The sequence below is a fragment of the Amphiura filiformis genome, chromosome 12 (assembly GCF_039555335.1).
Source record: "Amphiura filiformis chromosome 12, Afil_fr2py, whole genome shotgun sequence".
Classification (NCBI taxonomy): Eukaryota; Metazoa; Echinodermata; class Ophiuroidea; order Amphilepidida; family Amphiuridae; genus Amphiura; species Amphiura filiformis.
The window spans coordinates 14,921,947-15,066,125 of NC_092639.1; the positions used below are offsets into that span (position 1 = coordinate 14,921,947).

At 36.8% G+C, this 144,179-nt stretch overlaps 5 protein-coding genes across 8 annotated transcripts in view; 4 read left to right on the top strand and 1 right to left on the bottom strand.

The window, feature by feature from the left end:
- The first annotated feature begins 3,735 nt into the window (after nt 1-3,735).
- LOC140165839 (uncharacterized) lies at nt 3,736-7,742 on the top strand. Its single transcript, XM_072189163.1, has 4 exons — nt 3,736-3,832; nt 4,744-4,905; nt 5,030-5,279; nt 6,180-7,742. Exons 1-4 carry the CDS (start codon nt 3,766-3,768, stop codon nt 6,250-6,252), a joined length of 552 nt encoding a protein of 183 aa, XP_072045264.1. The 5' UTR covers nt 3,736-3,765; the 3' UTR covers nt 6,253-7,742.
- Nucleotides 7,743-9,856: 2,114 nt separating this feature from the next.
- Nucleotides 9,857-37,526, top strand: LOC140165840 (uncharacterized). The gene is made up of 12 exons (XM_072189164.1): nt 9,857-9,995; nt 17,904-17,993; nt 18,938-19,180; nt 21,415-21,672; nt 22,784-23,116; nt 25,067-25,354; nt 26,570-26,857; nt 27,748-28,050; nt 28,910-29,010; nt 31,684-31,872; nt 35,405-35,586; nt 36,602-37,526. The coding sequence occupies exons 2-12, from the start codon at nt 17,912-17,914 to the stop codon at nt 36,696-36,698; spliced, it is 2,364 nt and encodes a 787-aa protein (XP_072045265.1). The 5' UTR covers nt 9,857-9,995; nt 17,904-17,911; the 3' UTR covers nt 36,699-37,526.
- A 5,373-nt stretch (nt 37,527-42,899) lies between these two features.
- LOC140165841 (fibronectin-like) lies at nt 42,900-75,931 on the top strand. Of its 3 annotated transcripts, XR_011860773.1 has the most exons (12): nt 42,901-43,119; nt 55,667-55,780; nt 60,425-60,700; nt 62,825-63,103; nt 66,273-66,557; nt 68,210-68,497; nt 69,145-69,438; nt 70,935-71,032; nt 71,555-71,644; nt 73,587-73,777; nt 75,024-75,273; nt 75,305-75,931. XR_011860773.1 is itself a non-coding variant. In XM_072189166.1 (11 exons), exons 2-11 carry the CDS (start codon nt 55,693-55,695, stop codon nt 75,214-75,216), a joined length of 2,079 nt encoding a protein of 692 aa, XP_072045267.1. In that variant the 5' UTR covers nt 42,900-43,119; nt 55,667-55,692; the 3' UTR covers nt 75,217-75,931. The 3 variants fall into 3 exon arrangements, 2 of the variants coding, with proteins under 2 accessions (XP_072045267.1, XP_072045266.1); XM_072189166.1 differs by having other exon boundaries at nt 42,900-43,119; nt 73,590-73,777; nt 75,024-75,931; XM_072189165.1 differs by having other exon boundaries at nt 75,024-75,931.
- Nucleotides 75,932-82,509: 6,578 nt separating this feature from the next.
- On the bottom strand, nt 82,510-95,225 carry LOC140165319 (uncharacterized). 2 transcript variants are annotated; one of them, XM_072188652.1, is made up of 4 exons: nt 95,107-95,225; nt 84,572-85,143; nt 83,608-83,769; nt 82,510-82,664 (listed from the first exon to the last, which is right to left on the bottom strand). In XM_072188652.1, exons 1-4 carry the CDS (start codon nt 95,128-95,130, stop codon nt 82,601-82,603), a joined length of 822 nt encoding a protein of 273 aa, XP_072044753.1. In that variant the 5' UTR covers nt 95,131-95,225; the 3' UTR covers nt 82,510-82,600. The 2 variants fall into 2 exon arrangements, with proteins under 2 accessions (XP_072044753.1, XP_072044754.1); XM_072188653.1 differs by lacking the exon at nt 95,107-95,225 and adding an exon at nt 85,354-85,435.
- Nucleotides 95,226-107,962: 12,737 nt separating this feature from the next.
- Nucleotides 107,963-144,179, top strand: part of LOC140165320 (uncharacterized) — a 37,841-nt gene continuing 1,624 nt past the window's right edge. The window contains exons 1-8 of the mRNA XM_072188654.1: nt 107,963-108,194; nt 115,467-115,512; nt 126,930-127,011; nt 129,142-129,201; nt 131,619-131,823; nt 135,249-135,303; nt 141,910-142,003; nt 143,531-143,573. Of these exons, the coding sequence (XP_072044755.1) occupies nt 108,105-108,194; nt 115,467-115,512; nt 126,930-127,011; nt 129,142-129,201; nt 131,619-131,823; nt 135,249-135,303; nt 141,910-142,003; nt 143,531 (633 nt within the window). The 5' untranslated portion in view covers nt 107,963-108,104 and the 3' untranslated portion in view covers nt 143,532-143,573. The remainder of the gene's footprint in view (nt 108,195-115,466; nt 115,513-126,929; nt 127,012-129,141; nt 129,202-131,618; nt 131,824-135,248; nt 135,304-141,909; nt 142,004-143,530; nt 143,574-144,179) is intronic.

Below are 144,179 nucleotides of genomic sequence, written 5' to 3' on the forward strand. Positions count from 1 at the left end.
AAACACTTTAACGACACACGATCAGAAAGTTTACCTGATTTCTATTTCTCAAAGGACCCTTAATCAGTTAATACTTGTGTCTCATTGAAGGAATACATTTGTCCTCAAATTTTCTTGTTTTAGATTATACAATTATTCATCGGTACTTTCATCTTGAAAATGACCCTTTTTACTTGAATCTTTGTTCACGGATTATACCCGGGATGATTTCCGCTGGTCAATAATTTCTCGGGGTGACGGCAGTTATTCTGAAGCATTGCTTTAGTTATATAAACGATTAAAGAATTCATCTCTTCCTGTAATATCTTTCATCCTTCACAACCTTCAGGAGAGTGGGGTGCATGGTCAAAAATGACTGATTGTAGTCACAATTGCGGCGGCGGTAAATACCTACGTGCACGTAACTGTGAATATACCATTGACGATCCAGATGCCTATGGGGAGTCGTGCAAGGGAGAGATACTCAGCTACGAGGATTGTAACGTCATGTCTTGTCCGTCACAAGGTGAGCTTGGTCAAGCAATGTACAGTCAGTCTACTCTGAAGTACAAAGTACCGACGCGGACGCACACATTGTGCCGACTTTGAAGACACGCACGCCTTAGCAGAGACGCACTGTTTATACACGCTGTATACGTGAGCGTTGTCACTTTGTACTTCAGAGTGGACAAACTGTAGGGAGTAGCCCTTCCTCATGTGTTTGTCATGCAAAGATCATATAGATATATGTCTAGTCTTATTCAGCCCTAACGACAACTGCGCTTTGCTCATGACAAACACATTTAGTGCATCCACTCCGCAATTTAACAAAAGGTTGTTTGTGCAACCGAACCTAAGCTAATGTCTTAATGGTTCCTATACTGAACAGTGTTTCTTCTGTAATTTCAGTTATGGCAACATGCCAGCAATGTCATGACTGCTCCATGGTCTTCGATGTATCGCCTATTATCTCCAACCTGTACATTGAGCGATTTGAACAGTTTACTTTGTAGTCTTACCCCCGGCTTGCCACCACATCCAAATGGTACCGATATGTTGACGATACCTGGGTTAAAGTCAAATCAGCGGAATTTGACAACTGGACGATAACATTAACTTCATTCAAGACGGTCTGACGGGCAATAAACTTTCTTTCTTGGATTGCTTAGTCAACCAAGACCGTTTTGTTTATTGGTGCAGAAACTCGGTGTGGTGAACAGACTTTACCACAGGTCTGATACTACCATCACATAGGACTCTGATAAAAAAAACTGACAAAATCGCCAAACTTTATTGGTTGAATATGTTTTGATGGTCGGTATTTATCGTAAAAAATCGTCTAAAATGTTCTATGAAAACGTATGCGGACGCCGACAGTTTATAATCATGACACTTTTAGTTTTAATTGAATTCATAAGAATAACATTGTGCTAAAATGACTGAATGTCTGAGACATAATAATTATTGTCATGAAGATGTTCATATCCACTGCTTTTTTTTAAATATATTAAAATGCCTTTACTTTTTCAGTCAAACGGAAAACGAAGGTAGATATAGAGAGCTTGGCAAGATCCATTCTCGCTGAAACAGGAATTGCAGAAGGCGGTAGGTTTTTAACATGATTAAAAGGCATCAGCGATCCGTCATTTCAAACTACAATATTCCCCACAAATGCCATTATTTTTGCAGTTTTAAAATATTCACTGTTGTAGTAACTTTTTTTACGATGAAAAGCTTATAAGTTAGGCACTGCGTTTTCATGTCAAGAGATACAACCCGGGCCTAAGTATTACACGGGTGAATCCAATAGGAGACGCGACCTATAGTACAATATAACTAGATTTCTTTCTTTGACTTTGACTTTTGTCCTTTGATTCTACCCATATGAAAACAAATCAGGGTATATAGTTTTCTGTACTAGATGCGACCTCAAAGGGAACCTGTCAGGTTTCTTATCATATTTTGTCGATATTTCTGGAAAGAATAGCGTTTAAGGATTATTTCCTCGATTATCAACCATTTTTGAGTGGCTTCTACAGATTTTTTGGGGTTCTCGACGGATCTCTGAAAGCCGCTATACGCTGGCGAAGTTACGTAATAATCGGATTAATACCATATCAATAGGTGAAAACAATTTTTGAATATACTGCGCTGCACTGATACGTTCACGCGGTACCTCTGCGATGAACCATATCATGCTGATTACTTGCACCTGTAAGATTAGTATCTTTGAAAAGACCAGTATTGTATTCAATCTATGATTGCAGACATACACAGGTGATGAGTGTAACCTGCTTGTAGTGTAGTGCGATATGTTCAAAATTGTTCAAAATTGTTATGGTAATTAATTCGATTAATTACGTAACTTCGCCAGCGTATAAACAAACGTCGTTCATTGTCGCCCATTGATCTGCCCTCCACAAGTAAAAGCACAGCATCTGTATAGAGGTTGTGCATATGACGTATCATACCGAAAATATGGCGAACTTCTCAAACGCATTCAACAAAAGCATGATTGCAATCTACCGCGACAGTTCGTCTCACACACATAACAAGTGCACTACGATCAAATAGGTTGATGACAACATTTGATTGAATGGACTGCACTGCGCCATGATTACTGTGAAGGACACCGGTTCAAATCCTTTGTTCGATAAAAGCATACAGGGCCTCTATACAAATAAAGGGATCGATACTGCCTTCATATTTATAGTCCATTTGACTTCCTCGCGACAGTGTGTCCGCGTGTGACACACGCGCTACCATAGATGGTGCATTCTCGTGATGCGGCGCGAAGTGACTGCATGCACCCTACGTACAGATACACTGCATTTGATTGCGCGGGCATCAGACGCGGGCGCTCCGGTCTTGAGGAAGCCGAATTGACTATACACCTATCCGACTTCGCCATTACTGCGGTGTCCCCGATGTAAAACTGCGGTGTCCCGAGGTCGGGGGTTCCATCCATTATTTATTTTGTGCTATATAGTATTGTACCCGGGAATTGTACACAACAGTGATATTCAATACACAATCATGAGTATTGAATTACGAATTAAATCTCCCGCTCTGGTACATCTGTGTTGCCGTCAATAGAGGGCCAAATACAGTAAACGCTTCTCGGATTGGTGTATAGGAGACGCTTGGAGATGCTTGGCGGCTTCTCGAACGTCACGCAGCAGGTGCAGAAATGCGTGACAGGTGCATAACCTGGTAGGTTGGTAGATAAATACAAAGATCTAAATCATTGTGATGATATTAAATTAAAAATAACAATAAAATTATATTTCCCTCAAAAGATTGGGGTGCTTGGAATTCGTGGACGTCTTGTACCGAATCATGTGGGAAGGGTTTCCAGCAGCGAGGCAGGACGTGTCTCAACAGCCTAGGTACCTGTGAGGGAGACTCGGAAGAGTTTCAAGATTGCTACGAAACGGATAAATGCGAGACAGAGAACGGTGAGTTTAAAGAGTTACCATGGTTACTCATTTCCAGGGGCCCATATGACTAACATTTACGACCCTTCGACCTTCGACCCGGCTACTATAGTTACGAAGGATTAAAAGCTTCTCGAAATACACCCAGGGGCCGGTGCAGATCATGAGGGTACTTTTTCGTATAATGATGCAACATCAGCCTTTTTCAGTCAATTTTTACGTTCACATCCTTCCAGTCAGTATAATTTTTAAATTTTTCACATCTTGGATTGGCCCAGCGTTGTAATTCACTTTCACTCTGGTTTTTGCTGCAGAGTTTCTGCCATGGAGTAGCTGGTCGGTGTGGTCAATGTGTGGACCAATGACATCAAAATGCACAAGAACACGCCATTGTCCATATGGAGAAAATGACCCAGGTAAGTCAAAGATCTTATACAATGAGATGAGACACTTCGTACAATTAACGTGCAAACAGCCTATACCGATGTGAAGACAGTGCAAGAGTCACATTTGCCTAGTCTCAGGCCAGACTGTATGAACGACGAGTGTCAGGACCACATAATTAACTGATTGTGTAGGAGACTAGCTCCGGAGTGTCGCGGGCTTGGGCAAGTGCTGGCAGAAACTACACTGCTTCAAAAGCAGTCGTTTAACTTTTTAAATATAATTAAAGAAAATAAAAAGAAATCACTCAAACGTTTCATCCTAAGAGAAGCAATACCTCGTACTGTTGTTACAATTTCCGGTAGCAAAATAGGCGCAGCGTGCCAGGTGCATAACGTCCTCGTCTCGTTTAGGTCCTTGGTTGGATATCCTAAGATCCGTGTTTCAAGGTCTTTATAAGTAGTGGGGTCAGGTGTGAGTGAATGTGGGGGTGGATGGGGATGTATTCGTTTGTACTTTTTGTAAGAATATTAAACAATACTATTGTAAGGCATAGAACAACTAAACTACATTGGGGGGGGGGGGGCATGTATGTGTGAAACAGATGTGTGAAACAGCATTTGTGTAAAACTCATAATGTGACTTGCTACAACAAAATGAGTATAAAGTCGCAAGTTAGTAGTTTTGAGACATTTTGGCTGACTGAGTCGATGTTCTTTGTTTGCGCACTTGTACAGGCCAGTAGTATATCCTTTGTAAATTGTCCACCCATTGTGCCCCATTCACAAAGGACATACAGACACACTGGCTTGAACAGGTGCGTGTGAAACAAAGAACACCAACGAAGTAGCCAGGGGGTTTTGAACCTACCATTCTGCGACTTTACGCTCATTTCGTGGTAGCAGGTCAAACGCTAAAACTTATATGAATCCCTTCCTATCAGCTTCTATTACAGCTTGTCTCGGTGAAGGTGTCGACGAAGCGCCATGCCGATATAACTCCTGTACAGGAGAGGGACCCGCCACCTTGGTTGACGTCGCCAACGTAATGGGAGGTGACGCAGCCATGCAAATGCAAATGGGCAACATGCATGCTGCTGGAATACGTGAGTAATCGATAGTTAAAGGGATTTTGTGACAGGTATTTTGGAAACGTTAAGAGATCAGTGTTTCTAGAAGATCTTCTGATTTTTATTAATTTCCGTGTTGGTTTGTTATCTTCTTCAACAGATCCGAATAGCTACCTGAATGCAGCGGCGCCGGCATTTGTCCCTGCTCCTGTAGTAATGGCTCCTGTAATTCAAGCGCCAATGGTTCCGGGCGCACCGGCTGGTTATCCGGCAGCGCCCAATCATCACGGCTACCCGGCGCCACATGGTCAGCAACCCAAGTATGAAAAGGAAACCACGACTATTGGAGGGTCGCTAGGAGGTTTGGGGTTTATTGCTATTCTGATCTGCTGTGGCTGCGGTATTAAGAAGTAAGAATCGCAAACCTCTGCTTGTGCAACATTCTACTTGTTCGACATGCAAAGCCCAATCAACAACACAGACCGCATTACTTATGGTAGTAGTATTAGGATAAGAGTTTACCGGTTTGAACAAGTGGAATGTCGAGCAAACAGATGTCTACCATAAGAACAATGCTATAATTAAAGACAGAGATAAAAAGAATTTATCGCGTCTGACGTCATCTGTCAATCAAATTCGAGCACGGTTTGTTTACAAATGTCGTGATGATGACTTGCTGAACGCGGCGGTATAACCGGGCGCCTTATTGTTAATTTTGCACCTTCAAACATGCAAACCATCTCAAAAGTTAGGTCTTGATAGTAGGAAACTTTCTTTGGCGAAGGCACCATGTCAACAATGCCTAGAAAAGCTGCTTTTTGCCTTGTAAAAGCACGTATTTTTTCGCCATTTGCTGCTATTCCTTTTCTCCGATCAGCACCAGATAGATCGGTCTTCCTTTTACGCGCTATTAGCCTATGTAAACCAATCAAGGATCGTAATTGACAGTGACATCAGACGCGATAAATTCTTTTTATCTCTGTCTTTAATTATAAAAATGAGAGACAACATAAATTCACCAAACATGGAACATTTAAACACACCTAAATGATAGGTCTATGGAAAATTATGCAGAGAAATACAAAAGGAAATTGATTTGTAGCATTAATTTTACGTATGTTTCAATGGGAGGCATTATTTAGTGGTGTGCGCCCTTTTGGGTCCATTCGTTGGCACACTACTGGTCAGTTGAAACGTGTTCTAAAATGATAAGAAATAGAATTAAAAACAAATCGTTTGTAACCATGTAGGATTGAATGTGTCAGTTTATAGCAATATATAAAAATGTTCTCTGTTTCCATTTTGATCAGGAAATTTGGAGGAGGCGACCAAGCATCCGGAGGTGGCTACGAGACAAAAAGTAGAATGACAAGCGACTACTAGGACTGACGATTTCTATCTGAAAAGAGGGGACTCGTGAATTCTAATCATGTAGAATGTAAAATGGAACGCCTTTGAAGTCATTTTTACGCACTTCGGACATTTCGGTTCAAAAACGGTGTCAGTGCAGTGAAGTGAACTGATCCATAAATGCCCTAAAACAAATTATATAAAAGACAATCAAGTAAAAAAACCACCAAACAAACAAAATTCACTGGACTCACTGACGTGTAAGAGAATTATCAAACGCACCTTGGCTATAACAGTTTGTTATTAGGAGTTAGGACATTCCAAAATTTATCCATACACAAGCATGACCAGGAAGATAATACTGATAGGATCTCCAGTATCGTTTAGTCCCGTGAATATGCATTGGAATTTACTACACCAAACACATCAAAAGACGAACATTCGAAACCTAAATATATTACAATTCCCATCGATTTTAATGCCTTTGGGTTTTGCTTATAAATCGCAATTCCAGGTTTAAACCCTAAATTATTTTTAAGCTGGGACGTCCAGTCGTTGTGTTATTGGTGGTTTGGAAAGCCAAACGTAGTTTAGTGAATCGCTAATGAGATATACCACGTCTTTTAAAAAGTAAAACTACACCAGTTCCACTGTAATAAAAGCACAAATTCTCATCAAATTTATTCGCCAGAGTCGCCGAGATAAGCTTTTAGTTTTAAACAATCATTTAAACACTATTGTATCTAAGTGTAGAGTGTTATGGGTTCGACTTTTCAAACCTGCTTGGTTTAGGGTTCCAACTAATAAGACGTCCCCCGGAGTCTAAGTTTCAAACCCAAACCAACAAAGTCTCTAATAGGCGTATATAGGCGAAACGTTCAAACTGGAAACCCAAGCAAATTAGGTATAGGATTTCAAACATCTGAAATGGAAATCCAAATCAATAAAGTGATCAACCATATCACTCATTTCGATATCCAAATTAGACGTCCCCGGGTGACGTTGAGATTAGAACCCCAAACCATCATACTTTGGAGTGCCAAACTTAAATGTCACCCCGGGATTAGCACCAAGGTCGTCTGAATTGGAACCACCATGGGAATCCCAAATCAAGAAGGGGTGACAAGTGAACCACACCTTGTCAGTATGTGGTGTCAACGTATTAAAGTCTCGTTTTGTTAAGTATTACAGAATTGTAATCAAGATGTATTTCTAATTAATAGTCTTAGGAAACTGTAAATAATGTGTTTATTTTTAATTAAGCATAATCATTCCACCACTATACAGCCAAGGCGCTGAACATGAAACATGAAAACATAGAATGCAATAAGTAATGTGTATTAACCCCAGACCATGATAAGAGAAAACAATATCATCTATTCATTGTATGTGATATTTAATAAATAAAAAAGTCTCGAGTCTTTTAAAAATGTTTGATGGATGTTAAGTGTCTGGTGGACTGGCAAAGAACAAAGGGTATTGATTTCCAAAATGTAGGTGCAGTAAAAAGCGTGTTCACCAAATGATGTTGTGAGGCAAGGAACAGAGAGAAAATTTTGTCCGAAGATCACCAATCAGGAGTATATGGAGTGAGAATATTAGTTATTAGGTGAAGCGGAGGTATGGTACGGGAAATTATCGTGCGCGAAGTGTCATACTGGGTGAAGCCGAAGGCTGAACCCAGTATGACACTTCGCGCGTACCACACGTACCATACCGACGCTGAACCAATAACGAATTTATCATACCACTAAGTCATTCTAAATATTGAAATAATTACGTTTTTAAACATTTTAATTGCTGCTAAATAAGCTTAAATAGGAAAAACATTACAAAAAATAGATGACTGTTCCGCGTATTACAGATTGCGTGCATTTTACGCACCCGGTTTACGCGAATCGCCTTTATACGCGTACCTCGCCGTACACGCGTATCGGGCTTGCGAAATACGCTCTCACTGACTAGATATAAAGCGTAAAATACGCACTCACTGACTAGATACGAAAATATATCAGGATAGCGGTGTTCTTTGATGTTTCCCTTAGTGGTATGATAAGATCAGTTAGCTAGGGTGGCCAAGTAAAACAGAATGTTTCACGTCCCCGTCCGTTTCCGTGTGGATATTTTTGAGGGGGGGGGGAGGAACACAAACTATTAGCGTTACAAAACAAAACAACAACCGATGGTAACAAAGGCTGGACCTTTTTAAAACCATTTGAAATTATTGAAGAAAAGTGGACACAACATTTGAAAAGTGGACACCGCATTATCACCGGACTGTTCTTACTTTAATAGTTTTAAAATGTTAGTGAATGGAGAGGCTCAATATGCATTGAATTTACATTAGGATATGAACGTCACCATTCATTAAAATGTTCAAACTATTAAAGTACAGACAGTGGGGTAAAAATACGGTGTCTACTTTTCAAATTGTGTGTCCACAAACTTTTAATCATTTCAAATTGTTTTAAAAGAGCCCAGCAGTTGTTACAATCACTTGTTTGACTTGTTTTTGAGCTCGAATAGTTTGTTCTTTTGAAAAAAATGAAGAAGAAAAAGAAGAAGGAGAAGAAATATTAAAAAAAAATTGCGTTAAGCGCTAATTTTCTAAATGTAATAACCGCTCCAGAACGTTTAAATATTTAAATTGACGTTTTACTTTCGTCATAGTTTCTTCACTTGCTCGTCTTTAAATAGAAAGTAAAGTTCAAGAACACCGATATTAATAATAATATTGCCGAGGTCAATTACCACAAAGTTTAGACAAAATTACTACAAGGTTTCAATTGCCTACCATGTCAGAATTTAATGTGTGTGTTGAAGCAGAACATGGAAATAAACTTATTCTATTTTAGTTATATTTGTTTTATGTTTAATGTATGTCTGAGGGGATTTTTCCCATCGTACCCTATTCCCAGGTAAGCCATTCATGGCCTTGGAGCTGCTGATTACACCGAGCTTGGTTATGAACTTGCATAAAGTTTTAAAGTGGAGTCAAACTTCACGGTCAATAGGCAAAAATAAACGACACAATGTCGTTCGATTTTACGCCCAAAAGGCCCCTGTTGCCTAGTCAAAATCTACACGGGAATCTACCACTTTGTTGATAAAAGATAATATTTGTTTCATTAGAAATTATAGAAATCTTAGCTGTCTGGTTGGGTATAGCCACTAGTGTGTAAGGCATCTCCATAACACTCAAAAGCCTTTTCGACTTAAAACACAATTATATACAATGAATAGACAATTAATGGGGAAAACCAAGCCGTAGTCCATGTCTCAATAATTGGCAAAACCTCCAGACTGCAATATTATTTTCAGTCTATTGTGTGTTTACTTCTTGCCAATTGCAGGGGATCTTTCCCAGTGCATGACTAAGTCTATGACATATAACTTTGAGTATGTTGAAGGCGTTTTTGCTTGAACGTGCGATTAATAAGGAATACCCTACTGGTGTGATTTAAGTCACAGAAACTTCGTTGTTACTTTCAACAACAAACTAACGACAACTTCGCGGATTTTTACGTACTTTTCAATATGTGTTTCCTGTTTAAATTGTAACCTTGTGGTGTCGGTAGCACCTGATTATAGTATTATTAACTACTTTTTCAGGAATATTTAGATTGAGTGTATTTACCTCTTATTTGAGAAATATATAATTCCGGTGTATAAGTTGTATTGGACAGGTGTACCGACTATTTACAACTGAAACAATTAGTCTCAACTGGAACAATTAGTCTGTAACTGGAACAATTAGTCTATAACTGATCTGTAAGGTGAGTTTTAAGTTTTATTTGTTATTATTAAAGAAATTAATCATGTTTAAGATGTAAGCGTATTGTATGAAGAAATGGATATAAATGTCAGTCAGTTCATGCTCAAAAATTAATGAATGAACTTCTTTTCAAGGTTACGCGTAACATGAATAGCCCTTTTGGCAGCTTCTTGAAATGTGAAAATGTTCTTTATAAATAAAGTTAAGGCAATTTGATTTATATGACAATATGTATCTTATTGCAAAACGTAAGGCCAAAAAGTGACATTTGTTTTGATATTTTGACACATCCCAAGAACTAAGAGATCTTAATCATAATAAGCATTATTTATTCACTTGTATTTCCATTAGGATGATGTGTTACATTTTAACACGGCTAGTGATGATTTTGAAGGAAAACTCCGAAAAACCTAAGCTTTCAAACAGGCTTTCAATACTTTCAATAATAACACAAAATCAATAGAAATCATTATATTCTTGACCATTTCGATGAACTAAGGGCCTTTGAAATAATTGGAAGAATACATTTCCATAATGGTGTGCTTAAAAATCACTGTTTACGTTTTGGCTTGCCAAAATCCGTTGTCTTTTGTGATCAAAACTGAAAAAAATACCCGATACGCTCTGTGGGTCTTTACAGTACACATCATAATGTCAGTAAAATATTCAAACAGCATCACATACCATCCTACTCTTGTCGAAACTGCCGACTGCGAGCTCTACACATGTTAGACTCTCAAGTACACGTGACTGACGGTTTAACGTCCCCTCCGAAGGACGTAGTAGGCTACTCTCATGGTTCATTTACCTAACTCTAAAGCCAATGAGAGTTAATGAGAAAATTAGAACATTTGAGGGTTATTGCACTGAGCAATATCCTTATAAACACATCACATAAGTGATTCACCAAAATCTATATACGGATTAAACTTTGAAATAACAAAAAGAAGCCGGCCCAGCTATGGTTTGCAAATTTTAACATCTCATTTGTCTTAATAGCCCAAAAATGTATTGCCCGTTGAATAAAAAATGTAGATTCAACAGTTGCACCTGTACCCATTAGAAATGTGTTGTGCCTGGTCATCAATGGTCATCCTTGACCAATGACAAGGCATGTATAGAATATGTTTCACCGGCTTGGCTTTTGAATCTGCATCTCTTTTCATTCAAAGGTCACCTTTGACCTAGAGACAGAAACCAGGAAGTTAAGGTTATTAATTATTTTAAACTGTTGTGATTTGGTAGTTCACAGCATCTTACGAATGGTAGTGAGCTTTGGCAAAAACTGCATTGCTCAATTCATAGCGAGCGTGTAGAAGAATTAAAATATCACAGATATACTTTTATAGGTGCTGCGGTTCTTGAGTTACGTTGTAAAGAGGGCTGAAACAACAACACTTTTGTAAAACGTACATAACTCATCTTAAAAGAACAATAAATTAAGCAAGTTTGCGAAGTATACGATTTGTAGAACTAACTTTTGCAAAACATCAAGGTGTTCATTTTCAATAATACATTGATCTAGATAATGAAAATCGATTTTTAGGTTGCTTCGACCAACAATACCTCGTCTACCCTTAAGCAAACACTTTTCACAACTCAATGTAAAACACCATACCTACTGATACCACATATTTACGTACACAATAGAGATATAGCCTAATACTTTCAGACAAAAGGAACAGTTCTTTGCTAAATTCAAGCTACATACCTCAGGAAGAGAGGTAAGAAGGCACAGTACGTTTCAATATGCAATATTTGGTAGAACGTATAGTCTATTCGTAGCTTTGTTGTTTGAAGGCTCATCAGATTCATCGACATGTCATTGTGGAATATTTTGACGCATTCAATCATACAACAAACACAGAGACAAACGAAGAAAGACACACAGAAATAACCAATAAAATAAGCGAGTAAAAGCGCAAGTAAACAAAATATAAAGCAAAAAGGTAAACCCAGATAATAGAAAAAAAAATCAAAAAGCTAGTTAGTTATACCCTGGCAGACAAATTAAAACAAACAAACAAACAAAGACAGACAGAATGACATACAGAAGCAAGCAAAGAAACATATATTGTGTTCTGCTTGTTTTTGTACCGTTTATCAGTGGAAGCTGGTAGTCTAATTATGGATAAGGAGTCTGACTAGAAAATGGAAGTTTGTGGGTTCGAATCCCATGCTGGCACATTTCCTTGCTGCTTTTCATTTGGGTTAGGTAACAGCCAGGAGTTTGTTATTATGTTGTCTAGTTTAATTGTAACACTTTGGGTTGCTAACTGTTCACTCTTTCCTTTAAATTATATCGAGTTTTCTCTTGCATTGAGCAATCGTTCCTTCAATGTTTCTTGCGTACCCTATATACTCGTATTACCTATTTTATAAACAATAATAATAATAATAATAACACTAATACTACTACTACTAATTATACTACTACTAATAATAACAATAACACTAATACTAATACTAGGCCTACTACTACTACTACTACTACTACTACTACTACTACTACTACTACTACTACTACTACTACTACTACTACTACTACTACTACTAATAATAATAATAGGTATGTCACAGTGGCTGCGCAATAATTCTGCCACACTGTGCATGCAAGCATAACAGTGAATTAAAAAGCGCGCGCATCAAAGTCGGCTGATTTTTGGAAAACATCAATGTCAAAAATGAATTTCCTTAGTATGTTCCATTTATCCCAATTGTTTGAAATTTTAATATATGGTATATGAAACCTTTCTGAAGCTACCATTGAATCCGACAAAATTAAATTTTGCTTTGTTCAAGAATTACTGCCTGTTTAATGGATTTTTTGACGATCGCTCATAAATCAGTAAATATAGGCCTATTGAAATAGTCTGATCTACCACCATTTAGCTAAAATACTAATCTTTCTTAGCATGTAAATTATTGTACATTGAATGAAGCACTTGAGGAACACTAGTTAAAACATAATATTACCAAAGATATTCCATAAGGAGTAATTTTCCAAACCACAATAGCTTTAAGCCATTGTGTGTGTCCAAGGCCATACTAGTTTTGTATACGCGCTAGAGTGAAACGGCGCTTCCTTTTACCATTTGCCCTCCTACGTTAATCCAGATAACAAAATGTTAATTTAAGTCTCATTGCAAATGAATTTTTATTTTTACTTTTCGGATTTGGCTTTGAGTAATGGTGACACATACCATGTTGACAGTAAAAAAGAAAATTCTATTCCAGACACCATCAAAATGTCAAACTTTGTATTTTTTTTGGCCGCAATTGCTAAAATAGTACATTTGGTTAATTTATTATAATTATTCAATGATAAATTTTTTAATTTTGTTTTCTTTAACGAAGTCAGGAAAGATAGGCATTTAACCTGTGATACTTAAGGATGCACACAGGATCACTGAAGTGTTACATAGCCAAAATTGAGTTTTCATCACTAATGTCATCTTCAACCCGTATTTTATCTTGTCATTAATAGATTTTAAAGAAATCTTAAGATTTGAACCATAAGAAAAGCTATTTTAAAGACCCTTTTTCATTAAAAATTCGTCAAAATGCAAAAGCAAATAAATTATTGTTTTCCCGCAATAGATCGCGTTCTCGAAACGCGTACTGCGGCGTACAGCTAGCAAAGACACGCACACATGGTAAACTGGATGGGCGAGGTGATTACTGATTGAGGCGCTGGAGTCGCCAATTGATCTCTTCCAAGGTAGGTAAAGCTTGCACCATTGCATTGCGAAACTGCGGGCCGACAGACAACCACCGTCCCCGTCCCAGAATCAGTAGGCCTACTCGATAAATTTCGCCAAAAAGTGCTGATATAGTGGTATAAATTATAGGTTTTTTTTATATGAACATAATAGTGAATTTTTTGTTTGTTTTTGTTTTGTTTTTCAAGTTTCATTCTGAACTTGAAAAGATGAAATTTATCTGTAAGAAGTAGTTACCGTAGTTGCCCGGGGAATAGTTCAGTTTTTACGTAAGAAGCCCTGTAATGATGACGCAATCTGGTAGATACTAGGGTACCTGCAGGGAATATGGGACCATTAAGGACGTTTAGCTTATTTGCATAAAAACTAAAGATATGCCCACCAGAGATTGTTATGATGAACAACCTGTCCTTTAAGATTAATAAAACAGGCAATGTTACCTTGTTTTTTATGTTTGTTTGGACGCTATGACGTCAAAATGACGTCATCGTCAAGTGTCCATATTACCTGCATGTGCAGGTAATATGGGACACTGTGTTATCTCTATGGTGAAAATCAAAAGTTCAGAAAATCACTCTTTTGTTCTAAAAACATTTTTGTTACATGATTTTGAATGTTAAATGCAAATTTCTACAAGAAAATTCAATTTTCTAAATAGTTTTGCTTTTCACATTGACAATGCACACAATTTCCTATGTGTCCCATATTACCTGCACCCATTCAGTTGAAAATCAGAGAAAATAATCATTTATAAAAGGAAAGTGCCACTTGTCAGTGGAATTTTACCTGCTGATAAGCAACCCATCACCTAAAGATCATAAAAATGACAAATGCCCCCTCAGTACCAGAGTTTTTGGATACACAATCATAAAATGTGACGTCATTGATTTTATATCAGGCCAAAAAAACGACATAATTTTTTGGGCAATTTCACTCTTTTTGGCACTGATTTCCAAGAGTTTGATACACAGACTCCAAAACTGCATTTCTAGAAGCACAATTGATGTCTCTAAACACTTAACAAATCAACTTAAAGTGTTTACCTTCTCTAAGCTACTTTTTGTTAAAATGAAAACAGGTGTCCCATATTACCTGCTGTCCCATATTACCTGCAGCTACCCTATAGAAAACGTAGGCCCTAAATATTTTGCTAGTAGGCTAGACTTAGCCCGTATTATAGTACATCATTAGGCTTATTATTTTATGTTTAAAAATTTGTTTTATTTCATTCATTCATTCATTCATTTCATTGTTGTTATTTGATTTACCAAGTTGGTATAGTTGGACAAGAATATAGGCCTATTATATTAGCTTATATTTTATGCAGTCCCAGCCTTGGTTCGGGAGCCTCTGCGGTCGTTCAGTTTCGTCTTCATTTTGAAGACCATAAAAAATAGGCAAGCAGTTCATGAATTACTACCGGTAGGCCTATATTAGATACCTAAGGCCCTGAATGGTGCAAGCTTTACCTACCTTGGAAGAGATCAATTGGCGACTCCAGCGCCTCAATCAGTAATCACCTCGCCCATCCAGTTTACCATGTGTGCGTGTCTTTGCTAGCTGTACGCGTTTCGAGAACGCGATCTATTGCGGGAAAACAATAATTTATTTGCTTTTGCATTTTGACGAATTTTTAAAAAAAAGGGTCTTTAAAATAGCTTTTCTTATGGTTCAAATCTTAAGATTTCTTTAAAATCTATTAATGACAAGATAAAATACGGGTTGAAGATGACATTAGTGATGAAAACTCAATTTTGGCTATGTAACACTTCAGTGATCCTGTGTGCATCCTTAATAAAGCTCATTCATGTAGAAACATTAAATAACATGTTTCTGCTGCGCTTATTTTTGATGTGATATGCCTAATAATAATAATAATAATAATAATAATAATAATAAAATAATAATAAAAACAAGCAAAATGTAAACAAAAGTTAAATTATACAGACCAGAACAGAGGAAGAATAATATTAATATTTTTAAAGACAAAAGAGTGAGCAAAGACATGCATTGACATGAGGAAGTGAAACTTGGATGGACTTGGTCCGTGAACACTATAACAATAGGCTATCTGATAAATACAATCAGTGACAATGGTGTAAATGTAATCAAATAATGTAAGGTTTATATTGGTGATACACATGATAAAGATAAAACAAACAATTGTAAAATGCGGAGTCTGATTTGATTCCAACAAAGGATAAATCAGCATACTGTGCTTCACAAGAAAATAATTTATCTATTTTAAAACGTTTAAAAACTGAAAGAATTACCTGTATTTATATATCACGGTTGTTTGATGTAATGTAAAACTGTGTCATTTATAAATAAAGTTGTACAATGATGGCGCTATTTATTTCAAATATTGTTTGCATCCTTACAAGGGGTAGACACTTGTATAATGGTATTAGAACATCAGAAAAAATACTAACAAATGGCAAGGACATTTTCAAAAAACTTGTATTTGGCTAATTTAAATTTAAAATATATGTGAATAGCGCCCTCAATTTGCACACAAATGTACAGTTTATAGAATAAAAAAAACAAAAAAACCAACAAAAAACAGAAAAAAATTAATAATTTGATATAGAAACGAAAATCTATCTTTAAAATAGCTTTAAAATATATGTGTATTAGTGTGATAGCTGTTGGTATTGTCCAGGTGTAGAACATTATAATGATTTTGTTAGAAAAAAATAATAAATGATCACATCAAGCACAATGCCAGATATCGTGACTCAAAAGAAGAAATAACAATTGATTCATAATATTTCTTTTAATTAAAGAAATCTAACCGAATTTATGCAACAACCACGAAACAATGACTCATTATTTCTACGTAAGTTCATTTTAAACAGAGTTATTTGGTTTTATCAAAAAAAGTATTCCATTTTATGTGATACGGGTCATTGATTTGTATACATGTACAACAGGCACTGCCAAGTGTAAGACGGGTATAAAGTAGTGATTATAATTCATTTCCGTGTTGTAAAATTATATTCAATTGCTATATTATATTGTATTATATTATATTATATTATATTATATTATATTATATTATATTATATTATATTATATTATATTATATATATTATAATCTTAAATAAACCTAATTTAGATGTTATTTCTATTATATTTAATAATATTATATTAAGTGAAATTTAGATTGATAGCATGGTAGATTTATTAACCTTTTTCTTTTTTCCTTTTCATGATAATGTTAATATAATGGTGTTACTCAATACTTGATTTTGAATACTAAAATATACTTTTAAATAATGGTATCACTACGATAGTAAGTTGGCCATGTTGAAGTTGACAGTCAGTAACGGAGATTTAATCGAAGCTAGCTAAATACCGTAAAACCTCGTCTATAAGCATATATAGTGTTTTTGATGAAAGCTAAATTAATACGATACATGCGAAAATATGACAATACAATAGATTGGTCTTACAATAATACTTGTTTGTATATGTTTGGATCTGTAATCTGTTTGCTCAAATTCCATAATGTCGCCTGGATTAATTTAGCTTTCATCAGAAGCACTCTATATGCTTGTAGACGAGGTTTTACGGTAGTTCTGTAACTTATAACCTACCATACCTGATTCATACATTGTAAGAGGAAAAATCAAAGTTTTATAATTACTGTGTGAGATACAACCGATTTGCTTATAATAATATATTATTAAAAGTACTTGCCACTCCCCCTTCATCTTGCCTAAATAAATAAAGAGGAACATGAACACGTGTTTTTATTTTATTAAGAGTTATTTTTCTGAGGTGGCTATAGACGAATCCAATTTCACGCATTCCTACACCTCAATGGCAGCCATAGCTGGGTCCCCGTCGGCTCCATCTCACCTAAAATGTGAAATGACGCAGCCTTGGAGGGTATTTTAAACTGCATTCTATCACCCGTATTACACGTAGACAAAAGAATGATGACAGTTTACAACACAAAAGAATCTAATATCGAATTTTAAGCGGTTTTATTCCACCCAATTGGGCAATCACAACACCAGTTTGGTGCTGCGGGGACCCAGTAATGGCCGACCAAATCCTGACCATGACTTGGCTCGTTGGATTCGTCTATAGCGTAAAATAAAATCTCAACCCATAATTCTGTCCTTACGTTCTGGTAGGTTAAAGAAGTTATGCTATTCTTTCTCTTAATTTTTCCCCAGGAAGCAAAATGATCTCAACAATCCTCATCATCCTTATTAGTGTTGCTGTTTTAGAGAATGTATCGGCACAAGGTTCGATGACCACAATACGTAAGTCAAAGTTCAGATACTGTATCGTAATTAATTAATTTCGTTGGTAATTATGTTGCCAAATACATTGTTAGCTTGTTTTGCTGTATTTAATTTGATTGCTCTCAAGTCCATTTTTAAATTAATATTTACTGGCCTTTACGAATCGTCAAAGTTCTTGTAGAGCTAATATTTAAAGAAATGCTCCAAACCTTAACAAAGTCTACTTCATATATTTGGGAAAATAGTTTGGAATACGTACCTTGGAGTTATAAGCTGAAGGTCAAAGGTCGTATGGGATCAAAATATGAAAATATGATATTTTGCACCACGGTTGTTTAATAGCATGTAAAACTACGTAATTTTAAAGAAAAGGTGAACACTGATGGCACTATTTATCTTAAATCGTGTTTTCATCTTTATAAGGGGTAGACATTGGTATAATGCCATTAAAACATCAGAAAAGAGTTAAAAAAAACAAAACGAAATTTTCAAAAACTTTTTATCTTGAAATGTTGGAAATAACTTATTTTAATAATAATAATATTATTTGGCTAAATTAAATTCAAAATATATGTAAATAGCGCCCTCAATTTACACACAAATATGCTGTTTATAGTATGCATGTTCTGCCGCAATTTAGTTCATCGTTAACTCCAGAACGATGTGTCACAGACATGTCCTACACATTTCCCTTATTCAAGTGTAGAGAGTAGCAGTGAGGTCTCTCGTTACGCACTTTTTTGACAAATCTGCCATCAAATTTAATGCTCGTAGCCACATTAACATTTTTCCAGAAAATAAATATATTCCTAAAACTCATAGTGCATCTGAAAACTGACTAGTCTAAGGATTATTATTTTGGTAGTATTTCTAACATAGCTCATACATAATATCAATAATTTTGGAAAAGCCAGTTTATATAAACCGTCTCAAATCCAGTCTTTAATTTCATCTTCTTGCAGCAACAACACAGGTCCCTCTTACACTACTTAATTGTCCCGACGACAGAGTCCAGGGAGCTGTGTATGGTGGCGACACCGCATCTGTAAATTGGGACGAACCGACAAGTAATGTACCGGATTTGCCAATCGACCGCTCACATGGGCGTCCTCCTCAAAGCTTTAAGATCGGGGAGCGTACTATCACATATTCCGTGACGGATGGAGTCCAGACGGATACCTGTGAATTCAAGGTCACAGTATTTGGTAATGACGATGTTTTTGCTCAATTACATGCCATTTTAATTAATTGTCAAATGAGGAATTAGTCGTATGAGGGATTAGTAGTTTAAGATATACTGTATCAGAATTGCATTAAAGCCATATTATAACATTTGCTGAGGAGAACGCCCTCAAAATGTTTTTTATTCTGGTTTTTACACGATTGTAATGTACTTTAGTCAATAAAGATACTCTGCAAAAATCAAGACTTTAGGTGCTGTAGTTTTGTCAAAATCCGAGATTTTGAATAAAACGATGGAACCGGCGTTTTATTATTAGGATGGAAATATTAGTCGAACACGTATGCAAAGTACGTACACGGCGTGCTGGATACACATACACACACACCCCGAGGATCGTACCGTATTACAACCGCGGGAGTAACATGCATGGGCGCTAGTAGTAAATTCCAATTTTCTATGCTTTACCTCACTTGTTCGGCTCAAAATTAAAAGGGACATATCTGACAGTAAAAGCTAACATTTTATGGAAAATAAATACTAATGTATTTTTACAGAAATGTTATAATATGGCTTTAAGTGCACGATATATAAAAGTATACATTTTTGGAAAGGAAATTAGTCAAAGAATCAACAGATAACACAGATTTGGTGTAAAAACAACAATTTTGGAGAAAATCACAAGAATCAAGTTTTTGCCTCAATTGTTTGGTAAACACACTATAAAAGAGTAAAAAGCCAAAATTATTTTTTGAATTATTATTTTACCGAACCAGACCAAAATATGACTTTTGACCATTTTTCGGTTACAAAATTATTTTTTAGTCTAAAACTAGCCTTATTTGGTCAACACTTCAAAAAATAAGACCAATATACAAAATATTAAAAAACAAACAAGCAATAAATTTGATAACAAAACGTTACCCAAATTCAGAAATTCATCCCTCCAAAGATCAAAATTAGCCTTCTTAAGGTGGTACTATACTACATACACCCCCTGATAAATTTTCTGCCCAATTGTGCATTTTTTCTACTACACACTGGTAACAAAAATTATGTATATTATAGCGGCAAGGAATCCAATTACTTCACTGAGATTTCAGTGATTCAAGACAAGTAGTTAATTATATATGTTAAGAAATAAGGTACATTCTAGCGGTACCTCTTATCATAAATAACATACTGTTTTTCTTGAGTCACTGAAATTCCAGTGTAGTAACTGGATTCCTTGCCCCTATAATATACATATCTTTTGTTACCAGTGTATTATTATTTTTTGAGAAAAATGCAAAAATAGTCACACATCTATCAAGGGGTGTAGTACCACCTTAAATACGCCATTTTAGACAAATCCACTACATTATGAGCACCGTACTCATGGAAAGTACATTATCTATCACACCGTAATTAATATCTAGCCCGTGCGGTTTATGCAGACCCCTTTCAGACTTAAAGGCCCATTCAGTGATTTGCTCATCCGGACGATCGTAAAAATCATCAAAATTCAGATTTTGGTACCTTTGTAATTGGCATAGATGTGCTAACATAGCCTGCTAGTGGTTCGGTCGAAAGCCATGTATTTTAGACAAAATAAAGCATTTGCATGACTATGGACTTTTGCTACTGACAGCACACAAAGTCCGACTCGAGATCGAAAGAAGCTCACTCTCCACGTACCAACACGCGTTGCGTATTGTTTCTACTACTTATTACATCAGTAGCTACTATTTTAAACAAAATACACAATTTTAACTGTTTTTCATATTTGAATTGACCGTTAGTTTGCCTCGGTGACCTTTAATTGCTTATTTTGTTTTCTACTACAAAAATTAAGGGTCTGTTTTAAATCAATTTAGACTCTACTTCCCCCGTGTTAGAAACACTGGACTAGGAAGTTTTTCCAGTCGATTGGTGGCGCACTGTACGAAAATCTCGATTTTCTCGAGTCGATCTGAGTTGAAGTAGAAAACCTTTCTAAAACTTCTGTTTTTGACTAATTTGTCGATGTATTCAGGGGAAAAGTGGTTTAATGAAATTCTGTAGACTTATTCTTTATTTCTAAGCAACTCTGACAAATTTCCATTTTTTTTAATGTTCCTGTGAAATCACTGAAAGGGCCTTTAATGCCAAGTTTGTATGTACCATTAGCATTGGGTTAGATCCCAGGATCTGTGGTAAGATCATATACTTTCCTTATTGTTTTTGATAATGTGGTTATACCTATTATGCTTACATTTAATTATTACTGTGGAATTTCAGATAACCAACCCCCTATCTTAAGCAACTGCCCACAACGTGCGATCATTAAGGAGATCAGCGCTCAGGGGTCAGAAAACAGTGCAGTAGTAGAATTCAACGTTGGAGCTCAAGATAACGCAGGGCCGTCCAAATTTACTATACAGACCACACCCTACCCATCTGGTTCAATGTTTCCATATGGCTCAACATCTGTTATAGTGAATGCTACTGACGAATCTGGCAACAGTGCTCCATGTTACTTCAGTGTTATCGTCAGAGGTAAAATTGTGTTCATATCTACGACTGTCAAATTTAGCCCTACCACATAACCGCTTTTTAAACACTTCAATATGAAATGGGTATAGGTGTTGGGCTGGCACTTTCGCAGTTAGCATGGTAAGGGGGCATTCGGTGAGAGCAAAATGTAAAAAATATATGAGGTCATTGGGTGAGAACATGAACTTTTTTTAAATGGAACCTTTAGGTGAGAGCCGAAACAGCGCCACAGAAACCTCGAACATCGAATTTCTAGTTCCAAATGGCTTCAAACGGTTTTTTTCTTCCAAAATTGGGGAAACAAATGTGTATCTTGAATACGAAAAGTCAAAATTTTCAAATGATCTACAAGTAGTGTATGTTAGAAGTATAGGCAATTGCCTAGTTAACGTCACTGTGTGAAAAATAACCGGCCAATATTTAAAGTATTCTCTGAAATTCTAGAAAATATAGTTTTGTAACATGTCCTAAATTTTAGCTAATTTAGGTGTTTGAAAATATTTGCACTTTGGTGTTTTAGTGTATGTTATAGGTAATAGGACATTGCCTAGTTAACGTCACTGTGTCAAAAATAACCGGCCAATATTTAAAGTATTCTCTGAAATTCTAGAAAATATAGTTTTGTAACATGTCCTAAATTTTAGCTAATTTAGGTGTTTGGAAATATTCGCACTTTTGTGTTTTAGGAAGGATATGTAAACGACAGATAACACCAAAAAAATATGAAGAAATTATTTCCAAACCGTGTTAAGTCTGCAAACCATTATGCTTCTCATTTTCAAGAACGCTGGTTAACAATAAGCAGACCATTGTCTTATTTCGTAAACAAAAGCCCACACATTATTGTTACTTTGCGTTCGCTTTATAATCGTTCACCCAACTGAAACTATAATACCAGTTCATTGCTCATTACACAGGTAAAACAGAAACATGTGTAGTGTGGATTTAACCAGAGAAGATCTGATTTAATCAGTGGAACTGTTTTCAATGAGTGTTTTCTTGGTTTAATAGCTTCTAATGGGGTTTAAGTCCTGCAAAGGTCGTGGTGAATTCTACTGTAGACATGACTGCATCATGACTTCTTCTAATAATCGGTCTTACACGTTAATTACAGCTCCATTAGACTACTGTAGCAGTGACATGTCAGACAAGTGTGCGCCGACAGTTATTATTCGAGATGTGACAGAGACTCAAATCACAGCAATATGGCCGACAGAACTAGATTTATCTGTTACAGGTCAATACCTTGTAAGTTATTGGCCCGAAGGAGAAGAAGAAAATCGAAAGAATTACACAAAAAGTTTTGCGTTCGATGTGCTTCGTTACCCATACATCTATGAAGAAATAATACGTGGATTAACGTCAGGAACGCTTTACGTGTTGGACATACAGAAACGGTATTCGAACGGTACTATTGCAACAGTTGGACGTGCAATGCAACGAACACGTAAGTATGCATTTCGTCGAATTTTCGATACATTGTTTACACATATACACACAGTAACCATTAACAGTCTTTCTAGCCCCTGGTCCATAAATCGAAACCATGTAGGCCTACCCTTGTGGGCATTTTTGGAGACACTGACCCCTAAAAATCTATTCAATAACTAGAATTAGCTTTATACTTATGTCACCGTAGCTTAAATATAATCAATTACACATGTTAGCTGCTATTTTGGCGGCCATCTTGGTTTTTAGAGTAAATAAATGTACCACATTATCGTCGCTCGCAAGACATAGTGGCGTATCAGCCATTTTTGACAAAATGAGATAAGATCAGTTTCATAATCTATGTATAAAGCTCTACATTCTGACAAACTTTCAAGACTTTCAAGTATTATCACTAATTAGGTTTGGCGTATCTCACTCAATGGAAATATTGTGTACAACATTCCCCTTGTTTTGGACGACATAGTGGCGTATCAGTGACATACGCCACTATGGCGTATAATGTGACATACACCACTATTTTGGTATATCGCGGCTGTGTGGCCAATATGATATGAATTCAACTATCATTCGACATACTGGCGTATCACGTGTCGTATGTCAATTTTGAATGGAGAATAATTTTTCAAAACATTTGACATACTGGCGTATAAGTTTAATGACTAATTACAATTAATTGGTGAATGACAGCAATGTATTTTATACATTAAATGTAATTAAATGTAATTAAATATTTATATTTTCATATCCATTCAAGAAAAGGGGACATTTTAATCGAGGCAATGTATAACAAACGGTTCAAAGTTGCAAAAACTTCAGATGCAATTATCTCAAAATGGCCATTTTCGTGATACGCCACTATGTACAATTGCTAATTCAAAAGAAACGTGAAAGCGAGGTCGAGGTGTGGTTAATTTGGGTATAAGATATTTCGAGGTATTGTCTTTTTCAGCAACAAGGTATTGTCCATTTCAGTGAACTGTCCTTAATTTTTCAGGTCTGATATATTTTCTCATTCTGAGATACAGCTTACATACTCTACATGGCAGTACAATACAACTAATTCACTATAACACAGTTTTCAATGAAAAAAATAGGTACTTATTTCAAGCCCGAGTCTCTCATAGATGGGATTCTCACAGTGAAAAGACATTATTATTAATTAAGAGTAAACGGTTGAATCCTCAAATGACCAAAATTTCAACATATGATGACCTGAGACTTCTTTATTTTAAACCACTGAAGTGTACAACCTTATCTAATTGTACAGTTAGACAAGGTTGCTTACAATTTTACAGTGTGCCCTCTATTTTTGGGACTAAATAGGAGCACATCGGCTGGGTGGGAAAATCGATGTGCAGCGGATGAATTTGGGGGAACTTTTCATCAAAACTGTCAAATAGGGGTAGGAAACATCTCATTTCTGCATGTTACTCTGAAATTTGCATATTTTTACCTATACAGCTTTGTATTTTTTAGTGATTTTTAAGCACCTTTTCAGATGCCATACAAGAAAATAGTCCCTCTCATTTTTCAAGCATTGCCCAGCTCTAATTAGTGGTATTTAACATAGTGGGTCAGTCGTCACTCTTTTATAGCACTTTGACATGTACCTCTATGACTATCTGAGTTCCCAGAGGAATGTACCTAAGTGTCAGACCTGGTCAGGAGACCACTGGTGGCAGAGTTCAGGACTAAAACATTCAGATAGTTATTCAGAACCTTGACCCTAATTTCCAACATTTCCTAAGGGTCAAGGGTCAAGGAGAGGTACCCCTTGTGTGATGGATGCGGCAAGGTTAGTGATAGTACTCAATGGTCATCCTATGGGTTTGCAAGAACTCTCTGGTTCTTGTTTCACTGAAGCTGAAAAATACACAGAACAGTCAATTTCTCTAATTATTTTTAAATATTTGGAATTCATATTGATATCTTTATACCAAACCAGAACCGGCATCGGTGGGTACAATTGAAATCAGGGAAATTACGGCAACAACCGCCAAGGTTTCCTGGAACCCAAACAACAGTTATGTAGACCAGTTCCACGTATACTACACTGATCGATTCGTCGACTACGATGTTGGATACTTTCCTAAAAGCGTAAATGAGGTGGTTCTGACAAATCTATCGCCTAGTCAACCCAATGGAGCCAATGCCATACGAGTAACAGTAGAGACAGTTATTGGCAGTGGGAATCAGAAAGTAACAACCAGTGCTGATGTTACATTTACTGCTGGTAAGTTGTGAATCTGTTGGAAACCAAGCCAAACTTCCATCCACTACAGTTCTGAATCGACCAAAGTAAAATATTTGGGCTTTAAGTTAAAGGATGACTCCGGCAATCACAACATTATGCCTTATATGATAGAAAATTAATTCTCAAGCACGAATCACGTGGTTTTATTTGAAAGAAACTCATATTGACCATAAAAACGAATTAATACAGCCGTCTCTCAACACGCGATATTAAAAATTCCCGGGCGCCGAAAATGTTCAGTGCAATGACGTCCCAGTAATACAATGAAGCTGGCAACAATTGAGCACAAGTAACCATGACGTCATTGCACTAGACAATTTCGGCGCGGGAGTTTTGAATATCGCGTGTTGGAAGCCGGCTGTTTTTATTCGTTTTTATGGTCAATATGAGTTTGTTTTAAATATTAAACCATGTGATTCGTGCTTGATAATTATTTTTCTAACATATAAAGCATAATGTTGTGATTGCCGGAGACATCCTTAATGTGGTTACATAATAGCGAACTGGGACTAGAGTCACATAATGAACTAGATTATGCTACTCTTAATTTGGGACACAAGAAAGTATTCGCTATACAGGTTTAATAATATGCCAAGCTTTTGGGAAAGGTAAAACCCTTATACAGTGGCGGCGCCAGGAATTTTTTTTCGGGGGGCAAAGTGAATTTCAGGGGGCAAAATTGGAAAATTTTGCCCAAAATTGCCGCAAAAGTGGAAATTTACGTGATTTTGGGGTTTTGCCTCAAAAGTGGGGGGGCAAACTGGGAGGGCAAGAAAAATCCCCCCCTTTGCCCCGTAGCGCCGCCACTGCCCTTATACCTCAAACTTCGTTTCTGTCTCTAATTGTAATATATCTAGCGCATAAATGATATACCGTAACATTCCGTCTACAAGCATATATATGCCTCTAAACGAGGTTTTTTTGACACAAGAGACAAGAGGCAGACACGCTCAACAAAAACGTTATTTGGAGTTTGAACAACTATATTACTGATAAAGGCGGCTGTACAAACATGTATATTTGTAAGACCAATCTATTGCAATGTTTTTGAGAAGGGTATTGGCCTTTCATATCTTTCGTTTAAAAAAACCCTCGTTTAGAGGCATATATGCTTCTAGACGGAATTCTACGGTATTGGTCTAACCCGTAGCTTACGAAATAATATTCACATAGTAATTATTGTGAACATTTCAGGACAAATACCAAGTGAGGATGCGATTGAAATCAAGAATTTCACCGAGACTTCCATAGGGTTTACCTGGAGCGCACGACCATTCAGTAATGCCCAACCATATCTACTATATTTGTTTGACGATGACAATAAGCAGACTGACTTTGCCCTTGGCTTTCCGTACACCCAATTACCATTGCCCGAGTATGAATTCACTAATTTGCAGCCGTTGACATCTTACACAATTACGATTGTCTACAATGGACACAATATCGTTCCTGCCTTCAAAAGTTCATTGGAACATAAAACAAGTGAGTACGATTTTCAATTGTTAGATCCGTGACAGCGGACTCAACTGTTTAGTAAACATTACTAAGATTTGCTTAAACGTTACCTTTTTCAGAGTCTTAGTTAGCAGCGACGTAGCTTGCGACACCATCACGGTGTCTTCATTCAGGGCAGTGTTTACAATCCTATACTACGCTGAATGAAGACGCCGTGATGGTGTCGCAAGCTACGTCTGCTAACAAAGACTCTGAAAAAGGTAACTTGCCAAGAATGACAGAGTCCAATATCAGTATCCATGCTGCTATTATTAAGATTGTTGTCTGTATGGGGTCAAGTTGAAATTCAGACATTATTGCAAAACAAGCTTAGAGTGCTCTCTAGAATTTTTGACTGGCTTTGTTGCTCGCTACTGCAACATAGACCATTGCTTTTACCTGCATCATCAAAACACACATGAGCTCATCGAGCGTTTCCCTTGGGTGTCGGTAAAACGAAGACCTCGAAAACGAGGACCCCAAAACCTGTTCTGATATGCATAAAAAGGCATTCAAAATGTGGTCTTCGTTATCGGGGTCTTCGTTATCGGGGTCTTCGTTTTCGGGGTTTTCGTTTTTGATGTCATCCTTTTACCGACACCCTTTCTCATTGTCTACTGCCATGCCAGACCGAACAAATAATCTTCTAACAATTACACATTCCTTGTATCAATGGATTTCTCTATTATGTAGCGTTTCATTTCATTTTCGTTCTTGTTTATAGGAATAAAGCAAACATGTTTCATTCCTGGTGGAACAGGCATAGATTTTAAAATTGTTGACACTTTAAATACATTTAGTATAAACGACTGCTTTTTAATATGTATCCTTCATTGCCACCAATAAATTGTACACGTGTTTTTTCATCCCATTGAAAGGTCCCAGACGCATCGAGAACCTTCGAGCAACGGATGTCTCCAACAATTCCTTCACCATTACCTGGGACCGTGCCAGAAACTCTTATCCAGACGAATACCACATCACCATATCACCACATGATGATAGCAACATACCTCGTCCTGTTGTGGTGACACAGAATGAATATGAATTCAAGGCTTTGCGAGATAACACAGAGTATTACGTAACAGTATTAAGCGTTGAAGACGGAATGGAGAGTATCCCTGTGAGCGTCATGATTACCACTGGTGTACCAGTACCTGAAGTAGAAGGCGAATCGCAGGGTGAGTATTCACACATATGGATTGAATTAACTCCCGAAAGCTATTGGTCAGGAACATCATGAACATCTGTCGCTTAAGTCCTAACCATTCCAGAAATCTGCATGCAGGTGTCTCGATAGGCTACAGTGGCAGTCTTTTATGTACATCGTAGCCCCTACAATCCTGGAAAAAAGTACTTGGAACACTTGGTACACATTGTCGTAATTCCATGCAGAATTTGCAATGATCATGGAAAATTGCATGTATTTTGTTTTATGAACAAACATAACATCTACAACAATGATTTACAGCTATTTACCCTTCCCCTCTCCCCATCAATCAACCCTGGAATACTTTGGAAAACTGCTGAAGACATTGGCATTTGCACGGGGGAGCGGGTGTCAGTTTCCTATCCTGCTCTTGACACAAAAGTGTTCCGAGACTTATTTCCAAGATTGTAGCGTGTGTAACAACCTGCCGCGTCATAATGACTATATATAACTGATTGTTTTATGCCTATCTCCTCCATTCTTCTGTTCCTTGTTACTGTACTTATTGCTTAATGGGCACTGTCTTGTAGACAACCATTGGCGTTGCTTTGAGGGAGCTATAATCCTTCTCGAACATTGTGTGGAGGTTTGTTCATATGTGTAGTCGTGTAATTGTTTTGTAACTTTCTTTTGTTGAAGGAAATAGCTACTTCTGACCCCTAGACCTTTTGGCCATTTCCGCCATGATTCTTTTGTTTAACGGTATTGTTATATTCTATTACATGAATTATCATGGAACATCCATTTAACATAAATTAAGAACCAATTTTTTTTATACAAAAACCATAACTATTTAGACCCATTGACTCATATCATTTTTTCCATTTCAGACCTCTTCCTACCAATCATAATTGGTGCTGCTCTTGGAGTTTTCATCCTCTTCCTCATCATTATCATATTTTTCTTGCTCTGTATGATTCCGTGTAATACGGTAAGTAAAGTACTTGATTGATACTACTAATTTAAATAGGTTAGGGACCGTTCACAGACAAACACTTGTAAGGTGGGGCCTGATGCAAAAAGGGGAGGGGCCCTGAAAATTTTTGAGCCTCTTAAGGGGGGCCCTAAAAAAAATGACCACAAATTTTCCTATTCTATGGGGTTGACCCATAATTTTCATGTCAAAAAGGGGGGGGGGCCTTTTCGCGATAAATTTTTTTTTGCATCAGGCCCACCTTACAAGTGTTTGTGAACGGTCCCTTATGTACAAATATTATCATGATTTTGTACCAACGTTATCATGTTATGTATATCAATAATTTTGGCTCGCAATATTATTGTTCTTAATTGTAATTTGCATATTAATTGGATGGTGTATCACACGGCCCATCAATTTGTGGCTAGGCTGCTTACAAAGAATACACTTTACATAATCCAAATCCTAACCAAAGATCCTAAAAATAAATGGATAGAGTACTGGCGGCTTTGCTTTGATCCAAGGTTTGCAACGATCGTAAAGTTCTGGGTAGTTATGCAATCATCGCAGCAGGCATCGCTAATGAGAAAACCTGACTCAAGTTCTCGCAATTTACCGCAGCGACACGCGAGATTTCGTTGCAAATATTCCCAGAATGCAACGCGGTGTAAACAACAGTGAACGTCGTGTCATTTTTAGGATCTTTGCTTACACCATTCATAACACTAGTCCTAAGCCTTACCTTATCAGTGATGTACCTTAAGGTGTTTTGTTATAGCAGGTTTATTAGCCAGTTGGACAGGTAATCAGTAAAATACCGGCGGAACAGGAACTCTTACATTACTGACATACTGGAGCCCGGTACTGGAGTCCCGTATCGAGCGGTCTCACTGCTACTTTTCAGTCTGACATGTTATGTTGTTATTTTACTAGCCTGGCTGTTAGGTTACAGATCCTTAACTCAAATTGTTATATATTGCCGACGTTTTCTCTGAATGGGGAGGGGTAATAACTCAACCACACAGTAACCAGAATTTAAATGATTCCTGTTACCAACTGTCAACATTTGACAGCTGGTTGCATCAAACGAAGGTCACTTTCTGGAAAGCTGGACACCTGCAGCACCTGGTCCCACGAAATGAGTGTAAAGTCGCAAATTGAGAGTTTCAAGACATTCCAACTGTTGAGTTGATGTTCTTTGTTTGAAGACACATGTGTCCTTTGTGAATGGGAACATAATATACTCTGCTCTGTATTCAATTATGTCCCCCATTCACATGCCACTGCCATTACAGGTGTCTTCAAGCAAAGAATATAAACTCAACTTGCGACTTTACGCTCATTTCGTGGGAACAGGTCACATATAATATAATTGAATCTATATACATCTTGATATTACCCTGCACAGCGTCATCATCCCTATATCTTCGTGTCAAAAATTGCCGTGATAGTACGGCGAATCCTCTCGTTTTTCAACAGCTACGCATGGCGATTCTACGATTCTACGATTTGCGCATGATCAGTACCCCATATGATATTGCCATTACAAGAAAATTCGATTTGTTGTCAGGTAAAACCCAGGTTTTGTTTCCAATACACTAACTGGAAATGCAATACACTAATTAGCGGGGAATTGTGATATATTCAACTGTTTGAGAATTACAATTATATAAAGGTGCTGTATAGAATATAGAATCACACGTCTATAATACAATGTACATATCGACACACTATGCAACTTTCTTTATCTGCGTCAATAATAGAATATTGATTTCAATCGAATTGAATACATCTCTCCATTTTGAGTTTGTACTTCAGCACTGAGCGATCTAGCGATCGATTTCTAGCCAATCAGATAGGACTCCTTTCTTGAGTTCGGTGAAATACCAATCGCCCGTCGCTCATCACCAACGGACTATTAAGTTTATATTTATAATACAGGGTGTCGACACTGTGCCCTGCATAGCTGTATGACAAATTCGTTAACTGGTCACATCATGATGGGTATCAAGAACAGCTAAATTATAATTCCATTGGATACGAAAGTTGACAAGAAGAATGGGTAAGAAATAAAGAGGACATTTACGTAGCATGGCAGCACAGATACCAGCAATTAGCTATCTATCGGGCTCTGGTTTAAGTACACCAGGCACAAAAAAGAAACTCGTCAGTTATATTCATCCTTGCTGTTCAATAACTTGATAATTTTGATTATTCTGAAATATACATTTTGTTAATTGGACTTTTCTTTTCATTTGACACCCTGTTCGTGAACATTGAGCAAGAATTGACCAAGATATGCGCCTCAAACTCTCAAACCCCAAAATGAAAAGTTGCAATTTTAACGATTCAATTGTGCCTGTTACACTGTGTGCTTTATTGATTGGCCCGTGGTGCTTGTGCGCAATACAACGATGCGTTCCCATTGAAAATCGTTGAAAATGATTTTGGGGTTTGAGGCTTTGGAGGCGCATATCTTTGTCAATTCTTGTTCGTTTTTCACGAACAGGGTGTCAAATGAGAAAGCAAAGTCCAATTAACAAAATGTATATTTCAGAATAATCCAAAATTATCAAGTTATTGAACAGCAAGGATGAATATAACTGACGAGTTTCTTTTTGTGCCTGGTGTACATCATTAGTGCGTGTTTACCATTATAACCTTACACATCTTGTTTAATATCTGTAGATTCCTCCACCACAAACAACACCTGCGAAAGACAAATATGGGCAAAGTACGTTAGTATATGCGTACAGTACACATCAACAACCAGAGGAAGAACCCAAGGTATCTGAAGTATCTGCTAATAAATCTGTCAAGATGCCTCCGACAATTTTACATCCACATCCACCACCTAACAGGAAGCCACCTGCACGGGTAAGTATTGAAAATATATTCATTGTGATTCGTGGGTGGGTATATTATCATTGTGTCATGGTAGGAATCACTGAAAAGTAATTACCCCTTAAACAAGTAATAGTTATTCCACGAGTGGCCTTAGTTATTCCACGAGTGGCCTTCAGGCCACGAGTGGAATAAGTTACTTGTACCAGGGCAGAATGAGACATGGCAAACAGGAGCACTCTACAAGGACAAAACTCGAGCCAAGTAATCTATGTTTACAAACATACTGAGGTCATGGTTATGTCCTAAAAGTATATACCCACATGGAACCCTAGTTGTGAGGATACATAATGTTGTCTTTTTAACCCTTGAGGTTACTGGGAAATTTTAATTGAAAAAAAGACCACTCTCTGGGCACACCTGTTATGAGGATGGTACAAGTAGTCTCCCATGTCACATGTTATGTCTGGAGTAGGACCACTCTTTGGGTGGGTCTGTTTATTTTTAAAGTTTATACTAGAGGGTGGGACAAGTGATCTCCCATGTGACTTGTTATGTCTGGAGTGGAACATGGGAGTGGTACATGGGTTTTGACTCCACTCTAGAGAGTGGTACTAGGCAGTAAAACCACAGAGGTATGGTACAATGGCCATTATTCCCAAACGGTTAATCGTATGCCAAATTTGGGATATGCAGCCCATCTAAAGGTGCCGCGTCGTATGGCTAGGAATGACACATGTAAAGTGGTCTACACAGCGAGCCACAAAGTGTTTGAGAATGGCTCTTGGTCAATGGGGAGGGAGGTGGGTCGATTCTGAATCTTTGCTTAGCGGTACATTACAAGAAGGTTGTACTTTTTCTGAATCTTTGCTTAGCGGTACATTACAAGAAGGTTGTACTTTTTCTGAATCTTTGCTTAGCGGTACATTACAAGAAGGTTGTACTTTTCTGAATCTTTGCTTAGCGGTACATTACAAGAAGGTTGTACTTTTTCTGAATCTTTGCTTAGCGGTACATTACAAGAAGGTTGTACTTTTTCTGAATCTTTGCTTAGCGGTACATTACAAGAAGGTTGTACTTTTTCTGAATCTTTGCTTAGCGGTACATTACAAGAAGGTTGTACTTTTTCTGAATCTTTGCTTAGCGGTACATTACAAGAAGGTTGTACTTTTTCTGAATCTTTGCTTAGCGGTACATTACAAGAAGGTTGTACTTTTTCTGAATCTTTGCTTAGCGGTACATTACAAGAAGGTTGTACTTTTTCTGAATCTTTGCTTAGCGGTACATTACAAGAAGGTTGTACTTTTTCTGATATCCTTGGGTTGAGGAATATTACTTTTCGGGATTACTTTGGTTTCTAACCAACTTTAAAATGGGTCCCTTGAGTGTTTCTTAACTGTTACCCTTTTAATGTAAAATGTGATGACATCGACCATTTTTATGAAAGTACACATTAAATATTCGGAAACCAAGAAGAACCACTCTAATACCTTTTGTACCTATCTGTTTAGACCTCAATGATTTACAGGCCGTTTGCAACCCAACTAATAACGATTTAATAATCTGATTGAAATCAATAAAAAAGCATTTGGGACTCTGAGCCCAAGGTTTCATTCAAATATAACATTGGGCTTCCTTCTCGCCTGATTTCATATAAAGCGTTGGGAAGTATTTGACCAAAACCAGAACCAGAACAAAAAAATTGTTTTGGGGAGAGTTTGAAATATGTTTTTGTCCAATAGGATATTCTATTATATCATTAAGAGCACAATCAAGGGTATAAAGATTGTGCATAACGATTTGTAAGCGAACGGCTATAGGTCCTTGTTACCTAACTTTCCTTGATATCCATTAGCAAAGGCCAAATTACACACAGCATCAATATAGGAAGTTTTGTTTAAACTGTTTTACCAATTGAATACCAGAATACAAAACCCACCCAAGTCCATACTTTGTTCAAATTGAGTTCTTACCTAACTTTCCTTGATATCCATTAGCAAAAGGCCAAATTACACACAGCATCAATATAGGAAGTTTTGTTTAAACTGTTTTACCAATTGAATACCAGAATACAAAACCCACCCAAGTCCATACTTTGTTCAAATTGAGTTGGGAACCATGGGAAATGTCTTATGGCCAATCATATGTATAAAAGAACAACACAAATCCACCCTCTACGTGCGTCTATTGAGATTCTGAAATCCAAGAAACAACCCCAGACCGGCATACAAAATGACCCCCACGAAGTCCCCGAAATGCTAATCGTCAAACCTAATACAGTTTAACCCACCCATTTGCCATGTTTGCATGTAAAACTCGCCCTATTTACCAGGTAATTCTAACTGAAGGAATTAAAATGAGAAACAGCTTTTTTTAGTTTTCTCAAAATTACTTTCCATGGACCTTGGGTGGGATTTGTATTCATGTATTCAATTGGATACGTTATTTTAAAGTTACAATTTTCTGCAGCCTCAATGTAATGTACAGGGTGTCCCAGAATGATTTATACCGTGTTTGAACAAAATATCAAAAATATATAGTCAACAGTGTATCTAATTTTAATAAGTACAATACAATGACACATTATGTCTCCTACTTATTCTGTGACTTTCATGGAAATAGCTTGATTCGTTTTGGCGTGACATTGCTATTACTGAAAATGGCCAAAAACTGCATGTGTGTAATTTACAGCGCAAAGGCTTCATAACACATTGATCCTTTATCGCCACACTGTGCAATATATTGGAGAAATCCTACATTCTTTTGTAGGAAATACATCAAATTTAGCACAGATGTAGATCTTCCAACGCTGAATAATTCTTGATATTGGATTAAGTGACACATTCCAATATAACTTCAGATATTTGGGTTGAAAACGTACTTTTTATGTGATTTTTACCCAAAAATGTCATTATTACAGAGGATATAACTTCCTCAAGGATCCTTAGCAGTAAATTCCGTTACGTAGCTGTGGGTTTGCCAATATACTGTGGACATAAATACATGCTGTGACACTAATGACGAACCTTCTCTATACTTTTTTTTAATGAAAAAGCCATCTCTGCCGGCATTTCAAATGATGAAATAATTGTCTTCAAAACTGCCGCCAAAGAAAGAATAGTTTATGGTCACTCAAGCGTAACAAATCCTTTATTCCATACAAGGATTGCTTTGTAACATCATAAATAATCGATAGATATCGACTATTTAGTAGAAGTAAGAACAGGACACAACAAATATACTGCATAACATTTTCCAAATAACTTTGTGCTGAACGGTTAGTAATTTTACAGGTTTTCAAAATAGGTAGTTTTGTCAAAACTTTGATTTCACCATTTTTACGCAATATCCTTTAACTTCTATTAGAAACGTCCAATTTCTAAAATCTAAAATTTCTAAGAAAGCTAACTATATATAAATTCTAGAATTTAAAACAATACTACCAATAGTAATGCCCTTCTTACCTAAACAAATACAACTTTCCCGGTATAAATCATTCTGGGACACCCTGTATTTACAGATTTATATTGCACTACGCCTATTTTTGGTACCATTTTCTTGTCAGGAATCCTCCGCAGGTTTAGTTGAGATGGAGGCACCCACTGAAGGACACGGAGATAACAACGAAATACCAAACCAAGAGATATACGTCAACGTCTTTGGACTACCACTTAAGCAAAACAGATTTCTTAGTAGGAGATCAAAAATAGACCGTCCGATTGAAGATGGCATACCTGGAAATTTCAAGTAAGAAATAATTTCGTACTAGCCTAATTAGTCAATTTTAGTGGTATGGTTCAAGTAGGGGTGTGTGTTCGTATACATTGCTCCCGGGGCATTGCTATTACTTCCGAGGACTCGCGTATGACAACACATCGGCTGAACTTGATATGCAACCATTAGAGATCAGACGAAAGATCAAGAAAGTGTCCATACTTTACAAGATCCGGCATGGGCTAGTCGACATATCACTTGGAAGTCATCTTGTCCCTAAAAACCAGAGAAGGCAGGGGGCACAACAAAAAGTTTCGCCAAATCCGTTACGAAAGCAGACGCTATGGGGATACATTATTTCGCTCTACCATTCCTATATAGAACAACCTGTCTGCAGAACCAAGTCAACAAAGAATTTAAAAACTAAATTTCAATTTAATCTGCATGTCCATCCAAGTCTTGCACTTTTAGTGGATGTTGGCGATGTTCCCTCTCATGAGGAGATTCTGCTGACGACGACAGGTACAGATGACCTCGTGCATTACGAGGAACTAAACACCGATCCTCCAGGTCATCGAAACGTAAGAAAAACGTATGAAATCATCGGATACGAGGTCCTATTAGTATTACCACGTCTTTAGCTATACCCGGGTTACCGCCGCCCTCCTTACGATGACCTTCTGAGGAGTGTTTTGCTATTGCCGATTTTGTGATGCGGCATGATATATTGACAAAACATTGACAAAACGAGGGCTTTTGTAATTCAAAATGTTCTTCATTTTTAGGTCCTCGTAAAAAATGCGTAATGCAAGGAAGGAGGTGGGTGTTGGGTTTATGTCAGGGGGTGGGTGCGTATGGGGTGTGTGTGGGGTACAGGAGTATGTGCTTGAAAGAAATTATTGTCTTCGTCTAACAAACATTCTCAACCTTACATTAACGTAAATTATAATAAAAATCTATTTTAATATTGCTTATCATTACATATACCTTTTCTGAGCAATTTGAGGTTATGTTTTAAGTCTTGTTGTTTTTATTCTTGTTGTTATAGTCGCAGGAAAATAAGTGCAGTTGTTGAACCACAGATCTACGATGATGTCCCGGCTGAACGACACGAGTATGACGATGACTTCGACGAGGATCCTTGAGCGTGCAGAAATGACTTATTTTGAACTTATATTGAAAAATAGATGAGAGCTTGATTTGTTTAAGTACGGCAATTCACGGACTTGCTTCGACAGGAGCATACTGGATCTACAGGATCTCATGATATTGTATCCACACCTCGCCATCTCTATTCTTCTCCTGCAACATGTCTTCTCTCCCCCACCACCACGTTAATCTTCTAATGTTCACGATGTGTGATCTGTGGTCGCTTCTTCCTAATTGGAGCGATCCTTTATCAGGTTTGGCTATGGACTGTGTCTGTCTTGAGGTGAATTACAGAATGGTCACGTATACCCTACCTAAGGCGATCTCACCTTCAAGATATTTTCTTTTTATTTATTACATTCGGCCGAAGCCAGACAAAGCCCAATAGTGCTCAGAGGCTACTAAATTCAAGGGATGCCAACCGGACTTAACGGGACAGGGATATGCATGGGAAGTGGTCCGAATTTGGATACAGGAGGAAAACCGGAGCACCGGGAGAAAAACCTGCAAGGACAAGCATGGATCGGCAACCAAACTCACATGTGGCACCGCGGGGAATTGAATCCGGAGTGGTGAGAAGCGAGTGAGAAGACCACTACACTAACCCGTGCTCCATTACATTACATGAAAAGAATAAACCAACATTATTAAAGAGGCAGATTATATACTAGTAGTACAATGTAGTAGGCATAGTTTTCTCCAAACGAATGTGTAATTTTTCCGCCTTGGATGTTATTATTTGCACCGATCATTGGACACAATGTTTAAGTTCGAATTATCGGTTATCTTTGCGTACTCAGAATAATATGGTGCAACATTAGAGTGGTCCAATGTGCTGATCAGCATCAGTGACAGTACCATGAGTGGAATGTCTTTGTCTGCAAGTTACAATCGAAGATTGAAGACTTGAATCAAACTACTGTTTTTACAGTGAGAGTAAAATAATTAATCCAGATGTTACTACTAATAATTATTATTTAATGTATATATAATTAATCGGCATTGTGATTTTACAATACTTTACACGGTGATGTACCGTTAAACCAGTGGCGGCGCCAGGAAGTTTTTTTTCGGGGGACACTGAGGGGGACAAAATCACCAAACTTTGCGCAAAATTACAGCAAAATATGAAAATTTTCGTAATTTTGGGTTCTTACTGGGGGAAAACAGGGGAGGCAATAGTTCTGACTGGGGGAATTTGCCCCCTCATGCCCCCCATGGCGCCGCCACTGCGTCAAACTCATTATGCTGTACACTTAATAATAACGGTACTTTCATCCTACGGCAGGGTAAGGAGAGATGGAGAGGGGGAAAGGGTGGGAGGGAGGGAGAGAGTATGGGGAGGTAACGAGCGAGAGGGGGGAGAGAGACGGAGAGTATGGGGAGGTAACGAGCGAGAGGGGGAGGGGAGGCGAGAGAGGGAGAGGAAAAAGCGACAGACTTATATCATCAAAATCCATTCGCGGATTTTGGAAATTGTTTAACTTGTTTTCATTTTTTTAACATCTGAAAATAACCGGTTTTAAAATACATTGGATATTTTTTCGCAGTGTATTATTTAGTGAATAGTTTAAGAAATTCAGTCAAGGGAAATACACTGTCTATACAATATGATGGTATTTTGTTGAAATATAGAATATACGTATGGAATGTATAAAAAATGGCACAAAAGTGACCTTAAAATATACGCAGCAAAGTGGTAATCTCCTAAAACAAACCCTCAAATACAAATTAATGAATAAATCTATAATGTTGATGATGATGACATTATCATTATACTATAATTTAAAATGTAATTCTGGTTTTAGATATGATAGACCTTAGTCCGCAATTTGTAAAAGAAACAATGTTGAGACACCTTGGCATGTTTGAAGTACTTTATGAAATCTCCAAAAACCATGCTGATTAAAACACTTTTGATATCGGATCCATTACTTTTAAAATATTGATTACATGAAGAATCTGGCTGGGATTTAGTTTGAGAGATCATCATAGACTACACTTCCTGAAAGAAACAAATCTAAGGTTGAGAGCCAGAAAGCCTTAAGGGATCTAAAATGAGCGTTTATTGCGTTTCGACAGTATTTTTTTGGGACATGAGAGCACCTCAGACCTATCGAATTGCATTCTGAATACGAAGCATGTCTTTCTGATATCAAATAATTTTCATTTTTGAAAATCACAATATAATACAAATTTTATGACAAATTATAAAAATTTGATATTTTTCAAATTTTTGATATATAACAGTCCTCGAAGTAAATTATAAAAATCTAATGACATATTCTTAAAGTGTATGTAGCAGGAAGGAAAAGCCGACGGTCAATTGAAAATTTTGACCTTTCATATTGAAGATATGGATTTTTTCCCCAAAAGACCTAATTTTTTTGGTGTTTTGGGAAAAAAATCCATATCTTCAATACGAAAGGTCAACATTTTCAATTGATCGTCGGCTTTTTCATCCCACCTACATACACTTAAAGTATAAATCATCAGATTTATAAAGTTTACTTCAAGTACTGTTAAATATCAAAATATCAATTTTAATGATTTGCCATAAAATGTGTATTAAATTGCGAATTTCAAAAATCAAAATTATTTGATATCAGAATGACATTCTTCGTATTCAGAATGCAATTCGATATGTCTGATGTGCTCTAATGTCCCACAATAAATACTGTCCAAACGTTCATACCCCAGCCCTTAACTCACAAAGAAATCCTTTCTGAGTTAAGGCTTTCTGGCTCTCGACCCTCGAAATGTGTGGGCGGTGAACATGGTGAAGAAAAGGTCACATTACATTACATGGAAATTTGGAGTACTATTCCTTAAAACAAGCTCATAGCGCGTAAAACAGAAAATGCTGAATCATATGAATAGTAAAGAGAACTTGTGAAGAGAAAAGAGGAAGGGTTCTTTTTCAAATCAGACGTAACGTGCTTTTGTGAGTCATAGCTGAACGGCAGTCAAGATTTAATATTATGTATTATATTTCTAATTGTTAGATATACCGAGTTTTGGAATTCTGTAACTTACTTTTTGCAACTTTGCTACGTTGCGTCTGGAACCACCATACTTCATCAGGCAACTGACCCGCTGGACTGGTTATGTGATAGACGGCTAGGTATCATCTTGATGGCCCATCGTCGTATCTCATGCATGGGACCGGGCCATCAAGATGATACCTAGCCGTCTATCACATAACCTGTCCAGCGGGTCAGTTGCCTGATGAAGTCTGGTGGTTCCAGACGCAACGTAGCGAAGTTGCAAAAAGTAAGTTCCAGTTTTATATTTAATTCCAAAACTCTGTAGAAAACTACTGGATGACTAAGAACATTTAATCATCTGTTAGATATACCCTTAACAATACTTAACCATACTAATATTTGCGTGGGTGCAATATGTTTTCCTTGATTGAACCACATGTTGATGTTGAACAATGTTGTTGTTGTTGTTGTTAGTGTTTTGAATTAATGCCATTGTTCTCTGAATATTGACAAGCTTTGATACTTGAATGTAATGCATAATTATAAAGTGGGGATTTCTGTTAGGCTTCATACCATTTTCTCAATTCATCAAATTCAAAATATTTCCCGCATATGAATCACAATTTACATCTAGATTTAGGTTATTTATAATTTAGATAGTCAGTAGTCACAGGTTCCAATCAAATTGCCTGTGAGGACTTGTTAACTGTTATAAGACTTTAGAAAACTGGGCGGCCATCCGAACCATACGTATTATGTAATGACTTTTAAAGTCATGCGTAGAATAATCAGAATTATTTAGACCTGGATCTAGCACCACTGCCTATGCACCCCCAGCCAGGACTAAACCAAACCAACTTTATAGGTTCCATTTTCGTTGAAATCGGAGTACTTTCAGCAGTCGTCTTAGGGTATTTAAATAAAGGCACTTAATTTAATGCCCACGTGACCAGATGGGCGCTGACATTGCAGCTACTAGACAGGATGTCTGGAAAAGTGACCTTTGGCACAGCGGGTGGTCTTCCTGTGTATTTCAATTGGAAACGCAGGATATATGTCCAAATTTTCTAGCAAATTTGTCATTTTGTTTTGCAACTTTGTAGTATTATTGTAAGCATTTCCGTCGATAACCTTTTCACCGTCGGTAAAAACTTCCTAAATTTAGTTATTGAAAACATCTAAGAACCATAAAAAGTTGGTTTGAGTTATAGTCCTGGAAGGATGCACAAAGGCAGCGGTGTTAGTCGGATTGGGTCAAGTTTAAAACATTTTAGTGTTGATCCTGTTTCTAAGGATGTTATATTTTAATATTTAATGCTATGTATATATTTCAAATGGTGCAATTGAAATAATTAGATATTATACTTGTCTTTCATTTCTATATTTGTTACTTGTAGAATCGATGCAAATAAAATGGTTGTGAAAAGAAAATCTTGATTTTCGATTAATTTTGATTCTTATCTAGTGTAGCAATATTGTTATATACAACGTGTTGTTTTATGTTGGAAGAAAACAAAGTTTTCAACAGGAACAGGAACACTTTCGAAAACATACCCATTTCTATAAATCAATATGCGCAGAAACCTAATTTCCTTGGTTTCTAGTCCGAACCTTTCATCCTTTGGTTTTTACTGCAAACATTAGGTGTGTGTATTTAAAATAAATACTGTTATTTCTGTCCAAAATTTCAAGATTACTACATTCACAAGTCCTGTACACAGGCGTGAAAAAGATGATTATTTCAAATGTGGTGTCATTGTTGAAGAGAAGAGAATAAAGTAGCTATCCGTTGATATGTAACACGATATGAACATGTCACAAATAATCTGAGATATAGATGCTTGAAGAAACTTTCCAAAGTTTTGTTGTGGAGCTTATTTATTTAAAGCGGACATACGACAAGAAATATATGCCGTTGACTTGCACAATCTACATAATTTTATTATATTATGTGAGGTGAAGTTCTTCAAACCTTTAAAATAACACTTTCGCTTCTGTTTTTTGTAAGGAATCATTTTGTTCTCATCAAAAATTCCCCATTTTCAGTGATTATGGATCAGACTGGCACATACAAATACAACATTATAACATGTACAATATCCACCTAATGTGTGGTTTAATTAATGCTTTAAAACTAAAAGGTCCATAAAACTATAAGTTCTTGTAATATCTATAAGATACAATGATAATTTGGAAGAGGCTTATCTAATTATTTTGATGAGCTTTACTGAGGGCAAAGAAAAACTATTTGTCTATTACAGTATATCCAAAAAACAAAAAACAAAAACAAAAAACACAAACAAAAAACAAAACATAGCCTCCACACACAAAACCACTCCACTTTACAGTAGTCGTCATAACCTTTATTTACAGCATTGAAGGTGTTGCTGTTGTACTTTTGCTAGAAGTTTCATAAAAATCCAGTTGTTCGTTTTTAAGATATGACCCTGGCGAACAAGTAACACGCAGGATCCATTATACCATATTTGGGCACTAACATGAAGACGGCATTGTGCGCACACAATGGACCAACATTTTATTGCGTCAATTATTCCTTTCCAAAACGACTTGCACTGGATCAGATATTAATTTTGAATATTATCTTTCACCGCCGTATGTCAGTGTTCAGTGTAGAGTTTTGCGTTTGTTGTGTGGCCCACTGTACAGAATTGCCTTGTTGTGCGCTTTTTGTTGATAGTTTTGGGGAAGTGAAAAACAAAAAACAAAAACAAAAAACAAAAACAAAACACCCCCCCCACACACACACACCCCTACACCCCACCACAAACCGCGTTCCGCAATTACCGTATGTTTTAATCTGTCGCATACGACGCAATATGTAGGTTATGTGGCAAACCCTATTTTCTGACTAACATTGGTTGGTGTAAAATACATTCTGGGCTCCCTTTGGAACAAAAACATACAAAAAAGGCTCAAATACACCCTCTAGTAAATACAAAAAGAACAACACGGACCTTAATAAACATTAATCGAAACAGTATATACAGTCAATTATATTAAAACCTTGACCCAGTCTATTTTGTATTTGATGTCATGTCTTGTGTGATATCTGCAACGGTCCAACGAACACGATGACTTTGTACTTAAAAGGCAGGTCTTTTATTTCAGGCAACTTGAAAGGAAACTCACCTGCATCAGGAAGTATGAACATAATAATATTCCACACTGACTCAAAATAGTGTACTGTGTGAGTATACCATGGTATATCATATCGGTTAATAGGAGCTCATAATCATATCACTGATACAAGTAACTGTCAACGTGGAACCAGTTTAAAGAGGATTATTATGCGATTTTTATCTTGAAGAAATCTTCAGGGAAGAAACTTTTGAAAGTATAAGTGAGGAAAGTCGCGTTAAGTGAGGGAAGTCGAGTTACCATCTTCTTACGACATTAATTTCAACTTCAAGTAAGTTATTTATATGAATTACGTATAATGATCTAATCTATTGTTGTTGTTGTTGTGGTTTATTCCGTTTTATGAAAATTAGGTGATATGGTATGTAATTGACTACCTTTATTAAAACCATGTTCCATTCTGTTTTCACGAAGAAAGTTATAACTATTTGGTAACGATGAAACTATGATTATACCAATTAATTCGTCATTAAAGGTAGATTAGGTATTGTTGGTCGAAGCAGCAAAAAAAACCGAGTTTCATTATCTAAATCAATATATTATTGAAATATAACACTTTGATGTTTTGCAACAGTTCATTCTACAAATCATATACTTTGAAAACTTGTTTGATTTATTGTTGTAAATGAGTTATGTACGTTTTACAAAAGTGTTGTTGTTTCAGCATAACTCAAGAACACAGGACCTACAAAAGTAAACATCTCAAAAAAGTAACTAACCCCCTTAAATAATGGCCATTATTCAAAAAGGCTTTTGTCTAACACACGCGTCGCGTCACGTCACGTCACGTCACGTCACGTCGCGTCGCGTCACGTCACGTCACGTTAATATCTTCTTAAAAGTTACAAACAAGTCATACGGATTCAGTTCACGATTTCGTTTAGTTTTTCCCGGGGTGTTTCCGCATCGAACCCGTCATTATCCCAGGCCCACAGTGAAATGGTTATCGGCGTGGCGATTGCTGACGGCCGCACACCACCAAATAAGCCCCATCGAAATGCACGTAAAAGGGCAAACAGATTCGCGATTTTACCTTCCATGAATTTCCAGACACGATCATTTATTTTAAAAATGACTTTTTTTTATGGCAAAAGATTTACTTGTATTTGTATGAAAAAATATTCCTTATTAATTTTACTTGGCCTATACAAATGTAGGTCCTACCAGCTTTAAACCACGATGAGTAGGTCAAAGGTCAAATTAGGGTCATGGTCACACAACATTAATGGGGGTGGTCAGTGATTATTGTGACCAAGCCTGGTCAAAATCCGATGTAGTATACGGGTGCTAGACTCATTTTGAAATGTTGCCAGAAAGAAGAAAAATGACCTTTGACCCCTTATTTGTGTACATCCTATATGAAGCATGAGTAGGGGATTCTTCTAAAATATTTTGGTGGAAATCGGCTTAATCGTCTAGAAGCCTTAGTATTTTTGTGTGAAAAAAATCACATTTTCAACTATATAATCAAGGTCAAAGGTCAAATTGGGGTACAGACCATAAATGGGAGTGGTCAGTGGTCATTCTGACCAAGTTTGGTTAAAATCCAACTTAGTATGTGGATGTTATAGCGATTTGAAATGTTGCCAGAAGAAAGAAATGCGGGTGAAAGAAAGCATTTGGCAACATTTGTTGCCAAATGCAAAACGGAGAGCAAAAGACAACCGAGACGAGAGCAAATATCCCCTACTGCGAATTATATGACCAGCTATTTACACCGCCATCAAAGAAGACCAAATAATACCGCATCATATACCTCACAGATTCTGCAAAATGGCTAACGTGTTTTATAAGTCTGAAACACGCGAATGAGGTAGCTTATTTTGTTTTGATAGGCCATTTTCACGTGTGTTTCAGTGGGAGCATTATTTAGTGGTGTGCGCACTGTACGTAGCCTCCGTCGCAGGCTACTCGTGTTTTATCACACTCATAGTTTGAGAAAAGCGAAAACTTACCGCCTGCCAAAGAGGCTATACTAAACTAGGATACGGGCTGTGGTTTAAAAGTAGTTCCAGCAATCCCGATTATTTTATTCATTGAAGCTTTGCTGTGCTTTGCGGCATTGATGAAAAGCTGGAATTCCATGGACTATTTCACGGACTATTTATCACGTAGGGAGATAAGGGTAATTGTGGAGTTAATAATTTATTATGAACTTTTGATAACATTTCAACGTGACGCGACGTGACGCGACGTGACGCGACGTGACGCGACGTGACGTGACGCGACGTGACGCGACGCGTGTGTTAGATAAAAGCCTTCAAAAATGGGCTATTTATTACAAATCTGTAAAATGCGTTGAAAGCAGAATTTATTTCTGCGCATTTTGACACCTGATTTGATACAATAGCCCAGAAAACAATAAAACACCGGTCAATTTAATGTAGTGAGGTCCAGATTTGAATGTTGCACTTACATACAAATTTTTACAATACAAAAACACTCAGATGTCATTGCACATATTTCCTTCCATTACACTGAATGCAAAATCAATAGAATTTACTGCAACTTTCAAATCGTGGGCTACATTGATTTAAATGTACGCTGTGACGTCAATATTTAGTCAATTGCTACAAATGAGGTGTCAAAATATGCAGAAATAAATTCTGCTTCCAACGCATTTTACAGATTTGTAATTCAATCACCCGTTTTTGAATAATGGTCGTTATTTAAGGGGGGTTAGTTACTTTTTTTGAGATGTTTATATCTGTGATATATGAATTCCTCTACATACTCGCTATGAAATGAATAATGCAATTTTCGCCAAAGTTCACTACCATTTGCAAGATGCTGTGAACTACCAAATCGCAACAGTTTAAAATAATTGCTAACCATGCTATATAACCTTACGTTCTAAATACAGTTATTACATTCATATAGTTGTTGTTAACAATGGCAATAATACTATATACCCTAAGGGACGATTAGATCCAATTTCTATATCTGGTCATCCTTGCCATTGGAAAGAGTTCACTACGATCTGTTTATTTTAAAAAGAAATCCCAATGTTTCTAGTTTGTCACATTTATACCCATGGTTTCTAGTGATTATGATATGTTTCTACTGAGCGTGCGGATTTTTGACGCGCTATTTTCTGGGTACAAAATATCGAAGAAACTACCTCCGTATATATCATTTTACTGGATCTATTTGGAATGGCTATTGTTATTATCACATTGTTTCTAGATAATAAAAGTATTGTTTCAATTGTCAAGCTGGTCAAATGTTGCTTTGTAAGTCTTTTCCAGAAATGCTTAAAAGTCTAGAAAATTCAACTTGAATCGTGGCTTTGTCATATTGTAGTGGTACCTAGATGTTCTTGGAATAGTGGCGATGCTTTCGATTTGCACCGAATAGAGGCCTTTCAGTATTTGAGTAATCGCAATTATCGCGTTGTTCAGTGAATTATTGATAATAAATCAATTTAAATTTTTTGATTGTAGCAAGGAACAATACTTTTTGTAACATAAAGAGATCGGTTAACCTGACGTAGGAGTTCAACATTCCACATTTTGAGCCATTGAGTCATTACTTGTGGCATTAATGAACATTTTAAGTCATTGTGGTCATATGTCAAAGAGGAACAATCATACATAATGCATAGATGAAAATATGTTTGATGGTATCAAACATAATAATAGTAATGTGTTGTAATTTTATGTGCTGTAATGTGCTGTAATGTAATGTAATGTAATGTAATACAATGTAATGTAATGTAAAGTAATGTAAAGTAATGTAATGTAATGTAATGTAATGTAATGTAATGTAATGTAATGTAATGTAATGTAATGTAATGTAATGCAATGCAATGTAATATAATGCAATGCAATGCAATGCAATGCAATGCAATGTAATGTAATGTAAAGTAATGTAAATTAATACAATGTAATGTAATGCAATGTAATGCAATGCAATGCAATGCAATGCAATGCAATGCAATGCAATGCAATGCAATGCAATGCAATGCAATGCAATGCAATGTAATGTAATGTAATGTAATGTAAAGTAATGTAAATTAATGTAATGTAATGTAATTAATGTAATTGTAATGTAATGCAATGCAATGCAATGCAATGCAATGCAATGCAATGTAATACAATGCAATATAATGAAATGCAATGCAACGCAATGTAACGCAATTTAATGTAATGTGTATGTTCAAACAACAACTAATATACATTCACAGATAAAATCAATGTTCAGTGGCGCATGAAAGTTACATAGAATAACACTCTTTAAATTTGCAGCTGCTTTGAAGACTATGGGAAATGAGTTTCAAAGTACAGGAGTTATAGCAAGTAAATGAATGAAGACCTTAATTACGTATAGGCATGAGAATTTTCCTGCTTTTGCAGGATTTCCTGCTTTTTTGTGGTCCAAATTTTCGCACTTTCTTTTAATTTCAGCCCGTTTTTGGCCTTTTTTAGCCTCATTTCGTGCGCTTTTTCAGGCTTTTTAAACTTTCAGGTTTTTTCATGGATGATCATTCTCATGCCTGATTACGAGAAAGCATGCATTAATGTGTGAAATATATCTTGGTTGATGAACGAAGGGAACGGGAAGAATTATACGCACAAATGAGGCGAATGGGATGGCAGGGCCACTTGCTTCTTCCAACTTCAACGATCTTGGGTCAATGAAGCAACTTTTTCTGGCTGCAGTATTCCATCAAGATCATGCATCCAACGGTCTCTATTGTTGTTTTTGTACCTTCTTTCTAGACCCTGGAAACGCTAAATAAATTGGATATTTCTTATAAGAAATTGGCAAATCTAAATGTTTGGGATGTAAAAAACATGTTCTCAGTGATTCCAAATAGAGATCCAGCTTTCAGTGTTTCTAGATGATCTGAGAAACTGCACTGAAATGTTGGTGCAATATAGTGTTAACCATGAAAATAGAAGTGAGTCACTTAGATAATCATTCTCAACAAAAATCAGTTCATTCTCAACAAAAATCATCTGATCATTGCACTTATCAACACTATGTGTTATATAATCAGGAATACCAATGATTATCTAAGTGACTTCCAGTTTTAGCCATAAACAAAAAAATGAAGCAACTTGGTCTGGCTGCAGTATTCCATCAAGATCATGCATCCAACGGTCTCTGAACATACTGTAATCATGGTAATGTAATGTACAATGTATTGTTATATACGATGTAATCTTTGGCTACTATTTCAGAGAGTTAAATTTCTAAAATAAACGAGACAACTAGAGTGTTGTTTCTCAAAGGAGGGATTTCACCGCCACAAAAAACCGTTTATCCTCTTTTTTTAGACAAATTTTCATTCCAAAAAGGATTGTCCCTTGTATGGTTCCTTGGGAGTTTCAATCTTACATTAATACAATGAATTGTAATGTAATGTATAAATGTCATTATCATCAGTCGACTGCGGAACAGGCGACCACAAGTTTCCTCCAACTTCTGTGATCTTGTGCTAATGAAACAACTTTGTCTGGCTGCAGCATTCCATCAAGATCACCCAACAGGCTCTGAACATACATACTGCAAAATCAGTGTGGGTTGTCGTCAGGGTTTCCTTGGTGGTAGAACATAAAGGGCACATTCCTACACAGGCTCTGATCCGGGATCAGAGGAGTATTGTTGCTAAGCTTGTAGATGGTTTCATTCGGCATACCCTCTACATGCTTGATATGAAGCATGATCCTATATGAAGATGTAGCAAAAGCATTGATTTAGCTTTCCACATCTTTGGTAATAACCAATGACTCACAGCCAGAAAGGAGCTCACAGCTATATGTAGGGAAGGACTTCTCCAGAGGCGTCCCAGTTTACAAAATGCTGCCCAGTCCATATCTAAGGCTTTGCGTCTCTTCTAATCCCCCGGAACTGGGACCCATCATGAAACCCAAGCATTGCCAAGTACTTGAAGTCAGAAACATGGTTAATGGTAATACCATAAACTTCAAGACCAGGCTGAAGATGAAAGTTTGAAGTCATATGTATTCCGTCTTGAAAGTACTGATGACAAGACATGCAATCTTGGAAAAAAGTACTTGGAACACTTGGCACGCTTTGTCGTAATTCCATGCAAAATTTGTTATGATCATGGAACTTAGAGCAAAGTCTGGGTTATTTTACATTTTCGCTGATATCATTTTGACCGACGTGGATAGATGACAATTCCGGAGTCTACTCCAGAAGTGGAATTCTTCAGTAGGTGAATGTAGTCTATAATGATAATAAACATCATCGCTTTAGAACGCCAGTTGTTATTTGGAAAGGTGCTGACACTGACCAGTACCTAAATCGGGATACCACAATGTAGCAATACAGAAAACATAACTATTGATGAAATCGAAGGCTTTCTTGAAGTCGACAAAAGTGATTGTATGATAGCGTTTCATGATCCTCTTCAGAATATCATTTGCTGAGCACAAAATCTGAAACTAGCCTGGTTGTTTCCTAGCAATATATTAAGTTCAATCATATTCATAAGGATTTTATTGCATACTTTTGCGATACTAGACATGCAAGTGTAATGTAATGTAATGTAAGCGTAATATAATGTAATGTAATGTAATATAATGCAATGCAATGCAATGTAATGTAATGTAATGTAATGCAATGCAATGCAATGCAATGCAATGGAATGCAATGCACTGCAATGCAATGTAATATAATGCAATACAATGCAATGCAATGCAATGTAAGGTAATGTAATGTTATGTAAGGTATGGTAATGTAATTTGTAATGTAATGTAATGCAATGCAATGCAATGCAATGCAATGCAATGTACTGATTGCTGCTGTTTTAGGCCTTTTGTTTGTTCATTCACGATTCAGGCATTCTGTTTTGTATATGTTTTTGTAAAGTGCTTTGATCAGGTTCTGGTGCGCTATATATTAAGGTTAGCAACTAAATTTATTTTAAACTGTTGCGATTTGGTAATTCACAGCATCTTACAAATGGTAGCGAGCTTTGACAAAAATTGCATTGATCATTTCATAGCGAGTGTGTAGAAGAATTCAAATATCACAGATACACTTTTGTAGGTCCTGTGGTTCTTGAGTTATGTTTTAAAGCGGGCTGAAACAACAATACTTTTGGAAAATGTACATAACTCATTCACAACATGACAACAATAAATCAAGCAAGTTTTCAAAGTATATGATTTGTAGAATGAACTCTTGCAAAACATCAAAGTGTTATTTTTCAAGAATATATTAATTTAGATAATGAATGAAAATTGTTTTGGCTGCTTCGACCAACAATACCTAGTCTACCCTTAAGTGATATTTATTATTATTTTTAATATAATGTAATGTAATGTATTGTAATGTAATGAAATGTAATGTAATGTAATGTAATGTAATGTAATGTAATGTAATGTAATGTAATGTAATGTAATGTAATGTAATGTAGGTGCCCAATGCGATGTGATGTATAATGTAGATCTAATAAAAATTCCATTTAAAGGGAAAGCCAGCTTCAATGCAGAAGATGCCTTGTAATTAGTTTGGGTGGTGGCATTTTTAGGATCACTCTTTTTATGATCCATCATGTTTCATGACAGTCCACCAAACCATCAATGATGAGAACATGCACACAGAAACAGCAAACCAAACAACTCCTATAACTTCCTGTCAATTAATTACTCCAAATTGTTCTGTCTTTTTGTCTTTTCTGCCTTTTAGGCTACCCTTAGCTCATTATTAATATAAAGAAATACAGTTTTTAGTTAATTGGCTAAAACTGCCATCCTACTGCCTTATACATGCACATTAATTTTATATTAATTCGCAATTTATACTTAATATAGCACATTATAAAATGTATAAAGACTGATATTGTTCAATTATAATAGGCCTACATGTATATAAATTATACCCATATCAAAAATAGGCCCTGAAATTGCATCGAATTTTTCCCATTGAAAAGACAAAACTGATGTTTAAGATATAAATTATTTCATAAATGACATTTTGAGTCATTTTTATCCATAAAACGATACAGATTATAGGATATTTTTACTTTGACTTTTACGTCCATAAAGGTTTTAATCATGTTATCAATACACTCACATCTCATGCTGTGCTGATCTCCAGGAGGTCTGCGAATGTAAATCTAAGAACGCCTGATAACAAGGATTCTATAATTTTCTTTCGTTGATATGCTGTGGAAACTATTATAGGCCTGGCATGAACTTTTAATGTCATATTTCCTTCAAACCATAACTTTTGAAATTCTCACTCGTTTTCATTCGTTGAAACGGCAAAACATACTTTCTTTTTTCTTACAAATCCAATAACAGGTCTATTATATATTTTCACCATAAAAAGTTCCGCAAAGTAATTCAAACCAATGCTAGTACCCCGTAATCTCTTTAGCAAACAAAGACGATCTCCGAATTAGATCATAGCCAGCTAACGCTGGCGAAAATATAATGCACACTAATGTAATATGGCTATAGCGAGTGCAGAACAAAGTTAAGAACAACTAACATGACTAATGAAAAAGCACACCTGAGATGAATATTCCAGAAATAAAGTTACGCAGAAGTAAAGTATCTGCAGCACTATCTTATGCAAGCAATAACGATTTAAAGAAAGAAATATTTTTTGAAAAACCACTTCCTTTTGTATTCTATAGATAAATTGTTCATAACACAGCATGGTACAACCAACTAAGATTGTATTTCTTTATTTGTTTATTTGTTTACTGACATTCGCTCAATCCGTATCTTAGTCATAACACGGAAGATTGTATATTTTATGCCCTGGGTTTTGAAATGATAATAATTGTTCGTATGGTCTGAAACACTTGGGTGAACATTATCAGGGCAATCATTGTATTTTTTAATATGAGAACATGTTTCAAATTTACTACATAAAAATAAGGTTTTGCAAAGGACAAAAAGGACATTGTCAACAACATCTAGAAACACTGGAGAATCATTATTCAGTCTACCAACAGCATTACAACGCTGATGAAGGAGAATGGTTTCTCTGAAATATTCGGTTCAAAAAGTGAGCGTTGTTGACCAGTTTTAAAATATACCTTTCATAAAGTTTTGCAGTTGTGATCATAATTACAAATTCAATATCCTTACTTGTCTAGAATTTATATTTCTTTGCTAAGTTATATTGGGTTTACGTGCTGCAATATTGATCTCGTTATGTTTAACCTCCAATTAGCATAATTAGGATAATTAGTAATAATTGCTCTTCTCTTAATTCAAGGATGTTTAACAAGACACGGTCAAGGGTAACTGTTGTTTATCACTTTTTATTTTTGCTCACTTTTTATCATAGACACTGCATTTATTCATACATTGTGATATCAACAATATTATTACGACATGAAAGACTGAAAAACAATTGTAAAGAATACGCTATACTGTGTCTCGTCTCAAGTTGAGAATAACGCCATGTTGGATTTCACAATGGCAGATTAAGGTTAGGAACTATTTTAAACTGTTGCGATTTGGTAGTTCACAGCATCTTGCGAATGGTAGTGAGCTGTGGCAAAAATTGCATTGAGCATTTTATAGCGAGTGTGTAGAAGAATATCATACTTTTGTAGGTCCCGTGGTTTTTGAGTTATGTTGTAAAGAAGGCTGAAACAACAACACTTATGTAAGACGTACATAACGTATTAACAACAATAAATTAAGCAAGTTTTCAAAGTATATGATTTGTAGAATGAACCTTTGCAAAACTTCAAAGTGTTATTTTTCAACAATATATTGATTTATATATGAAAAACGACCAACAATATGGATGCTAAAATCACAAAATACCTCTTTAATTGTTCACTGATTTAAGGAATGGGAATATAAATGGAAAAAAACTTGGATTCAATAAATTAAGGGAAGTGTTTATTCGTAAAGCCGTTTTGATAAAGTATTTAAACTATGAGTCAAGATGAATCAAGAAAGACTACACCTTCCAAAATTTATATTTTCAAACTCTACATGACCAAATTTGGTCAAAAAACCATCTCCATAACCCAACAAACACACAACGTTTTACAGAAAAGGTTTAAATGTCTGGTTAAAGGGTATTGAAACGTTTTAATGACATCCATAAAACATTATGAAAACGTGATATTTAACCGTGTTGACAAAATATTTTACAAAAATGTTTGCCCAAAATATTTCTCAATAATGAGTTAAAAACGTATTCATGATCATATAATCCAATATTTAAATGTTATCAAGAACATTTTTTGTGTTTGCTGGGAATACAGAATACAGAGTGTCCCAAAAAGATTACAGAATATGAACTGCATTTTGCGATGAAGTGTCTTCTAAGGATGGGTTTAAGTTCTGGTCAGATCTGGGGTCTTGTAGCTACCCTGATATCCACATGTACTTCAGCACTTTGTAACTGATTTGAAAAGGAGCTAATGTTGTAGTATGTTGTATGTAAGCGTATGTACTTCGTGAAGCGCAGGCCTTGTGCGCTAGTTGTCAAGTTTTTGATGTTGCTATTTTGTTGTTGTTGTTGTTGTTGATTTTGTTACTCGGTTGTGAGGAAATAGCGTGTTTATTTCCTACCATTATTATTACTTTGTATTATATTTTGTCCCGAATTATGATGACATCGACCCAATGGCAGACCTACTTCCTTATATTGAATAATGGTACTTTTGACACAAATAGGACATTGACTGTCAGTCACTGTCTGCTTCATTGGATTCAATAACGCGAAGATCATAAACATGACAATCTGCTAGGGCGCAGTTCTATGACCCCAATTTGGTTCTCAACTCATAGAATGACCTTTGGATACATTGGGTACAAAAACTCATACTTTTCCACGTGGGGTCAATTTTGAGATATGAAGGTTAAATTATGGTGATTGAACTATGCATTTGCGAATGCGACCATTGTGGCTCATATTGGCATTAATAATACCGACATGACTTTTCACCTGCAACGCGTGAAACAGTTCCCCATTTTGTACACCACAATTAACCACTATAGAATACTTTTACTAAGGGCAAAAAATAGATTTGTCTTTTGTTCCGCGCGCGCATTTGATTTATGCTGCGAGTTTGCACCAGCAAAATGGCATAAGTTGATTTTTTTTTACATTTTAACGAAATTTGGCCAAAAAACGGCTATAAAATCAATGTTCAATTTCAATTTTGTTTCTGTTCGCGCCGCAACTCCGAAATTGTAACGCTAGATGTAGCCTGCTTTATAATATTAGAATTGCATATATTTTGATATTATAAAATATCCAAAATTGGCGTTGTTCAATTTATAAAAAATAAAAGGAAAAACCGCATACCGCATTGGATTTCAAACTCCCATACATGAGACAAAACTATTATTTTGTTCAAATTCTAAGACAGCATATGAAAACCTGAACGCAAGAAGACCGTAAGTCCACTTGGTCCCTCAACATGTATAAACTAAAGTTGTGTATAGATACGTATAGTTTGGTAATGTTTTATACATGTTCAAGGGCCAAAACAAATCTTTCACAACCTTTCATGATGTTTTCACTCTGGAACATGTATTAAATATTATAAAACCCTAAGAAACTACACGTAACTTTAGTGTATATATGTTTCGGGGCCAAGTGGACTTACAGTCTTCTTGCGCTCAGGTCTTCATATACAAGTAAACAAATTAGTAGATACGTTACTTTGGAGGCGTTATTAATGGATTTGAATCAGTTTGCATCCAAAGTAAAACAGCGTATCTGGTGGAAATTATCAGAGCAGATACGCTGTTTTCATTGGGGAGGCGGACTTGTGTTTATAATTGTCCTGCTTTGACATTGTAGTTTTTTGGTTCAACTGATCGTAAGTGCCCTGCGCGCTGACACAAAAGGTCCCGGGCAAAAAGTTCAAGTAGTGACACAAGTTTTTTTCAAAATATCAAGAGCTATCTCAAGAACCACTAATCTATGATATTGGGCTTACTTGTGCTTATATTGATGCATTTTGCATGCTGATTCCAAATAATTATGTTCATGAACATTATACACATCTTAATTTTTTTGAATTTTTAAAGAATTTTTGGAGCGTATCGTCTGCAATTGACACCCGTGTGGATAGGGTTAACATAAGTGCAAGTCATATCGAGGGTTTAGCCCACAAAGGGATATCTGCAATAGCTGCCAGGTGTCATATGCGTGAAATATAGAATGCAGAAATTGTCAAGTTGTCTGTAGGACAGATATTGCAAATAGACCTTTGTTGCGCTAAGCCCTCGATAGATCTTCTTCAGTAGCCCTATATTTAGGTAGAATAATATAGTTATTTCCGGGAGTTATTTTATCAAAGTCAAAGCTAACTTCGTATCATTCGGACACTGCCTTAAAGAGAAGCCCGCCAGAGCAGTTCTTCTGGGGTGAACCAAACCTGCCTGGTTATCAAATTAATCAGTGACAAGGTTATCTCTAAATTTGACAGGTGATAATTGATGCAATAACATTAAAGCATCAATTAGCACCTGTCAAATTCTTGGCACTGATTAATTTGATAACCAGGCAGGTTTAGTTCACCCCAGAAGAACTGCTCTGGCGGGACTTCCCTTTTAAAGGAATAAGGAGATAATTAGTACAAATCAGGATACAAAGAAACAAAAGGTTGGAAAGGGAAAGTAGAAAAACAATGCTACATGTCTTTTGATGTTGTCATATCTGTAAGTGCAAATAAGCATGAAGGAATAAACAGGACTTACAAATCAGGGATTTTCCAGGTTTGGTAACTTGTGCTGAAATAATACTTGATGCGTTAAGTGACTTGCCTCAGTCTGTGCATGATATCGTAGTATATGATAACGTATTGATATTTATCAACTAAATATTCTTCTTTGTATATTTTATAGGATATTATCCGTTTAAAACGAACAATATGAAGAATTCCAGTTATCGCCGAGTGCTATTCATTGTCCAACTACTGTCAATGTACATGACAATTCAACTGGTGCAAGGGCAAACAGGTAAGCATGCTATACTAAGGTCTAGGTCATTACCCACTTTTTGTGTTTGCATAATTTATTTGACTTCGTGCATGTGAACACGGTGAATGTCAAACTTCCTAAACAAATTATTAATTTGTATATTTTAACAACCCGTTTGTAGGCTAATTAAAGCACATTACCAAAATCCAGACTAAAGTAGGCTAATTAAATTATAAAAGATGCTTTCCCAGCGAACTTCAAAACGTTTTAAACGAGTTATATTTTGGGTTTTGGTTTAAGTAAAAACGTTTTAATAACATTAAAATGTCGGGTTATATAAAGGTCATGAAAACGTTTTAAAACGTTTTGTATGAAAACACAGTACAACAATATCTTTAAAATGTTTTCAAAAAGGTAATGTTAACTATTGTTTGCAAACATTTTTTGCCACATATTTTGTCAACATTTAAAGAACATTATGTTCATATATTTGCAGTAGGCTATCGAAAAGTGTTTTTTAATGTTATGAAAACGTTTTATACCCTTTATATACCCTTTATATAACCCGACATTTAAACGTTTTCTGACAACCTTTTATAACCTTTTGCGAATGATGTCGAAAACGTTTTGTGTTTGCTGGGTTATTTATTAGTACTTTGTATGTTGTTTTTGATCTTTGAGAATCAAACGCATTATTATTAATATTTTACTACTCTAATATCAAACCGGTAAAAACAGCAGTCGAAATTGTTGTCGAAAAAATTAAACAATAAAAATTATATTATATTTCCAAGTGTAAAAAGTAGGAAAAAATTTCCGTATAAATATCCGACAAGTTATTTATACCAGTGACGAACAAGCATACGTACATGTATGTACATGGACACGTACATGTGGGTATGAACTTACAAGAGCTAAATTGTGGGAGTAAAATTACGCACAATGTTACAATATAAATAAATAAATAAATAAATAAATAAATGTAGATATTTATATAGTGCTTTATGCCGTAAACAGCCTCAAATCGCTTTACATTTATTCCGCCGTCATTAGAATATGTCGGAACCACGTTTGCAGCCTAAAAATGGTGCAGGGTTCATTAGTACAACGACTGTGACTATACCCCTAACAGCTTCCCATTGCACCTGGGTGGGGTGAGGAAAGCGAGGCAAAGCGTCTTGCCCAAGGGCGCAACACGGTGGTGGGACGGGGAATCGAACCCACGTACGTCGAGCAAGCTCTCAGATTATGAGTCCAAGGCCGTAACCACTGAGCCACCGTGCCCTGGGTATTGTATTTGCGGGCGTACATACACAGTTTAACTTCCTGCAAAGACCTTCTAACCTTAGTACTACGAAGAGGGATGTACTAAACCCCTATTCGCCGTAGAAGTGATGATGTAACATGATTAACTACCAAATAGGAATAGATTAAAACAATTTTTGAAAATATCACCCTGCACTACAAGCAGGTTGCATACATCCACTGTGTATGTCTGCAATCGTAAATTTTTCAAAGATACTAAGGAGCGATCGTTATTTATGGCAGGGGGAATGGGTAAATTTAGGGGGAACACGAAATTTTTTGTGGTCTTGAGGGGGGGAACCTGAAATTTTTAGTTGAACCAGGAGGGGGGATTGTTAAATTTTAAATGGAGAAAATTGGGAAAACAAAGGGGAACGCGAAAATTTTGAGCGAAGGCGAGGGGGGAACGCGAAATTTTTTCGTCAATATTTTTGCCAAAACACCCATTCCCCCCTGCCGTAAATAACGATCGGTCCCTAATCTTACAGGTGCGAGTGATCAGCATATTATGAATATTCTATAGAATTACGATCCATGTTTCTATGGTGTTTTAACCTACTGCTAGCTATGGTAGTTAATTCTGTTACATCATCACTTTTACGACGAATAGATATTTCATCCGGCATAAAAATAAAACAAAAAACAAAACAAAACAAAAAAACCCCCCTAAAAACGGGCGTTAACATGCGCCCAAACGACTTAAGCTAATCGTAGATCCATCCTTTGCGCTCAATTTATTGATAACATTGTTACCCCAGCACATAACCCGGGGGTAGGATCGACCATCAAAATGACACTAAGCTAATCGTAGATCCATCCTTTGCGCTCATTTTATTAATAACATTGTTACCCCAGCACTTAACCCAGGGGTAGGGTCAACCATCCAAAATGACACTAAGCTAATCGTAGATCCATCCTTTGCGCTCACTTTATTGATAACATTTTACCCCAACACATAACCCGGGGGTAGGATCGACCATCAAAATGACACTAAGCTAATCGTAGATCCATCCTTTGCGCTCATTTTATTGATAACATCATTTACCCCAACACATAACCCGGGGGTAGGATCGACCATCAAAATGACACTAAGCTAATCGTAGATCCATCCTTTGCGCTCATTTTATTGATAACATTTTACCCCAACACATAACCCGGGGGTAGGATCGACCATCAAAATGACACTAAGCTAATCGTAGATCCATCCTTTGCGCTCACTTTATTGATAACATTTTACCCCAACACATAACCCGGGGGTAGGATCGACCATCAAAATGACACTAAGCTAATCGTAGATCCATCCTTTGCGCTCACTTTATTGATAACATTTTACCCCAACACATAACCCGGGGTAGGATCGACCATCAAATATGACACTAAGCTAATCGTAGATCCATCCTTTGCGCTCACTTTATTGATAACATTTTACCCCAACACATAACCCGGGGTAGGATCGACCATCAAATATGACACTAAGCTAATCGTAGATCCATCCTTTGCGCTCATTTTATTGATAACATTTTACCCCAACACATAACCCGGGGGTAGGATCGACCATCAAAATGACACTAAGCTAATCGTAGATCCATCCTTTGCGCTCACTTTAGTGATAACATTTTACCCCAACACATAACCCGGGGTAGGATCGACCATCAAATATGACACTAAGCTAATCGTAGATCCATCCTTTGCGCTCACTTTATTGATAACATTTTACCCCAACACATAACCCGGGGGTAGGATCGACCATCAAATATGACACTAAGCTAATCGTAGATCCATCCTTTGCGCTCATTTTATTGATAACATTTTACCCCAACACATAACCCGGGGGTAGGATCGACCATCAAATATGACACTAAGCTAATCGTAGATCCATCCTTTGCGCTCAATTTATTGATAACATTGTTACCCCAGCACATAACCCGGGGGTAGGATCGACCATCAAAATGACACTAAGCTAATCGTAGATCCATCCTTTGCGCTCACTTTATTGATAACATTGTTACCCCAGCACATAACCCGGGGGTAGGATCGACCATCAAAATGACACTAAGCTAATCGTAGATCCATCCTTTGCGCTCATTTTATTGATAACATTTTACCCCAACACATAACCCGGGGGTAGGATCGACCATCAAATATGACACTAAGCTAATCGTAGATCCATCCTTTGCGCTCACTTTATTGATAACATTTTTAGTACATTACAAAAACTCCCTTCTTAGTTTGTGTTACAAAAATTGTTCAGCAGGATAAAGGTTAACACCTATAATTATAGGGGTATATATATAGTCTTAAAAAGACGCCTATATTGTTCTTTTTGCAATTACCCCCACAATGACGTTCCCTACTCAAATGTACACCTACAATAGACTTAAAATACAATGTCTACTCCCCTCCCTACCTCTTGTACGTACAGTTCCTTACACACAAAACAGTTACCATAGGGTATTAAATAAAAGGTACTAAATTTAATGCCCACGTGACCCATGTGCGCCGCCATACCAAGACCACCAAGTGATCAGTAGATGTGCTACAATGCTAAGAGACAAATATCATCAAAATTGCTGAAAATTTAAAAGGCAACGTAATTATACATTGGGGGATTCTGTTTTTAGTATGTTTTCAAAAACTAAATTTTGAAAGTTTTGACCGACGGAAAAAAAAGTTATCGACTGAAACTCAAATAATACTCCAAAGTTGCAAAAAAATGACAAATTTGCTAGAAAATTTGGACATACATCCCGCGTTTCCAATTGAAATACACAGGAAGACCACCCGCTGTGCCAAAGGTTACTTTTCCAGACATCCTGTCTAGACGCTGTAATCATGTAATGTCAGCGCCCATCTGATCACGTGGGCATTAAATTAAGTGCCTTTATTTAAATGCCATAAAGACGACTGCAAAACTCCCGCCAATGTAGCTGCACTGTAACGTTAAGTCAAAAAGGTCTAATTCGACTAATTTTCAACTAAAATTAGTCATACAAGATGTAATTTTTTTATTCAAGGAAGATAATGCTGACATTATGTATTTATAATGCTTAAAGAACAGTAATATCATTTCACAACATATTTCCCTTAAATATAATATTCAATTAGTAAAGAATAAGAAATTGCATGACTAATAACGGTGAATTTATGACTTCGCGGTTTATCGTGATTTAACTAGTCATTTTAGTTTAATTTGATTATTTATCAAAAATCTGATTTTTGACCCACTTTCGGTATTTCTTTTCCCTGATTTGCAGTCATGCAATTATACAAAGAAACATAAATTCACGCTAACACCCCCCCCCCCAATACCTACCCTCCCACACCGACCCCAGGTTCACAACCACATGCATTTTGATATTTTGACAACTATCTTTCCAGACACTGATCCACCTGTTTTCGAAAACTGTCCCGTAAATGTGGAACCATCACCAGGAACAGAATTATACCCTGGAACACAACCAATTAAAATCCCTGACGAGCCCTCAGTTTCAGACAACTCTGGGGAGATACTCAACGTCACAAGCAATGTACGTATGTATGGAGAAGAAGGTGACTTTCATGACTTCGAAGTTGGTGTAAGCAGGATATTCTATAACGCCTCAGATGCAGCGGGTAACATTGCTACATGTGAATATACTGTGGAAGTTAAACTAGGTAAGTGCTTTCCGACATTTATCGTTTAAAATTAGTTTCTTAAACATTTTAACATTGGGTGGTGCACTCCAATTTTAGGAGGTCAAGCTGTTCTTGTCAGGTCGAAGGGGGGGAGGGAGGGGGCAAGCATTTGCTGTCATTACTTGATCACTCTATTAAAAATTATTTGTGTTCAAATCATTCAACCTTGTAGAAGTATAGTAATCTGCCTAACTTCACCAATTTCAATTGCGAAAGTCCCACAATGTACCAAATGATAACCGAGGCATCACGGGTTTCTCAATCAATTGTCTTGTTAAAGCCATGTTCATGTCTTGTATGCTCAATAGCCTGTTTTTTTTCACGGGGAAACCCCGACTGATTTAAAGGCCTATTCAGTGATACCAGCGCACGAATTTGTAGCAAAAAACATGGGCAAATTTCTGTGCTTTACATCTGTGCTGCTTACAAAGATGCCACAATCTGATTATTTTTCCAATTTTCCGTTAGAGCAAATCACTGAATAGACCTTTAAGGTTAGCAACTATTTTAAACTGTTGCGAGTTGGTAGCTCAGAGCATCTTGCGAATGGTAGTGAGCTTTTGCAAAAATTGCATCAATCATTTCATAGTGAGTGTGTAGAAGAATTCAAATATCACAGATATACTTTTATAGGTCCTGTGGTTCTTGAGTTATGTTGTAAAGAGGGCTGAAATAACAACACTTTTGTAAATAAATCAAGCAAGTTTTCAAAGTATATGATTTGTAGAATGAACTTTTGCAAAACATCAAAGTATTATTATTGAATAATATATTGATTTAGATAATGAAAATCGATTATTTTGGTTGCTTCGACCAACAATACCTCGTTTACCCTAATTAGGTGCGCTTTGCTGAACCTGCAGATGACCTCACTACATAAGAACAGACAATATTTCCTTGAATTGGTCAAGGTGGCTCAAAAACAGGGTATAGCCCAAGCTACGCCCTAAACTGTTCCAGCATAAAAGGTTTTATACATAACTCTACATCTAAAATAACCTCGTTGAATCATGAGAACAAAATAACGTTCCTCAATAATTTGTGTCATGTTCTGATTCTATATACACTAGGAACCCACAAAGGCGAGAAAGTACCCATTTTTGGCGAGAAATGGCGAGGCTAGGCGAGAAAAGGCGAGGAAATGTGAGGTAGCCTATTAAAAAAGGCGAGGATGGCGAGCAGGCGGGTGGCAAACGTCAGTATCGTCCCTATTTTCTCTGCCTCTCCTCCCTTTCCCTTTTCTTTTTCGCTCTCCTTCCTTCCCTTTCCCTTCTCTTTCCCCTCTTCTTCCCATTTCTTCCTCTTTCTCCCTCTCCTCCCCCTTTCTCTTCTCTTTCTCCCTCTCCTTCCCCTTCTTTCTCTCTTTTCTCCCCTTCTTCTCGTCCCTATTTTCCGCTTCTTCGTCCCCATTTAAGGTGTCCGAGGGGGCAGTCTGCCCCCCCCCCCCCCTGCCACCCCGCTGGCTACGCTACTGATGGCGAGGATGAGATAACTAAATTAAGTCTTGCTCAGATCCTGGGCAAGTTTGGCGAGGAAAGGCGAGTAATGGCGAGGAAAGGCGAGAAAATGGCAAGGAAAGGCTATACATCAGACTAGCCACAGACATTTTGTCTAAAATATTAATAGCACGCAATCGACACTGTTGTTATCATGTTGACTTTGGTCATAACCAATTTTATTACACTCAGCCAGAGAGTCTAGGAAGGTTATGACAAATTTAGTCAACATGATAACAATAGTGTTAATTGAGTGCTACAAAATGTCTGTGGAAGGTCTGGATGTTTTGAATGTACCTCGCCTTTCCACGCCATTTCTCGCCTTTCCTCGCCAAACTTGCCCAGGATCTGAGCAAGACTTAATGTCTCCTCTGACGTTGATGCGGGATCCCGCTTTGTTAGAGTATTCAACCAGAACCAGAACCAGAAGTTATCTCAACCTCGCCATTCTTCGCCTTTTTTATTAGGCTACCTCGCCTTTTCTCGCCTAGCATCGCCATTTTCCGCCAAAAATGTGTACTTTCTCGCCGTTGTGGGGTCCTAGTGATAAAAAACAAAGTTGCACCAGCAATATTATGTCTTAAAATTTATTTTTGCTCTTTTCTAGCTCCCCCTATGAACTTATGGAACATCTCTATCAATGATTACAACGCATCATGCGTGACTCTAATTTGGTCACAATTAAACAGGGCGACACAATACATCATCAACTACTATCCCACCGCACCAGATTCCTCAGATGGCCCATCTATGGAGTCTGTTGCGGATGATGGGAATATCTTTGGAGTGTTTACAGTGTGCAACCTGTCAGCCGGGATGGAATATGTATTTGAAGTTGATTCAACTGGGACATCACATGAGACGTATCGGATCACCCAAAGAACAAGTAAGTTTATTGTGTTATCGATTTCAATCAGTAAAGCAGACATATTATTTTTTTCTTGTATGGAGTCTGGCAAACAAAAAAGTGATGCCTAATGAAATTAAAATTGGTTATGTGTAACGTACAATAGCACTGTGGCCAAATTGGCAATTTTCATTGTTCTTATGTGTTATGTGATACGGCTGAAAACCAAACATAGGCCTATAGTCATGGGTGAGGATAAGCTGGATATCATAATCAAGCAACTAAATGATCTGAAGGACATACCACAGAAACTGAACGAGGTAATAACGCGTTTTGATACCTTTAAGAAAGAAGTGAAAGAATGGAAGGACGGGATTGATGAGAGCTTACAACATGCACATGAAGAAATTAAAGAATTGAAAGCGAAATGTGAAGCTTTAAACAAGAATAAGTATGCCAGATACGATGATTTTGCCACACTGAGGGATGACATGTACAGGGAAAATCTGAAGCAAAGAATTGACAGTTATAAACACAATTTGATATTTTGTGGTATACAAAGGATGGAGAAAGAGAAATGGGAAACTGAGAATGCCCTGCGTGAGTTCTGGATTCAGTGTATGGGGTTTCCCTGAAAATTGGGCCCACTCTATCATATTACTTGACTGCCACCGATTACAAGCGCAGAAAGGAAGACATACCAATATCATAGCTAAATTTGCCCAAATGGGGGACCGTGATTTCATACTAAGCTACGCTAAGAACTTGAAGGAGTACAAAGTGACGACAAGAACAGGAAACAGGCAGCAATTCTTTGTTCAACAGCACTACCCGATGGAATTACAGGAGCAGAAAAGAGGACTTCTGCCGCTATTCAAGAAAGCTGGCCAAGCTAAGTTACCTAGGACCTTCCGAGTTATCGGCACAGAACTGGCATTGTTCATAAATAAACAAAGATTTCGCCCCGGAGATCAGTTCCTGGTTCACGTCCAATTCCTACCCATTTGAAATTTGCAGATGCCGCCAATTCCATGCCTGAAATGAATCAGAGTCAACGATCCACAGCCTCAAGTGTAGCTGGGGGCTCAGATACAGAGAATGAGTCGTCAATGGCAACACCATGTCCTCCACCAGGAAAACGTTCAAGAACCAGAGAACCAGAAGAAGACTCTCCAAGTCTGTTAACCACGTCAGCAATACCACCATAGGTTCTGATTCTGCATAGGTCCATATCTCTGCACATCTAACTTTACTTGAAAACGGACACCTCTAAGAGTCTAGGACTGTGATTCGGGTTTCGCATTCATAACCATTATAAAAACCTATTGATTCAATATTGCATAATTTTCAAGATTTAAATCAGGACTCCAACACTTATGCTTTATGCTCTTGTAGATTTAGTATACGGGGAAAAGGAACAAAATATTCAGAAATTATTCGAAATTAATAAATTGATATTTTGATTCCTACAAAGTCACATTTAACATGTGTATCAGGATATTGTTATAGTTTATTATAGGAATGTCAGTTTTCCGAGTTTAATTTGCTTTTTGGCCAAGATCTGGTAAAACAATCAACTTTGACAATCAAACAAAAGCAAAGAAAAAAAAATAAAGAAAAAAAAAAACATAAAGAAAAACTTTGAGTACGATTTGAAAATTGTTTGATTAATAAAAGTTAATCAAAATCAAAAATTTTCAAAAAAATTTAGATAATTGATTTCCTTCTCATTTTTGTTCCTTGAACAAAAAAAGAAGAAGAAGAAAGTGAAATTCAATAGAAAAATTATAATGTATTTAATTTCAATTCGTGTATTTATCCTTCTGTCGATTTTACGGAAGTGAAAACGCTTTTGTTTGTATTTATTAAACAATTATTTGTATCTAAAGAAGTATACTGCCTATATTATATAAAATATTAAATGATTGTCAATTTACTTTTGTTGGAAGCATGGAAGTATGTAGGCGCATATTGAGACGAAGCTTAACTTAGAATGATAAAAATTCTTGGGTATTATAATGGATGAAAATCTTTCTTTTAAATATCACATTGAAGCAATATCTAACAATATCTCTAAAAATGTAGGTATCATGTATAAGTTAAAATATTTTATTCCTAAAAGTATAATGTATTGTATATATTCTTCATTGATAATGCCGTATTTGAGTTATGGTATATTGATTTGGGGAAATACACATATGATTTATTTGGACAAATTACTCAAATTACAGAAAAGAGTCGTAAGAAACATTTGTAAGAGTGATTTTAGGGCTCATTCAGCGCCACTATTCAAGAGTCTAAAGATTCTCACTATCTCTGACATGTATAAATATTATCTTGGCATCTTTATGTATAAGCATTCTGTTAATTTATTACCAAAATTATTTGAATGTTATTTTATGAAAAGAAAAAATGTCCATACCATAAACACAAGACGAAAGAACGATTACCAGTTGGTTAGAAATAAAACGGCTTTCTCATCCAGAGGAATAAGATCATCAGGTCCCATTTTATGGAATAAAATATCTCATGAGACACAAAATTCTAATTCTACTAACATATTTAAATCCAAATATAAATCAGATTTAATAAGTCTCTATGAGTAAGGTACACATTTTCAAATCATTTAAAAATACTTCATATACTTCATATAATTATTCAAAAAAACTTAACAATACACAATTATTATGGCATGTTTTAAGTTATGTGATGGTAATTTCAATTGATTGTCGGCATAATTTTATGTGTTCTGTCCTTGTGTTCTCTCGTACTTTGGTTTAACATAGGTGTAATATAACGTAATGTAAGATGGAAGGTGTTGTCCACCTCTGGCCTCCATTGGCCTTTTGGACGGCTCCGCCATGCCAAATTAGCGACATATTAATTAACTTATTCACTTACTATTACTATTCTAAAAATAATCAATGAAATAATCAATGAAATGTATGTAATGTTATGTATGTATTACTTTGGCATGGAAATAAAATATCTATCTTTGTAAACATGGTAAAAGCGATTAAAATCATGAAAATGGCAACAAGCAAATATGAAGATATAGGTCTTGAATGAACTACTTGAACATGTCACTTGATTTTGTCATATTGTACAAGTACCGTAGAATTCCATGTACAAGCATACAGTATATAATGCCTCAAAATGTGTGGAATGTTTTTGACCCTTATTTTCGCATCATCCTATTGCCTTAAAGAACCAATGGCTCCACAAGATATTACAACGATTAGCAGTGATCCAACCAGCATCGGCATCTCTTGGACATATCCCGAATCGTCCACAGTGGACCAATACCACGTATTCTACCATCAAGACGGCAATGACGATGCAGTAGTAGATCTTGGTTTTGTACCTAAACAAAAGAGAAGTTACACCTTTGAAGGGCTTCATCCATCGGTTACGTATGTGTTCTATGTTGAAGCTATTATGGCATCAGGTGACACACGAACATCCAATGTGGCTTCCCATACAGAAACTACCGGTGAGTCATTGGTTTATTGCAATAATGATAAAAGGTTTCCTTTCAAAGCTTTTCAAGTAGTTACGTCTAATTCCTTGTATAAGTTCACCAGGACTGCTATATTTCATATTAGGTAACTAGTATTTTACAAGTCCAATAATTTTCTCAAATGACGTTTTAAACATTTCATCTTCCGAGCGGAAGATTTCATCAGTATGCGTCGGTCTAGCCACTGCACCTCCTGTGACAATCCTCCTACTCTAATCCCCAGAGTTAGTATTCCAGACGATAAGCTACTACAAGGAACACCACACTCTGGGAATTAGAGTAGGATGGTTACCACAGGAGGTGTAGTGGCTAGATCCACGCATTACTGATGAAATTTTCCGCTCGGAAGATGAAATGTTTAAAACGTGGTTTGAGAAAATTATTGGACTTGTAAAATACTAGTTACCTATTGACAGCACTGGTACCATAGTGTAGACACAAAGTAGCTGGGCAGAAGTGTACCGCTGAGGTTGGTAGCAATAGAAATCTGGTAGTATCCCAGCAAACACAAAACCTTTTTGACATAATTCGCGAAAGGTTAGAAAAGGTTGCCAGAAAGCGGGTTATATAGAGGGTATATAAAGGGTATAAAACGTTTTCATAACATTCAAAAATGTTTTGTGATAACTATCTGTAAATATTCTAACATAATGTTATTTAAGCGTTGACAAAATATTTGGCAAAAAATGTTTGCAAAAAATATTTTACAATAACATTTTGAAAACATTTTAAAAATATTTTTGTAGTGTGTTTTCATACAAAACATTTTAAAACGTTTCCTTGACCTTTATATAACCCAACATTTAATGTTATTAAAACATTTTAAACCAAAACCAAAATCCAAAATATAACCTGTATAAAACGTTTTAAAAACGTTTTGTGTTTGCTGAAATACTCTGTCTAGTTACACGCAGTATGGAAAACGCATGGAGGTCAGACTTCTATCCAGATATAATCTGCATTAAAATATTCATCCAATAATATTTCATAAGCAAAAAATAAGATCGTGAGGTTAACGATGGACTGTGTCATTAAGCGAAGCGAAAACGGCCATTCCATCGTTCGTTCGAAACTGGTGAGACGTTTCTCATTTCTTACTTTGGAAAGGACATTAACCATTGTTAACATTATGTACACTAACAGATTTCTATTGCTTCCTACCCTTTTAAAGGTACACTGTTGCCCAGCTACTTTGTGGCTACTCTAGAGTATCACTCAGTGCAGCATCAATCCAGTATCAGTGTGTGTGCTGTACCTGCGATTCCGATGTGTGCACTCTAGATAAGAGTACCCACACAGGTACTCTAGAGTACCAATGAAGTAGCTGGGAAGCAACAATAGGAATCTTGTAGTGTATTTGATTGGTGAAAATAACCAAACCTTGACAGTGTATGGTGAAATAAGTTGAACTAAAAATTCTTTTTAAATACTAAGTACATTGTGAACTGCAATACTTGTTTCATTTGAGATACAATTCCATCTGATACATTTATAGTGGTTACAAATTTCACTGAATCCACTATAACAGTGGCTTGGATAGACATGCTAGACTCCGACCACTTCTATTATCATAATAAGATATATACACTGACTAATAATGAGTATTTCCACATGTTTCCTTCCAGACACAATTCCATCTGATACATTTATAGTGGTTACAAATTTCACTGAAACTACTATAACAGTGGCTTGGATAGACATGGTAGACTCCGACATTACAGATACAATTGTATTATCTATTGGTACTACGGACCCAGACCTCCAGTTATTTGAGTGCCACCCGCTAATGCCCACATTACCCAAATACGAATCCACATACGAATTTATTGATCTCAAAGTATCTACTGAGTACAAGATAATACTGACACGAAATGGTGAAAATGCCGTTCATAAGACTGTCACTAAAAAAACCCGTGAGTACAAGTTTCTACATATTATTCAAATACACATATCTCTACATTTTACTTAGCACTTGTAAATACCCATAATATCTTATAATTCGTTGCTATTTTACTAAATTAAGGTGGTACTACACCCCCTGATAAATGTTGTGACTAATTTGGCAATGTTCTCAAAAAATAACTACACACTGGTAAAAAAAGTTATGTATATTATAGGGGCAAGGAATCCAATTACTTCACTGAAATTTCAGTGGTTCAAGACAAGTGGTTTATTATATGTTAAGAAATGAGGTACATTCCAGCGGTATCTCTTTTCGTATCATAAATAACGTACCGCTTGTCTTGAGTCACTGAAATGCCAGTGTAGTAACTGGATTCATTACCCTATAATATACATAACTTTTGTTACCAGTGTGTTATTATTTTTTGAGAAAGATGTAAAAATAGTCACAAATTTATCAAGGGGTGTAGTACCCTCTTAAAATTGCATCGTTTCTGGACAATATGTGTGGGGAAAAAGTGATTATTTCTATTGTATTTCTTACTCTTGTTTCAGTAGACATTATTCATGTTATTCAGTCTACATTTGTTTGGTTATACTTATAAAAATGAATTTCTGATAATTGTAATTCTCTGATTTGTTTCTTATCCATATTTAGGTCCAGAACGCATACACGATTTAGAGGTTCGTGACTTAAACGAGTCAGCAATAAAACTCTCGTGGGAAGACGATAAAAATATTGGCAACTATCGTATCCTACTATCTCCTTCGCCAAATGGCGATGAACCGCAGAATGTAACGAGAAAGGAAGAGATAACAATATCAGGCTTGACACAAGCAACAGATTATTACGTACAAGTTGTCAGTGACAAAGATGGCGTTTTAAGTGTGCCAGTCAGAAGATTATTCAGGAAAGGTGAAAATCCGGGCCCTCCAGATGAGGAAGATCCAAGTGAGTATATTACGTTTTGCACAGTAATACAGTAACGTAAAATACCATTCACGTCTGTCCGTGAATATGGTCCTATATCTACATGCTCTAAGCATCAAGTATTTTTCAGATGGAGTCTTCGTTTAGAAATCCTAAAAAAGGAGTATGAACTGTTCCTCAGAGTATCCAGTGGTTCCTTTTAAGAATCACGTAGGATTCACTGTGGTCCTTTTAAGAATCATTTAGGATTCACTGTGGTCCTTTTAAGAATCATGTAGGATTCACTGTGATCCTTTTAAGAATCGTGTAGGATTCACTGTGATCCTTTTAAGAATCATGTAGGATTCACTGTGGTCCGTTTAAGAATTATTTAGGATTCACTGTGGTCCTTTTAAGAATCATGTAGGATTCACTGTGGTCCTTTTAAGAATCGTGTAGAATTCACTGTGGTCATTTTAAGAATCATTTAGGATTCACTGTGGTCCTTTTAAGAATCATTTAGGATTCACTGTGGTCCTTTTAATAATCATGTAGGATTCACTGTAGTCCTTTTAAGAATCATTTATGATTCACTGTGGTCCTTTTATTTAGATTCACTGTGGTCCTTTTAAGAATCATGTAGGATTCACTGTGGTCCTTTTAAGAATCATTTAGGATTCACTATGGGAGCCAAATGAAGAACCTTTTTGGTTCTTTCTCTGCTAAGAGAATGAGGGATAATCTGATACATAAACAGTAGTCGTCAATAATGCAGTTTTAAGGTTAGAAACTATTTTAAACTGTTGCGATTTGGTAGTTCACAGCCCGGGGGGGGGGGGGTTCTTCGAAAAATTTTGTACGGGGGTGTGCCACGCAGACTTTCAGATGCTGACTTTCTCTATACCTACTTTTTGCTGTTTTTGCTACCTATCAGTATACCAATTTTCAAGAAAAAGCACCCAAAAAGCACCCAAATTTGCCATAATTGGGCGCTTTAAAGGCACTTTTTCCAAAATGCGCCCAATTGGGCGCATTGGTCTCCACTGAAAACCCACCCATCGATATACCAGAATCGCTGAAAAGGTACCCCAAAACCGTGGCACATCCCCGTATACCTTCAACCAGGAAGAACCCCCCGGGTTCACAGCATCTTGCGAATTGAAGTGAGCTTTGGCAAAAATTGCATTGATCATTTGATAGCGAGCATGTAGAAGAATTCAAATATCACACATATACTTTATAGGTCCTGTGGCTCTTGAGTTATGTTATAAAGTGGGTTGAAACAACAACACTTTTGTAAAACGTACATAACTCATTAACAACAATAAATCAAGCACGTTTTCAAAGTATATGATTTGTAGAATGAACTTTTGCAAAACATCAAAATGTTATTTTTCAATAATATATTGATTTAAATAATGAAAATCGTTAAGTTCTCTCTCTTTAAAGTACAATGTTTATCGCTCATCGCTTAAAATTTAACCACTATGATTGAACTAACTGTATCTTTTACACATAATGTTTCATTGTTTTGATAGGTTTATTCCTGGTGTATATGGTTGCCGCCGGAGCTGGTATGTTTGTGTTCATTCTGCTGGTCGTAATCTGTGGCTTGCTTTGCCTTATTCCTTGTGAGGTTCGTATATTACATAAGTTTGCTGATGCTGTTAACGTTTTGATAATTTTGCATCATCATCATCATCATCATCATCATCATCATCATCATCATCATCATCAACAATAACAAAAACAAACTTAAGGTGGTACTACACCCCTTGAGAAATTTGTGAATATTTTTGCATTTTTCTCAAAAAGTAATAACACACTGGTAACAAAAGTTATGTATATTATAGGAGCAAGGAATCCAGTTACTACACTTGAATTTCAGTGACTCAATACACGCGGTACGTTATTTATGATAAAAAAGAGATACCGCTGGAATGTACATTTCTTAACATAAATGAACCACTTGTCTTGAATCACTGAAATTTCAGTGAAGTAATTGGATTCCTTGTCCCTATAGTATAATATACATAACTTTTGTTACCAGTCTGTTATTTTTGAGAAAAATGCAAAATTAGTCACAAAATTTATCAGGGGATGTAGTACCACCATAACAACAAGAACTTATACATGTTATATTATTCTATCCTTGCAGGAGGAAATTCCACCTTTACCACCACCGTCGTCCTACCCAGGTAGCCGAGAGAATACGGTTGAAAGACCCCCGGAAAGACCCTTTTCACAGGTATGTGATATTGGTTCAATAATTAAGTATGCACCTAATAATTATAAACATCTCAAAAAAGTAACTAACCCCCCTTAAATAATGACCATTATTCAAAAACGGAATATTGTATTACAAATCTGTAAAATGCATTGGAAGCAGAATATATTTCTGCGCATTTTAACACCTCATTTGATACGATAGCCCAGAAAGCAATAAAACACCGGTCAATTTAATGTAGTGACGTCCAGATTTGAAAGTTGCACTTACAACAATACAAAAACACTCAGATATCATTACACAGATTTCCTTCCATTATACTGAATACAAATCAATAGAATTTACTGCAACTTTCAAATCTTGGGTTACCTTGATTTAAAATGTACGCTGCGATGTCAATATTTAGACAATTGCTACAAATGAGGTGTCAAAATGCACAGAAATAAATTCTGCTTCCAACGCATTTTACAAATTTGTAATACAATCTCCCGTTTTTGCATAATGGCCATTATTTAAGGGGGGGATAGTTACTTTTTGAGATGTTTATTAGTCTTACCACTATAACACAAATACACACTAACCCTTACACACCTAACTGTAATAGAGTCATACTAATTAAATTACAGATATCGTTTTTCATTTAATGAACAGATGAAATAAACTATCCTTTCTCCCGCCCTTTCTGCACAGACGGCAATACAAACACTTCAACTGCAATCGGAGGTCCCGGGTTCAACCATCTCTAAATTCCACCCACTGATTGCTCTTACCTTTATACTTTTATATCAAGTCTTTACCAAACCCATGAAGACAAACCCGGGGGGGGGGGGCACTCCAACTTTGGAGGTGACACGTATGTAGGGCTGTTAAGACCCCCTTTTTCAGCATCGCTGTCACCCAAAGACCCCATATTTTTACGAACACATGCTCTGTCACCCGATGACCCCCCTATTTTTTCATTTGATCTGTCACCCAAAGATCCTTACAAGTTCAATTTGAACAGCAACTTTCATTTATCACTGATTTTGTTACTTATTTTGAAAAAAAAAGAAGAAGAAATTTGAAGCCATTTAGCACTAGAAATTCGATTTTCGAGGTTTCTGTGGCGCTGTTTCAGTTCTCACCCAAAGATTCCATTTAAAAAAGGTCGCGTTCTTACCCAGTGACCCCATATTTTTTACATTTTGCTCTCACCGAATGCCAAAAATCAAGCTCTCACCCAATGACCCCATATTTTTTACATTTTGCTCTCACCGAATGCCCCTTAGTGCGAAAGTGCTAGCCCTACACTTATATCCATTTCAAATTGAAGTACCCCCCCGGAAGACAAATCAGTCCACTTCTATTGACGGAGAGATGAACCCGGGACCTCTCGATTGCAGCTGGAAGTGTTTGTATTGACTGTATAATGCAGAAAGGGCGGGAGAAAGGGTAGTTTACTTCTTTAAATGAAAATGATATACTTTAATTAGCGTTGGGTTAGATACTCTATATAAGCCCAATCGCCATTATAACTTCAGGTTTTTGAGAGCAGTTTTTGGACACTTTGACCTCTGACATATCGGGGAAATTGCTGTAATTATTATTAATTTATTTATTATTATCATAATGTTATCATTAAATATATTTAAATAATTAATTTATTCAATAATAATGTTTTTTTGGGTTTGTTTTCATTCTTGTAAAAACATTTTAGATTATGTTTTGTACGCACAAAAACCATTTTTTAATAGGTCAGAGGGCAGAGTGTCCCAAAACTGCAAAAACTGTCCCACAATACATTGCAAACTTCCAATGCCGATTTGGTTTATACTTTCCTTATTGTTTTGGACAATGTAGTTATACCTAATAATGAGCTTGGTAAAATCCTGATCTGGTTCGAGGCTGGACCGCTATATCTCAAACGCACGTTCAATCTATTTATTCTGAATCAAGTTTGCACCTTACACGTTTTCTTCAACAGCAGATCCGCCCTGTCAGTATACGAATGACCGAACGAAAACCCGAAGATTTTAATTCGATTCAACACGATGGAGCCGATAGTGATTATGCAAGCATGATAGGTACCTATGGAACCTACAAAAATATGTTTGGAAAGACAATTAAACCCAGAGGATACTCTCTGTACAGAAAAAGATCTACACGTAATTCCAGGTAAGACTAATAAATAAATAAATAAATAAATTTCGGTGTTTTATATAGCGCTGTAATTTCGCTGCCATGGAACTACATGGAACAATAATTGTGCCATTCGCGAAACGATGCACAAGCGTGGCCGTACATCACGAATGAGCCGTAAAGTCGGCAAATTGTATTCTGAGTTACAGTGTAAAATGTGCGTGAAGGTCGTATTCATAGGTACCTCAATTTAGTGCGACATGTATCTCATTTGATAGCGCCAGTCAAACACTTTTTAAACCAATCAATAATCCTATTGCTGAAGATGATAATACGCTTCTACCTATTTCTATAGAATCCTTAAATAGCTCTAGTCTTTGTTTGTTTTGGCTAAATCTTGTTCAAGTGGTCGGTTTGTCTATGTATATATAACCAACAATTAACAACGAGAGGACATTCCTGAACCTCGTGGATGATTTAAAATCCCCGCCAAGGCTGCATCATTTCACACTTCAGGTGGGACGGGTACTCAGCTAAGGCTGAGGTGTAGGAATGGTTGAAATTGGATTCGTCTATACCGCACATCGACATCGCCTGGTAAATAATTACATTATACATCAGGGAAACTAAATCAATACCCGGAATCGATACACGTGTATGTGCTATAAACGATTTGATATTCAGACGATAAATCTTTGGATACCGGGGTAGAAAATGATGAATATCTCCCGTAATTTTTGCTTTCTAAAGAAGCCAATTTTAAGGCTTGCACTTGAATATATGTGTTGAAAGAACATGATAATCGTTACCGAGCGTATTGACAAACAACCGTGCGTTTTGAAATCAAAAACTGACAAAAATTAAGATTTTATATGTGCAGAACAGAAAAAAATGACAGCTGCCCTCATTCGTAAACAATCGGAGTAACGATACATATCACGTTACAAGCGCAATATGGACCACTGGTGGAGGCAGTCTAATATAGATGACGTACCAGGCTCACTGAGATCTACAGAGGTCAGTCACCGGGTTATTGCCAATAGCCTTAGTCGGATGTCCCTCGGCCCATTATGCGTCTCAAACCTATTAAACAGGTCGGAACAAAATGCGTGGCTATTGAAGAACAATTCGATCTACCATCATGGCGATTTCTGCCATGAAGATATCGGGGCGATGACAATGTGTACCAGTCAGTCGCTCGGGTACTATTGTTACCATGCGTATGTAAATAACAAGCATTTAATACAGTGCTTCTGTATCGTTTTTCTGTTATTTTGTCCAGACAAGAACCGAGCCAAGAACCTGAAGATCAAGCTGATAGCGTGAGTTACGATAGCGTACCAGATCGGCCAGAGGAGGAATTTCGATACCCTGGCGGCGTCAGCCATACTAACCATGCAATCACTTCAAGCTTTGAGGCACTCAGTCAATATACTGGTAATAATCGCTTGAGTCAGAGTAATACCACCATGTAAAGTGATGAATAGGTCACTGCGGTTGGGCCATTTATTGACCCGGGTGACCCAGGTTAGGTGACTAGATGACCCGGGTGACCCAGGTCAGGTGACCAGATGACCCGGGTAACCTAGGTGACAAAGGTGAAAAGTGTTCAGTACCCATTATAATGGAAGACAGAGATAAAAAAAAAAAAAGACTAGTTTACGTCTAACGTCATCTGTCAATTAAACTCGAGCACGGTTTGTTTACAAGTGTCGTGATGATGACTTGCTGAACGCGGCGGTATAACCGGGCGCCTTATTGTTAATTTTCCACCTTAATACATACAAACCATCTCAATAGTTAGGTCTTTATAGTAGGAAACTTTCTTTCGCGAAGGCACCATGTCAACAATGCCTAGAAAAGTTGCTTTTTGCCCAAAGTACGTAATGTTTCGCCATTTTCTGCTATTCCTTTTCTCCGATCTGCACCAGATAAATAGGCCTTCCTTTTACGCGTTAATAGTATTAACCTGTGTGAACCAATCAAGGATAGTAATTGATAGTGACATCAGACGCGATAAAATCGTTTTATCTGTGTCTTTCATTATAGTTATGTAGGTGTTATCTATATATGGTTAAATTATGCAGTGAGGATGGGCGCATCGATGATACAACATCATGGATCCAATCACAAAGGTTTTTTTGGATTTACCCAAAAGATCAATTGACCTTTTCAGTAAATCCCACATTAAACCTTAAATCGTTTATAAAACATAGTTACTGCGCATTGCAACGCCGCGGCGTGACGTAAAATGACGAGTTCTCAGGTGTACTGGCAAAAGCTTAAGGGATTTACCGAAAAGGTCAATGGCAGATTCAAATTTAGACAATAATATATGTAACTTTTATGCATCATGTACTATCGAAGCCTAAATTATCGCAAACTGAGGGTTTAATTAATTTCATTACTTAGCACACTGAAATTGCTTGCAATTAACAGTATGTCCAACTGTTATTGTGCAGCACTGAAGAAGGGAAAAAACATCAGTACTACTGTCTGTGATATATTTTGTACTATTAAACCATTGCTGTGACGTCAGTCTATTCAATAAACTGTAGATTATTATTCAAGAATCAACAGTTCTTCGTGTATTCTCCTTAACAGATTGTATATATAGATTAAAATGCAATAATGTAAATATATGTACATTAACGGATACTATCATTAAAACCTTTATAAAATAAGGTTGATATATTTTCTCAAAGTCGTTTAAAAACAAAAACTCGCATAGTATTACATAACTGTTCACTAAGGGCATTATACAAAGTAGATTATACTCATATGTATTATGAGGCTGAAAAACAGATCATTGCCATGGGTGTGGTTGTCCATGACTGGTGTGTCAATTAACATTGCTAGTCTTGAACAACACGCCCATTATTTCTGGAAATGATATTTTTTTAACCGTTTTGCTTAAGCTTGCATTATACGAAGAGCAAAATTAAATTGTTTGCACCAACCAAAAGCCAGCATTATCAAATCAATACAGAATTGATCTCAATTGAAATCTGTATTTGAAGTGGTTTGGTAGTTGTGACCATTGTTATTAAAATGAATGATGAATAATGCAGAAAGTTGTCAACGTGTGGACTACGATCTGTTTCAAAACCATGAATGTGTGTAAGCAACATTTGAAGGACCTAATGTGGCCAGTTGGTACTCCCCATTATGGGTAGGTCATAGTAAGGCTTTACACAACTAGCCTCTTGACTTGTAATGATTACCGCAGGTTAGCTGCGAAGCTCCCCTGGTCAGGTAGTATCAAAGGGGTTCTTGCCTAGTAGCTAATTTGCATGGACCGTTGAGCGTTTTTTGGTTGTGTAAGGTTAAAGACATTCTTATGCGTTAGAATTATGAAATGGTGCTCCTGAAAAAGAAGGGATCAATGACAATGGCGGGTAGCTTATAATTGAAGACCGAATTAAAAAAAAAAGACTAGTTTGCGTATCACGTTCTGTCAACCAGACCAAAAATGCCGTACTGCGCAGGTCAGCGACCAATCACGTCGCGGCGCCTTTGCACTGATGTCAGACGCAAACTAGTTTTTTGATTCGGTCTTCAATTATACCTTTCGACATTGTCTGTGAACTGAATCAATGGTATTAGGCTACATTTGCATTATAGTTGTGAATTTGTGATACATATTCCTACCCCTTATTCCGAAGAGGCGTTATTCCGAATTGAGCAAACGCCTAAGCATTGCCACAACCCTAACACTAACACATACCTTGTATTCAAATCCAAAGTTTTGGAATAACGCCCCTTCGGAACAACGAACCGACCACGTGACATTTTACCTCCAATAAACCACTAATAATAGCAACTTTGTAGCCATAATTTGTCTATGTTGTAAAATATGTAAAGCTATTCTATTTTTATTGTATCGTTTACTTGAAATAAAAATGAAGAACAAAATTAACTTTCTTTACGTTATACCTGTATTTAATCATGCCATTGTGATTTTATAAATAATTGACTGATGTGTGTGGGGTCGGGTGCTCCTGTATTCGCACGTGGGTGGTGTGGGCTAGGATGTGGGTATGTGGGGAATATATAGTTGTGATGTGGGGTGGGTGGGGTGTGTGTGTTGTAGGGGTGCATTTGTCAGAATAAACTTGAGATGCCCGAACTTTCAAAGCTTACATTCTTTATGTTTGTATGCACTTAAATTTTCACTATTTTTTAGCTTTAATCACACAATTATCCCCAGACACTGAAATGACGAAACACTGACACCGAATTTTGTGCCTCTTGTCAGCCATTCAGAAAGAACGCATAATTTATTCAAGCAATGCTTTTAGAAAATTCACTGGAATCAGCCAAATAATAATGATTTCTGGACAACTTTTTCGCCCGAAGTAAATACCCGACCGAGCATCCCAAACAATTACTGGGAAGCTAGTTGCGCCTATAACATACCGGGAACTATTTTGCTTGGCACTCATCTAGATATCAACTCCTTATCTGACATCAAACGAGGCACCCAATTGGCTCCCTATGAAAACATCGTGTGGCAACACGAGGGTGATCCCATTTCAGCCGCAGGGATAATTATTTGTTTCATTTGACAAGCAAATTAAACTGCATTATACCAACAATTGCTTTTAAACACATTAAAACAAATGGAAGAAAATATTTAATTGGCAAATTCTCAAAGACAAATGCGCACTGTAAAACAAACGCGCGTGGCAGCTTTGAGGCATATGATTTGATTTTTATATTTTTTTTCGGCCTCAGGCTTAAAAAAAGGTTTGTTTCTTGTTGGTGGTGTCCTGAAAATTATTTTTAGAGTCAGAGGATTAATGGTATATGCCTCAATCCAAGCGTTTACTTTCAAATCAGTGCAGATCTAGGTATGAAAATTAAAGAGGGTGAGAGACGGGTCGTTTGGATATTAGGGGTGGGGGATTGGGTGAGAATTTACCTTTTTTAAACGGGGTTTTTGTGTGTGAGCCATCGGAAGCTTCGAAAATTGAATTTTTATGTCAAATGGCTTTGTTATTTCAAAAGAAGTAACAAAATCAGTATAAATGGGTGATTCGTTGCTGTTCAAATTGAAATTAAAAAAAAAATAAGTAAGCCTATCTTTGGGTGACATTATGTGTGGTAACAAAATATGGGGTCTTTAGGTTTTAATGCTGCTCTTAGTGTTGATATTGCGGGATCACATTTCAACATTTTTAATTTAAAAAAAAAAATCTATAAAGATATTAAAAATTTAAGCTTAAGGGGGTACTACACCCTGGCCAATTTTGTGCCTATTTTTGCATTTTTCTCTAAAATTATAGCACATTGGTGACAAGTAAGATATGTATATTATAGGGGCAAGGACTACAACTATTGTACTGAAAATTCAGCAACTCAAAGCAAGTAGTTATTGATTTATTGATCAAATATTGGTTTTCCCTCATTTTGGACTGTAACTCCACAACTGTTGTCTGTGCTGAAATAAAATTTCCAGTGCAGTAGTTGTAGTCCTTGCCCCTATAATATACATATCTTACTTGTCCCCAATGCGCTATAATTTTTGAGAAAATTGCAAAAATAGGCACAAAATTGAGCAGGGTGTAGTACCCCCTTAAATGAAACTTAATACAGAAATGAGGAGGTAAAAATGTGAAAAATTCTTGTCACACCGGGTCTGCGCCCCTAAGTCAGATAAGTGTGCCCTCTCCGAATTACCGTTAAACGGAATCAATTTGAATGGTTTTTCGGCATTGAAAAAGCAGTGGCGCTGTTTAACATTTTAAATAAAAATCGAGTCTATAAAGACATCCAAAATAGAAGCTTATGAACTATGAAGAGCCTCCTGATAACCGCTAACGAAACCAATTTTAATGGTATTTTTCGGTATTGATGTGTAACATTTTTGATAAAAATCGAATCTATAAAGACATCCGAAATAGAAGCTTAAATTAAAAAAAAAATCTAATCCTTATTCCTCGCGCCTACATGTAGTGTTCACTTTTAAATCGAACATGGGGACTTGAAGAAAAGCCTGAATAAAGTAAATTATATTTACCTTAATCATGTTAATAACATAATTGTCACCCGGGAGTATGAAACGACACTTACGTGCTTGTCAATGGAGAGGTTATTTGGTGGTCTGCGCCCTGAAAAACGACACTAAAACGACCGTGCGCAACTCAGCAAATACGAAACGTTTGACATTATTCGCAAAAGGTTTCCAGAAAACGTTAAAAGGTCGGGTTATAAAGGGTATAAATGTTTAACGTTTTCATAACATTCAAAAACAATTTTAAGCTTCTAATGCAAGGAAAAGCAAACAGATTCAACGACATTGCGACAATTCTGTGATATATATTTGATACGTTTTATTACGGCAATAAATAACAAATTGTTGGAAATTGTATTACATATTTTTATAAAGGCAGTATTATATGATAAATAAGGTTATAAAACAATGTACATATTAACAAGACATTTCATATGAATATACATGAAACACCCTGCATAATAAATTGAATATTAATATACATTTTACAATAATTATTTTACAAAATATATACAATAATTATGTCAATAAGACATGTACTTTTAATTATCACCCATACTGGATGAGTTTTGTTTTGCATTTAATGCATACATGGTTTAATATAACGTTCTGCCGAACATAAACATGAACATTACGTTCTCTGATATTATTTATATAATTACATAATTATAAAAATATATACAGTAAATAAATATTTATACTATTGCAGACCAGACTTTTAAAGCATTCTATGATATCTCTTAGACACTCTAATATCAAGAAATAGAATGATAAGAGAGAAAATGAAAGAAACACGAAGAAAAGAAAGAAAACGGAAAGAAGATAAGAAGAAGAATAAAAAAAGGAAGAGAAAACACGTAAATAAGATTAGATAAGCCGACGAAAAAATGCGGGCTTGACGGACCCAGATTTAGTTTTGGGGAATTTTTCTGAATTTTTTAGCTGTTTACAAGTAAAAACAACCGTTTTTTGGACGAAATGGGTTGATTTAGACGGAATTGTTTTTTGAAAATTTTTTGAAAATTTTGAAAATAATATGTTTTTACGGATTTATATCAGTTTTTTCATGTCGGTGATTTTTGAAGGAATCGGATAGCAACGTTTGCACAGTATTTTTGTGGGACCTGAGAACACATCAGTCATATCGAATTGCATTCTGAATACGAGGAATGTCCTTCTGAATCTGATAATATCCAATAATAATGATAAAATCAAATCAAATCAAAACAAATCAAATCAAATCATAAGGAAACAAAAATAATATAATAATAAAAAAGTCAAGAGAGAAGGATAGAGAAGAAAGTGAGGAAGAAAAGAAAAGGAGCAAATTATATATAATATACAATATAAGATACATTCTTTATGTATAAGTTCACGATATTGTGGCAGTATGTACAGTATGTATAAATTTATACGTTTGTTCTTTGGTTATGTCGTATGTCAAGTAATTTCAAATAAATTAATAACTATAATAATTGTACAAGCAAGTATTAACAAAATAAAATAGTAATACTTCATTTCATTAGCCATATAGATATAAATACATAAAATAACATTATACATTCAGAAGGCAGTTAAGGAGCGGAGCTCTACCATGTCTACGATTTCATTCAACATGGGCAAATCTTTAATTCGCGGCCCATCATCAAGTCTTTCCATATTTTCTTTTTTTTTTTCTAGCGGAACAATGATTATTTTGAAGATATTGCCTGCTATTTAACAGGTAGCAAAACAAAATAATGTTCAATCGCCCACGTGTTCTCTGAGAACATTGTAAACATAAACAGAAACAAAGTAAACAAAAAAGTGCGTTCGTGACGTATTGTTGAGTAGGTTCCGCATCTTAAACTAAAAATAAATCTACGATTTATTTATAGACGTGATCCTATTATTAAATGCCAATAATAAATAATACAAAATAAAAAGGGAACTGTTATTGAATATTGAAGGGCGTGAAGGTCACGTGTTACCTTAAAGGGGCATTATGAGATCCCAAACTACATCATTCCGCACACCTGTCGTTTTTAATGCACTTTTAGAATACTTGACTAATTTAGTAAAAATAAATGTAGATATTTATATAGCGCTTTATGCCGTAAACGGCCTCAAAACACTTTACATTTATTCCGCCGTTATTAGAATATGTCGGAATCACGTTTGCTGCCTACAAATGGCGCATGGTTCATCAGTATAACGACTGTGACTACCCCCTAACAGCTTCCCATTGCACCTGAGTGGGGTGAGGCAAACGAGGCAAAGCGCCTTGCCCACGGGCGCAACACGGTGGTGGGACGGGGACTCGAACCCACGCATGTCGAGCAAGCTCTCAGATTATAAGTCCAACGACCCATACAATAAATAGGGCTGGCTAGACAATAAGGAATTCCGTGCAAATCCAATAGGAGAGGCGATATCAAAGACGGACATATCCTTGCAGTTTTCGTCATACATGTATATGACATTTCTAAAATGGTAAGGGTATTTTGTCCGATTTCTCAACCATTTCTAAGCGACTTCAGACAATGGTCCTCACAGGATCGCTGGGGTCGTACCTTACTTAAATACCAGTGGCGTAGCCAAGGGTGGGGGGGGGGCAGGGAGGCAGCTGCCCCTGTGAGAAGTCTTGCCCCCTTGCCCCCTGTGGGATGCATTTTTGTAATTTTTAGCCCATTTTGACCATTTTCATCAAAATTCACCCCTGAAATTTACCTTTCCCCAATGCACCCCCCTCTGAAAATGTCCTGGCCACGCACCTCCTTCACACACATAAAAATAAATACGTAATCTTTGCAAAATAAATACGTAAATTTGTTCTATAAAATAAATAATTTCTAGTATAAATCTCATACTGTAATGGTCCGTACGCAAGAACAAGCAACCGGAATTTCTTCATAGACGGATTCATATCTGTAAGAGAAAAAAGAAGATACGAAACGTTTTAGTGTATTAACTTGAATTTCAAGGGTTTTTATTTTATTTATATGTACTACCGTAAAACCTCGTCTACAAGCATATAGAGTGTTTCTGATGAAAGCTTAATGAATCAAGGCGCCATTAAGGAGTTGAGCAAATGAATTACAGATCCAAGCATATACAAACAAGTATTATTGTAAGACCAATCTATTGTATTAGCATATTTACGCATGTATCGTATTAATTTAGGTTTCATAAAAACACTATATATGCTTGTAGACGAGGTTTTACGGTATATGGGCTATTTTATACTTCTGATCGATATCTCTACAAGATACTTAAGTCCTATTAAAGACACTGCACATCAACTTCAAAAACAGGTTTTTTTTAAACAAGTCAACAATCCTGTTGCGTAATTACATACGATTATTCCGCTTAACAGAATGTCGATGATCGACACTTTGAACCAGGACACACCTTATAAACCATTTAGCATCATCCAGGGACGCAGCGCCATACAAGCGCAGAACCCTTATCAGCCTACATTTATAATAACCATCGCAGCCAGGATCAGCTCCCAGAGTTTCGTATATGGTAGACGGTCCGCAGACCGGGTCAATTAGCAGAAGGTTTCTTACCAATTGGAATTTAAGCGATATTCCACGAGAACAAAAATATGGGGGCTCGAACTCTTCCCGTCACATAGCGCCTTAAGCTAAGTTTATACTCCATCGCTGAGCGACGAGCGATTGTTATTTGACCAATAAGGTAGCGCGCAATTTTCCCAACGCAATACAAAGCGCGCTACTTCAATTGTTAGAAACTAATCGCTCATCTCTCAGCGATTGAGTATATATTCAGCTTTAACTGTTTAAAGATTGAGTTAATTGAGCAATTTCAAAAAGAGCATTTTTAAAAGTTTGTTTTATACACTTACATATAAATTCCCATCATACATTCTCGTCTATGCAATACTTTCATCTTGAAAGTGACAGGTTTGCAGGAGCATTCACCATCTTCTAAGAAACCCGTTTCAGCTATACTTGGGTCTATGCAACGCGGGCACCGGCATTGAGCTACCATAATAGTAGGAGGGTATCTGAAAAAACAGCAACACAAGATCATTATGAATATGCGATTAAAAAAAATAATTTGGCATTGTATTATCAGGATTACTTTACTTTTGGGCATGATCACAAACTTGGTTGCAATCATCATTTATAGTGATAATTTGCTGTTCTTGTTTTTTTTTTCTGTTTTTGTTTTTTTTGCTTTAGCGTTTTGTAGGAAGTACGACGGAAAGCATCATTTGTAAAACTTTCAGCGAGAAGCTTTCTGAATGTTATTATCGCTCCATTCGTACAAAATAAAGGAGCGAAGAAACAACAGCATGACGTCACAACTCACAGACAGCTACAGATGCGTGTTAATTTTACTCTCTTTCACACTAGAATTTTTCCGGGCGGGAGACAATGGGGGATCAAAGTGGGGGAGCAAATCGAAGGGAGGCATACATTTTGCCCCAACTTAGGGGAGGGGGAATGAACCCCACCCGTGTCGTCGCCATTGTATCAGAGCTGAAAAGATGTATAGGACTAGCCCAAGTGACAATGATAATACAACCATATCAGATGTAAAATAGCTATATATCTTAATTTCCATGTCTTAATAATTTCCATAGAAATGCCATGAGAACTACCTGCCGATTGGTCAAAAAGAAGTTTTCATTATCAATTGGACCAATCAGCAACATTGTTTGAATAATTTCACCACACAAAAAAATGGGGTGAATTATTTGCAAAGCTCCATTCTGATTGGTGATTAAAGTGAAAATATCATTTTAATTGACAAATCAAAAGGCAACGTTAGATCGTAGTGCTCAGGGGGTTAATTAATCTTACCTCGTTGGATTGTAATCTTCTATGATCGTCCAGGGGCAAATACTTCTGGTGTTGATGTTACCAGTCACGCCAAGAAGTTCATGTGGACAAGTAGAATTGGTATACCTTATCCCAGTCAGTGATTCAGGAGTTGGGAAAAACCTTGCGTCCTCTGTCATATCTGTATGTGTATTTTTCTCCTTAGTTAAGAGAGCAACTTCGGGAAATTTATGATGCTGATTTGCTCTCCTCAACCGACGTTCGAGTTCATCTGCGTCTGGTTCTGTGCATTCGTCGAATGGGCCTGTACCAGATGTACTGGTGGACATGGTAGAGGTACCCGTGGAGGTAGAAGATTCAGTGGTATTTAGGGGTTGCGTTACGGTAATGTTGATTTGGATTAGCCCATCTGAGCCTGAGGGGTGATTGGGGTCGTATTGGACTTGTTGGTCGTCTACTACAGGCAAAGATGATGATGTCGAATTTGAGGAAGAGGTAACATCTTGATCTGATGTTGTGGACGGAGTTGTAGGTGTAGGAGGAATCACAGTTGCTGGCGATATATGTAAAATAGCTGCCGCGAGGATGAGAGCCTGTATAGAACAAGAAAATATCAAACAATTAACATCTTGCAAACACTTCAAGGATATATGATTTTAAAAATATAATTATTATAAGCTTATCTCAACATGCTCAATAGAATACAATAAAATGCAACCAAATGCAATCTTCAGCAACTTCATCAATTTGTGACCTTTTTATGGATAAAGACAAAAACAATTAAACATTTTGGTCAAACATACCGTCATTCTTATTTTGCAGTTCGATTTTGATTTTCCTTAGATACTTTCTGAAAATGCTTCCTAAAATGAGCTTAACTTTTGCAAATACCGTTTATATACCTGCACAAGAAATCCCCATTCTTATAGCTTAATTTAACCATAAATTTCCAAATGAGTCATAGTGCTTAAAATAAGAGGTATATCCCTGTCTCGGGATAATATTATGTGGTGGCCTTCTGAAGCAGGATCAAAAACTCCCCTCTTTCCACCCTTTCTTCATCAGCAAAAGTGTCAATAATAATCAAATAACCTGAAAAATCTGAACTCGCGAAATTCTTTGTGTTTGTGCTTTACTGTTTGATATAAATTGATTAATCAAGCGAGTGGTCTAGGATCCAGGGTTAAGGTAACCCTGGTTGCATTGACGTCATTCGATGGCTCCTGTTGGAGAATCCTTTGTTTACGCTGTAAGCATGTTAACAGGGAAATCCCCTCCAGTATATAGGAGACCACGCTCGGGAAACAGGAGTTTTTTGAAAAGAAAATAACGCAATTTGTTTGTTAAGAAGTTTCGTATTTTGCAATATTAATCTGGAAATGTTATTCAAGCAATTTTATTAATTTTTCATCAATATAGTTGACTCCGGCAATTTATAACAAAGGATATGCACTTTTTTGATGAGGAATAGGGCCTATAAACGGTTGCCTTTGAAAAAGATGCTAAGATAATTAAAGCTGGTATTAGACCTAATTATCACCACTAGCTATGTGAGTATATCAACACACGAAACCTTGATTGTATTAATACATTAATTTGGGGTTACCAATATGCAAGTTATTTACTTCAAACATTGCTGGATACCATGTGCAAGGCCGATTTACCTTTTTGGGGGCTCTGGGCTAGGCCAAAATATAGGAGCCCCCAAACTCACCGTGAGGAAGGCATGTGCACTCAAGTGGCCACGTTTTGGTTTAGATATAAGATCGACAGTTGCGACGGGAACATTACAATTAGAGGGAGACGAGCATAGATCTTACTAGGACATTCGCGAAGCGCGTGAAAATGTTAAAATTTCAGCCCAATATGAAAGCGAATTTTGCTATATAACGGGCTCGTAAAGCGCGCAATTTACCCTATTTTGGCCCAAAACATGGTGTTTTTCGGGCTAAAAAGGAAGATGCACAGGGCAATTTTTTGGGTGGGCCCGGGTCCATATGGCCCAATGGTAAATCCGGCCCTGACCCTGTGTTCAAATAATACTTTTCAAGCTTCTACGTGTGCATAAACGATTCAGAGGTTTAAGGGGGTACTACACCCCTGGCCAATTTTGTGCCTATTTTTGCATTTTTCTCAAATATTATAGCGCATTGGTGACAGGTAAGATATGTATATTATAGGGGCAAAGACAACAACTACTGCACTGAAAATTCAGCAACTCAAGGCAAGTAGTTATTGATTTATTGATTAAATATTGGGTTTCCCTCATTTTTGACTGTAACTCCACAACTGTTGTCTGTGCTGAAATAAAATTTCCAATGCAATAGTTGTAGTCCTTGCCCTATAATATACATATCTTACTTGTCACCAATGCGCTATAATTTTTGAGAAAAATGCAAAAAATAGGCACAAAATTGGGCAGGGGTGTAGTACCTCTTAAAGACTATTGTAGAATTAAGATATCAAAATATATGCTATAAAGGTTCAAACATGTAGCGGACAATGGAGGGCCTCTATGGACCGGCGGTGTGCAATGCATTATTAAAATATAGAATAAATCAACAAAATTAATTGCCTCAAGGCCTATATCAGAAATGCTTGGTCGAATAAAATATCTGTTGATTTACTGAGTAAACGTGATCATTTCAATTTAAAAAAACCAGCTCGCCTCTAGACCATGCAGTACACCATGTAGACCCGGACTAGTCAAGTAACTTCTACTCATTTACACAACGTCATTTTATACCTGGCTATAGTTGACGTCATGATTCAGTAAAGTTATAAATAGTTCAACGGGATAAATGAATTATTTTATTGCAATTAACCTGGGGCTAGATTACTATTTAATATGGGCTAAACAAACACAAGGTGAAGTTCGAAATCTGTGGTCAAATATAAAGCAAATTTTTCCTCAAATCCGACGTGATGGTGAACAAATCAAGTAGGTAGGACAATGGTATCATAATAATTGAAAAAAAAATTAAATAATCTAAGTGACTCTTTAATTTTTGTAGGGGTGTGTGGGTGGGGTATGTGCATGTGTGAAATAATACGCTCCGTCGAAGATATGGACGCTCCGTCGAAGATATGGAAGAAGAAAGTTTTTGAGGTTGCATACTACTGGTAACTAATGGTGGTCCGGGGAAAGGAAAGTCTACGTTAGTGTCTGTGTTGAACAGTGTAAACGCTAAGCATTATCAATAAATGGTGGGTATATGGGTATGTGTGTGGGGGTAGGAGGGTATGTGTATGGGGCTTGTGACGATGTAGTGTTTTAGGGGTAGGGACGTGGGGTGATTATGTGCGTTCGTAGAGGAAGGTTGGTATAAAAGCTTTTGTATCTGTATACGGTATGTTTCCCGTTTAAAGGAAATTAACAGGACGTTCTTTGCTCTTTATAGCCAAAAATTATGCAGTCGTATGGTAGTAGCCTATGGTAGTAGCCAAGGGGTGCAAAGCACCCACCGCACAAATTGACCAACAATAAATAAATAAATAAATAAATAAATAAATAAATAAATAAATAAATAAATAAATAAATAAATAAATAAATAAATAAATAAATAAATAAATAAATAAATAAAAAAAAAAAAAAAAAAAAAAATAAATAAAATAAAATGAATCAAGTTTTCAGGGGACATATAATAAATGTACTCCAGAAGGTCTACAATATTTAAAGAAAAGTTAATAACGGAACCACTTCCTTTAATTATGTTAAACACATTTTTGGAAATTACACATCCTCAGCAAAAAAATCCTGGCTACGCCCATGCCTTTTCATTTTCATCACTGGTGTGTGGAAAGAATCATATACTGACATAAATCGCAATTTGACCTATATAATTATATAAACCACGAGCATATCATAATAAATACACATCACCTGTAAATGCCTATATATATTTATATCATCTACATTTAATTCACCTAATTTTATACAATATCTAATTTACTTAATAATTAATAAGGCAGAAACAACTTCGTGGCCTTTTGAACTATTATTATGACGCACACAAATATCAGCATTTTGTATTCTATACGCTTGAGTGGTTTGCCGGGGACCTCAAAAATGCGGATGTATTCACAGTTTAAAGAGGTATATCCCGGCTGTCATGCAGTCATAATAAATATTTCTAGGACGATGTCAAGGTAAAATTATACGAAGAATTACAGCATATGGCGCAGCGGTACGTGCTCTACCTCGCAATCGGAGGGTTGCGAGTTCGAGTCCCTGCAGTGCCGCAAAGTCGCAAAGTAACTGAAAATCGTTGGTGAGTCTAGAATTCACTTTGATAATTTCTGGATGCTATTACATACCGTAATGCTACAACGCTAGGAAATAATTCCTTTTTTCGTAGTTATAGCCAAATTTGATTCCTGTAGATGGCTTAAAAACCTAAATACAAAATCATATCCTGTAGGTGGGCAAAATGAGGTTTAAAAAAAATTGTTTTCCAGAGTCAAGACGCAGGTATCATTATTAAGCCTCATATCACTTATTTATTTATTTATTGTCATATTAAGTGCAGAGTAGATTAATATGAATATCAAATGCTAGACCAAAGTAGCTCAAAATACTATACACATGATCCGTGAACTTGTCTTTTTTAAAGACAAATTCTTGTTGATCTTGTTATTTCAGACAAGTAATTTGCTCATTTGTAATGTATTTAATTTGCTGATTAGCTCAAACTGTATTTACTGCTTAAGGTGGCACACAGGATCACTCAAAGTGGGAAAATTTAGACATTGTTTTGTAATGTATCTTTAAAAAAATGATGATAAGTATATAAAAGTATACATTTTCAGAAAGGAAATGATGCAAGGAATCCAACTAGCACGGCGGATTCCTGCTAAAATGTGCAATTTTGAGAAAAGCCAAATTTGATTTACCATGCCAATTTTTTTCAAAATCAAATTTAACGCTTTTCTCAAAAACTGCTCATTTTTGCGGGAATCCGCCGTGCTAGTTGGATTCCTTGCATCATTTCCTTTCTGAAAATGTATACTTTTATAACTTTTAAAGATATAATACAAAACAATGTCTAAAATTTGCCACTTTGAGTGATCCTGCGTGCCCCCTTAAATTTGTTACAGAAATAGGTTATTTTACTATACAGCCCTAGATTCTATCGAATACCACGTCACTCGTAATCAGTTAAATCAAATTCTGATGCCCTCCGTAAGGTGCCACGAGGAAATTCGCATGGCAATACAATAAAACAGGTGATTGAAATGGTTGTGGAATCGAACTAGAGACCTGTCCCTCTGTCATCTTAGAACTTAAAACTAACATGTCTGCCAAAGATGATCAGCATCTTGGTCTGGCTTTACGTTACTAATACCGATAACCATTTATTTTCTATTAAGGTTAAATACACTAATAGGCCTGGGCGATACATTGAAATACGACGAGTAACTATTTGTTTTCATGGCATTCGAAAAGACTGCATTAAAATCGCTGAAATTGGTCAAGTTATATAGCCAAAAAAGTCCTTTTTAGAATTTGATGCTTCAAAATGGTACATTTTCTCTCATTATATGACATTTTTGTTGTAATAGTAGGCCTACCAAAATTCATACGCACGGCTTCGGTTTTTAGTAAATATTCGCCCTATCATATTGAATCTTTCAGCTTCGAGGGCGCACTGTCATTTTAAGGTGTTTACGGTTCAGTGCGTTAAAACAAGAAAAGTCTCAGGTCAACCTATGTTGAATTTTTGATCATTTGGCATCTAAATCATATAGTTTCACCTGATATTAGTGGCATTGAACTGTGAGAGTTCTGAATATGAGAAAATTCCACCCGAAATTAGGCATTTTCCCATTGAAACCCGTGTAATACATAATTAGTGGTATTTAACCTTAAGGGTAGAACGATGTAGGCCTATTGTTGGTCGAAGCAGCCAAAAAAAAATCGATTTTCATTATCAAAATCAATATATTATTGAAAAATAACACTTTGATGTTTTGCAAAAGTTCATTTGGCATCTAAATCATATACCGTAAACGTTCGCCTAATGGCGCTCTGGAATTCATGGAAATGAGAGAGCGCCATCCCTGTAAAAGCCGACTATTATCACTGAGCATTAAGGGTACGTGTAGATAAAGGTGAAACCTATCGACACATACAATAATGAACAAGATCGAACAAACTTGTTCATGATAATGCGGTAATCATTCAACTGATACGTTGTGGCCCAGCGAGCAGAGCATTAGACTATAGTGCGAGGATAAAGATAACTTGTGGAGAAGATTGATGGTTCGAATCTCATGCAGTAATTTCTGACAGATTATGATGTCTGTCAATGTTTTTTTTTTCTGATTTGAGGAAAATTTATTCTCTATTTTCTTGATTTTATCTTTAACATTGTTTATATAATTTTATTATTTTATCTTGTATGTGTCTTTTTTCATTATTCTTTGCTTTTATCGGTTCATTTTACAGTAACTCAATCCATTCAATCAAATGTTGTAATGAACCTATTTGATTGTATCAGGGACCCTGTATGGAGGGACTGGAAACGTCTTCCATCCATTGTACCATGCGAGTTGCTGGTTTACAAATTATCCTCAGTTGAGCAAGCATGAATAATACGTTGATCAATAGACCTAGTACGAATCAAGCACAGTTACAACACTGCGCTTGGCTTGTCTTGTACATTGCGAAATGAGCCTACATGTTTGCTAGTATAATGACAGACTCTAGAAATGCCAACATAAATCTTCAAAGAACATCATCTTAAGAATTATTTCAGTATCGAAATCAGTAGGAATACCAAGCGTACGGTGTACACATTCCAGAAAAAATATAATTTTGTTTGTTCTAGCATTCGGTATCTCCACAAAATTATCACATTTTGTCTCCAAAATCCTATGTAAATGATTCTCGATGCTAAACAGAAATTATTTTCGACAAAGGATAGACATTTTACACAATTTGTCATAACTTAAAAAGATATTGGAATACTTTGATGTTTTTTTTGATAATTTGTAGAGCAACATGAGTAAATAATAAAATTCAAACATCGCGCCCTCGGCGCAACTCGCATACAATCGAAGGTCGTGAAAGATAATCTGATAACAATAGCTTGACAATAGCTATCAATAATCCCGTTTCCAGTCCCTTTATACACGGTCCCTGATTGTATAGGCATTTGTTATGTGTGTGCAGAGAAGATGAGAAAAGAGGAGATCGCTCGAACATATAATCCGATTACCCACAGATAACCTCCATTCACTATTCTTTGTTTTGGGTACTTAAAATACCACTTGAAGCTTCCTTTGTGGTAATCTGTTCATCCGACACACGCTCGACTGATTCGGTAGTTCTCTTAGTGGAGAAAATATTCCACACACGGAAGTACATCGTTAAATTCCCAATTTCGCAGTCAAATCATGCTTTTTTTCTTTAAAGAAAAATAATACTAACCAGGGTGACCATGATTTTTAAACGAGTGAAAAAGCATCATATATATCGCAACTCCCATTAAAAATCAAAAGTTTTGTTAAGTTATGGAAAGTCAAGCATAATTAATTTTCCAGTAAAATTAATATAAGGTCAAAGGAAAAGAAATTTAAATGATAAGCATTTGAATATTTGCGGCAGTTTACGGAAACTTAAAACTAGTGCAATCAGTAATTCAAACTCATGTCAGTTTCTCCATGTACTCCCGTTTTGTGTCCAAACGTGTCCAAAAATGCTATTTGGATCCAAAATGAGGGTCTTCTTCACAGGGATCTCGGGTCAACCTTAGCAGTCGGTCACGCCAAACAATACAGAAATTATATTTCGCGGTCAACTGACGTAACAAATTGATATCCGGGCATGCGCTGTTTAGAGCTAGACAGTCGTGACTCGCAAAGCCACTTATCGTATTAGTTGATCAATCGGATTAGATCATTATTTCCATCAATAGGCGGATGCACACATTATTTATTTGATGTGGGCAGCGAGCGACCTCCTCTTTTATCATCTTCTCTGGTGTGTGAGACCATGGTAGGTATTAACAAGTCTTTCAATTCGCGCGAGTGTCCTTGCCTATGCATCAGTGGTCATAAGAGGTATATCATTTTATTCGAAAGGGAGGGGTCCCAAATATACGGGGGGTCATAAAGTCTTGGAAAGAATAATAGGATGGGGTCATCAAATGTTTTATGACCAAAATGTAGGGAGTCACACGATGACCACAGAAAGTGTGTTACTTTATTCAAAAAGACTGATTTCAATACAATTTTGGGGTTTGGGATCATAAAATTTTTGTTGCCGAAATAGGGGGTGCGCAATTTTATTGACGCAGACTTTTTGTAAATTTGGGACCCCCTTTCGAAAAAAAATGATAGCCCTCTAAGAGGATTCAAAAGATAACCGCTGCCCCAATAATCCCTAGGTATATTTGTTTGAAACTATTTTACGGAGGATGTATCATAATAGGCTCAGTCTTCAAATGATATAAATAAAATTTGAATGAGTGAACGAACAAAATCATACAACGACCAACTGAATAGAGGCTGTGCATATGACGTATTACCCCGTAAACATGGCGGACTACTCAAATGCATTCAACATGATTGCATCTACCGCGACAGTTCGTCTCACACACATAACAAAATGCACTACGATCAAATAGGTTGATGACAACATTTGATTGAATGGACTGCACTATGGGGGCTATCCCTGTAAACCGGGTCAAATCCTTTGTTTGGAGCCAATCGATAAACGCAAGGCTATCATTGAATACTGGCTAGGATTCCACAACACGATAAGGCGCTTTGGAAGGCACACAATACCCTAATGGCTTTCCATATTATGTGCACTCAACAACTATTCAGTATGGAAGCCCGGTATCGAAGTTACGTAATGTTACTATGTCAACGGGATCACGCGCTTTAGTAATGAACCACGATCGAAATAATCAGTACACAAAAAAGGCGTACCAAAATAGCGTGATCGTAATGATCGCCATACAAACAGTGCTTGGTTCCGATACCATCACGGAGTTACGTAACTACCTCGTGGTCTGATAGTTATATGATCAATGGTCTGATCTACTTGGGTTCGATCCTTTTAAGAAAAGAAAAAATAGCTGATCATTTATAATGCATAAATGAATAAAGTAATGTAGTTACACAATTTGAAACATTGAGGCCGTTCTATTTTTTAAAAGGTCATTTAACTGTTAAATGTAGTGGAATATATCACGCATTGACAGGTAGCAGGTGGAGCAAATTTTGTTGCTGTTTGTTCGCAGTGCCTATTTATCTAAAAAAAAATAAGAAAATTAAAATTAAATTAAAAATATTTCACAATACTCGTTCGTAAAATGGGGACAAAATCCAAAAACATTTCTTGACCCTTCTTCACATAAAAGTGGGGGCAGAAATCAAGATTCGAACAAGTACCATTCACCATTCAAGGCGCACCCTCTACCGACTGAGCTAACGGGTCAGACAATAGAAGGGTGTAATTTTGGACAGAAGAATATTAAAAAAATATGAAGAAATTACAATGTTATAAAAAGATTTACCAAAATAAGTTAGGTATAACGTATTAATCGATTTACAAATTAAGTCCAATGGCACTTTGAGAAAGAATACCTGAAGAAACCCCAAAACATTTGCTGCTCTAGCAACTAACCTATAGTGACCTAAAGTATTGGGTCATGTCACGATATTTTTTCTGAGGCATTATGTCCAGGTTGCTCAATTTAACATACACGTATCCTTAATGCTGTTGAGATTTTACAAGGATGGCGCTCTCACATTTCTAAGAATCCAAAAGCGCCATTAGGCGAACGTTTACGGTAGTTTCACCTGATATTAGTGGCATTGAACTGCGAGAGTTCTGAATATGAGAAAATTCTACCCGAAATTAGGCATTTTCCCATTGAAACCCGTGTAATACATAATTAGTGGTATTTAACCTTAAGGGTACACGATGTAGGCCTATTGTTGGTCGAAGCAGCCAAAAAAAAAAATCGATTTTCATTATCAAAATCAATATATTATTGAAAAATAACACTTTGATGTTTTGCAAAAGTTCATTCTACAAATCATATACTCTAAAAAACTTGCTTGTTTTATTGTTGTTAATGAATTATGTGCGTTTTACAAAAGTGTTGTTTTCTCAGCCCTTTTTACAACATAACTCAAGAACCACAGAGCCTACAAAAGTATTATGTGATATTTGAATTCTTCTACACACTCGCTATGAAATGGTCAATGCAAATTTTGCCAAAGCTCATTACCATTCGCAAGATACTGTGAACTACCAAATCGCAACAGTTTAAAATAGTTGCTAACCTTAAGCATGTTAAAGGGGAAGCCCCGCCAGAGCAGTTCTTCTGGGGTGAACCAAACCTGCCTGTTTATCAAATTAATCGGTGAAAAGGTTACCTATGAATTTGACAGGTGCTAATTGATATTTTAATGTTACTGCATCAATTAGCGCCTGTCAAACTCAGAGATAACCTTGTCACTAATTTATTCGATAACCAGGCAGGTTTGGTTCACCAGAAGAACTACTCTGGCGGGGCTTCCTCTTTAAGTATACTCACTTGAAAGTAGATACTGCTGGCCATTATTGTTTTTCTCGTGGTTGTTCGTTTTGATAAGAATTTCACAAAGTAATGTTATATGGTTTAGCTCTAAATCACCAGAAAACACAAGATGTAATACGAAGTTGATGTAATGAAATTAACCTCTTGTTCATTCCTTATATACACGCGTTGAACACCTGAGCTTCAACAAAAATGGGGAACTCCGTCGAGACAAAAATAGATCAGGCAAACCTTTATGATCTAATTAATGATCATTCACCTAAACTTTGAACTGTTTGACATTTTATTTGTTTGTTTCCTTCCGTTCCGGGTGTTGACAGTAATTATATTCATTCATTGAAACTTGAAAGGGTGGGTTGATTAAAATGCACAGAATCAAAGAAACTTAAAATAAATATTGTTAGAGAAGAAATAACACAGACAAGTTTCCCACTTTCCAACTTTATAATTTAGGGTGTTGGTTTTTATGGAATTAAATGGCAAATACCTAGACCAACAATCAACTCAATTACACCAATCAAGTGATGGCAGGCCCGCAGGCAGGATGTTCCATCTTTCTTTTTTGCGGGGGAGGGGGGGGGGGGACACGTAGACTGCTGCCCTCATTCGTCAATCTTCTGGATAAGCATAACGTAAGGACATGCGTAGTGTAGACGCCTGGTGGATTTGGTCTATGGGGTCATACGGCATTTCTGTGGTATTTTGAACAGCTTTACATGTAAAACCGTTAATTTATCTGTCTAATTTGGACCTTCTTGGGTATATTTTAACATTTCCCCTTGAATAGTTTACCATCGCATCGCACCCCCCTCATCCCGGGCTACGGGCCAAAGTACCGGGTAATGGAGCGTTTGCCACTTTTGGACTTTCTTCCCAAAATGTGAACCTTTTTGACCAAAAAGGTAAAAAACTTTTTGCTCGCTACGCTATATAGCAAATTGTTAACATTTTGGAACTTTTTGCACCCAGCACCTCCACCCACATGCGTGCGGGCCTGCAAGATGGTAATTATGGAGAAAGGGGTCTACAAGACAGAGGAGAGTATTCAAAAATGATTGAGGTAAAGTTAAAGGTCCTTGTCCCGATCGACAGACTCATCCCCCATTTTTCTTTTGGTATCAGAAGAAATTCATATTTTTCTCATTTATACCTCAGTGAAACGCCCGAGATTAAATCCGGAAGCGTATGTCCTATGAGGCATTGCCAAACACGTTTTTGCTTCTCATACATGTACATCTCAAAATTTGGAAACATATTGTTTTAATGGTGGGACTCAATATAAGACAGAACATAGATTATGCAAAATTGCCGCACTGGCGTAGTGGTTGTGGCGCCCAGGCCGAATGATACATAATGGCGCCCTCCCCAATTCTTGAAACAATTACGGCGGAGCGCGTGAAATTTTTGTACAAATAGGACATAGGGGCCTACCGATTTTTTTTTTTGGTCTTTCAAATAATTTTGTGCTGAAATTCGACGTCCCCTAAGAGTGGCGCCCAGGGCACGTGCCCCCCCCCCCCATGCCACTGAAATTCGGACCATGCCTCTTTCAATAGGCTAAATTGGGGCTATAATCTGCTGTGAGCGGACAGCTTTGCCTAGGCAACTATTAAATTCTTTCGTCGACATTGAACTTGGAAATTTGGCATAGGTCAGTGAAGGATCGTGATGAGGGGAGGGATGCACCCCATTCCCCACAAATCATAACCAAAATCATAATAAAAAGTCATCAATGATACTACTACTACTACTACTAATAATAATATTTACAATGAATGAATAATGATATTATTATGATATTCTTGAACTTGCTATTGTTACGCACTGTGTTGAATTGTGATTACTGAAGCATATCATGACCTTTTCCTATATACTCGATCAACAAAAATTGTTTCCATAAACTTCTGCTGCCCCACGGTTGGAATGGGATGACATTTAAAAGTTGTATGGTAGGCGTATTATTAATAGGCCTACTATTAACGATGAGACCCCGCACTTCGCTTTCCTAGAACTGCCATGACTAGAGAATTTTCTTAAATTTTCTGTGTATTTAGTCACTTTTGTGGTCAATATTATCTTATTTTTGGTATAACATATCACGTTGATTCATTTAAGATTTTTATTCTAGATCACCCGTTCTTAATCTGAGGATCATACTCATACAACAAAAATTCAGTCGTGTTATATTTTCTTCAGTAAGGAAGCGATAAACCGAACTTTAAAAACATGATTAACAAATAAAACGTTTTGAGTTACAGGCCTATTAAAGGGCATTTCGTGATCCACAACCTCATCCCCCACTTTTTTCAAAAAAAAGTTGAGATTTTTATACCACGTCCTGGAAACGTCTGGCTACATAATGTTTATGTACCAAAAATTTTCTGCAGATTAATTCGTTTAGCAAAAATATCGTCAAATTTGAATTTCGTTCTGGTATACCAGAACGAAATTACACACAGTGGCCTATGGAGCAGTGTAATACACATAAATCATGCATAACTCGCAAACGCAAAATCGGAATCAACTGAAATTTTGGGAATAAGTTTTTTTCGTAAATATCTACTGAAAAATGTCATAAAAAGAGGATGCTAGGATCACGAAATCCTCCTTTAATTATTACATTTTTGATAGACAAATCCAAAGATTTAAACTCGTAGCTTTTGATAGCAGGGTATGCCAGAGGTTGATTTAAGGAAGCCCCATCATGCACTGCAAACGTGTTATCACTAGAGTTTCAACTGCCACTTTACTTTTCAAATCCCATTGAATTCTGTGCAAAAGATGTTGATTAAGAATTGGGCGTGTGTCATTATTACTTGGTCGATTTCAGAACAAAAGTGATGTATGCATAAAGGACAATTCACACCTTCTGTAGGTAACATAAAATGTGAAATCGACTAGCATTTTGAATGCGTTTTTATTGTAAATATATCAGTCCAAATTCAAATTTAACCATGCCCGTCAATGCAATGTGCGAGCAGTGGTGTCATGTTCACTCACACAGCTGTGCTAACCGCAAGTCAACACAGTGGCGTGGTGGGAAGTGCTTAAATCATCCTCTGAGGGTATGCCATCTTGATGCCATCTTGATTACAAATGTAATCATTTCACGAACAATCATACAGATGCAACTATTCAGTACAAATTGTACAGTATTTTTGTGTGTGACCTAAGAGCACATCAGACAAATGTATTCTGAATACGAGGAATGGTCTTCTGATAACAAATAATTAATTTAATTTTTTGAAATTCGCGATATAATACAAATTTTATGGCAAATTATTAAAAATTTATATTTTGGACATTTAACAGTCCTCGAAGTAAACTTTATAAATCTAATAATATGTAGCTGATGGGAGGAAAAGCCGTCCATCGTATGAAAAATTCGACCATTTGTAATGAAGATAGGGCCTATACATTTTTTCCCAAAAGACCTAAAAAATTTAGGTTTAATATCAAAATTATAAAAAAATAACAATTTTTAATAATTTGCCATAAAATTTGTATTATATTGCTAATTCTAAAATCAAAATTATATGATATTAGAAGGATATTCCTCGTATTCAGAATGCTCGCAGGTCCCACAAAAATACCGTGCAAACGTTGTTATCCGATTCATTAAGAATAAGATCAACCTTAAAATACACAAAACAACGCCATTTCGATACTGCAACTGTCTTTAACAATAGAAAACTATTTTTCAATACAATTTGTATTTAAGGTTCCTTTGTGTATAATAAACAAACAAATAAATAAATGATAAAACTTTTGTGCAAATTGACTGATGTGGAAAAAAGATGGAAAATAATATTTAAGTGATAAAACTTTGTGAACAGAAAAAAAAATCTTTTTTGACATACCTGGATATAATATTTTTGAACTATTTGCTACCGTGTTTGCACTGAATACAATACTTGGGGTACCCCTATTACGAAATCCACACCGTAGTGAAGAAAACATTGCAAGTCATATGGAACTTGACATTCATGAATGAATTTCTTGAAAGGCTTCCATTGTGAGAATCGATACTTGGGACGATCATGTGCTGCAATCTTAAGGTGGTATTACACCCCTTGATAAATTTGTAACTATTTTTGCATTTTTCTCTTAATATAACCCGACATAAAGGTCGACCGACCGATTTATAGAGCAGAAATTGACAAAATGCTGGAAAAAAATCGACCCATCCACATAGTATAACATCATAAAAAACCCTACTCATTTTTACAGTAATAGCTAGGGCCTATAGCATAGGTGAACGACCCATATCGGCGGTACTAATACACCCACCCTGGCAGAGTATCCCCGGTTTGACATTTAAAGAACAATTTTATTTTCTTATTTCCAGAATATAGCATAAACATTCCTTTGAATGCACTTTTAATTAACCAAATGATATATAGAAAGTTGGGGAGTTGAACTTGAAAGACACAAGGCATTATTATAGTCCTGTATTCAAACAGCTGACTAGCAAAAACCACTTTTTTTTTGTCAGAGAGTAGGCCTATTCTTCAAAAATCAAAAAAGAATGCAAAGAAATCCCTGGGAAAAATCCAACCTTTAAGGGGTACTACACCTGTGGTAAATTGTGACAATTTTTGCATTTTTCTCAAAAATTAATAACAAACTGGTAACAAAACTTATTTATATTATTGGGGCAAGGAATCCAATTACTACACTGAAATTTCAGTGACTCAAGACAAGCGGTTCAGTATAATATGATAGGAAATGAGGTACACCCTAGCGGTACCTTATTTCTTATCATAAATAACAAACCGCTTGTCTTGGGTCACTGAAATTCCAGTGTAGTAATTGGATTCCTTGCCTCTATAATATACATAACTTTTGTTACCACTGCACTGTGTTATTAGTTTGTGAGAAAAATGCAAAAATAGACACAAATTTATCGAGGGGTGTAGTACCCCCTTAAACGACTTTAAAATTTAATCATGATGTATTTCTTTGCATGTATGAAATACAGTATTGTAAAATCTTACTTTCGCTGCAATTCCTTTGGTCATGTGCTTATATGTACTAGCCCCTCTCAACTTTTGTCTATTTTTTGAATGCAGTGAATTGAATTGATTCATATAACAAGTTAGATTTTCATATATTATATTAACCAGTTTTCTAGCGTTTCTATAATAAAATTAGTGGGTGTATCTGGTGGTGGGAGGGGCCGGTGAGGTGCGCGTCGAGGGGTGTATCTCTATATGCAAGAAATAACTTGCGGATCTTGAACGACGGTGATCCTGAAAGTGGAAAAACTACATGCAAGAAATAACTTGTGGATCTTGAACGACGGTCATCCTGAAAGTGGAAAAACTACATGCAAGAAATAACTTGTGGATCTTGAACGACGGTGATCCTGAAAGTGGAAAGACTACATGTAAGAAATAACTTGCGGATCTTGAACGACGGTCATCCTGAAAGTGGAAAAACTACATGCAAGAAATAACTTGTGGATCTTGAACGACGGTCATCCTGAAAGTGGAAAGACTACATGCAAGAAATAACTTGTGGATCTTGAACGACGGTGATCCTGAAAGCGGAAAGACTACATGCAAGAAATAACTTGTGGATCTTGAACGACGGTGATCCTGAAAGTGGAAAGACTACATGCAAGAAATAACTTGTGGATCTTGAACGACGGTGATCCTGGAAGTGGAAAGACTACATGCAAGAAATAACTTGCGGATCTTGAACGACGGTCATCCTGAAAGTGGAAAGACTACATGCAAGAAATAACTTGCGGATCTTGAACGACGGTGATCCTGAAAGTGGAAAGACTACATGCAAGAAACAACTTGCGGATCTTGAACGACGGTGATCCTAAAAGTGGAAAGACTATACATGCAATAAATAACTTGCGGATCTTGAACGACGGCGATTCTAAAAGTGGAAAGACTACATGCAATAAATAACTTGCTGATCTTGAACGACGGTGATCCTGAAAGTGGTAAGACTACATGCAAGAAATAACTTGCGGATCTTGAACGACAGTGATCCTGAAAGTGGAAAGACTACATGCAAGAAATAACTTGCGGATCTTGAACGACGGTGATCCTGAAAGTGGTAAGACTACATGCAAGAAACAACTTGCGGATCTTAAACGACGGCGATCCTGAAAGTGGAAAGACTGCATGCAAGAAATAACTTGCGGATCTTGAACGACGGTGATCCCGTAAGTGGAAAGACTACATGCAAGAAACAACTTGCGGATCTTGAACGACGGTGATCCTGAAAGTGGAAAGACTACATGCAAGAAATAACTTGTGGATCTTGAACGACGGTGATCCTGAAAGTGGAAAGACTACATGTAAGAAATAACTTGCGGATCTTGAACGACGGTGATCCTGAAAGTGGAAAGACTACATGTAAGAAATAACTTGCGGATCTTGAACGACGGTCATCCTGAAAGTGGAAAGACTACATGTAAGAAATAACTTGCGGATCTTGAACGACGGTGATCCTGAAAGTGGAAAGACTACATGTAAGAAATAACTTGCGGATCTTGAACGACGGTCATCCTGAAAGTGGAAAAACTACATGCAAGAAATAACTTGTGGATCTTGAACGACGGTCATCCTGAAAGTGGAAAGACTACATGCAAGAAATAACTTGTGGATCTTGAACGACGGTGATCCTGAAAGTGGAAAGACTACATGCAAGAAATAACTTGTGGATCTTGAACGACGGTGATCCTGAAAGTGGAAAGACTACATGCAAGAAACAACTTGCGGATCTTGAACGACGGTCATCCTGAAAGTGGAAAGACTACATGCAAGAAATAACTTGCGGATCTTGAACGACGGTGATCCTGAAAGTGGAAAGACTACATGCAAGAAATAACTTGCGGATCTTGAACGACGGTGATCCTGAAAGTGGAAAGACTACATGCAAGAAACAACTTGCGGATCTTGAACGACGGTGATCCTAAAAATGGAAAGACTACATGCAAGAAATAACTTGCGAATCTTGAACGACGGTGATCCTGAAAGTGGAAAGACTACATGCAAGAAACAACTTGTGGATCTTGAACGACGGTGATCCTGAAAGTGGAAAGACTACATGCAAGAAACAACTTGTGGATCTTGAACGACGGTGAGCCTGAAATTGGAAAGACTACATGCAAGAAACAACTTGTGGATCTTGAACGACGGTGATCCTGAAAGTGGAAAAACTAAATAACGCATATTCTTGCATTATTACCATGCTTAGTTTATACACAGTAGCGACTAAAGTTTTTGTCAATTTGGAATATTTGCAACTTTTTAATACAGTGCCAACACTGAATAATTGTGATATTTTGATTAAGAATGAACAAGGTCCAATGCCTTTTAACATGTTTAACCTTTTTTTCAGGGATTTAAGCCAGCCCTTGCAAAAATAAGGACATTATGAATGAGGACAAATGTAAGACGGGGGAAGTCAAATACAGTGCCCATCAGAGACCAGTAACTATTGTTAAGCTTGTAAGCTAAGGGGAAATCACGTTAAGGGGGTGTGTGCACCATCATGGGCTGCTATGTCTTAATATAATATACTGGGCAAAAGGCCAGTAAAATATACCCGCTGACAATTTATGACAACTGCGCGGATTTTTTTTCCATGCAAGTAGAAAAAAAAACATCAAAAATTTCCTAAATTTGAAAAAAAAAGATATATAGGAACTATAGGACATTTTGTAGCAATGTAGGAAAATATAGGAAGAGTTCGAAATATAGGGAAAATAAACATATCCCTGCTTTTCATCAAATTTTAAAGTCAATTGGAAGTCACTGCAACAGGTAGGCCTACATGGCTTCTTTTGTTTAGGTCAAATATTCTTGAAGGATAGCATTTGTCTTAGGGGATTCCCTCAGGCAGTGAATCAGGAAGCAGATAAATAAATATTAAGAATGGCAATTGGGCTTTACGGATAGACAGATACGTCACAAATGTAAAGTCGTCAAAAGACAAGAAAAACTATAATGAAGAATGCGGACTATACTCTTGGGCGGACACCCTATCTATGAAAGCACTCTTGCTGACTGCTTCTAAACAATACTCAAATATGCGGACTACGGACATTCTACGGTTAAGTACACGGTTAAGTATTACGGATTTATTAAATTTATAAGCGTCCTTGATAAAAACAGTTCTAAAACTGTTGAATCAAATTAGTTCTGTCTCCCTCATACAATGTTTAATAAAGACCGAATCTGACGTATTTTCAATAAAATAATCTGAAAAAAGGAAAGTAACAGAAATGAGACACATTTTCTACCCCAGTTAAAGAATATAACTCTTAAACTCCCGGAGACCACATACTAACTCTAACCTCATTGAATGCAATGCATCTTACACTGTAGGCCTATAGAAGTATCATTAGAGAGTTTGCGAAATGAAGTTTGAAACTTTACTTCAACTTTTTAAAATTTTCAACTAATTAAAATTACATTGATATGATTTCTTGCTCAGTTTCTCTTCAACGCGAACGTCTGGTTGGTAACTGCACAAAAAGCGTCTTGTCGCCTGAAGTCGGGACATATGTGTCTATGGACGATCAAAAGAAGGCCTTGTGCAAGCGACTGCTCCCTTTTGTTTGGTCAAGTGGGTTATTGGTCACACTTCAAGACAAAAGACTCTACCTTAGGCACTTCCTTTAAATAAACATAAATGCACTCGCCAGGCGATGACCTTCTCAACGGGGATTATGTCGGGAGCCAGCGCCAATCTCCATATCATTCATTCAAGATGTTACAAAACAAATCCCGCACTCTGGCGATATTAATAGCTCAAAGATCAACACAGAGGTCAAATTTGGTAAGAGTTTAGTAAAAAGTATAGTTTGACCTACCTGCGACATACGTTCAAATGTTAAAGCTGGGGTGGTCAGTTTTTTCGGCCACGGGAGTGCCTAAAAAACCAAAAACCAAAACCAAAAACAAAAACCCCCCCCAAAACAAACAAACAACAACAACAAAACAAAAACAAAAACAAAAAATAAACAACAACAACACCACTACGGCCCCACAGGAACTTTGTTTAGAAGCGCATACCCTAGACATTCCACAATTGACCATCGCAGCCAGGATCAGCTACTCGAGTTTCGTACGCGTTACAACGAGATAATAAGCAGTAAGTTCCTTGTCCAGGGGAATTTCGAGCTAACTCAAATTTTCCACGAGAGCACACTAAAGGCTACTAAACCACCGCCAGGGTTCGAACCCGCAACCTCTTGCATCATAGTCGAACGCCTTATCGACTCCATAATAAACAACAGTTGGGTGAAGTTATGTTTTCAATAAGATATTGAATCTGCAGTTAACAGAATCTTGGACCACTATCCAGTTATACTACCACACGGAATAAAGCAATCGTGATAACGGGATAGTTGGCCAAGATTCTGCTTTCTGCATTGCATCTATTGAAAACATAAATTACCCAATAATTATTTAGTTCTAAATTGTGGTGTTTTAAGTGTGAAAATACTGTTTGTGCGCAGTTTGTCATAAATTCAGACTTGGCTATATGATCATTACAGTTTTATTATCGGGCTTTTGAAATTACATAGCAACAACAAAAGAGAGTAACCGACTGTCAAAGTGACAATTATTGCAAGCTTCTGCATGACAAAACTTAATTTTATGTGCTTAAGGGCTCGGATAGCGACGTTTGCACAGTATTTTTATGGGACCGGAGAGGACATCAGACACACCAAATTGCATTCTGAATACGAGGAGTATCCTTCTGATATCAAATAATTTTGATTTTTTGAAATTTTGAGAACAAAATGTATATCTTCATACGAAAGCTCAAACTTTTCAATTGATGGACGGCTTTCCCTCCCAGTTAACAGTTTAAAGGAGAATTTTGTGATCCTAGCATCCTATTTTTATGGCAATTTATGCCTTTATTGTGACAATGTGCGCACACAGCGTGCAAACATTTTGTATTTCACACTATTGTGGCCCATGATCGGGTTGAATGTATATGGAAAAGGGGCTCCTTGCTCATTTCCTTTGCCCTCCAGATTTTCTCTTTCATTTTTTTTGTCAGAGGGGCACTTTTCTCTTTCATATTTTGTCAGGGGCCCTTTCTCCCCCTGTCTACACTACTGCCGAAATGGTGTGTTTTGCTATTAAATTGATGGGCCAGTTCGCGTGATCGCGAAGCGCAAAATTGTGCAATTTTACCCTATTTGGGCCCAAAACATGGTGCTTTTCGATGTGCTAAAAAAAGTTGATGGCAATTATTGCTTTATTTTTTCTTCTATTAGGATTTTTAGGGGATGTCCCCCATGGAAAAAAAATAGGGGGGACTTGTACCGGTTCTCCAAGCTTCCTCCGCCTATAATTGTAATGCAACGTGATTTAGTTGTATATATCAGTGATAATAAATTAATAATCTGTACTACATGAAACATTATTGTAAAAATTGTCAACACTAAAGAAGAGCAAAGATATTGCAGCTTTTAGTGATTTAAAGAGCTGACCAGAAAGAAGTGACACAAACCTCAAAATTAAGTTATAGACGACAATTTTTAACACTGGATCAAATGTACTTTTGTTCTGGCTTAATATGGGAACATTTACACCCCCCTCTACGTGCCGAAAAACTTTTTAACCCCCCCTGTTCATACACTCAAAACTTTTTAACCCCCCCTATTCAGAACTCCTAAAATTTTATGACACCCCCTACATATTTTCCAGCCCCCCCCACCAGAGTATTTCTGAACACTCCCTAAACCTTTTTTGAGAAAAGTGGGTGGGGGGGGAGGGGTGAGACTGTTGATCACGAAATGCCCTTTTAAGGAATCGGATAGCCACGTTTGCACAGTAAATTTGTAGGACCTGAGAGCACATCATATCGAATTGCATTCTGAATACCAGGAATGTCCTTCTGATATAATACAAATTTTATGGCAAATTATTAAAATTTAATATTTTTGATATTGAACAGCCCTCGAAGTAAGCTTTATAAATCTAATGATATGTATTTAAAGTGTATGTAGCTGGGATGAAAAGCCGAACATCAGTTAAAAATTTTGACCTTTTATATTGAAGATTTTTTCCCTACATTTTTTTGGTGTTTTGTATATCATTAGATTTATAAAGTTTACTTTGAGGACTGTTAAATATCAAAAATATAAATTTTTAATAATTTGCCATAAAATTTGTATTTATATCACGAATTTCAAAAAATCTACATTATTTGATATCAGAAACACATTCCTCGTATTCAGAATGCAATTTGGTGGGTCCGATGTGCTCTCATTTTGTGTTTTATGGGGGTCTGCCACCAATTCGCTCATGCGTGGTTTCAATGTAACCAAAAAAAATGGCACAGCAAATAAAAGATGGCGCTATTCAATGCAAAGATTTGGAATAAGGGGTCTCAGTAAACACATGTTATTGTTTACAAACTTTTATATCTGGTATAAGATTTTTGGGGCAATTAGTGAAAAATCGGTATTTTGCACATTTGCTATTAAAGAGAAATGTTAGACATTTGTTATACAGACAGTAATTTTTCGTATGGTTTTAGTATCACTATCAGCGAGTTTACGTTTGATACTGTTACACTTTGATTTGGTTCCCAGTTTCCTATTTTTTATCGGTTTTACAAGTAGACCTACTTACAATAACAATCATTTTTCACAATGGTATCGTTATAATTCGGTAGACAGCCGAATTCGGCAGAGAGGTCGAATCTGTATAAAATTAAAATTATTTAAGGGATCTAGAATGAGCGTTTATTGCGTTTCGACAGTATTTTTTGTGGGACATGAGAGCACCTCAGACCTATCGAATTGCATTCTGAATACGAAGCATGTCTTTCTGATATCAAATAATTTTCATTTTTGAAAATCACAATATAATACAAATTTTATGACAAATTATAAAAATTGATATTTTTCAAATTGTTGATATATAACAGTCCTCGAAGTAAATTATATAAATCTAATGATATATTCTTAAAGTGTATGTAGCTGGCAGGAAAAGCCGACGGTCAATTGAAAATTTTGACCTTTCATATTGAAGATATGGATTATTTTCCCAAAAAGACCTAATTTTTTTGGGTGTTTTTGGAAAAAAAATCCATATCTTCAATACGAAAGGTCAAAATTTTCAATTGATCGTCGGCTTTTCATCCCACCTACATACACTTTGAGTATAAATCATCAGATTTATAAAGTTTACTTCGAGTATTGTTAAATATCAAAAATATCAATTTTTAATCATTTGCCATAAAATGTGTATTACATTGCGAATTTCAAAAAATCAAAATTATTTGATATCAGAAGGACATTCTTCGTATTCAGAATGCAATTGATATGTCTGATGTGCTCTAATGTCCCACAATAAATACTGTCCAAACGTTCATACCCCATCCCTTAAACTTCAGCATTGTAGGCCTAATATTCTATTTGTCATATTGATGTGCTTTGTAATGATTTTTCTGTCTCTATAATATAATATATAAAAAACAAACAAACAAACAAACATATCGTATGTAAGCAAATCTGATAATTTATCTTGTGATAACTATTAGACTCTATACATACCCGGTTCCCTTTGAGTAGTACATCCCCCCGTTGATGAAATTACAGTCACGCCACTTGAATCCATTTCATAAAGGGTGAACGCCCGCGCCAACACGGCAAGGTCAATTTATAATCAAATCGCTCGCGAAAGCCAATGACACCGTTGCTAATCACCGGCTTTATTTCGTCTTAGCCAGAGTGTATGATTCCCTTCATTGGCTAAAAACCAATTTCTCCAGAGCGAATATAAACACATACTATACAAGTCATAGATATGCAAATTTGAAGCATGAACAGCAGTGTGAACAGGTGTTAGTGGTTTGTCCTGTCGTGACTGTGCTTGGTATATATACCCCTAAAACGCATTTTTGTCGCATTTTCGTTTCGCCAGTGGACCTGTTTAGTTGCGTGTTTCTTCTTTTCGTTTTTTCCGTTGATTTACATTTTCTTTCGCCATATCACAATGTACAAGTTATTGGTGATTCTCGTTCTATGTACCGCCACGTTGGCAGTTGCTGCTTCTTTTGATGGACTCGTTGCTAAAAATGACATGGTAAGTCTGTATCACATTCGATTCACTTTTATCAGTAAATTTTCGCAGTTATTTGGCGCAATTTCGTGTCTCCGTTTCCATAACCGGCTAGATGGCCTACACTGTCTGAAATTACAGATTTCATTTGCAAGCCGATATTTACTTGCTGTAAGGTAAAAAAAAGCAAGATGTTTCCTGTAGGTGACGTGAAAGCCAAAATGCGAAAATTATGTACGGATAAAAATTTACGGGAAGGACCAAAAAATTATGTGTCTCGAACTTAGGTTGTGACGATTTAAAATCCAATGCTAATGCGGGTTTTCCTCCAATCCTTGACAAGTTTTGAGATCAGGGTTGGCGATTTTTTTAAATTTTTCTTTAAAAATAAAAATATTCCCGATTTATTTGATTTAAATTAGACCCTCCCTCGGGTCCATGGAGAACGACTGGTAATGTTACATAGCATTAAAAATCAACCCAATACATGGACCCTCCCAGTCTGTAAGCAATTTGCCTTCCAGCTCCCAGCATTTTGTGGGAGTTCACTTTTACCGATCCTGGATCAGGCGCACTTTCTACAGGAGGTTATCAAAAATGTTTTAAAATGTTTAATATGAAAACGTTTTTTACCCTTTATATACCCTTTATATAACCCGACATTTAAACGTTTTCTGGCAACCTTTTCTAACCTTTGGTGAAAGATGTCAAAAACGTTTTGTGTTTGATACCACATTTTTTTAATTTTAAAATCCAGCAAGTCCTGTTTTTTCCATGCCAAAAAGATAATGAAGAAAAATATTTTAAAATAGAATGCATAAACTGATCAATATCAAAGCTTTGTCACACCCCTCCACATCCCCATACATCCCCATACACCATAGCGACGGCCCCTTGTATCCTATAATATACGTGTTGGAATTTTTGATATTTGTCACTTACGTTAGAGGGGGAGGGGTTAGCCTTCTAACGAAAGGACTTTCGTTTATAAGGCTTCATCGAACTTGTGGGTTGTTCCCTAACTATCAGATATATCCTTGTTATACATTTCATCTAAATATCGTCATCTAGATCTTGCTAGATGATATCAAATTTGTCTAACTATCGTTCTCACGATCTAGCTAGATTATAATCAATTGTGTCTAACTATCAGATATATCTCCGATATTTGGTAAAGTTTCCTTCCTACTTTGCCTTATTTAAATTCGCCAGCTAGATGATTTATCAGATATATCGCCGATATTTCAAAAAAAATTGCTATAGGCCTATACTTTGCCTATCGTTCTATCGTTTCTAAAATCTAGCTAGACGATATCTATCATTTGTCTAACTATCCATGTATCAGATATATCGCCGATATTTAAAAAAATTTCTATGCTATTTGTCTTATCTAAATATCGCCATATAAATCTAACTAGACGATATGTATCGTTTGTCTAACTTGTTGTTCCTACTTATCTAAATATCGCCATCTAAATCTATAGCTAGACGATATGTATCGTTTGTCTAACTATATCAGATATATCGTTGATATTTCATAAAATTTCCAAGTTGCTACTTTGTCTAACTATATCGTTCTCAAAATCTAGCTAGATGATATCTATCAGTTGTCTAACTATCGGATACATCGCCGATATTTTTATAAAATTTCCAAGTTCCTACTTTGTCTTATCTAAATATCGCCATCTAAATCTAGCTAGACGATATGTATCGTTTGTCTAACTAAACTGAGCTCAAAAAGAAACTCATAATTTTTCACAAGGTCATATCTTGAAATCCTGTCCGTCAAATTGAACCAAAATTACACAGGTTTACTTCAATACTCTACTCTTAACACATGTCAGTAACCAAGCAGTTATCCAACTGACACAACAGCAAAATGCACTGACATGGAACAGCTTCCTGGACCACATTCACAGCCCAGCCCGGTTTCATGAAAAAAGTGTATGAAAAGCAGAAAGCGGCACCGTTTTATCATCTGTGCAAGGATCTTGTGTGCATTCTCACAGATTTGTGCTGGGTGCTAAATGTTGGGCTGTGAAAGTGGAGGAAGTCCAGGAAGCTGTCCCATGACAGTGCATTTTGCTGTTGTGTCAGTTGGACAACTGCTTGGTTACTGACATGTGTTTTGAGTAGAGTATTAAAGTAATCCTGTGTGTAATTTTGGTTCATTTTGATTGACACTATTTTAGGATATGACCTTGTGTTTCACAAATTGTAAAAAATTTCTTTTTGAGCTCGGTTTATATCAGATATATCGTTGATATTTCATAAAATTTCCAAGTTCATACTTATCTTATCTAAATATCGCCATGTAAATCTAGCTAGACGATATGTATCGTTTGTCTAACTATCAGATAATATATATATATATATATATATAATATGTCTAAATATCACAAAATATCGTGGCACTATCAAAAATATCTTAATTTTTCCCTATCTATTAGTACGTAAAATATCATTCACCCACCCAAAAAGACCACCTTCCTCGTTTTGAGTGAGTCCATGGTAATGCAAACTGGCCTTCAGATATTCTTTATTACCAACTTCTATTATTATGCGGCATTAAATGTCGGCTCAGCGATAACAAAATTATAATGACAATTGCAATATATAATAATAATGCTAAATCTGTGTCAGAATGCTACATGAAAGACGACATTTAACATAATTAAGAAAGCGATCAGATTGATGATTTTATATCTGATGTCATTGTAATAGGCGAGATAATTCCAGATTCAAGGAATTCCTACATTCAATCAGAAGATGAAAAGAGAGATTTAGATTAAGCTTATTATCCCAATTATTGACTCCCCACGTCAGCATTTGAAGTAAACATTACCGGGAAACATAAAACCTTCATGGCTGAAAAGTTTCATCCTTACGGGAACAACCCAAAAGTTCGATGAAGCCCTATAAACGAAAGTCCTTTCGTTAGGGAGGCATAGGAGGGAAGGGGTCAAAAAGCCCGATTACGTTTGTAAAAAAGTAGTTAAAACATCGGTCAAAGTTGACCTTTTTTAAGGATTTAATATATAAATTTTAGTATTTTCTGAAGTATATACGATATTGACATTTTACAGTGGTTGCTTCGAAATAATTTCAAATCAATATAGAGTGCAGTACTCGCAACCTGCAATTTGTAAGTTCATTTTTAATCAGCTGTACCGCACCTTGATTCTTTTTTATTTGAAAATCCAGCAAGTCATAATTTTTTCGTGCCCAAAAAGGTATGAAATAAAATATTTTAAAATAAAATAGAATATTGGTTTCTTCCATAAACGTGATCAATATCATTGCATGTTGCACTCCTCCACATCCCCATCCACCATAGCGACGGTCCTGTATCCTATGAATCCGGTTGGAACTTTCGATATTTGAAAACTTACGTTAGAAGGGAGGGGGAGGGGGTTAGCCTTCTAACGAAAGGACTTTCGTTTATAGGGCTTCATCGAACTTTTGGGTTGTTCCCCAATACGAGTATACATATTTCTATGATCTATGGTTGATTGTGCGTGTGTAATCAGTGCAGTGGAATGGGATTTTGGCATTGAGGAAAATAAGGGGGGGGGGGTGTACAGGAATTTGGCATTTTTTTCATAGGGCATTATGTAATTATCTATTGTTACATTATCCAGAGATGGAACCGAACCGAGACTGGGGGCCAGTCCGAGTCTAGATTTAAATATGATTTTTTGTATTCAAGTCGATTTTTTTTTAATTTGATTTAATTCCAAGAACTGCTATACCCCATGATAAAGTCAAGAGGCCAGTGGAATGGTAGGCATAGGTCTATGCACAATCCTATCGGGTATTTACAAAAACAAACAAACAACACGTTTTCAGATGTTAAAATTTCAAAGAAAAAATTGGGAAAATCATCAGGGCCGGATTTACCTTTTTGGGGGCCCTGGGCCAGACAAAAATTTGGAGACCCCAAACTCGCCGTGATGAAGGTATATACACTCAAGTAACCAGTTTTGATTTAGGTATAAGATTTGATAATGGCGGCGTGAAGATGAGAATAGGTGTTACCTGGATATTTGCGAGCGAAGCGCGCGAAAAATATTAATTTCAGACTAATTTAGCCCCAAATTAATGTGAATTTTGTTGTGCAAAGGGCTATAGTGGGGATTATGCACTTTCAGTTTCCCACGCGTTTGAACAGGAATTGGATTGCGTACTTTCCCAATGTTTGGTGAGCACATTTCTCCCAATATTTTGAGAAGTTGACGTCGAATTTTCAATTCTATATTGTTTGGGAATGTCTTTTGCCAATAGTATGTTTAAAGTTGTGATTTTGTGTTTTTGATCGCAAAGATCGGATATTTTTATCCCCGATTCGAATTCTGAACCCTTCTCAAGGGTGCAGAATTCGGCAGAACTTTGCAAATCGTTAAGTGTGTATTTCCCATTGACATTGACAAAATGGCGTAAGCCAGTCCTAAAAGGCAAGCGAGTCTAGCAAAGGGCCAGTGTGCGCGAAACGTGCAAAATTGTGCAATTTTACCCTATCTTGGCCCAAAACAAGGTGTTTTGGGGCTGAAACAAGAATATGCACAGCAATTTTGGTACCCCAAAAATTTGGGGGCCCTGGGCCCGGACCTATCTGGCCCAGGACCTATCTGGCCCAATGGTAAATCCGGCCCTGATTAAATCATGTGAAAAATAGCAATAGATAAAATGACAGGTATTTAATTGTATCCAAAAGGTAGTATTAGAAATAAAGTAAAACCGTCAATTCCAAATAGAAATTAACATAAATTTATCAAAAATGGGAAAAACTAAAAAGTTGATTTAAATCGGATTAAAAAAAAATCATTCGATTTAAATCATGATTTAAATCAATTTAAAAAGTGCCAACCCTGTTTGAGATGCTCGGAACTTGCATTATAAATAAAATGTTTACTAATTTAGAGTGATAATTACATTCTACCAGTTAAATGATTTGAACCATTTTACCGCGCCAAAAAGTATCTTTACACTTGGGAAAAAATCCCGGTGTTGATCGGGTTACGGACCTTTAATTTTGTATTTTAAACAAAGCATAACGGGCCTATACCGATAAGATTTCATCCCGTGCATATTAGTAAACAATAATAAAATCAAAACCCAAGCAAGTTGTGTTTTATTTCTAAGCTGGGCATATTTTTAAGCGAAACAGTTGCGAAGTAAATCTAGCAAGACCGAAATTTAGAAGCTTTTTGCAAAGTCAAGCCAAATAAGGGGCCCGCCGTAGCGGTCGGCATAAAAATAAACAAGTTGTCATGTCAGTTAGATTATTTGAGTTTTCGTCGACACACAGTGATCCAGGAGTACTATAACTTTGTTGCTGGCAGTTAGGGCTTAGTGGTGTGTTGGTATTATTCTGTGGAGTGAAGGAGGTGGTTTTAGCTCTAATTATTTACCCAGAGATGGAACCGAGACTGTGGGACAGTCTAATTCTGCACATTATATGACACTCCATTGAACTCAATGTAACCTCGAGAAGTATAGTTGCAAGCAATTGATTAGACTAAGGTCCCGTTTTAAAAGCGACAAACTGGCCTATATATAAAGCGAAACGATTGCAACAAACGCAGTTTCTTCAATGAAGCTTTATTTAACTTTTTTCTCTGTACTTTTCATAACTTTCATTTTGTCAGTTTGTTTGTTTCATTTCTTTTGCTTTTGTTTTAAATTAAAGGCGCGCATACATTAGTAATTCACCACTCTCAAAGAGTCAAACCAGATGTCTAAGTCCGTGGATTTTTGAATATAGACCAGTTTGTCACTTTTAAAACGGGACCTCCTAATCAATTGCTTGTAACTTGGCTTCTTGAAGTCGCATTGGATGATTCAATGGGGTAATGTGCAGGATTAGATAGTGAATGAATACATACCAAAGTATGGTTTAGGGTTGAAATTAGGAAAAAATTTTCCAAGTGTAAGGATACTTTTTGGCGCAGTATATTTTACCTATATGACATTGAACCTTGAAAATTGAAACGCATTGAAAAAAAATCGACAACATTGAATATTTGCGACCCGCTCTAACATAATGAGCACAAAGTTAAGGGGTACTACACCCCTGCCCAATTTTGTGCCTATTTTTTGCATTTTCTCAAAAATTATAGCGCATTGGTGACAAGTAAGATATGTAGGCCTACACTACAATGTATATTATAGGGGCAGGGACTACAACTACTACACTGGAAATTTTATTTCAGCACAGACAACAGTTGTGGAGTCGCAGTCAAAAATGAGGGAAAACCAATATTTGATCAATAGATCAATAACTACTTGCCTTGAGTTGCTGAATTTTCAGTGCAGTATAGTTGTAGTCTTTGCCCCTATAATATACATATCTTACCTGTCACCAATGCGTTAGAATTTTTGAGAAAAATGCAAAATAGTCACAAATTTACCACAGGGGTGTAGTACCCCCTTAAAATCATACCAATCATGTATACCAGTCATAGCAATGACATGCTGCTGTGATTTCACCGATTTTGGTTTTTTGTCAGATCATTTGTACGACGAATAATTTACTACTAAACTGGGCTCAAAAAGAAATTTTTTCACAAGGTTTTTCTTAGAATCAACAAAATGAACCAAAATTACACACAGGATTACTTCAATACTCATGTCATGTCAGTTCCCCAACTGGCACAACAGCAAAATGCACTGGCATGGAACAGCTTCCTGGACCGCACGTCACAGCCCATTTGATGCGTTGTGTGTGTAAAGCAATTGTAACAGCAATGTGGACTTTCCTGCCTCGTGATTGCCACACAAAAATATAACGCTCGTACCTAGTCCTTCCAGCTGAGACGAATATACCTTGGGCATATTCGTCTCGGCCTTCCAGAAGGACTCAATAGTTGGCACCACCGCAAATCACGCCCTCGCTTGACGGCGAGGATTTTCCGTCTGGTAAGACTACTCGTACCCAATGAACATAAACACACCCCGACGTGAGTTGGCTATTTTGAACAGTCTAAATTAAGTTTGAAGTGCAATTTTAATATTTTTGATGCGATCGCCCATCGTGATCGGCCGAGTTTACTTATGACATTCCATTGCTTTACATGCTTCGGACTTTGATAGCAAAGGACTATAATAATTGAACTGGAATCTGCATCTTATGAGGTGCAAGTTTATTATGAATTAGGCTTCCTTCCCCACCAGAGATCCAAAACTTGGGTACTAGTATTCTGGGGACCCGTCCTCAAAGCATCGAAGTGTTTGTTCCAAAATTACCTGGACTAACCCCGGGGACTAACCTTGTCCGATTATAATTTGCCATTTCAGAAAATCAAGCAACGAAGTTTAGAAGATGCAATCGCCTCTGCGGATGGTAAGTATCAGTGGCGTATCTAGAAGGCCCTTACCCCGGGGGGCTGAGATGGTTTGTGCCGCCCTGGAGAAAAGATACAGGATGCCGCCCTATCCCCCCCCCCCCCACACACACACACGATTATTTGGGAAGTCTGAGGGGAATGTTACCTCCTAAGAATTTGGAAAAAAAAAAATTTGGTGGACGATTTTGACACTATTATATTGTAAAATTATACTTAGAAAAAGTGAAAATGAAGGCCCAAATGAAGCAATTCGTGGACCAAAACTGATTTTGTGTTCTAAAGAGAAGAGAAAACGGCCACTTGTTTATCTATACGTAGGAGGTTGTCTGCTCAGAATGATGGTCCAAATTGAAGCCATTTTGATTGCAAATCGATGAAAGTTTAACATATGTTTCAATGTATGGGGGTCCTTCCACCTCGTTTTCCCGCTACGAGGCCGCGAACAGCGCCCTCACTGTTTGTTTTTGACATGCTCTCAAGACTGCAAACCCGATTCTGCCATTTTTTTTTAAATTCGCGGACCTATTTTCTCAATAATTATAAAAATGAGACTTTTTTGGCGACTCAAATTTATGTATAGGCTTTACACTTTTATTTAAGCTATAATTCGCCCCTCATGACCAATGAACCATCAACTTGATTAGAACACTCCCATAGACATGCAGGGAGCTCAACTGTGCACTGCTTGCACAGACATTTCTAAATTGATCCCATTTTGTTTTTCAATATTTTTCTGTAAAAATTGGGGAAGTTAATGCCTATTCAGCATCGAAGTGGTTACGTAATTCTCTTGGTTACCGGATCACGCTACTTTGGTATGCCTTCGAGTGCCATATACTTTATGTGGTGATCATTTCGATCGTGGTTCATTACTCTAGCGCGTGATCCCGTTGACATAGTAACATTACGTAACTTCGATACTGAATTATATTTTGTAACTATCTTGCAAATTACAGCAACATAACTTATTTCATTTTTCTGTAAGTGCGAGTCAAAATTGGTCCATCGCCACAGTGCGCTTAATTGCCAGTGGCTGAGTTCAGCATTGCTCAAGAATGGCACAAAATATTCATGTCAATAATTTCAGGTGAAAAACGTGGCCTACTGAGCTGTAATTTGGCAGAGTTACCAGTAATATCTCTATCATACCCTCTGTAAAAAGGTTAAAAAATTGAACAAGTAGACCTCGAGTTACAAATTAAATCACCAGCTTCCCAATTGATCTTTTTGGACCTTGTCATTTTATTTCGTTCCAATGACCGGTCAGAATGGGAAACTTTGAAAATTCATAATTCGAAAAGTTTTTGACCGATTTTGACAATTTAACCACCAAAATACTTCTATTGATGAGTTTTATCCAGAAAACAATATTTTGTAGCAATAGGGGCAACATGAAATTTTGATGGTTATCCCTATAATAAGTCTAAAGACCAGCCCAAAATACCTCAACAAGTTTCTGTTTTTTACCGGAACTCATTAGGGTTACACAAATGGCGCATTGATTTAGTGGTGTGCCCCCTTCAAGGAATAATAATGTTCATAAAATCGAATTTTGTTATATTTTTCTTGAAATATAAAATGTTTTGAGTAAAACACTCGAGGTTTGAATGCTCGGACATCCACATCAAGAGAAATGTCCTATCAAAGATACATGGTGCATTCCAAAAATGTGCACATTTTCAACATTTTGACCATTGTGCTTATTTCCCTAGATTTGCATTAAGGTTAGCCGAGAGTTTTTCATGCGCTTGATTTCAGAGGGGCGTAAGTTCATAACAAACAGCCATGCAGAAAATGAACAAGCGTACCGGGACGTAGGCCTACTTACAATAGAATATTGATCCACGGTCAAGACATGAAAAGGCTATGAAACTTGGCTTGGCTAGTGCCCGGAGCTCGGATGCCGGGGGGTGGTGGCACAAGCCGTTTTCGGCAATTTTCACAAGGATTTTATAAATTTTAAAATTGATTGGGGGCATTTTGAATTTATAGCCTTGATATCTTTGATGAAATCAATGCTGCTATTCCCCTGATTACAATGTAAGGGTAAGCAACAACAACAATATCAAAAAGCAATTATTTGTAAATCGAATTTGGGATGAAAATCAACAAGACGGACTTAGCAGGCCTACAAATTTCTGAATTATATAAAGTGAAAAACAATCAATCACGATTCACTGCACTCAGCGAATCAATCAAATAAAACTAAAAAGAAAGGAGCAAGAAAGAATAAAGAAATAGTGAAAAGAGAAAGAAAGAGAAAGAAAATGAACGAAAAGAAAGAAAGAAAAATGAAAAAAGAAAGGGAGAAAGAAAAAAGGAAAGAAAGGAAGTAAAAATGAGAAAAAGAAAAAAAAAGAAGGAAATTCAGCCACACAGAGACTCGAACCCACAAAAGTTAGTTCATATTAGATTCCCAGTCCAACGCTCTATCCACTCGGCCATAGATCCGCTTACGCAATTCACTGTTCTCAAAGCGGATGATTTAACTGTAATTGGATGCAATTACATGATTACAATCGCGTCCGCATTATGGCTCTTAGAATTAACACGCATGTCGGCGCTGAAATTGAACGAACTGATGGAGGAAAACCTCGTTTTTTGCAAAACTAGCTTCAATTTGGAGTGAAAATCAAATGGAATAGCAATTGGCAGAATGTTAAGAAATAATGTAGGTATTCAGATGTCTAAATTAACGTCTCGTAATCAAGATATCGATAATTTCACAAACCAGCTTTTTCTCAAGCAAATTCTCCAAAATTTTCCCCCAAAACGAGCTTTTAAAATTTAATCGGTACTGTATTTGGTTCTTCACCATGGCAACATTATTTCTTTGATCGATTTGTAATACAATACGAAAAAGAAGAAAACAATCCCTCGGTGTGGATTTATACGGAGCGCACATTTGAACATGGTGGGTAAAAATGCTTTAAACGAAGGATTTTCAAATTTATTCTAATAATTTGTATATAACACACACACAAAATGTTAAGCTACATCCAATGCACCAACATTTCACTCGCTGCAATATTTGATTACTGAGAAAACTCTGTTTTAGAGAACAACTTTATACGTCTTTTATACGTTTTTTATAAGTCTCTTTGTGTAACCTTAAATACCAATTCTCAATATATAGTTTTTGACTGTTTATCTGCTAAAAACCGCCGGTTTAAAATGAAAAGAAATTAGGTTTCATAATGGCAAAGGTCTATATAGGCCTATTAATGATTTTACAACAATCACCCCCCCCCCTTATAAAATAATTAAGATTTGAGAGGTTTAAAGACTTGTGCCGATTTGTCACCTTAAGACAATTTTGCTTCAAATCTGAGAAATTTTAGTTTTCTCACAATTTTGACAGTTTCTTTAACTTTGAAGGCCTCTGAGAGAATAAACTTAGCGCGACTTGCATCTAAAACGCATTAAATATATTCACTAACATAAAAACTATCTATTTAAATCAAAAACCGCAATTTAATCGAAAGGCAACTTCAATTTTGGCTGAATCTCTCAAGAGCACGATTTTACGCCTAGGCCCTTCCCATTGAAACACGTGTAAAAACACCGGTTTTCTTTGTTCATTTTGAGGCCTTTTGGGCTCGTTTTAAAATATTTTATGAAGACCAGTCGATTGCAAATCGATGAAAATTTAACATATGTTTCAATGTATGGGGGTCCTTCCACCTCGTTTTCCCGCTACGAGGCCGCGAACAGCGCCCTCACTGTTTTTGACATGCTCTCAAGACTGCAAACCCGATTCTGCCATTTTTTTAAAATTCGCCAACCTATTTTCTCAATAATTATAAAAATGACTTTTTTTGGCGACTCAAATTTATGTATAGGCCTAGGCTTTACACTTTTTAAGCTATAATTCGCCACTCTTTCTGATTAATAAGACCAGCCCAAAATACCTCAAAAAGTTTGTTTTTTACCGGAACTCATTAGGGTTACACAAATGGCGCATTGATTTAGTGGTGTGCCCCCACAATAGGCGGATTAGCGGCCATTTTGTCTTCGACATGATTTTATTCACGTGTCCTTATACTTTAGTACACAAATATATAAGTTAAGGGGGTACTACACCCCTGTGGTAATTTTGTGAATATTTTTGTGCAAAATTAATAACACACTGGTAACAAAAGTTATGTATATTATTGGGGCAAGGAATCCAATTACTACACTGAAATTTTAGTGACTCAAGACAAGCGGTTCAGTACATATGATAGGAAATGAGGTACATCCTAGCGGTACCTCATTTTCTATCATAAGTATCTAACCGCTTGTCTTGGGTCACTGAAATTCCAGTGTAGTAATTGGATTCCTTGCCCCTATAATATACATAACTTTTGTTACCAGTGTGTTATTAGTTTTTGAGAAAAATGCAAAAATAGTCACAAATTTATCGAGGGTGTAGTACCCCTTAACAGGTTTACAATATTAAATATTTTGAATATACAATATATTCTGTAGTAAATCGATCAAATGACGGTGATTGTTCAGGTATTATATGCTTGATAAAATTAAACTGTCTGACCAGCTAGTATTCTCCTCCGCCGTCAGTGTGATTCCAGACACTCCACGTACCGTGTTGCGAAGGTGGAGGAGACTAAAGCTGTATTGACGAACACGCATGCGTTAAAAAATATGTAGTCTAGGTCGAACAATAGCGTGACGTAGTTTCCGGCATTGTTCCTATGCACTTTCACCCTCCTGGTCGTAGACGCATAATCCACAGGTGTTCTGATGCTCGAGTAATCAACAAGGGGAGTTTTCCCCCCCTCCCAGTATTTTTGTTGCCCCCCATTTTGAGGCAAAATAACCCAAACTTGCGTAAATTTCCTCTTTTTTGCGGCAATTTTGCGCAAATTGGTCGATTCCCCCCACCCCACACCCCCCGAAAAATTCCTAGTGCCGCCACTGATTGGAGAGTGCAGTTTCAAGTCGCAAAATGAGTATCCTTGTACAGAGGATGGTTAAGGTTATACTAAACTTTGTAATGATCGATCCAGAATGAGACTGCATGTAGCCCCCTTTAAAATTATCTATTTCTGGAAATAAATATCGTAGAGAGAAAACGCAAACTACGTCTAAAAGCTGAAAGTGTAAGGGTTATTATTATGCTTGAATTTTCCACTTGGCTCAAAAAGAAATGTACTTTTCAAACATTTCAATTTTTTTTCAATATCCGGAGCATCAAGATTTTTGGGAACACGGCCATAATTTCTCAGTGGAAGTGGCGATTTTGTTGGGAACTACGACGCACATTACAAACAAGTCAATAAAAGAATGTGCATATTCATTCTTGATATTGCTTGTCTCGATTTGTTTTAGTAAGCTTACATGTTTGCCGAATTTGAAGTAAAATGGCCTCCACTTGTATGTCGTTTTGTAACCAGTAATAACAATTCCGTGCACGATTTCATAGACAAAATTCTGACCTACATTATTTCTATAAACCCTCTTCTATATGCAGGTGCTATTTAAATTTTTATTTCGATAGCAGAAAATTGAGATATTTGATATTTTTCCGACTCGCTGCTGTCAAATTGTCTAGTTTCGCGATAAAAAGATACAGCGAAATCAATTTTTTTTTAGAACCATTTCACCTCGTTTCGGCTTGTGCTTTGAAGTACAAACTTCAAAATTGATATAGTGATTCTATATTTCAAGCTGCGTCATACTGTGTTTTTTCTTACCTCTGATTGTCGCTGCTCAAGGCCAAAATTCGAAATTTTTGGACAAAAGTGACACTCTCATTTTTTTTTAAACACGCTGTTTACGTATACGACGGGCTCTATTTGCCCGATTCCTTACGTCATAGTGGTGTTGCCGAGTTTGGATTTTAAAATATTTAGGTATTTTCTAGCTTAAAATCTAGCGCCAATGAACCTGGTGCATGGGAGGGAAAATGTGGGGGGGGTAGTTAGGGCGCGAAAAAAATGTGCACATTTTCATGCTTGCTGCGCTTGCAACAGGTAGATATTTAGAAATCCATTTAAGGTACGGGTATATGGAAATTGGGGATCCCAAAAAATTGGCATATAGGCCTAGGCCTATGCAAAGGGGTGGGGCATTTTGGCAGGCCAAGGGGAGGGGCCACAAAAAATTTGGCAGTCTAGGGGGTGCGGACAAGCGATTTTGGCTGGCCGAGACGGGAGGCAAGCGATTTTAGCGAGTCGCTTGGAAATTTTGGCTTATAATTAGTAGGCTAATACCGGTAGGCCTACTGATTGCACAGCCTTTCGAGAAAGCAATTTTTGGCAAGCCGGGGCCGGGGAGGGAATAAATTTTGGCATGTCGAAAGGGAGGAAGAATGACTTTACCTAGCACACATTAAAGGGGCATTTCGTGATCCACAACCTCATACAACCCCATAGGCCTACGTCCTTTCTCACAAGTTAAGATTTTTATACCACTCATTGCGCTCTGGCCACATGTTTAGGCATTTTCACGCAGATCAATTCGTTAAGCAATGGAAAATATTGCCAAATTTGAATTTCGTTTTAAAAGCCTACTCCCCATTAAAAAAACCCACTAATTTTGGGGATTAAAAAAAGTTCTGTAAAATGAAACAAAAGGCTGCCTCAATCCTAATTATTCATTTAAGGCCAGGCCTTCATTTCTGAAAATAGCGGGAGCTCAGTTAGTCACTGTACTCAGGAGCTTGACAAGGAGCTCAATTATATAATATCAATATTAAACCATAGGAGCAGCTCAATAAATGCCATTGGTAAAATTATTAGGCCTACGATATTTTATTTGACTGTGATCCGTTTTAATAGGCTATCACTGTAGGCCTATATACCTTTAAAATTTCTAAAATTGGTGGAATTGAACAAGCTCTAAATTTCTCATACGTCCAGCATAACCAAGGGCAACTGGGGTGGGTGGGAAATCCCCTAGCTATGGCCATACCCGTAGTGGCGGAACCAGAATTTTTTTCGGAAAATGATTTTTTTTGGAAATCATTGCACTAAATTGCCGCAAAAAGTGGAAAATTACATAATTGTGGGGATTTTGCCTAAAAACTGGGTGGGAAAGAAAAAATATTTGGGGAAATACTGCCCCCCAAAGCGGCGCCACTGCATATCCATCCATGATGCTAGAATGACGGAAGTTCTGGCGCTGAAATTCAATTTCAATATCACGAGTTTTTATCAGGGATTTTACCAAGGGAAGGCGATAGGTGTAGGATTTTGCTGATATACCAGGCAACCCGAGAAAGGAACCGAGGTGTGGCTAAATAAGGGAGTGTTCATTATAAATATTTTCCATTATCATACTTTTGACGCCGAGAGCATAATTATTTGAAGCGTACATCGTGTCAGTCACATGGTCACATATTTTCTGTTGAAAGAGAAACGCACATGTCTCTGATTAGCTCGGGGATTAGCTACTGCGCGCTGCGTGCTGGCCTGTTGTTGTCCCGGGTTGTTGTCGAGTGGAAATGGGAAATTTATGAATGAACTTCCGCAACTTTGCAACATCATCACGCAGCGGCGTAGCTGGGATTCAGAGGGGCAAGACTGTAGGCCCTATGGGGCGGGGCCCAAATCCACCAAATTTCCCACTGGGGGCGGGGGGGCCCAAATAGACAATTTTTGCCAGGCTTATTGATAATAATCGTATATGGTAGGCCTATTGAGCTGTATTGCATATCGTTTGGATTCCCCATCTCTCTGCCCCTTCTCTCCCCCTCTCTTTTTTCCTCTTCCCCCCCCTCTTTCCCTCTTTTTTTTCCTTGCACTAGGGGCGGGGGGCCCAAATAGGCAATTTTGCAATTGCCCCCCCCGGCAGCTACTGTCATCACGGTAGACATACGCGGTAGCCTACAACTACAAGAAAGGTTTACAGACAAATATAGGTCTAGTAGGCCTATCAAAATGTTATAGGCCTATTTTTATATTTTCTGGTGGACTCGCGGAGAATATCATGTCATGGAGGTTCCGGCGCTGGGTTGGGGGGGGGGGGGGGGTCTCAAGGCATTTTGGTATGCATACCCATGCTTGATTCCGGGAGGTTTTTAGCAGGGGCGACCATTTTTTATAAAAACACCTCAGGCGGGTCTCTTCAAAACATTTGTACCGCATGGGGGTCAAAGTCACCCACATTTGGCCTAATTTGACGCTTTTTAAGGGCACTTTTGCCAAAATGCGCCCAAAAGTTGGTCTTCGCTGTAAACCCACCCATCATAGTCGTTGAAAAGGTAGGCCTACCCCAAAACTGTGGCACATCCACGAACCCGAGGGAGAGACCTCCGCGGGTAAAAACACACCTCTAGCGGGACCAGATTTATAATTTAAAATAGGCCTAGGCCTACATTTTGGAAGACAGTCATCACGACAAAACGGGCCATGGTAGTGTTAATGGTATTAACACTTTGATTTTAGGCTTAAATGATGAGTGTAGGCCCGGCCTATAAATTGCAAATTTGCACACACCCGGGGGAACCTTCTCAAGTTGGTTTGGGTAAGGATGTGAGGCTGTGACTCCGAAAAACTACGGTACGATTTTAAACCAAATTTGAATAAAACGGACCCAAAATTGTATCAACTTTTGGACTGAAAGTTTTCGCAAATTTTTACTTTTTCGAGAAAATCATTTTCAAGACACTGAGGGTCAATAAAATCATGGCTAAAAATACAACAGAGTCTAAACTAAATGGTTGAAAATGCACCCCAAATCTGCCGCACATCCCCATGACACCGTATTTCACCTTATAGATTTTGAAAATTGTCGCAATAAAATAGGCCCGAACTTATCCCAAATTATCCCCGAAAAAATATTTTTTGCAGGTGAGGTTGGAGTCTTATTATTTTTATTCTCAGAGAGGGTAGGGGTTGATATTTTTAGCAGGGTACAGTTTGTCTTGTTTTTGTTTTGTTTTTTGACGTTGAAGTTCCAGATTCTTTTTTTCATATATTATTATTCATTTATTATTTATACCCTGTACGTGGGGAAAAATACACACGACAGCTACAGAGAAGCCACGAAAAAACTCCTGTGAAGTGCATGAAAATGCCCCGAAAATGTGCCAACCGAAACACCCGAACAGGAAGATAAAATAAAAAAACAAAACCAAAAACCCAGGAAATTTCCCGAAATAAATTCCAAATTCTTTGTCCCCACTAAAATATATTATGAACACTCCCTTATGAAGTCTGCCCTCTTCCGGCTATTCTGGTAGTAGGCGTTGACAATTTCCTTCATATTTTTGAAGCATGTTTGAACCCGATTTGTTCTCTATTCACATTTTTAACGTTGCAAGTAACATTTCAAGACCTCTATTTGTGACAGGTATTTAATTATCTTGCTAGAGATGTGCCTAAAGTTGAAATTCAATATTTCGGATCGCAAAGATCGAGAGATATAAAGTTGCTGAATATCAGTTTAACACCATGGATCATATGGGCGTCTTATATGAACGATTATGATAGCTAAGCAAAATGGCTGGGATACAGGTTGTATAAATACTACATGAATATTCATGAACTATACAGATTCCATTCTTCTCTAATAATAAAGATGTCAATCACTCTCCTAGACGACAGTTGCTTGGCGCTTGTAAACAAATCGAATAATAGTGCTTGACAAGAGCTAAAAAAATAGGCTAAAAACACATTTTCACACATTTTTTCCGGATTTTTTTATTTCACATGATAAGTAGACATATTTTCTTACCTATAAGGTAATAATATATTTTTTTCTGGAGGTAAAGCCCTTCAACACTTTGTTTAACCTTAAGCAGAATCAATTCATGTGCATCCGCTTTCTCTCTGACCAGAAGGGGCAATAATTGCAATCGGGCACTTAAATTATAATCGGGTACCCGGTATCAGGAAAACGTGCTTTATAATTGACTACTTGATATTTACTGTTTGCAACTTTTGCTTAAGGGCTGGGGTATGAACGTTTGGACAGTATTTATTTTGGGACATCGGAGCACATCGGACATATCGAATTGCACTCTGAATACGAAGAATGTCATTCTGATATCAAATAATTTTGATTTTTTGGAATTCGCAATTTAATACACATTTTATGGCAAATCATTAAAAATTGATATTTTTGATATTTAACAGTACTTGAAGTAAACTTAAAAATCTGATGATTTATACTTAAAGTGTATGTAGCTGGGATGAAAAGCCGACGATCAATTGACAATTTTGACCTTTCGTATTGAAGATATGGATATTTTTTCCCAAAACACCAAAAAAAAATTAGGTCTTTTTGGGGAAAAATCCATATCTTCAATATGAAAGGTCAAAATTTTCAATTGACCGTCGGCTTTTCCTTCCTGCTACATACACTTTAAGAATATATCATTAGATTTATATAATTTACTTCGAGGACTGTTATATATCAAAAATTTGAAAAATATCAAATTTTTATAATTTGTCATAAAATTTGTATTATATTGTGATTTTCAAAAAATGAAAATTATTTGATATCAGAAAGACATGCTTCGTATTCAGAACGCAATTCGATAGGTCTGAGGTGCTCTCATGTCCCACAAAAAATACTGTCGAAACCCAATAAACGCTCATTTTAGATCCCTTAAGTGAACTTTCATTTATGTGTGCTCATTCAAGCATGAACTCTACTAACTACAGGTGAATTCGCAGACTTTGATGCCATGAGTCTGCTGATCAAAATGTTTTTTTTTCCAATTGAAATGATTTTTTAAATTTATATTGATTGCATTGATTAATGGGGGGGCATTGTTGTGGATGCTATGTTTGTTCATAAACACAATATACGCCATTTCCATGATCATGATCAATAGTGAGGGAGCATGAACAAAATCAAACTTGAGGTTACATGAGGTCAAAGGTCATATGGGTCAAATGTTCGAGTATGCCCAAAAGTGGTATTAAAAAAATTCATCAATATAACATGAACCAGTTGCTCTCACATGCAGCTACGGGTGAAGTAATATACAAATGTATGTGCGATTTACCGGGCTCGTTGCTGTTCACACGGTGTACGGAAGGGTCTTTGGGTGATGGATCGAAAGGAAAGTTATGAGTGACGGCATGTGATCATACAAAATATGGGGTCTTTGAGTGACAGCGGTGCTGAAAGGGGGTCTTAACGGCCCTACATACCCGTCGCCTCCAAAGTTAACATACGCGCCACCTCCCGATAAATACCCTTCCTTCGGGGTTGAACTCGGTGCAATGCTCGCCTCATATTTTCGGCGTCTGGGGGCCTATTCGCCAGCGAAGTGTTGCATATAATCCGATTATCACTATGTCAACTTTGAGTTCTGCACCACGATCGAAATGATCGCAACACAAAGTCTATGGCATGTACTATCAATTCCAAAAGGTGCGTGATCCAGTTACCAGGGAGTTCCGTAACCACTACGCTGGCGAATAATCATGGTTATATCATTTCTATTTATTTGCAGCACTCAAGAAAGTAGCACTGGACCTGCTCGATTTTATGTTGACGTCTTCACAATCTATCTGCCCAGCTCCAGCTCAACTGCTGTAAGTATATGACGTGCTCTTCATTCTTCAACTATCGGCAAATGCCCATCAGTTTCAAGTATCGCTATATACCTTAAGCTTGTTTAGAAAATAAGTTAAAAGCCATAAAGGCTCGGTTTCCTTATTTTCTACATTGCATGGAGGTTGTCAAAGTAATCAAGATTCCAAGTTTGGTACTGCTTCAGTGGTTTGGATATTGGACTAGCGAAAACGTGTCAGTGGTCCGTAAATTACAAGGATACGTCGCCATGAAGGAAGGTATGACAACACATGACGCAACGAAGACCTCGTGTATGACAAGAATTGAGACACGGGTCCTCGAAACGGTCCAATCCACTCTTTTGCTAGCGTCATGCATAATGTGCCATTGCCGATATGACGGCATACCGGGCAAACAGGACTTTTGGACTCGAGTCCTTGGACAATTCGCAACATGCAAGGGGTATAATATATGGATTTATGTTGGGTATGAGGCAGTCAATCTGATCATACTCCAGATGACCTCAAAGGGAACACCGTATTCTACCTTTTGTGTTTTCCCTTTCGCGTTGACGCCCATCGGCAAAGTATAGCAAGGGGCCCTTCCAGAGGCAGATCCAGGGTTTCTAGTAACGGGTACGGGGTGTCAGGCCTACTAAGGCCTTTTCTGGGGAAAATCATGGTATTCAACATTGCCAATGTTCAGAAAAAGGGGCAAGGGGTACGTATAAAAAACATACTAGGCATGTCAAGTCATTTACAATGCGATGCATCTCAACTTTCTTCATTCTTGCAGAGGTATCCATTGCGTTTATGTGGTTCCAAACTGATGCTGAACGTGGGAACTTGCACAATTGAATTCCTAAGTGGAAATAGGGCCCAAAATGAGTTGGACCCAGCATTTTATTGCTAGCAGACCGTTATTCATTGTGTATAGTCTTCCAACTACAGTAAATCATGGTTAGGGGAGAGCGGGGAGTGTTCGCCCTATATTTTTCTGACCAGCCTAGCGATGTCAATTTTACAATCCCAGAACTATCGGCCTTGCAATAGCAACAGTATAGAGCAAACAAAAATGTTTTGCAAAGTGGCGAACTTCAATTGCCCCATATTGGGGCAGGATCGCCCATATGGTGGGGTAAGTTCACCCTAATCACAAGAAGGGTTTAAACATTGCATAACACTAGCATATTAAATGCAAACATTTAGCAAGAGTATACCGGGCATTCATTCTCTTCTGGGGAGTCACTAAATTTGTTGCAGAGGTCAGGTCAGGGTAAAATGTAGGGGTCCAAAGTGAGCTTAAACGTATCATGTTTACAACTTCGGGGAGATTATGGATTAGGACATAAACGGTGGTATAGTAATACTGATGCCACATAACTTTAAAAAACATGCTTTTCAGTATTACCTTGTTTAATGGTATAATTATAAATATTTTGCATAATACGCTGATGGGGCAGGTCCGCCCTCCAGTTTGGGGCAAGTCCGCCCGGGAAGATATAGGGCGAACATGCCCCATCCTTAAAAGGGCGAACGTGCCCCGTGTGCACATTTTTGTATTTTCTTCAGGGTATGCAAAATACAAATCGAATACGGAGTTTATAACTGCATTAAATCTTTGACAAATCCCATATGTTCCTAATACAGATTTCCATTAAAACCATCTGTATTTATGTATCAATGATAATACAATATTATTAATGCAAGAAAAAATTACGTTTTGGTGCAATTGTTTTGTTTTGGCTGCAGTTCGATGAACACGTCCCTATGTGTCACGTAGCTAATATGAGAAGTTTATAATGACCTATATGTCACCTAATTTTGCCATCACCAAATTCCCCGATAGCCGTAGTGCTGAGAAACGAGGGGTGGGCGAACCTGCCCCTATGGCGAACACTCCCCGCTCTCCCCTACCATGGAAGAAAGGCCAAACTTAATGGAGTTGGGGATATTAATGGGGGATGGAATATGGCCCTTCCTCCTCTTGGGTATTCAATTGGACAAAGGTGGGTCAAAAGGGACCAATTTGAGTTACAGGACCCCTTCAAGTTTACCAAGTAGTATGACCGGGGGGGCTTTTTATTTTATAATTAGTCATGTTAGAGTACGTGTATTATAGATTTGATGCGTTTATCGTTTGTTCAACAGGTCGGAGCGAATTTGCAGGGGCAGAGGAAAGTTTTCCAATGTTTGCAGACGCCGCAGAAGGTAAATATTTCACTGTCCAATATGTAGGCCCATCATTATGTTTTGATGAATCCATGTGTGCAAATATTGGATCCAAAATAAGGATAAATTTGGATGCTTTAAATACGCACATTGTATTGGTCTTGTTAAGAGTTTTAAAATATGGACTCATCGATCCAATTTTTTTATCAACAATTTTGAGGCGTAAAGTATGCATGCACAGGAATCCACTTTAATCTCGATTCGTGATTCGTCACTATAGACAAAGTCCACTGTACTGATTATAAGGACATAATGGCATGATATTCTCAATACTCTCCGTTAAGGGCCTTTTTTTCCGTAATTTTTTGTGGGAGCTGAGAGCACGTCAGACACACCAAATTGCATTTTGAATACGAGGAATTAAATATCAAATAATTTTTAATTTTTGAAATTCGCGATATAATACAAATTTTATGGCAAATTTTTAATAATTAAAATTTTAAGTCCTCGAAGTAAACTTTATTAATCAAAGTGTTGTAGCTGGGATGAAAAGCCGTTCATATGAAAAATTTGACCTTTCGTATTAAAGATACATTTGGTCGCATGTCATACGTTTGGTAGAATTTCCATTACATGGTCAAAAATGACAAAATGTATTTTTGATATGTTGTGTATAATATATTGACAACCTCTAATAATTTACACCATTTTAACCTGAACACATGCTTAAGGGGGTACTACACCCCTGCCCAATTTTGTGCCTATTTTTGCATTTTTTCTCAAAAATTATAGCGCATTGGCGACAAGTAAGATATGTTTATTATAGGGGCATGGACTACAACTACTGCACTGGAAATTTTATTTCAGCACAGACAAGTTGTGGAGTTAGTCAAAAATGAGGGAAACCAATATTTGATCAATAAATCAATAACTACTTGCCTTGAGTTGCTGAATTTTCAGTGCAGTAGTTGTAGTCTTTGCCCCTATAATATACATATCTTACCTGTCGCCAATGTGCTATAATTTTTGAGAAAAATTCTAAAATAGGCACAAAATTGGCCAGGGGTGTAGTACCCCCTTAATGTTTGAGATAATGCTTAATTACTAATTCAAATGAGTTCTCAAATCGGACTTCAATAACAAAAATGACTACAAATTTTTTTTATGCAAGAATGTCACCAAATTTGGAGGATATGTTCTCAATACATTAATGCTTCAAACGAACTATTTCAAATAATTAATTGTACGTATGTTAATTACATTGAAGGTCAATGACATTTTTACGAGTAATTGGCGAAACGGTTATTCTATTGAGGAAATGAATATCAAGAAGAGAAATGTAGGCCTACATTAGCATGTTGCTAAAAATACCGAAATTCAACTAGGATTTCATTAAAAATGGAAAAAAATGCAACATATAACCCTTTAAGGTGGTACTACACCCCTTGATAAATTTGTGACGATTTTATTATTTTCAAAAATAATAACACTGGTAACAAAAGTTATGTATATTATAGTGTAAGGAATCCAGTTAGGCCCCTACTACACTGGAATTTCAGTGACTCAAGACAAGCGGTATGTTATTTATGATAAGAGGTACCGCTAGAATGTACCTTATTTCTTAACATAATGAACCACAAGTCGTGAATCACTGAAATTTCAGCGAAGTTATTGGATTCCTTGCCTCTATAATATATACATAAATTTTGTTACCAGTGTGTAGTTACTTTTTGAGAAAAATGAAAAATTAGTCACAAAATTTATCAGGGGTGTAGTACCACCTTAAGTAGTCAGTAATTGTTTTAGGTACACTGTTAAAAAATTCCGTAAAGTTTCCGTAAACCAACAGAAATCTGTAAATTTACGGAAACTGTTTCAGTGTAAAATCATTTCAATGAAAGAAATATCAGACCTCAGATTAGTATTCTTATTTGCCAACATACATTTCATACTTACAGTGTTAAACACTTGTTAATACAAAAATGTGCTTCAATGACTTCTGTTGACGGAAATGATTCCGTTATTTTACGGAAATATTAACATTTTTCTGGCAGCAAATTTCCAGAAGTTCCGTTTTCCACTGTATTTATTTTTTTACGTAGAAATACATACATTTTCTGTAATTCAAAACAAATTTTCGTAAAATATACGTAAAGTGTCCGTTACATTACAGAAAATATCTCATAATTATGGAAATAAAAACAAAAGAAATATTCTGGAAATGTTGCTGCCAGAAAATTCCGTAAATTTACGGAAATATTTTTAACAGTTATACAAATTTTCATTAGGCGAAGGTGCCCTATTTAGCGTCCGTTGGCTTTGGATATTTAATTATTTTCTTTTCCTACCGACTAACCCGGGTGTAAAATAAATAAAATGTCCAAAGCTAACGTTAAATAAGGCGCCCGCCTAATGTTTGTTGCCCATTAATTCTACGAAATGTATTTATCTTGCAGTCTATCGGGCGATTTGGAACGCGAGATTGTCGAGCTGTTGATGAAAGAACAGGAACGGGAGGAACATGAGGAGCTAATGAAAGAACAGGAACGGGGGGAGTATGAGGAGCTAATGAAAGAACAGGAACGGGGGAATTATGAGGAGCTAGAAAGGACACGGGACCAAACCCGGGATTTATCACCTGCCGAAGAGAAGCAGATGCAGGTAAGAAATGTGAAGCCTACTTCATTCACATAATACGTGCCTCATCATTTCACATAGAGGTCTATAGTGTTTGGTACAATCTCGGGACTACATGTATAAGCCTTACAATTGCAACAGAGTAAAGGAAACAAATTTGAAGTGAAGTGGGGCAGGTTCGCCCATATGGTGGGGAAAGTTCACCCGGATTAAAAAGACAATGTTGCATAACAACATAATTATTAAAAGAGAGCGCACCACCAATGATTGCGCCATTGGATTACACAGGGAAATACGCACGTTTGGATGGCGTTTTGTCACTGCAAAAACGTAATATAGATAAAAAGTTTGGTATCAAATTAAAGCTTATCACGTGTAGAATATTATTCTTTTAACAGAATATATTGGTGACCATCTACTTTTTTGCTATTTGACCGCAAAGAAAAACGTGCAAATTTAACCCTAAAAATCACTCAATTTTTGAAACCGGACATTGTCCAAATTCGCGCCAAAACTCCATCTCTGAAATAAAACATTGGGACTTTTTCTCATATTTTGTCATGTAGACACTTGTCGGAAGCAAATGAGCTGAAAATGGGCAAATTTTGACTATACGTTTTGAAAATAAAGCCGCAATAAGCTCAAATAAGCGGTGGACTATTTTAACCGAATTTCACTGGTACATAAATCGTGGAGTGATTTGGTGGTGCGCCCTCTTATAAACGTCAATAGTTATCAAAATCCAATTTTTACATTTTTAAGTAAACTAGAGACAGTTTCTAGTCATTTCCCAAGATTTCAAACCTCTACGACTTTCCGTTCGGAAGAAATGGTGCTCTAAATATCAGTTCCGAATCACCAAAAGACCCAAATTTCAACGTGTTTATCAACATGCAGAAGTTTGAAGAGGTTGGCCATAAAACTGAATGTTTTATGCAAAAAGATACTCTTTAATTTTAATTTTTTAATTGTGAAAAGTACTTTATGTGTGTACAAATATTTTTAATACCTTAAATATAGGCCTGTTTACATAATTGAGTCAAATTACCCCCCCCCCCCCCCTCTCGTTCTCTGTCTTCAAACTAGGCCTACTGATTTTGGCATTTTAAGCAAAAATACAAGTTTTATACGTTATTCTGATTTAGTATAAATCTGTAGCAAAAGCGCTCATATAAGTAGATTTTGATGCTTTTCTTAACGTCAGAGACCTGTATTTTGGATAAATAAAAAAATATTATTGCTAAAACTAATCACAAATGTTATTTCAAGCATTTGCGAATGAAATAAAATGATTTATTAAGACTTCTGCCCTTATTCTATGTTTTTTTGTAAAAATGCGCGTACATAGCAACACACTTTAAAAGCCGCTTATAAACGTCAATAGTTATCAAAATCCAATTTTTTACATTTTTAAGTAAACTAGAGACAGTTTCTAGTCATTTCCCAAGATTTCATCCCTCTACGACTTTCCGTTCGGAAGAAATGGTGCTCTAAATATCAGTTCCGAATCACCAAAAGACCCAAATTTCAACGTGTTTATCAACATGCAGAAGTTTGAAGAGGTTGGCCATAAAACTGAATGTTTTATGCAAAAAGATACTCTTTAATTTTAATTTTTTAATTGTGAAAAGTACTTTATGTGTGTACAAATATTTTTAATACCTTAAATATAGGCCTGTTTACATAATTGAGTCAAATTACCCCCCCCCCCCTCTCGTTCTCTGTCTTCAAACTAGGCCTACTGATTTTGGCATTTTAAGCAAAAATACAAGTTTTATACGTTATTCTGATTTAGTATAAATCTGTAGCAAAAGCGCTCATATAAGTAGATTTTTGATGCTTTTCTTAACGTCAGAGACCTGTATTTTTGGATAAATAAAAAAAATATTATTGCTAAAACTAATCACAAATGTTATTTCAAGCATTTGCGAATGAAATAAAATGATTTATTAAGACTTCTGCCCTTATTCTATGTTTTTTTGTAAAAATGCGCGTACATAGCAACACACTTTAAAAGCCGCTTATAAGAGAGCGCACCACCAATGATTGCGCCATTGGATTACACAGGGAAATACGCACGTTTGGATGACGTTTTGTCACTGCAAAAACGTAATATAGATAAAAAGTTTGGTATCAAATTAAAGCTTATCACGTGTAGAATATTATTCTTTTAACAGAATATATTGGTGACCATCTACTTTTTTGCTATTTGGCCGCAAAGAAAAAACGTGCAAATTTAACCCTAAAAATCACTCAATTTTGAAACCGGACATTGTCCAAATTCGCGCCAAAACTCCATCTCTGAAATAAAACATTGGGACTTTTTCTCATATTTTGTCATGTAGACACTTGTCGGAAGCAAATGAGCTGAAAATGGGCAAATTTTGACTATACGTTTTGAAAATAAAGCCGCAATAAGCTCAAATAAGCGGTGGACTATTTTAACCGAATTTCACTGGTACATAAATCGTGGAGTGATTTGGTGGTGCGCCCTCATATATACCCCGAAACGTTTTTTATAAATTTTTAGCCCAATTTTTTTTTTTTGGGACTAAGTAAATTTTTTTAAACTAGATAAAAATATCTTGAATTTTGATCAACTTCACCAAAAGTATTTGAAATTTTGGGCGGAAATTGGGCTCTTTTATGATTTTTGGGCAAAATTGTTCAATTTTGATGACCTTATATAGGTGAATTCATCAAGTCTTTGCCGTTATAAATATGTATAATTTCATATCCTTTAGACCAACATTTGGCAGTTTATGAGGCCCAAAAAAACAGTAATTCCAGGGTTCAGACCACTCTTAAGCCAGTAGTCCTGTAAAGGCTTCTATAGACGAACTAAAGTACCAGGAAACCAATACCGCCGCCCCGGGAATTGAACCCCCAGGTTGAATAAGCCGATGCCTGCTCGGCGGAATCCGAACCATCGATCGAATCACTCCAATTCAACTGTGATTCAATACCGATCCGATAATATGCCAATACGCGGATTTAGGGTTTCTCTACCGGAAGTCAATTTGAACCGAAATTCCTTCCCACAATGCAATATGCGTATTGCATAATAAAGAAGATGGATTAACCTCCGAACTGTATCCATTGTTTTGCAAACCGCTTTTTGTTGCATTGTGGGAAGGAATTTCGGCACAAATTTACTTCCGGTAGAGAAACCCTAAATCCGCGTATTGTACAGGCATCTGGGATAGGGCCTATTATTCTACCCCATGGCCCCAGTAGCGTGATAGCATTATAGTACGAGGGGGCAATGCCAAAGTAATTTTCGTCCCCATGTGTCAATTTTGCATCCCATTGCTCATTTTAACGACTCTTTGCCATCTCCCGATCATTTTCCGTGGGAAAAATTTGCCTCAGAAATATGTTTGAACATTGCATTTTGCTCCTATTCGTGCTCTAATAAAATTTGAATTGTCTTTACATTTGCCTTCCAGAAGGAGCTCCTGCAGGTGGTCCAGCAGGTAACATCAGATACGGCCGAGGCATTCGGTAAGTTGACAGTCGGCTAGGGCCCGGGTTAGGGCTTCAACCGTTTACTTTTTCTCAAAAAAATAATAGCACACTGGTAACAAAAGTTATGTATATTTAATTAAGGGGCAAGGAATCCAGTTACTGCACTGGAATTTCAGCGATTCGAGACAAGTGGTACATTATAAGAGGTACCAAAGAATGTACCTCACTTTATATAATGAACCACTGGTCTTGAATCACTGAAATTTCAGTGAAGTAATTGGATTCCTTGCCCCTATAATATACATAACTTTTGTTACCAATATGTAGTTAATTTTTGACAAAATGCAAAATTGGTCACGGAATCACCTTAAGGGATCTAAAATGAGCGTTTATTGCGTTTCGACAGTATTTTTTGTGCGACATGAGAGCACCTCAGACCTATCGAATTGCATTCTGAATACGAAGCATGTCTTTCTGATATCAAATAATTTTCATTTTTTGAAAATCGCAATATAATACAAATTTTATGACAAATTATAAAAATTTGATATTTTTCAAATTTTTGATAACAGTCCTCGAAGTGAATTATATAAATCTAATGATATATTCTTAAAGTGTATGTAGCAGGGAGGAAAAGCCGACGGTCAATTGAAAATTTTGACCTTTCATGTTGAAGATATGGATTTTTTCCCAAAAAGACCTTATTTTTGTTGGTGTTTTGGGAAAAAAAAATCCATATCTTCAATACGAAAGGTCAAAATTTTCAATTGATCGTCGGCTTTTTATCCCACCTACATACACTTTAAGTATAAATCATCAGATTTATAAAGTTCACTTCAAGTACTGTTAAATATCAATTTTTAATGATTTGCCATAAAATGTGTATTAAATTGCGAATTTCAAAAAATCAAAATTATTTGATATCATAATGACATTCTTCGTATTCAGAATGCAATTCGATATGTCTGATGTGCTCTAATGTCCCAAAATAAATACCGTCCAAACGTTCATACCCCAGCCCTTAAAGTTGTCATATTTGGCAGATAGTGCCAATTAATCTAGGCTAAGAAGGCATTTTAACGGCACCCTCATTTTAGTAGAATAAGGTCATTGAACTTTTAAAAAAAGCGCAGTGATAATAGTTCGCTACGCACAGATCCACAAGCCTCTGCACACTTTACAGGTTGTCGCTGACCACTACGGCCCACAGCATTCCATAAACCATTTAACAACAAATCGGAGACTTTGCTGCTTCAAGAGCGCACACCCTAGACATTCCACAAATAACCATCACAACCAGGATCGGCTCCCCGAGTTTCGTACGGGTTACGAGACAATTAGCAGTTAGTTCCTTGTCCAGGGGAAGTTCAAGCTAACAGAGGGTCAAGTTAAAAATTACTCGGACCTGTTCTGAACTGATTTAGGTGAAACTGGTCTCAAGTTGTCTTGTTGCAAGAAACCAGTAAAAGAACTATTTTGGGTGCTTTCTTATCCAGGTAAAACAATTTGTCAAGGTTGGATCGATTCAATATAACTCGACATGCGTTGTCGATTAAAATCATAGATGGCGCGAAGTATTATTTTTCTGATTTATCATGAAAAGACTAATAATTTTGAGACCATTTTCAACGAAATCTGGGCATTTTTCAAATTTGCTCCCCGTGGTGCCAAAATTTAGACCTATGGCTTCACAACTATGGCAAGTATATTGCACAATAGAACAGAAAAACCTGGTTTTTCGTAGATAAACCTGGTTTTTCGATCGAAAAACCTGGTTTTTCGATCGATAAACCTGGTTTTTCGGTGAAAAACCAGGTTTTTCGGCCGAGAAACCTGGTTTTCGCCGAGAAACTTGTTTTTCACTGATAAACCTGGTTTTTCAAATTGAAAAACCTGGTTTGATTCGATTGTCATAGTTTTTCGAAAAACCTGGTTTCTCGGTCGATAAACCTGGTTTATCAAAAACTATGACAATCGAATTTGAAAAACATGGTTTTTCGATTGAAAAACCAGGTTTATCAAAAACAACTATGACAATCGATTAGAAAACCAAGTTTATCGGCGAAAAACCAGGTTTCTCGGTCGATAAACCTGGTTTTTCAAAAACTATGACAATCGAATTCGAAAACCTGGTTTTTCGATTGAAAAACCAGGTTTATCAAAAACAACTATGACAATCGATTAGAAAAACCAAGTTTATCGGCGAAAAACCAGGTTTCTCGGTCGATAAACCTGGTTTTTCAAAAACTATGACAATCGAATTCGAAAAACCAGGTTTATCAAAAAACTACATTGTATGACAATCGAATGCTCCTCGAAAAACCGGAATTTCCTAACCATTAGTAATGGCGACACGCTTCATGGCGCGTGTGCATGTGATCAACGAGGTAGAAAGGATAGAGCGCCCTGCTCGCCGAATCTGTGTAGCCGGTTTGGGTGCTGTATTCGCCACTTGCACGGTTCCGCCATTATGCACTATATGCGGGGAGAGCCTCGAACTGGCAGCATACATGAAAGGAAGAATTACGTAACCTTACACAGAATGTTATATGACTGGTTCAATTCCCATTCATGTATGCTGCCAGTTCGAGGCTCTCCCGCACATAGTGCATAATGGCGGAACCGTGCAAGTGGCGAATAGATACACAAACAGGCGCGTAGCCAGCATTCAGCACATCATGATTTATCACTAAATGGCGGACGGAAAATTGCTGAAAATTTGCTGGCATGGAGTGTACAGTACCAGGGGGAATCGATGCGTGTACGAAGTTGTGGTACTCGACAGTTTGTTTTCAAGCTCCTTGTAGGCATATGTAGCGTACAAACCACAATAAATCAGCAAATCCACTCGGCTTCATAAGCGTCTGTTGTTTTTATATTCCCCGACTCTGAAATCAATGACGTAATCAAAATCTACTCAATATTCATATTTTCGAACGTTCTTTGCTCCAGTCCAGGCCCTGCTCCAGTCCTCAATACAACACAGTGAAGCGGCCGTGCGTGAGTACCGGTATTCGAGGCCTGGAGGATCTAGCCTAAGTGCAATCGGGGAGTGCAAGCGTATAGTATTCGATTGTCATAGTTTTTTTGAGAAACCAGGTTAATCAAAAACTATGACAATCGAATTCGAAAAACCTGGTTTTTCGATTGAAAAACCAAGTTTATCAAAAAAACTATGACAATCGAATTGAAAAACCAAGTTTATCGGCGAAAAACCAGGTTTCTCGGTCGATAAACTTGGTTTATCAAAAACTATGACAATCAAATTGAATACCTGAGTGGAAGAAGGGCCCAACTCCAATTTTTTACAAAAATGAGTTAGACCCACCATTTTATTGCCAGCAGAATGTTCTTCCTTGTGTGTGAAAGATATGCCAAAATCCACTCTCTAAATAGTCTTCCACGTTCACTTAATCATGGTTTTCATGGAAGAAAGGCCCAACTCCATTCAGTTGGGCCCTTCTTCCACAAATATTGGGACTAAATTGGAATTTTGTTCATCCATGAAATCTGCTTTTCACTACAATAAAAAAAAAATTCCTAACATATTACATGCTTCTACTTGCGCAATTAATGGATAATTACAAAATTTCTGTAGCTATTTATAACACATCTGCTTACGGAACTGGCACTTGCAGTATATTAGTGGAAGAAGGGCCCAACTCCATCTCGTATTAAGACCTGTACCGTTGCCATGGAAACATTATACATAATTTTGAATTTATGTAATATTGTATGTTCATGTATTAAAGGTCCCCTGAAGATGAAAACGTTCTGTCTATAAAACTTTTCCAAATATTAAGTTTTTTCTTAATATCTCAAAAACAGTTTTGATGGAGTTGGGCCCTTCTTCCACTCAGGTATTCAATTCGAAAAACATGGTTTTTAGATTGAAAAACCAGGTTTATCAAAAAAAACTATGACAATCGAATTGAAAAACCAAGTTTATCAGTGAAAAACCAGGTTTCTCGGCCGATAAACCTGGTTTCTCAAAAACTATGACAATCAAATTCGAAAAACCTGGTTTTTCGATTGAAAACCAGGTTTATCAAATCGAAAACCAAGTTTATCGATTGGATTGTCATAGTTTTTGATAAACCTGGTTCATCAGCCGAAAACCAAGTTTATCAAAAACTCTGACAATCGAATTGATAACCTGGTTTTCGATTTGAAAAACCTGGTTTTTAGATCGAAAAACCAGGTTTTTCGATTGAAAAACCAGGTTTATCGGCGAAAAACCAGGTTTTTCTGTTCTATTGTGCAATATACTTGCCATACACAACGTTACATTTTTGCTCATAACGCCGTACATCGTACATAGGTCAAACTATACTTTTAGTGAATCCATATGACTAGAGGAACACATGCTTGTATTTTTAACCAAGTTGCAGCAATTTTGAATTTTACCTCTGTCTAAAGTTCAATGACCTTTAACCACCAAATAAGGGTGCTGTTGAAATGCCTCCATAGCCTATTGATAATAATCAGCGCTAGAAGTACTGAGTCTCGGCCAAATGCAGCAAATTTAAGGGAACTGGAATGAGCGTTTCGACAGAATTTTTGTGGGACATGAGAGCACATCAGACCTATCGAATTGCATTCTGAATACGAAGAATGTCTTTCTGATATCAAATAATTTTCATTTTATGAAATTCACGATATAATACAAATTTTATGACAAATTATTAAAATTTGATATTTTTCACATTTGGAGATATAACAGTCCTCGAAGTAAATTTTATAAACTGAATGATATAGTCTTAAAGTGTATGTAGCTGGGAGGAAAAGCCGACGATCAATTGAAAATTTTGACCTTTCATATTGAAGATATGGATTTTTTTCCCCAAAAGACCTAATTTTTGTTGGTGTTTTGGGAAAAAAAATCCATATCTTCAATACGAAAGGTCACAATTTTCAATTGATCGTCGGCTTTTCATCCCACCTACATACACTTTAGATTTATAAAGTTTACTTCGAGTACTGTTAAGGGGGTACTACACCCCTGTGGTAAATTTGTGACTAATTTTGCATTTTTATCAAAAAACAATAACACGCTGGTAACAAAAGTTATGTATATTATTGGGGCAAGGAATCCAATTACTTCACTGAAATTTCAGTGATTCAAGACAAGCGGTTCAGTAAATATGATAGGATATGAGGTACATCCTTGCTGTACCTCTTTTCTTGTCATAAATAACGAACCGCTTGTCTTGGGTCACTGAAATTTCAGTGTAGTAATTGGATTCCTTGCCCCTATAATACATATAACTTTTGTTATCACTGTGTTATTAGTTTTAAGAAAAATGCAAAAATAGACAAAAAATTATGGAGGGGTGTAGTACCCCCTTAAATATCAAAAATATCAATTTTTAATGATTTGCCATAAAATGTGTATTACATTGCGAATTTCAAAAAATCAAAATTATTTGATATCAGAAGGACATTCTTCGTATTCAGAATGCAATTCGATATGTCGGATGTGCTCCAATGTCCCACAATAAATACTGTCCAAACGTTCATACCCCTTCCCTTGACATACTTTGCAGGGTTGTTTCTTGAATTTGACTACTTGAGGTTTGTCGACTCCCTTTTATACAAGTATTCATAAGCATTCATGGTCTTGTTGAAATATTTGATACCTTTTGATGCTGTTGTATTAACTTGACCTTTTTAGTCTGCAATTTCCGTTATGCATGATGCGAAATGGAAGTGCCGTTCGCTTAGCCACAATCAATTGCAAGGGCCGTACAAAATTTGGCCACTATCACAAATACACTCATTGGCCTTTCAACATTCGGTCTATAGCATTGCATATGACAGTCAATGGAAGCGTTTGTCCAAAGCGGTCAAGCCCCGCTGCCAGAAATCTAACATAATGGCCGCGATCCCGGCAAGGCCCGAAACCGCTGGGCCAATATGGCGATGTCGTACAATGAGCGATCCCGTACATAGCATGTATGGTAGGCATATTCGCGGTCGTAGTGCACGTTAGAATATGACCGTTTTGCCAGGTCAACTGGATCACACTTTCTTTGTTGCGAACCACTGATCGAAATGATCACAACACAAAGCCATAATTCGGAACAGCCTAGTGTATGAGCCCAGGCTTGGAGCAGTAACCAATGGTTTCTAACGTGCACTACGACGGCGAATATCGGGAAATTTATGGTGGTATAGGTAAAACCAGATGCAGACCCGCTACCGGAAATCTCTAACATAATGGCCGCGATCCCGGCAAGGCCGAGGCGGTCTTCCGTAGTAAACCTAAAGCATGTTAAGACTTGCATCTTTATAATCGAGTTTCAGTCTATAAGAGCCCCGCAGGGTGTGATATGAGCATCCCGGGAAAGCAAGGATATATATCCAAATTTGTGACGCCACCAGACCACAAAATATATATCAAGTAATTGTCAAGTTAACGCATCCCGAGGGTGTGGCGAATGATGACTGTACCGGAGTTTTCCTACACTTAGGCCTATACCACCATATATCTGTAGTGCGGGGTTTAACCACTTTTACTTCTGGGTACCCCATACATCGAAAACACCAATTGCACACAATGTAGTTTTAAACATGTTGAAGAATGGTGTGCTAGATTTGGGTTCCATACGTTGATTAATTTTGAATTCATTATTTTGCTAGACCTATCAGAGCAAGTGAAGGACGATATTGACAAAGCGATTAAAGCTGCGGTAATTGCCGTTAAATCAATTGCAAAGGAGCTGTGTCCCAAATGGTAAGCAAGTCTAACAGAAACGATGCCAAAATAACTTTTGGCGATTTTAGTGTCCACTTATTAACCCATCAAGTCCCTTTTGCTGCATAGTTTACCCCAAATGTGACGTGATATATCGAAAGGACTCTTTTGGGAGCCCTTTTGGGCAGGATCGTAAATGGAGAAAAGGCAAAATATCTGCCCGGGGATTTTTTTCACAATTTGGGTTTGTTGCCAATGTTTAAAATATTCAAATATTGTCCGATAGTTTCAGACCGGAATATAACCATGATAACTGGCATCTTTTTTCAAGGACACTCCTATATTCTCAACATTGTCAATAATATTTTTAATAGCTATAACTTAGGAAATTAATATCTTCGCTTAGAAATGATAGTTTTCATTGAGGAAAACGGTGTTGTGGAGCAAAATATCTTTATATTTAAAGGTGATATATATTGCTGAAGACAACATCATAATCATTGGCAAGCTAATATTATGAGGACAATGAAAATGACCCCTTTTTGAGAAAATAAGACGTTTTAATAAAATTGATATTCCGCAAAAACCAACTAAATTTGACCTAGAAAAAAGTTGACGTCATGAAATGAGATGGGCCTACTTAACATTCTCAATGCACAGAACGTATACCGTTCTCAGAAAAAAACCCCTCTGAATTAAGTATTACAAATTTAATGGTTTTTAAACATGGATAAAATCAGCCGCTTCTTTTTTATATAATATAAATATGTGATATTACAATTCATATATGTATCAATATCATGAGAAATTGATAACCTGTCCAAAATTGTCTCTTTTTGATATACCAAGCCACACCCCCTATATAGAGGAGTTCGGATTTCCGGACTTTTTGTCCAGTCGTAACAGTTTGAAATCCAGACTTTTAAAGTGTCCAAAGGTAAAAACATCCGGCAGAAAAATAGTTCAATGATCAGAAATCCTAAATTTGAGAGCTTATTTTGAACATTTCTGCGATATTTTACTTAATTTAATTGGATTTTCAAGCTTTTTCAAGTGACATTGGCAACTGGAATTCCAGTCGTTTTCAGAAAGCAGACTTGGAATTTGAAATCCGGACATTGAAAATTTACTCCTCTATAGGGGTGTGCACTTATTTTCTGGAATAGCCCATTCGATCATAGTTGCTAACAAAATGGGAAAACGTACTCGGTTGGATATAGTCCGACGAGTAGGACCTGTTTTCTTCTCCTTAGTATACGAACTATACTCAGACTCTGAGCGCTCAAGAATGATTACTCGCAAAAATCCACTAACCGCCCCTCGGCGCGGTCACCGGACTTTAGCGATTCGTCTTTCTTGCGCCATGTGAGATGGTGATAGTCTGAACTGAGTATTTTCTGGTAACTTAAAAGGTCCTACTCGTCGGACTAGTTGGATACGGTATTTTATGAAAAAATAACCTAATTGTTCTGATCAGTTACTGGGCAGTGCTTAATTAGCTATTCTTTATGAAGCGGTTCCTTGCACTTTTATCGTTAACTTTGCATAAATACATTGTTTTTTCAGAGGTGGGCTTGACTAAGTGGTGAACAATATGCACGTTTAACAGGTAAGATGAGCGGATTAAGATTGGGCCAAAAAGCTTTGCTTATCCTCGCCCGCAACATTCTCGCGACCCGCGACCGTATAAACCCGGCGTAGATTTATTTCAAACTATTAATTCGCCTCAAAAGTTACCCACGAACAGAAAACGATTTTACCATGTTTACCGCACTGAAGATTAATTCGTCAAAAGTGGTCTAATTTAATTGACAAATTAAATATTTCTCATTGCATATGAAATATTTATCATTCAAGATAAAAATTGCCGAAAATGTTCTTGGGATGTGGAGGAAACAATTTATAGCATTTCAAATTAATTTTCATCATTACAAATATTTTAACGATTTGCAAATATATAGCCATTTTTTAATGACGAATTAATAATTTGTAAAATGATCAATGACAAATGTAGTATGACATATTTTTAGTGCATGACAAATTAAAGGACTACATCAATCCATAGGGATGAAATCAAAACTCGACCGGCGGTTGGCCGCCGGTTCCGTCCGGTTGCTATTGTTCTGGGCCTCTCTTTTATATAGTTCCCCAAGTTTTTCTGGGCGTTTTTCATTCAGACCGACACTATAGACGAATCCAACGAGCCAAGTCATGG

Coding starts and splice junctions, on each gene's coding strand:
- LOC140165319 (XM_072188652.1), bottom strand. CDS start 95,130: ATGGCCAGCAGTATCTACTTTCAA. Junction 85,144..95,106: donor CCAGCAGTATCTACTTTCAA/GTGAGTATACTT, acceptor TGTTCTATACAG/GCTCTCATCCTCGCGGCAGC. Junction 82,665..83,607: donor TGTATGATGGGAATTTATAT/GTAAGTGTATAA, acceptor TTTCTCTTACAG/ATATGAATCCGTCTATGAAG.
- LOC140165839 (XM_072189163.1), top strand. CDS start 3,766: ATGTGTGGACCAATGACATCAAAATGCACAAGAACACGCCATTGTCCA. Junction 4,906..5,029: donor CATGCATGCTGCTGGAATAC/GTGAGTAATCGA, acceptor CTTCTTCAACAG/ATCCGAATAGCTACCTGAAT. Junction 5,280..6,179: donor TGTGGCTGCGGTATTAAGAA/GTAAGAATCGCA, acceptor CATTTTGATCAG/GAAATTTGGAGGAGGCGACC.
- LOC140165840 (XM_072189164.1), top strand. CDS start 17,912: ATGATCTCAACAATCCTCATCATCCTTATTAGTGTTGCTGTTTTAGAG. Junction 19,181..21,414: donor ATTCAAGGTCACAGTATTTG/GTAATGACGATG, acceptor GTGGAATTTCAG/ATAACCAACCCCCTATCTTA. Junction 31,873..35,404: donor ACAGGAAGCCACCTGCACGG/GTAAGTATTGAA, acceptor TTTTCTTGTCAG/GAATCCTCCGCAGGTTTAGT.
- LOC140165841 (XM_072189165.1), top strand. CDS start 55,693: ATGAAGAATTCCAGTTATCGCCGAGTGCTATTCATTGTCCAACTACTG. Junction 71,033..71,554: donor TTTGCCTTATTCCTTGTGAG/GTTCGTATATTA, acceptor CTATCCTTGCAG/GAGGAAATTCCACCTTTACC. Junction 73,778..75,023: donor AGATCTACACGTAATTCCAG/GTAAGACTAATA, acceptor TATTTTGTCCAG/ACAAGAACCGAGCCAAGAAC.